The sequence below is a fragment of the Falco peregrinus genome, chromosome 7, assembly GCF_023634155.1.
Source record: "Falco peregrinus isolate bFalPer1 chromosome 7, bFalPer1.pri, whole genome shotgun sequence".
Lineage (NCBI taxonomy): Eukaryota > Metazoa > Chordata > Aves > Falconiformes > Falconidae > Falco > Falco peregrinus.
In genome coordinates this window covers 76,790,938-76,935,116 of record NC_073727.1, presented here as the reverse complement: position 1 = coordinate 76,935,116, position 144,179 = coordinate 76,790,938, and the positions used below count along the sequence as shown (strand labels likewise).

The 144,179-nt window shown below is 36.0% G+C and overlaps 1 long non-coding RNA gene across 1 annotated transcript; it reads left to right on the top strand.

Annotated features, from left to right (window-relative positions):
• The first annotated feature begins 76,728 nt into the window (after window positions 1-76,728).
• On the top strand, window positions 76,729-120,270 carry LOC129784901 (uncharacterized). Its single transcript, XR_008748119.1, has 3 exons — window positions 76,729-76,850; window positions 114,054-114,158; window positions 120,188-120,270. It is a non-coding gene; the product is annotated as an uncharacterized LOC129784901 (long non-coding RNA).
• The last annotated feature ends 23,909 nt before the right edge of the window (window positions 120,271-144,179 follow it).

Here is a 144,179-nt window from a genome sequence, read left to right as displayed (position 1 = left end):
ACAGTGAAACCGGTAAAAAAACTGAGGTAGGACTGCCAAGTCCCTGTTTCTACATTATATTGTATTTTTAGCCATTTTAATTTTCTTTATTTTCAACCAATTTTTTTAACAATTTGTCTTTCTCATTGACTGTTAGATGAGTATCATATCTGAACATTAGAAACAAGATTGGTTTTGATTATTCAACAGCAAAAAAAGCTTTATATCTACCATGTAAATCTATCCATAGATGTGTTTTTGTATACACCACTGAGTACATATGCATATATAGAGACAATTCTGGGACCCCAGCAAGTTTCCTGGACTAGGAGCAGATAAGCCAAACACAAAAAGCTGCCAGCCCAACTCTGAAGCAAGCTGCATGTTTCAAAACTGAAGTTCTCTTCAGCAATCACAATATCATCACAGACACAATCTGATAGTCATGTCTTGCCTGGATAGAAAATTAGAATAATAGTAAAACTCTGTACTCTGACATGGTTATTGTGAGTTCATGTATATTAGTGTAAATGCTGATATAGCCATTTTAAAAATCCTGTGTCTTAAATGGGAAGCATGAGTGAAAACAGCTGAATACTGGCTCATTAAGTGTATATAAGAAAAGCAGTTATCATAACATACGTTCTGTGCAGAAGAGGATAGCGACTGACTTGAGTGGCTGCACAGCTTGCATAGGAAGGAGCCACCCATATCTGGCCTCCTTGGAAGGGAGATATGAAACCTATAATTCAGTTATATGTGAAAACATTGTGGAAGAGGAATAAAGAGTTTTTTGAGTGATGTAGGAACAAACTAATACCAAGAAAAAACTACAATGGACACTTGTTTTTGCATATCACAGGATCCACTGTATATAAAGGGATTTATATTTTTCTAATATTTTTCTAATAGTTTCTGCATGTTCCCAGTGTTTAATCTATCACTGAGGAAACCAGTAATGATTATATGAAGAAACTTTAAGCTAGACTCGGAAATTAATTAAAATTTAGCATTGCAATATCTAACTTGAATGCCAACGTACCAGTGTGTCATAGGATATCAAAATGCCTTTTAACATCTTGACTCCCTGCAGAAAGAGAGGGAACACACCTGAGTAAAGCACGCATAAAGGTACCATGTAGAGAGAGAGGAAGACCTAGTATAGCCAGGAAACATCAAAGACAAGAGTTATGCTGTGTAGGAACTGGTGAAGTAAATCTAGAACAAAGGAAGCCTCTGTTTCTGCTGAATTTACTGCCATTGTCTCCGAACTAGTGCTGAAAGTCACATCAGCCTTCTCTCACACAAACAGAAATGACAGCATCCTTTGCAGTCCTTTTATTCTCCCTTATGTGATAGATGTCCGTGTTCCAAAAAAAATCTGTGATGATATTCGGAAAAAAACACCAACTCATCAACATTATTTTCAAACTCCAGCTGTTGGTAAACATGACAATAAAAAAGGCACGTCTCTAGTAACCCAGATTTTCAAAATTAAATATTAGACATGTCAAAACATACTAAGAAACAAATAGAAAAAAGAAAATTAGCACTATATTCAAAGGCACTGACAATTTTGTGTTCTTACTAACAACAGAAGACAACAATGCTACATTATTTGTACATATGAAGATTAGGAGCCACATTTTTCCTCATGAGCCTGTTGACAATAATAGCATGATGATCTGTTTGGCCTTTTGGTCAAATGCTTTAACCCTGAGACACTGCAGGCATAGGACTACCAGTATGAACATTTTAACTAAATTGCAATTATTGTAGAGCTGGGGTTTTTTTGTTTGTTTGTTTGTTTTTTTAATATCAAACCTCTCCTGCTTTGTTATGTAACTAAACAACTCCCATGAAATTAAATAAATGTTCTTTACAAGTTGGTCCCTTGAGACACCCAACATACAATGTAGTAAATTATATGACTGCTGACTTTTAAGTCAAAATGTGAGAAAATATACTAACAAGAAAAATGAGTGTTAAAAGATTACAAAATAGAAATCTCAATGTAAGCAAATGCTCTGGTTGCCATGGAAATGTGTGGACCATCAACTCTGAAAACAGGATTCCTTTTTTCAAGTTATTAGTCAGACCACAAGTCATAAAATTGCTTTTTGACATCCTTACCCAGCTTTTCTGGAATCTGCACAAAGGAAGAGCATTTAAAATACTTAGGTGAACACCACCAGTTCCCTTCATGCTAACTTAAGAGTCTCCAACTTGACGTGTTTGTGGACAAAGCAAAACATGCACAGGTCACGCATAGGAGCTTGCTAGCATCAGAAAGCTATACGTGCCATGGGAAAAGAGAAAATATAAGGATTTAGATATTCATCTGAGGATGATTTTATGAAGAACCTCACGTCTATCATCATCCAAGTCTTTGACATTTTGTATGATATCACTGCCAGATGCTAAAACCACATATAGCACTCAGGATCTAACCTTATTGGTAGTTGAACATGTTTTTATGTACCTTCTATGCCCTAGGAACCAGAAGTTTGACTATAAATGTCTTATGACCTACAAATATAAGGGATGAAATAACAGTAAAAAATAATCAATTAGAAAAATTCTTACTGCAGCTGATTTGATTAGGTATTTTTGAAGGTCCAAGCAAGTTGAAAATGACCTGGACTTTAGGAGGGTTTCAAACATTTTTTTTTCCTAAAAATTCTAGCAAAAATAATCTTGTAAATATAGCTGCTACAGATCAAGAAGTATGAACAGTCTTATGTATGTTAAGGAACGTATGTGTGATTTCAACCAGAGGGACAATTGTAAAGCTTTCATCTTTGGCTTCTGCATTCTTATCCTGGAAAATTAATGCCTTCTCACTTTCAAGTTACTTTTAGTCACCAAGAAATAATTTATTCTTCCAAAAGACCAGAATGAAAAATTTTCACTGCATTTGCTTTAGCTAAATACCGTACATACAGATATTTCTACCTCCTTTTCTGTCTTAGTTTTTTATCTTCCATCCTTCTATCACTATAGAATTATCATAATACAGGTGATTATTTGATGAGAATGGTGGAGGAAGAAAGGCACAAGCTACATTTCATATCATTTAGAGTTTACTTTGGAAATTAAAGTTTAGAAAAACACAAGTAAACCGAATCTTAATTGTTTGGGGTGCAGTGGAAGGGTGAGCAACTTAATTAAGTTCTTAAGTGAAAAGTTTAGTGAGGTACAAGTAAAAGTTTCATTAATCTACATTAATCAATAACCTAATAACAGAAATAAATTTCAACAAATATGTGTTTGGTTTAAAATTAAAAATAACCCTGGGAACAGTGACCTGAAGTGGACAGCTTAAACTAGAATACTCTTTTAATCAGGAGATTACAAAGCTATTTTCTCAGTGAATCTCAAATTAAATTTCTCTAGTTCAGAAGAAGGACTAGCAAGTGTATAATTTTCTGACTAGAACATTCTCATGGGAAATATGAAGTTTAATTTTCTGAGACAGGAAAGGGAATTTTTCCTGTATCTCCAAGGGAATCCACATGTCCACATTTTTGTTCATGAAAGCTTGTTTGAAAGAATGTATCACTAAAAACAATGCTGTTTCTACTTCCACCACATGCATTGTCTCACAAAACATATCAAATAATTCTGTTGTTTCATGCCTGATGAATTATCATGTCATGGCTGCTGAGCTTGTGAAATGTTTTAAGTACTGTCTCTACATAAATGCAGATCAGCATGTGATTTAGTCATACGAGTATCCACTGTGTGTGTGTGTGTGTGTGTCTGTCAGTGCCCGGAATGGAGAGGAAAATGTGTGACAAAAAGAACCCAAAGAAATCTTTGTTTCAGCACATATAATAGGTCTGGATGACTGAATTAAAACTGTGAAACTGCAAACTCTTTAAGGTATGTTGCTGGTTTTCACCACTGGCTACTGATTCTTTTCTTATTGAAATCCATGACAGTCAACATGAAAACTCATTGACAAAATATGTATCAAATTACGTAACATTCGGATAAAACACAAAATTATTACTTTTTTATATGCAGTACTTTGGATATACATGACAGTTATTGACTTCCCTCAGAGTATCAGACCAACCTCAGCAATGTTTCCACTGGAATATAACTAACAAATTGTTCCAATAAATCATAATGCATGGGCTCTGTAAGAAACTATGGACTAGGGTATTGTTTATTAAGATTTATGTTAAGCCCAATGTAAAGGTTAGGCAACAAAAGATATGAAATCGCTTATGCAAACAGCCACCAGACACCGCTTGTGTAAGATAGGATAACCGCAATCGCTTACACAAACTAAGCCAGATACTGCTTGTGCAAGATAAGATAACCGCCAGATGTCCAGGAACCGACAGAAACAGGACAAACAACCCCATATATAAGGACATATGAGTGAGGGGTCAACTATGGGACGAAGGAGGAAGTCTTCTTACTTCGGCCTCAACGACCACCAGGAGGCAGAGAACGACCCCCTAACAACAACTGAAGCATGCGCAGAGTACCTCCATTACCTCATGAACACGGAAGTAAAGATGTATAAAAAGGGACTGTTTGAACTGCTCAGTACGGCAGTTGGCGGAGCGCAGACTCCCCTGTCGTCCAGCGCTGGTTTTGCTCATATTCTACTTGCTATAATTAATACAATTTTAATTGGATTATGATCCGTTGCGGTCTCAATTTATAACCGTTCTATTACTGTTATGTACAGTATAGGTTAGTATTCTCACCATTTTTATGCAAAAAGATGTAAACTTCCTTTAGTACTAAGCACCTCTACAAATTCCACAGTAATCAAAAACTGTATTTCAGTTTTTCCAGCTATGTTTGTGGTTTTCAACATCAGATAGCAAAATTCAGGTAACAGATCTATGAAGAAATGCAAGGTCCTTTAAGTGAACAGTACAAAGAAGAACATCAAAGTAATTTTGTACCATATTGAAAAGGAAAAGTCTATTCTTCCATAACAGTGGAGAAGGACACAAAGAATATTCACCATGGCAAAACCACATGAAAAGATAGAATTAAAAATCAATATATTCTCAGCATTTATTCCTATGTCCCGATCTATATTAAACAATCCACTTTAAAGATAAAAACAACCTGATATACTTTACACAACTTTCACTTCTATGCAGGTATTAGGACTGCTTTTGTACCCAGCTAGCAGCTTTGCCCAGGTGCTTATTCACAGTAATTCAGCACAGTTAGAGCCAATTATCTCACCTTCAGGATATGAATAGCTGCTAGCTGCAATCACCCTTTATAACCCACAAATTCTTGATAACATTTTGTCCTGTTGTAGTCTGCATGTGAATTTGATTTGTGTCAATAATAAAAAAGAATTAATGTGTGTTGGAATGTGTGTATTTTCTTAGCAAACTTCTTGAAAAAATAGATCAATATTAACAACATTCATACACCTTTTCTTCACATCCTAACAAGTTCTTTCCATAGAGGATTATATATATTGCACCTCATTTTCCTTAATTCTGTGTGTTATTTAAATGGAGCTTTACTACTCCATGATTATGTGAAAGCTTCATTATTGGTATTATTATGCTTATTTACTTGGATGAGAAACTACAAGTAAAAAAAATAAAATAATAATTTAACATGGTTTTGGATAAATCACTCCCAGAAAATGTATCATGTATTTAAAAAATACTCCTCAATCTATTGCCTATGAAGATTTTATTTTTTTCTTCCAGTCTAGCAAATGAAAAATTTACACTAGTCTTTTCATGAAGATTAAAGCTTTAGATCATACAAGAACAAGGGATTTCTAGTAGAAAAAGTACATTTTTTCCACAAAATGTGTGGGATATCTCATTCTGTTTTTTTCTCATAGTTTTGGCTGGGTTTACAAAAAAATTGTCTTCGTAGGTAAGACTACACATTGAGTAAAAGAAGCATGCATATAGATGGTAATTTTAATGTACTGAAAAAATGATGTAATAGGAAGATTCAATAGAAGATTATTTAGTAGAAATTTGAAAGCATAGTTGAGAGCCGGAAGAAATATAATAAAGGGCCTTTAGAGCATACTTTCTGATTCAATAGAAATGTATTTCTACCTAAGCATAATAAAGAATATGAAGAGCTCATACTGGCACAGTTTGGTTTCATAGAAAAGGAGGTTCAGTCTTGCTTCAAGCACACCATGTGCTATGACAAACAAATAACATCATAATATCCACATCCAGAGAAAGTTTGAAAATTACTTATCTATTGGAAAAAAATACATGTGGAAAAAAGAGGACCAGCTGCTTCTACCTTTTCAGCAGCTATGTGTTGCGAAGAAAGAGCTACCAGAGAACTCCAGAAGATCAGGACTGAAATCTAAGTAAAGAAACCTAGAGTTAGGCAGGAAGGTCCTGCAGAGAAATAGATTTAATTTCATTATATTTTATTTGATTATCCATGGTAGTTCTTATTCAGCATAGTAGCTCTGGAGCTGTCATTACAGTATTGCACTCTTCAAGCTTTCTGTGGGGAACCTACCTACATACTAATTTATAATTTTGTATTTTGTATTTTAAATTCCACTCTTGGATGAAAGATCTGGATGACTATCTTAGTACTGCAAATTTTGAGTTACCTAGCCATCAATGGAAATTAAATGCAATAACACTTATAATACTTACCTTTCTTCAACAACCCGTTGGTTCAAAACCAGTTGCCTGGACATTGTCAAGCAGAAAGTGCCCTGTTCTGAAAAATCTTTTCTAGGTGTGACAGCATATCTTTCCACACTTTATAAGCAGTCTGAGGTCAGGTTACTTTCTAAAATAGTTGATGAAAAATATGCACATAGTACTATGGGCTCTGGCAGAAGGGTCAAGGAGAATGGCTTTAACTTACTCCTTGCATAGATGCACAGTGTATGTCTATGCTACTAAACTGAATGTGCTCAGCCATGTTCCCTTGCACTGAAGCTAGCTAGCGCTGGAGTGAACTAGCACTAAAACCAACCAGCACAGCTAAAAACATGCTATTAAACTCTCTTCTCATCTAAAACAGAACAGATGCATCCAAACCACTTATTCACAATAGTACCACGATTAACAGACAAGCTAAACTCACAAATCAGTGAATTAGTAACCAGCACTAGGCAAAAGCATTCCAGACACGACTAATTTGGCAACAAACCTGACACAGCTCAGCTGCCCAGGATTGTTCCCTGGTACTAGTTAACTTTTCTGCACTAAGAATACCTGGCATTGAGAAATTCAGTAACATGTCATATAACTGTAAACAAATCCAGTCTCATAGGAACTCATCTAAGGATACTGCTCACCAAAGCCAGTAGTATACCTGTGCAGGTAGAAGGGTTCTAATGTGAGAGGGAAACAGAGCTCTGGAATCAACACTAATATTTAAAGGCTTGCTAGAACAATAGTAAAATGCTTATGAGTGCCAAATTGTAGGTTGTGACACTAACCCAGAGGCTTAAAGCACTAAGCAAGGCATTTAAGATACAGATATATGTTTTCCTGAGGTTACTGACAAATGTGCTCTGATAGAACAGAGCAAGATACAATAGAATTGATAACGCATTAACACAAACAATAGATACACTTTATCTCTCCCTAGGTTAATTGATAGTCAATGGCAATGCAATGAATCCTTGAGTATTCACTTAGAGAACCTCCAAATAAATGGGGGAATTGGCACTGAAATTACTCTAGTGTAAAGTTTTGCTTTACATAATAAGATATGAGAAAAATAAAGAGAATCAACTGTCTTTCTCTGAGCATAGTTTGTCGGTATTAGGCTAAAGACTTCATTTCCATCCTGTTAACTACAGGGTAAAGTTTTGTGTGCAGGTCTGATTATTTAGTTAGATATAGCTCTAATGTAACCGAAATGATTTTTGAACCTTGCAAAGGAACACACACATATTCAAAGACTGTTGAACGTTGTGTCCAATTTCAATCAAATTTGACAATTAAAATGATGATAAAAAATTTCTTTCACATCTTTTAGACATCTTAGTGTTGAATTACACTCTAGAAGTGCCAACTGGTTGTAAAGGGAATTTACATGTTTAAGATGTAGCTGTCTACATATGGTATGAAAAATCCTACCCAAAACTTCGAGCTAGAGGAACAATACCTTATTAATGGCACCTTGAGGGAATGCAGATAAATGTGTTATAATCAAAGAATCCATATAAATTAAGACAAATATATATATAATGTATAAAAATATGTATATCATATAATAAGTATTTATAATACATATAAGTACATAAGAACACTCAATGCACGCCAAATTTCTGTGTGAGCTAATTCTTCCTGGAGAGAAATCAAAACAGAAGACACAAGTCCATGTGGAATCAGGTGTTGTTAATTCTGCTTTCCATAGTAAAACACCTTACTAAACTTAGTGGAACAACATCAAAGAAGCTTTACATAAAGTTTTTGTGATGCTTGCTCTTCATTGCTCTAAGATCTTTGAACGTTATGCTGTTTACCAGCACTGTTTCAAATACTGCACATTAAAATACCCTAAAATAAAACTGAAGTATGGATAGGTTGCCCTTACACCTTTCTTATATCTTAACAAAAGAATCTGGCTACAATTACATACCTTGAAACCCAAAAATGGAACAAAGACATTTGTCCTTAGATTGACAGTATGTTATACAGTAAGATTGGACAAAATCTTCTAAACTGAAGTAAGAGAAAATAATTCTGAAATTCAATAGCCGCTGGTGGTTTTTGGTTTTGTGAGTTTTTTTTTTTACTTTTGGAAAAAAAAAAAATCATCCCACAACAAAGATGATGGTATCAGTTAGATGCCTGTTGGTGTTTCTGTGTACTCTACTGTTTATACTGAATGGCAAGTCTGTTCTCATCTTGGGTAGTTTAATGGTGCCTGTCAGCTTCTCAGTAATATACAAGTGACGTATCACTTACCATTTCCCTTGACAACACTCACCTTGTGGAGACAGATAAAGGGCTTGTATGCTGATAAGCTCATCTTCACCCATACAGATAATACAAAAAAAAAACCCTGTGCATAGCTGTTGATTTTTAAAGATAACCTCTGGAATTGCTGGTGTACTTAGTGGAAAACTTGGTAAGGCATTTAAAATACACTCCAATGAGATGGAATCCAGTAATGCAGTACATTTCAGAGACATTGTGTGATAGGTGCAGTTCAGCTTTCATGGAAATGGTACTAATTTACATGTCCTTGAACTATAATTTTTTCACAGGCAACTACTTAAGAAATCTCAAATCACAAATACTCTCTAGAGAATATAACTCTCTGGAGTCAGACAGAGTTTTAAACACAAGAAATAATCCACAACATAAATATGGGGCTGTAATTCTAATTCTTCAAACTGATTTTTTAAAATGAAGACATGCAAAATAGAAAAAAAATAAAAAAAAAGCAGTTGTGTACAGCAGGATGCAAGTATAATCCAAACCTTTCTGGGAGATTCTGATTTGGTTTTAGCTGTTTTGGTTTGTTTTCTTTAGCATACTTTACCGATGGAAGAGGCCTAGGGAATAAATGCACATCTGTGTAAGTTTGACCATATTGGTGTGATGTGTTTTAATGTTGCTGTATAAAATCAGTTGGTGTAATGCCTTTCTATTGTCCAAGTAACTGAACTTCATCCAATGTTTTAGACTTCCACTAAGGTAATGATTCCTAAAATTAGTGGAGACCACTTACTCTTTACCTTACCTGCTTACCTAGGTCTTGTGCAATTGGAAGTCTAGGGCCTTACAGTCCAACTCTTTTTCTTGTGCAGAAAATGCCTATCTCAATCTGTTCTATATATCTGAACTCTATATCCCTAGCTCTGTCTTTGGTCTTTCAAAATACTCTCCCTGCAACTCTTTGTAAGTATTATTTCAGACTTACATCTGCTATAGAACCTATTTTTCTTTCTGAATATAAGATAATTAAGGGTACAAACTTTATTACATTTCTTACAGAACATGTATCTTGTTTTTTTTTAAAACACAATCTAACAAAAGTTAATTGACTGTCCTGCATTCTCAACATTGCCTTCCCATAGATCAGTTCAAGCCCTGTGCCATTAATAGGAAATAATTAAAAATCTGGTAGAAGAGTTTTTGAAGGTTTGTCCAGAATCTTGAGGTGAAACAAATGATCAGAAATATTATTCCTCAAGCAGGATGAAACTATCCATAGTAAGGAAAAACTCATCTTTGTGCATGGCAACTCTTTCTCAGGTCATGGTCTGAGAAGTAAAAAAAATCACAAATTTACAAGCTGAAGGACCTCTTTGACTAGACTTACTGTTGCAAAAACAAATTCACAAGAGCTGCAGACTAAAAATATGCAAAGATTAAAATAAGTATAAAACATCACACACACATATGTTGACATGGACACGTAACAACATTCATACATGTTTTTCCATTTGTGGTGAAAACAGTTTTGTCCTGGGACAAAGAATAAATAGGCTTTGAAAGCTGTGTTCTAATTCATGGGACAAGTGATCACCCAGGATATCCCTTTCAGTCCTGTTGCTGCCCGCAGCAGGGAACCATGTGAGACTCATGGTGGCTACTTCCCTATCTGTAACAGAATTTCCTTCCAAAGAAGACAAAGAACACACAAATGAATAATAGACACTCACACCTCATCCCTGCATGCAAGCAGCTTACAGTCAGATGCCCCACTTCCGATATTGCCTTAAAATACTCTAAAGACAACTGGGTAAAAGGTGTCAATACACAACAAAAGTAATGGGTTGTGACCTGAGGAAGTAAGCAGTTTTACACAAAGAGTGCAAGGACTTTAGTAAGTCAGTGGACCAGAAGTTCTCAGAATAGACTCAGGAATTCATCTTTTTCAATAAGAATGGAGTGATTAGATAGCTATCAAATGCAGGGGAAAAAAAAAAAAAAAGGCCGAAAACCAGAAAGTAACAGAAAGTCTTTCTAGTGTGGACTAGAAAAGAATGGAATAACATAAAAACTGGGCAGCAGAGCAGGCACAGTCCTTGTACAATGGATATATTTATATAAAGAGTGATTAAGAAAAACTATCACAACCACTGTAACATGAAAATACATTCCTTCTTAATCCTCATTTCCTCTCACACTGGGAATTTTGTAGCCTTCCCCTCCACCCCCCACCCCCCCCTTGCTCTTTAAATACCAACATTCCAGAGTTCTAAATATCTTCCTTGTTATTGTCAGATGTGATGTTTTAATACTTTGTGAAGTAATGTCTGCTTTTGTAAAGCTATTAAAATTCTATTTAATAGAACACTAATAATGTACCAATTAGAAAATTTGCAATTTTGACACTATAAAGACAAATTGGAAATGCACAATCCAAGCGCAGAAACTATAATCACTTAGTGATAATTTTAATGTCTTTGGGAATGACATTTATATTCCTCTTGTAAAATCCAGCTTTGTCATTACAGCAGAAGAAGAAAACATGATTTTATAAAAGATTCTCAGTCCCTTGGATCTTGTAAAATTCCAAACATTCCTCCTTTAATGACTGGTTACAACCTAGTTACTTACAAAACAATAAAATCAAAGTCATATAGACCTAATCCTTCTTCCATCTTGCCTCTTGTAATATTATTTGACAATTATTTGGAAGTTGAAGTACACATTTTTATAATTTGTGACCAAAACATTTACTGCTAAACAGCATGTCTCTGTTTGGGTAGATGTATCAGCTGTGCTATACTTTTATGACTGGTAATCCCAAAAGATGAAGGAATGCTATTGAAAGAACATTCAAATAGTCAGCAAGGACTTGTTTGGTTTTTGTTTGTTTTGTTTTGGGGTTTTGTTGGGGGTTTTTTGTTGGTAGTTTGTTTGGTTTGGTTTTTGGTTTTTTTACATTATATTAACACCAAAAAGAACATTGCGGTCTCCTCACTTCTGCAACAGGATTCATACTGGAAATTTATAGACTAAGAGATAACATTATATTAGAGCTGTCCTGCAGTTTGAAAGGGAGGAATCTGAACTTTTGGTGAAGGCTATAGTTACACCACTGGATTTGCATTGTTTTAACTGTTAAAATGAAGGTGTAAGGTATAAGCCCAATTCAGTGCACCTCAGAACATAAGGAAACTTGAATTTCCATAATCAGTGAATAAGACTACTTCCCACCCCCACCCCTACCCCCCATATTCTCAGACTTCAAATTTTCTTGAAAGAACCAGGTTAGCTTCAGTAGAAGGGTTGCAGGAGACAAGTGCCAAATTATGACTAGAGGCACCAGGATGCTAGAAGGGACGTAGTTTGTGCTGCACATAAGTCTCTGTCCTTAATAATTTCCAAAGGCATTATTTCCTTTTGGCTACCTCAACATCTTTTATAGATCTCTCTTTAATTTGCTGATTTTTACATTTAATTATTTAATTATTTTTCTGAAACTCTGTCAAGTATCTCTGGTCACAGCAGTATTTCTCCAAATACTTTGCAAATATCAGCACCCCGGGCTTTCCTCAAAGAGTTCTTTTCTAAAATTGTTTTGTTTTGTTTTGTTTTTATCTCAGAAGAAAAGGTTCACATATTTTTTTTAAATTACTTTTTTCTTTAAGATTTTTCCTTTTCTTTAACTGAAATGTTTTCAAGTTCTATGCTGGAGAATATCTGAAGTATATTGGTAGACCAGGTATAAACTTCTGGTAAGTGGTTACTGACCTATTTACTAGTTTTATGTCGTGTTTACTATTGTATTGATAAGTCAGGGTTTCAGTACTTTCCCTCTAAAACGTATGGGGAAATCAAATGTGAATGTTCCATCCCAAGTGAGATCTGAAAATTTGTTTTGTGATGAATAATCCTTGAGAGGATATATCCAAATTGCCATTCAGCAAATCAAAGGATCACAAAAACCATTGATAAGAATGTGCCTTTAGTTGCTATAAGAATGCACTTTCTAGTCTTATAAAAAATAAAGTGTATGTCTTTACCACTGATCAAGCCTTATGCCCTTTCCAGTATTTCAGAAAGGAGATAATTAGGATGCTTTCAAATGCTACATTACGTTACCCATCATGGATACCAGTGAGGGCTCAGATATGTAGTTCCATGACATGATCATGATTGCCCTCATTGCAGGGTGCCACTCCAAAACGGTCAGATAGCTTTCATGAAGAAGCACCCATTTATTTCAATTGACAAGGAGGGATCACTAGGTTGTTAGTAGAAATCTGCATAAAATATGCATAAACCTGAGTGAGATAAATCCAGCCTGTTTGTCGAACTACATTTGAGAGATGAGAAGATTCCAAAGACAGTCTTCCTAGATGCAAAGCTCTTGGAAGGTGGTGAGGTGCCAGTAATTGTCAGCATATTCTGAGGTAAATTCAGAAGTTTATGATATACTTCTGAGTTTATCACAAGAGTGTTGCCTTGCTGGCCCATGTCCCTGAAAGTCAGCCTGAACCAGATTATAACAGTATCTGTAACCACATGGGTCCCTTTAACTCAAAACCAACTCAAGCAGTATAGTTCTTTTCAGACAGCATGTGGTCTCTAAATAAAGAAATACTTCCTGGTTTTCTTCACAATTCAGAATCCAGACTGAACCTCCTCAAGATTCTCCAGTACTCCCCATGGTTCTGGTAGCTGGTAGAAACCCGTGCATTACTAAGAGCACCAGATTTGAAGCTGCCAGTTGTATTGTTACTTTAGTTAACACCATACTTTGCGGCTTATATTAGTTTTGCAACTTCTTTGGATTTCTCTTATTTTCCCTCAAGGATCAGGGTGTTTTAACCTTAGTACCACCTAATCTTGCAGTAATGATAGTGTCCAGTTTTGGAATTACTGATTTAGACATCATTTATAGCGTAAAATACTGAGTTGATATTTCTGCAGCCACCTGCCCGGTCTTAGTTTCAGGGCACAGATACGCAAACAATTAACTCACACTGAATAAGGGTGCCAATTAACAATGTTTCAACTACTGCATAGTAATTAACATGTGTCTCTGTAGGAAAAATGGGAGTTTTGTTGTTTGCTGTCACTGAAAAAACAAGCAAACTCTTTTTTTGCACTGAGATAAATGTATGTGTAGGACTACAAATAAGCTGTCAGTTGTGAGTCTTCCCCACCCAAGAGCAATTTTTTTGATGTTATACCTTCTGCATATGTGTTGCATGTACATCTAAATAACTACCATGTACCCACAACAATTTGCATACATTTAGAAGGACTGAGAGGGACAGAGTCAGAATTTTCATTTTCCTAAATTTAGTATTCTCTATAAAGAATTCTCTATAGCAGATGTTCTAGGTCTGTGACATTAGTTAGTCAAGCTTTAATCTTTTCCTATAAGATATAACACTTCTAGAGCGAGGCAATGGTAGCAAAGGTACTCATGGAATAATAACTGCTGGGAAGCCAGGCTACTGTCTGGAAGCATGGAAATTTGATACTCAAACGCTTGACTAGAAGCAGAAGGAACAAAGACTCTGAAAGCTGTCTTTCAACCCTAAGTGATTTCCCTAATTTCTCAATTGTTTCATTTTGACCATTAATTATTATACTTCAGAGGCCACTACTGTCAAGGCATTAGTCACACACAAGATGTTTTGGTTTGGTTTTTTTTTTAAATGGGAATGCATGTTTTGTCAGAAAATTACCAATGATCCTAACAGTCATTGTTAGATTGAGGAAAGCTATGTTGTTGTGTAAAAAAATCCTTTGAAGTTCAAAACAATAGAAGAGGGAAAGGGAGAGCATTCTCAAGTGTTGAGTAGCATATGTACTGTAAAGCAGAAAACATTGTCCAAGTGTTTTCTGTCTCTGAATGCAGCATGCTTTACTTAGACAGGAAAGAACAATAGGTATTGAAGATTTCAGTCTGTAGATGAAGTATAGCAGTCTTCACAATAATATTTCCATTTTTGTATGAATAGATTTTGTTCAAACTAAAATACGTTACTCTATCAATTACATTTTATGAATATTCATGTATGAATACATACAGCCTCCTTTTATGATTAGAACTATGTGCCTTTGCTCCTATGTTATTTGGTGACATCTGCTATGTACTCCTGACAGTCTGTGTCTTTTATTGGACTGAGCCGTTGAAGGTACTTGTTTCATACTGAGAAACTGAGCACAGTGTTCATGTTCATACGTGACTTCCTAAGTACATATCTACCACTTTTTTTTTTAAATCAGCTAAGAAATCATGGGGAGTGGGGGGGGGTGGTGGTGAGGGGGAAGGTAAAGAAAAAAATAATCTTTGCTAGGATAGAACAGTAACAGAGAAAGAACCTGAAGCTGGTATGCCTGCTATTGCACCTGCAGGAGTTGGCAGTAATGTAAGCTGCTCCACACTGAACTGAACTTTCTAAGTTGTCAAGATAGTTCTTGGCAAATCTGTACTTTGCCAACTGTTTACTGCACACAAGGGTCTTCAAGCATTACAGAACACATAGATATCTTTCTGTATTTGCTCATACTGCAGACAATGATGGTGTAAGAAGACTGAAACCCTGGAATCATATCTTTCATGTCACACTTGGAAATACCAACCACTAGGATTCCCCTTAACTCATTTTTCAAGCTGCATAATTTTGTGGTTAAGGTAGCAATAAAATGCCAATGTTTAACTTTTTAATTAGACCATAGAGATAAATACAATCTGTTGCACTATGGAAAATCTGGATTTTTACTGTTAAATGAAATTACATGTTATTCTCTGTTTGGTGTCATCTACTTAATCCTGCTATAAAGAAAATGCATTCTTATATACACAAAAAGAAAGTAAGGATTAATGTTCTCTAATCAGAGGTTTTGCTACCTCCTCTTCCTCTCCCTTTACCTTCTAGTGTCACTATTAATGGGCTACGGAAAGATAATTTCATTTTAATTTTTCAGAAACAAGGTAGCTTACTTTCTGAGATACTGCACTTCCACCTTTTGAATTTGACAGCCTATCTACTAAGTAAGTCCCTAATTAAATTTGATTATATATGCTCAGTGCTTAGCACATAATTTACATCACAGAAGCAACACACCTGCTTAGCTCAATTTGCCTTTTTGATCAGGAAAGGGTCAGAACTGATTTCATAAAAGGGAATTACATATTTTTCCTCAAGAGGGTGCCCTTTACGCTCAGGAGGTGACAATGGAAAGAATGATACAACCTACTGGTTTGACTGAACAGAACTTACAGTGCTGCTACACTTGTAGCATTTCGTAGAAAGGTATGGAGCATTTGGATTGAGATACCTCAAAACCTTTAAGTAAAGCTCCATTTAATGACATTCAGGGTAATTTAAGACCTGCTACTTTTTTGAAGAAATTAAATGTAAATTCAAGACAGCAGAACATTAAACGAAGGTAACTCCAAAGTCCTCTGCCAGACATTCACACTCTATTGAGCAAGCTTTCTTATACATGTCAAGTCATTTACATACATTTAAAGAGGCTGTAGTCAAATGGGTGAAAAAAGTCATGTAAAGCTATGACATTGACAGGAGTGATATTGTTCTTTTGCCCTTGATTTTTTCACTTGAAAACATAAAAATCAAGTGATTTTCTTCTGCAAGTCCCCATATGACCTTCATTTTGACCTGTACTGGTGGTAGTAGGCAGATACTCCATTTTATTTTTGGAAGGATGCCCTGTGACAGTCAGTACAGTATTAAAAAGACCTCCTACTCTTCAGCCTACTTGCCCTTATAGAGAAGTTCAGTAAACCAGCTGGATGATAGGTGAGATACAAACTTGCTGCTAAAGTGAAGCTCCTCGCGGTGTCACCCAGTATTCTTTGGCTGAGAATCTTTCTGAGGGAATAACAAATTATTTTTTTTGGAAAAGAAACAAGATTTATCATAACTTTAAAACCTTTGTAATGTTACAAGTGGAAAATAAATTTATCAGCCTCATATGGAGTTCTCAACACAACTCATGTATATGCACTCATATTTTTTTAAAATTAAATTTTGGAAGAGCAATATATATTTGTGGCTTCATACAGTAACAGCAGTCAGTTTAGTGATGTCCTTTGTAAAGGGCATAATTCTGTGGCTCAAACTCTGGGTCATTTAATATATTATCATGTTAAAAGAGCATTGATGGTATTCAGCACAGAGTTCCATAGGCTTTTATGAACTATGTTACTACAGGTTCTAAGAAAATTACTTACTGTTCCCCCTAAGAGGAGGGGTGATTTTAAATCTTGCCTGGTCCATTTAGTGGAACCACTTAATAAAAGACTGAGATAGATAACACATATGTAATCCATGAGGTTACTAAAGAGTTAAATTTTGAGCTATATTCAAAAAGAAGTTAAGTGTTTGGATCTTTTGGAAATAGGATCTCCACAGGTATTTAAGGAAACTTGACAGTACTGCTACTTTTTCTCCTAAGTTCAATTTTTTCAAGGTCTATCTGAAGAAATTGTACATGAAATAGAATAGATTGAATCAATAACATGTGTCCAAGTTTATTTATTTTGTATCTTATAGTAAATGAAGTACTCCACTGTTCAAGTCTCAACAAAGTACCTATACCTGAAGGAAAGAAAATCTGTAAAAAATATAACAAAACTGTATGTTGCTACTTTTGGGCCTGAATATTTGATTTCATTAAAAGATGTAAAAAAACCCCATCATAATTACTTGCAAACCCCCAAATTCAGTAATAATTATTTTTATTTTTACAATGAAAGTTATATTAAATAATATTAAAATTGAAAGGTTTGGGTTTGGGTTTTGTTTGGTTTTTTTTTGCTTCCCCCCTGCCCCACAATGTATCTCTTGTTAATAGCTAGGGGAAGAGAGATGGGATGGGGAGAAGGAGAAAGAAAATGAAATAGTATCCTCAGAGATTGCTTAAGGATTCACCATTATTTCTATGGGAATGTAGCAAAGAAGCTTGCTGAAGAAGATCTCTTTTGCTCTCCCATTTATCTATATGTAGCATAAACATAAAATCCTCATGCATGTAGGCATAAAGTTTATTAGTAAAGAGTATGCAGAAAGTTTGCTTAATTTTTATTTATTTCACCCAAGCTTTTTATATGCAATTTTGGAAACTACTGGAATGTTAATAATTAGTTGACATTGAAATATCTGTCACAATGTATCAGATTTATCTCCTGGGTAATCCTAAACCTAGGACTGTACAAGGAAATATTTAGCTGAATTTGTCCAGAAAGGCAGGATTTACTTTCAACAACTGCATTGCAGGGGGACTTTCAGTTTGGAACAGAGAAAGAAAAAAGCACAGGAAAGCTACAGATTGTCCTGATTTCAGCTGGGATAGAGTTAATTTTCTTCTTAGTAGCTGGTGCAGTGCTGTTGGTCTTTGGTGTGAGAAAAATGTTGACAGCACAGGGATGGTTTTAGTTGTTGCTGGGTGATGGTTATACAAAGTCAAGACTTTTCTCAGGCCCTGCCAGCAAGAGGCTGGAGGGCCACAGGAAACTGGGAGGGGACACAGCCAGGACAGCTGACCCAAACTAGCCGAAGGGGTGTTCCATACCATGGGACGTCATTCTGAGTATATAAACTAGGGGAATTGGCAACAGCCTGCAGATCGCTGCTCAGGGCCTGGCTGGGCATGGCTCAGCGGGCAGTGAGCAGTTTTATTGTTGATCACTTGTTTTCTTTCTCCCTTCCCTTTGGATTTCATGCCTCTCCCCTTCTCTGTCCTTTTCATTGTAATTTTATTTTTATTATTATTGGGTTATTGTTTATTATATTTCAATTATTAAGTTGTTCTTATCTAAACCCTCGAGCTTTACATTCCTTTCCGATTCTCCTCCCCATCCCTCTGGATGAGAGGGGAGTGATCAAGCGGGTGCGTGGTGCTTAGTTATGGCTGGGGTTAAACCACAACACAGATCAAAAAGATCATCTTACTCCCCAAAAGAAAATGGGATCTTTAAGCTCTAGGGTGTTGCAAATACCCAGGGGTTGATATATGGCAGCCTTTACTGTCACAGGTTTGCCTGTATTCTGTGAGCAGGTGAGAATGCAGTTCTTAAGAGGTGAGAGAACAGTTCTGTATCTGTAACACATTCATCTTGAAGTACAGTAATATATTACATTGTTATGTTGGGGTTTTTTTACTAGTAACTCGACATATTTAGGCTTCTGAGTACCTCTGTCTAAATGGCCGTAAAATAGGACGTGTTAAAAGGGGAATTAGAGACAGCATAAGAAGTTGATGAAGCGTGGCTGCCACAAGTGAGGGAAACGACTATTTTGAGTAAGTATGTATCACATGCACATAGCTGACAGATATAAAGTGATGCATAGTATATGTATTATTTAATTGATAGACATAATAAAATGTATGGCTTTAAGGGCTCCCCAGACTCTGTAATATTGTCTTGTGAAAGAGATATGTGCTACACAGGGTATGATTTCCTTCTGTGAAATTTCTCCTCTGCAAGCAAAAGAAATAAAGTCATTTTATGAAGCGACTAATACGGGATTTGGTCCTTACTTCTGGAACTGGCAGCACTGCTTTTGTTCATTTGGATGGTCAGAAAAGTGTAAGAAAAGTATAAGAAAAATAGAGCTAGTTATAATCTTTATCCTCTGTTGTTTCCTCTGGAATGTAGTCTCTACAGATTTGGGCCATTTTCTAGATTTAAAAACTAAAGACATAGAACAATGCAAATAGGTAAGGGCAGACAGATGAAACCTGGCTGCCCCTCAAGCAATTAATTCCAGCTCCCAGTGAAAGAGTGAGTGAAGATGTCTTCATTTTCAGTTAAAGTCTTTTTGGCCATCTTCCACAGAGGTCATTTAGGTCCACAAAATGAGGATGTTTAGGTGAGGCGGGTACTCATAATTTATTGCAAACTGAAGGCATTAGACCATAATCTTTGCCAAAAAGTGTCAAAAATAAAACACAGCATGCAACACTTTGAAATTTGTTTCTCCTCCGTACCCAACACACAAAAAATAAGCTGAAAATGAAGGCTAAACAGAGATAACATTTTCTTTCAAAATCCCCTGGGTTTTTAATTTATTTTTCAATGCTTCTAATGCACGAGTGAAAAATCCTTTGCCTCAATTATGCCTACCTGCTTATTTCCTCTTTATTGTATTCCTTTTGGAGAAAAATCATATCTCTAAATTTGTAAGTTTTTCAGCAACATATCAGTAATACTTTTATGTTAATTAACCTGTAAGAACAGAAGCCTATATTGACATTCATCTGCTTTTCATTCCTTGATGAGTGTAGTAATTTCATGACCTCACAAAGGATGTTAGGACAAGTAAATATATTTATCACATTGAAAAATCCAGACCAATAAGAATCCTTCCAATATAAAAAATTCAGCTGGAACTATGCTGTATGTTTTCTAGGTGAAGCACATTTTTCTCCTCCAGGATTTCAAATTAAGCATATTGCCAAATTACTTGTGTTTTCCTTTTAGTCTTTGTGTAACCATCAATGAGTGCTACTCAAAATGTTACTGAGAAAATGTTAGAACACTGGAGATACAGACTTAAAAGTAGGAACCTTCCATCAACATCCTTTACAATTTCTCCTTGGAAAAGCTTGAATAATTTATATGTGTATTTATTCATGAAACCATACAGTATTAAAGTACATACATTAAACACTTGATAGGTTGCCTAATTGAATTTTTAAAATTAGCTCCACAGATTTTCAGACTAACCATCCTCTCAGTGATTATATTCACTCCTCTCTGTGTACTCTTTCTGTTTTCCTTTTTTACACATTTGAAGGCATGTTTAGAGCAGGAAGATATCTTTTTTACGACATGTAAAACAATGGAGGACTGGTCCTTGACTAGGTTATTAGGTAATAGATCTCTGCAAATAGTAGCAATATCATATAAAACAAAAACAGCAAAAGTAAAATTTATATTTGTTATGGTGGGGGGGGGGGGGGCGGGGGGGAAGTGAATAAGGAATGCCCCAGCAATAGATAGCTACCTCTATGCTAATGAGCCACATTGTCAAAATGATTTTGCCAAGCAGAAATAATATGTGACCTGTGACTGGAATGCCTAAAACTATAATTAAGGAATTAGTCTGTTCTTTATAGTATACAGATCTTTGAGCTGATGACATTTGCACGAGAAGTGGAAATGAGGTAAATCATCCTATGAAGATGGTGCAGCTATTGTCATCCTGTCTGTTTCTCCAGATATTTTGCCATGAAGAGCTTTCGGGGAAATAAGAAACTGAGCAACAAAAGCATTTCCAAACAATTTGGTCCTGCTGTTTTGTTGACTACCTGCATGGCATCAGGGAGAAGAGACTGACTGTTCTTAGAGATGTTACAGAGTTCAGTGCAGCAAAAGATGGAGAGGTTACACTTAAATGGGCAGATGATGAAGACTCACCAAGATGGTGGCCTCTGGCAGCCAGAAGTGATGTTTTTCTTTACCTGCAGATGTGCCCTTACAGAATAGGCAGAAAGCCTTGGCAGCAGACATGAACAAGTTCCCTCTGAGAAGAAATCTAGGCCAGCTGAGCCTGATCCATGTGTCAAAAACAAGACAAAGCCATGGATGACTGTAACTGAAGACTGTGGGAGATTAAACCATCCATCTGCTGAGCAGATCTATTTTAATTTTTTTTTGTATGGTTGATTGGTTGATGGGTTAAATCCAAAATGCTACAAAAAAGAGGGCTGAGGCACAGTAATTTTTTTCCTGCTCATCCACGTGGGCACCAACAATATTGCCAAGGGAGACCATGAATATATCAAGATTGAATGTAAGGCTCGGGGGACTAGGGCTCAGAGCATAGGCATCCAGGTGATGTCATCCTCAATCCTGCTAGTGGGAGAAGCTCATTTAGGAATGAACACATATAGATGGTAAGCACCTGGCTGTCCAGTTGATGTCACATGCAGAACTTTGACAATGGGTCTACTTTTGAAGAAAAAAGAGACAGGGATCATATGACCAAGAAGAACAAGATCCTCTTCCCCATCAGATTTGCTGACATCTTAAGGAAACCTTTAAAATAGATTTATCAGGGAAGTGTGACCACAAGCCAATGAGAAGCTAACAAGAGTGTGGGAAGTAAGGATGTATTTGGTTTATGCAAAAGGTTTTGGTAATGGGAGGACTGCAGGGATGGCTTTTATGAAAATGCACGAGAAGCTGCACCCGTGTCAGACAGAGCCAGTTCCAGTCTGCTCCAAGATGGAACCACTGCTCCCTAAAGCAGAGCCAGTCAAAATGTTGGCAGCACATTTATGATAACATATTTAAGGAGTAAAGATGCTGCACAACAGCACCTGGGAGAGACGAGTGAAAATATGTTAAAGAAACAACTACACAGACATCAAGGTCAGCGAAGCAGGATGGGGAGCAGCTGCTCCAGGTGCCAGAGTAAAGATACTCCTGCAGCCTGTGGTGAAGACCATGGTGATGCAGGTTGTCCCGCTGCAGCACATGGAGGTTACTGGTGAAGCAGGTATCCACCTGTAGCCCATGGAGTATCCCACACTGGAACAAGTGGATGTGCCCTGAAGGAGACAAGACCATGCAGGAGACAGTTTTCTAGCTGGACCTGTCGCCCATGCAGGACCCATGCTAGGGCAGCTCATAGAATCATACAATGGTTTGGGTTGGAAGGGATCAAGATCATCTAGTTCCAAGCCCCTTGGCATGGGCAGGGGCACCTTCCACTAGACCAGGTTGCTCAAAGCCCCATCTAATATGACAAACACTTCCAGGGGTGGGGCATCCACAACTTCTCTGGGCAACCTGTGCCAGTGCCTTATCATCCTCATAGTGAAGAATTTCTTTCTAATATCTAGTCTAAATCTACCCTCTTTCTACTTAAAGCTATTCCCCCTTGTCCTATCACTACAGACCCTTGTAAAAAGTCCCTCTCCAGCTTTCTTGTAGGCCCCCTTGAGCTACTGGAAGGCTGCTATGAGGTCTCCCTGGAGCCTTCTCTTCTCTAGGCTGAAGAACTCCAACTCTCTCAGCATGCCTTCATAGGAGAGGTGCTCCAACCCTCTGATCATCTTTGTGGCCCTCCTTTCGACTTGCTGCAAAAGGTCCATGTCCTTCTTATTCTGGGGGTTGACATATCCTTTAAGGATACTGTTGAATTTCTGGACTCCAAATGCACATTGCTGGGTCATGTTGAGCTTCTCATCCACCAGCATCCCCAAGTCCTTCTCTGCAGGGCTGCTCCCTATCCATTCTCTACCCAGGTTGTATTTGTGCTTGGGATTGCCCCAACCCATGTGCCTGACCTTGGACATGGCCTTGTTGAAAGTAATGAGATTTGCATGGTCTCACCCCTCAAGCCTGACAGGGCCCCTCTGGATGACATCCCTTCCCTCCAGTGTGTTGACCGCACCACACAGCTTGGTCTCATTGGCAAATTTACTAAGGGTGCACTCAATCCCACTGTCCATGTTGCTGACAAAGATGTTAAATAGCAGCAGTCCCAATACTGGCCCCTGAGGAATGGCACTCATTAGGCATAGGTAGCTCTAAGGAGCTAATTAACGCCTTCTCAACTTCCCTGATGTTACACAGCCTTCTTACCACCTCTTGTGGCTCAGCCACCTGCTGCAGGAGGTCCTCCACCTGGGCATACCTTTTGCAGGCAGGTCTGCTGCCTGTCCCTGCCCCAGGAGAAAAGTCTGGGTGCTTCCTGCGGTCTGAAGTCTGCACTGCAGCCTCTCCCTTCAGCAGCTCCATCTGAGTGGAGTCAATGACCACCCCTGGGGTTGATGGTACAGGCCTCCCAGCAGGAGCTGCAGCTTTTGCTCTCAGATGAGTGTTCACCGTTCTTCCCTGAGGGTCAGGTAGGATGAGTGCCCCTGACCTGTGCAGACGATCACAGAAAAGTGCCCTGTTGCTGGGTTATATGGACTTCCAAGTCTCTCCACTCAACCAGTGGAAAGTCTGTCCTTCAAAGTGATGCCCTCCCTACACGCCCTCCCACACAAACTGCAACACAAACTACCATGCTGTGCCCTGGCTGATGCACTGTGCCCTGTTTGCCCATCCTGGTCACAGTGCTCCTAGTTGCTAGCCATCCCTAGGGCTGCCCTTTATGGGAGCAGGGGATGGCCACCATTACTCCTGGCCCTGCCCATACCTCATCAGCTGCTCTCATGCAGTTCTCCAGGAAGTGTCTCTGCACTCCCCCAGGGTTTCCCCAGCTCAGGACACCTGCCCTGTACACAGTGATCCCTTGCTTCACTGTGGAACACTCCTGCACCAGAACTGATCACCTCAGTGAGTGAACAGTACTGCATCTTGTGGGATGGAACTATGTTGGAGAAATGCACGAAAGACTGTAGCCCATGGGTGGTGTGATGGGTTGACTGACTGGAAGCCTGGTGCCCACCAAGTTGCTCTATCACTCCTCCTCCTCAGCTGGACAGTGGGAAAAAAATACAACAAAAGGCTCATGGGCTGAGATAAGGAGGGGGAGAGATCACTCACCAATTACCATCATGGGCAAAAGAGACTAAACTGGGGGAATTTAATTTAATTATTGCCAATCAAATCAGAATAGGGTAATAAGAAATAAAACCAAATCTTAAAATACCTTCCTCCCACCCTTCCCTTTTTCCTGGGCTCAACTTCACTCCCAGTTTTCTCTACCTCTTCCACTCCAGCAGTGCAGGGGGACAGGGAATGTTGAATTCTCTGTCCCCCTGTGTCACTCAGAGGAAGGAAGTAGAGAACTCCAGAATGAAGTTGAGCCTGGGAAGAAAGGAGGGGTGGGGGCAAAGGTAGTTTTAGATTTGTTCTTATTTTTTATTATCCTACTCTGTTTAACTGGTGATACATTAAATTAATTTCCTCAACTTATCTCAACCCATGAGGTTTCATCATATTTTATCCTTCTGTCCTAGTGAGGAGGGGGAGTGATAAAGAATCTTGGTGGGCACCTAGTGACTAGTCAAGTTTAACTCACCACAAAGGATGCCACTTTCTCAGTGAGAAAGCAATATCATCAGAGGTTCATGCACATGCCTATATATCAATGCACAAAGCTTGGAAACCAGTTACAGAGCTACAACTTTATTCAGGCCACAGATATGTAGTAGGATAGCTCACATGACTGGAGTGCTGTGATGGGTGGATACAGGCACTTTAGGAAGAACAGGCAGGGGAAGCAAGAAGAAGAGGTTGTGTTTTGTGCAGAGGAATGGCTTAGATCTAAGGACCTCTGCTGAGTATGGGTAATACACCAGTTAGGAGCTTATTGCATGGGATCAGAGGAGAGACAAGGAAGAGTGTTGTGGTAGTTATGTACTACAGACTTCCCAGTCAAGAAGTGAATGAAATCTTTTTTTAAACAACTGGGGGATCCTCATGACAACAGACCTTGGTAGTCATGGGAAGTTTTAACCACTGGCCCCTGCTGGAAGTGCAACACAGTAGGACACAAGCAGTGCAGGAGTTTTTTGGAGAGAACTAAGAAAAATTCTGTAACAGGCAGTCAAGAAATTCAGCATAGCAGAAGTGAGATGTTGGAGTTTAAGAACATAAGAGAACAGAAGACAGCAGAATTATAACTTAGAGTTTCAGAAGAGTAGTCTTCTCCTTCTTCAAAAAACTACCCAGAAGGATCCCATTGTACATTGCTCTGAAGTGCAAAAGGGACCTTCAGAAAACCAAATTTTTCAAATTTCAATGACAGCATTTTCAAAGCCCCAAAAATGTACATTTATGTGTGGAACAAGTTAATTGAGCTGGCATGGCAGAATGCTGGCTTGACTAAGGAAGATAATCCTTACAGAGAGCAGAGATTCTTTCAGAGGTTTGAGACCCTCACAGATCTCAGAAACAAAACAAACAAACAAACAAACAAACAAACAAAAAAAGATACTTAGGAAAGTCAAAGCACAGCTGGAGTTGAAATTGGCAAGAGAAGTGAGGGGCAATAAGAAAGTCTTCTACAGGAACATGGACAGTAAAAAGAAGACTGGGTCCACAGTTCAATACGCCCAAGGACCAAGTGATAAAGGACATAAAAAAGGTTGAGGTATTCAATGTGGTCTTCATTTCAGTCTTTACTGGCCTCAGGCCTCGCAGGTCCCTGCCTTAGTGACAGAATTGGGAGAAGCAAAGCAGTATCCATTGTTAAGAAAGACAGAATTTGGAAACATTTAAGAAAATTGGTCTTACCTAAATCCATGGAACCAGGTGAGAAGCATCCAAGGTTATGAAGGATATGAATGGTGGCTTATATTCCAGTTTCCTACTGTCCTGGATAGAACATGCTGAGAAATTCCTGAGGACTGGAAAAAGGTAAATATTGCACTCACCTTCAACCAAAAGAGGAGGCTCCAAGGAATAACAGACCAATGAGCAAATAAATCTTCCTAGAAGACATGTCCAAGTGCAGTGAGGACAATAGCAGGACCCTAAGGATACTAAGGGTGTGCTTAATGGCCCTTAACTAGTCCTTAATGGCCCGGACTGGTGTCCCCTCATACTTCCTGCCCAGGGGCCCCTTTCAGCTCAAGCATCTAATCACCACCCATGTTATGAGGTACCTGCCTCCAGCCCTGCCTCTGGCTCTGCCAGCACTGTCTTCTGCTTTCCTAACTTGCTGACTGGACTTCTCTGCTGGATTCCAGACCTTGCATTATCTGATAATCTCTGGCCTGTAGAAAAAACCAAGTTACTATCACCAACCCATTGTCAAGATGGAGTCTCTGAAGTACATTAATCAAATAGTATGATATAACAGATTTTGTTATAAACTACTGGAATGTTAAATACTTTAAAAACACAGTGACCCAAAACTACAACCAACAAGTATGTTATTAATTACTCAGAATATTTTGTCTTGTATTATGTATTATGTGGTCTAAAACATTGCAGACATAATTCAGCCGATAGCTGATTAGCTGGCAAATGAGCCTTTAGTTAGAGAGGCTGCAATGCTTCTAGAACCTCTGCTGCAGAAGGCAAATGTAAATTTGGGTGATTAATGAACTTGCTGAACACTTTTAAAGCTATAACTGTGCAGACTTTGGAAACCTTTTTCTAAAACCTGTATTTTCCAATCATTTGAAACAGCTTTTAATAAAAGGCCTACCTAGTAACTGCAAGATCTCATTAAGTCTTATTTGTTGTGACACCGCATTTTCCTGAATTTGCCATTAGTTATGCACTCCAACTCAATGTATTACAGTCCTAGAACACAACCATGACTCCTAGAGTTTTTTCTGTCCTATAGAATGGCCAGACATTCTGTTAGAACCTCTTCTTTGTGGTAGATATGTTGATTTTACTGGTGTATGCTTTCTAAATAAGGAAAGAATACACGTGCTTTACCTAAGATTACTATATATTCCTAATGTGAATAAATTGTTCTGCTTGTTTTTAGAGCAAGATCCAATCTCATTTGTTACTATAGATTAATAAAAGAAATTCCATTTATATTCTAAAGCTTTCTGAGCCTCCTGCAAAACTGAACAGCCTTATTCCTGGCAGTCTTCACTGGAATTGCAGTATTTGGATTCTGCAGGAATTTACAGGACCAGACAACTTGTAACTGAAATGTTTAATTTTGATAGCTAAATTTCATGGAAACATTTTGATAGACAAAATATGTTGAATCGGAAGCCCAGTTCAAGTGTAATTCTTTAGATGGCTATTAATAGTAACACAATCACATGCAGATAACAAAATGTTTCATAAGTACAAGCTGGTGTCATGGCATCTGGAAGTAACACCTGAAAATGAAGAAGAAAATGGAATGGACTAAGTCTTCAGCTTTCTATTTAGTTTAGTGAGCCTAATGTAGATGAAAATTCCATTCAGTCTTGTTGCAGTATTAAGATTAAAGCCATGTGGTAGCAATAAAGTACTTTCTGTCATGGCTCATGCATTTAAAATGTGACATTTAGAAGAAGAAAGTAGAAAATAAGATGAGAAAAATATGTTAGGTGATGAACTACATAGCTTAGTAGACACCTTGAATAGTCAGGGACAGAAAAGAATTTTGAAAAGACTTGTAAGAAGACAGACATTTAAAGGTAATTTTCAAAGCACTTATACTATTATTGTGAGCTTTTGCCTCACAATTACAGACCACAATTGTTGTTTAAGGTCATCTCCTATTTGTAGAGGAAAGTATAGACTGGGAACATTGTGTGCTCTGAGTTGCTCAATGTATGTTTTCTTCACTGTGCTTGTCTTTGAACTTGTAAGTAACTTAAGTCAGCAAGGTCTTTCATTTTTCATCTGCTTAACATAAGGTATTTTGAGGTTCATAGAGAATAATAAACAGTGCATCCAGGAAGTTTTATTTAGCACTTTATATCTAATAGACAAGGTTGCTTGAATGAGAAATGTTAGGCAAGAAAAAATGTGGAAAAAAGTGCTCTTTTTTCTGTGCTCCATTCCAACAAACAGTTTTGTACATGGTTAATTTTATCCAGGAGAGTAGTCAAGCCCGGTCTAGAGGATATGCTGGCCACTGATCCTAGCAAGGCTATCTACATATGTCACAGCTAAGTATCATTACATTAGCTGATCTGGGACTTACAGTATTATCAGTAGCTAGTATGCATTATGTCATGTTACCTAAGAATCAAACCAGAAGGCTATACTTATAAATATATAATATGTGTTATCAAGAAGTCACATAATTCTTTTAGTATGGGTTCATATGAATAAAACAATGAAACCACTTATGACTGAAATTATTTAGGTGTGGTTACAATTTAAACATTCATAAGGCCATAGCAAGTCTGCTTTATGCTTTTAAAAGAACTCTTCAGAATTAAGAGACTATTGCTCAGTAGATTGTTTTCATAACTGCAATTTTGCATGAGCAGATCTTTAGTAATGTAAGCTTTATCCTACTTCTCTCAAACTCTAGATTCCCTGGTTTCTTGTAAAATTGTTTTGCAACTTTTCGTAACATTCCATATTATCTACACATTGCATTAGCTTTCATTTGGTCTCCAGCAACTCTGCATAACTTTGTGCATATTAATAAATGTACAAATAATGAACAAAGCTTGCCTGCTAAACACTAATGCCTTAATACTAAATATGTACAAAAAGCCCTGCAATTTTTGTAGCTCATTTGTTGAGAAAACTATGTTGGCCAAAAAGTAAAAGCATGCTCTTCTTCACTTAATTCTTCAAAATCCTCTCTTGTTCAGAAGGCTGACTGTCATGTAATGTTCACTTGAAATAGAAGTATATTTATTTCAGCATCACTTAATTTACAGTTTAGATATAGAATTCCAAATTGTTTCTTTTGTTATCTTCTTTTGCTTCTTCCTTTTGCTTCTTTCATTTTGTTTTCCTCCTTGTTTTGTGAAGACCTCTTCCTGCAGAACAGAGCAGATCAAACCAGAAGGCAGGATATGAGATGCACAACAGGTAACACATTCTTTTATACAAATCTGACTCCAAGAGACAAAGATACAATATGTAAGTATTTATTAGCACCTCAGATCCTTTTTAAAATCTTTTCTCAGAGCCTGATTTTTTTTCAGTGACCTATTTCTTAGCCAAATTATAACCAGGATGCAGAAAGACACTCAGACATTTTAAGGCAGTGTTTTCAGAACAAAATTTATTTGAAACTGGGAAAGGGTTGGGGTTTGGTTTTGGGTTTGTTTGTTTTTATTTTATTTTTCTATTCTGAATTAATTCCAATAGAATATTTCAAATGGATATAAATAATTCAAATATTACAACTGGAAGCTGCTATGAAAATTTAGATATTAATTTACTTAACCATTCATCACATGTAAAAGTTATCTGTAAGAATTTAAGGGCGAGGATGGCAATTTGTTATATTCTTGCACAGTGAATGCTATTTAAATAGAAAAAGTAACCAATCTTAGAAGCTAAAACAACTTCTTGAGATATACATAAGGAACATTAAAATCTCATTTCACTCTTGTGATCTGCAAAAACACTGCTTTAAAATTATAAATCCTGAAGTGAAATAAAAGGAATCAAAGGACTAGACTAAGAATGATTGCTCATACTTTTTTATTATAAATACTGTCACTGTAATCTTTACAAGGTACTTTAGAAGACTACAATGACAAATTCTGACACCCTAATTCTGCAGGATATTTAAATTCATGTCTGGATTTAAATACAAAAATGACTGCATTTGTTCAAGTGGTACTACCTGTGAAATGTAATGTTAGACATATTTAAAATAACTTGCCCAGGTTTAGGCATGTACTTCAGGTATGCACATGGGTTTACTTTTGGAAGGGTTAAAACTGTGATTTCGTAAATGTTTATACTATTTTCTATGCATTGGTACAAACATACAACAACATAGATGTTAAACAATCTTATGGTTATAAAATACCTCCTTTGAAAAACAATGACCAGGGTTATAAATGAATTCTATAAAGATGCAATAATTACACAGCTTTGTGCATTGCAATCACATAAGTTCAGACTGCAATTACATAATTACAGGCTGTCAAAAAATGATTGAAGGTATTTATGTTCATAATTATGTGATTTGCCATAATTATAGTTATAAAATGACTTCACAGCAAGATTTATTTTTCTCAAGTTTTGAAAAATAAAAATAAAAATAAAAATAAGTGTTTTGTAATTAGGGGGTGGAAGTAAACATTTGATCCTTTGGTATGACAATGTCTAACTGTAGATCAACAAAATGTTTATCTTGTATGCATTTGCAATACTTGAAGGATTACAGTCTGAGACACAGGAAAATAAGTCAAGTGCAGTAACTGATGTTGACTGAAATATGAATCTAATATCTGCATTTCTATTACCTGTCAAAACTGCTAGGCTAGTATATCCTCATACAGAATTTAAATGAAACTCATGAATGGGTAAACCTGAGAAATCAAAGGACTTAACCACTGTCCTGCATTTTTTTTTCTTGATTAAACTGCTGTTGAAATCAGTAGCACGATTATATAAATATAGTACAAGAGTTCAGATATCTAAAACCAGTTGCAAGAACAGGAAACTGAAATATAACTTTTCCTGCAGCTTTTGTGTCTGAATATGGCTAGAAAGCATATGGGAAGTAAGGAAAAGAATGAGTACATTGAAAATTAATTGCAAAGGTGAAGACAACAAATATAGTGATCACTATTTGCTGGTGCCAAGATATGGTTAAGACCTTTATAATAATAATAATAAAAATAAAAAATAATAATCATAAAGAAAAATCTGGTGATACTATCATCTTAATGATTTCAAATACCTTACAAAGTGAGAAAAATAACAGAAAAAGCACAGTTTTATATGTTCTGATGGTTAGAGATTAATAACACTTAGTTCAGATAAGCATTTTAGTTCAGAAGAGCATGTGAATAATGTCTTTTCAAAATCTAAACCTGGAATGCTCATGAAGATCTGTGTAAGGCTAATAATCTGTAAACACATTGAAGTATGATAGTCTTTTTGCCTTAATGAATACATTTTAAAATTAACAGTTTAAATTACAATAATTTACTCATGTGTAATGTTCTGTTTAGAAACAGCATCCCAGATGATGGTACCAATATTAAAGAAGATATGGCACATTCAACAGAATAATGTGTGTCATACAAGGATGTCTCTCAGTAACAGTGATTCATTCTGATGCAGAAATGATCACCAAACCTTTCTTTGTTTCATTAACAAGGTTATTATTAGTACAACATACCAAGACCAGAAAATAGGTCCATGCACTGGGACAAAATTGTCTACACCATTTAATTTCGAGGCCAGCACCAGGAATGATTTTGACTCAGGCAGGAAGGATCCTGCTAAATAATGCCTGAGCAAAGTCTGAAATTATGAAAGGTCAGGAGAAATGTCCTTAACAAAACTTAGCTTGCTTTGAGGAAGAAAAATTCCATATGGTTGTGGGTTGTGCCATGGCACTTGCCGCAGGGTCAGATGGCAAAACTTAATAAAGGTTTGAATTTATTTATTTATTTTGTTTTTTTGTTTATTAAGTTTTAATTTAACCTTAATAAATCCTTGATCCTCAAAGGGGACCAGCTGAGAAGAGATTGTATTGAACTGTCTAGTACTAGGTGTGCTCCAGAAAGTAAGGTAAATCAGTACTTTTGTACTCTAGAAAGCTAGAAATATCTTATCCTTTTTGCTTTTAATTACCCAAGTATAATCAAATAAAAGAGCATAAACCTGCTCTGTGGTGTTGTTTAGATGATACACATATTAAAGAATTAAAGCTGGCCACGTCAGTTATTGACAGTGTCAATTCTATGAGCTCAAGAGAAAGACTCCAGTGTTCTCATACTGTAATTCTTATTCACATTGCAGAGCACTGTAGCAATTCAATTCTAATTACTTGTGTCCTGTGACTAATGGCTAGAAAATTAATTCCTGACCACCTAGTGCATAGCATTGTACAAGGAATAAACAAACAAAATGATTAAGTAGACTATGCATTTCTCACTCTTGTCCTACAAGGTTCCCTATTAAATTTTTTCATACTTTGCAATTTCCTAACTTCTGGGATTATGCTTTAACCTGCAGAAAGATACTCTGTGATATGGAACACAGCCAACCACCAGCCAGTTAGAAAGGAAGTCACTAATATTCTGCAAAAGATTGTAGGTCACACCATCACAATTTCTTTTCTCTGTGTATCATTTAGTGCCTTTTCTTACTTGGAAGAAAATAATTCTCTCTGTGTAATGCAAGGGTGATCAGAAAGAAACTGGGATTTTGCTCATAAATCTCTCATAATATCCTCTACAAGTTTTCTTATAAGCAGCAATTAAATGTCCTAATAGCACACTATTCTGAGATTGAATGAACTTCTTTAATAGCCTTTCAGTTTTTGCAATAAATTATCCCTCAAATTGAAAATTAATCAATTTTACTATTATACTTTTGTTTGAATTTTTTTCTTCTTCTTTGGAATGCCAAAGTAATTATAGGTATAAAGGATAATTGCATACTCCAACAATTTTTCTTTCCATTTTAAAAGATATGTTACACAGCTTTCATCTCAGCCATAGAGCATACAGGAACAAATTTTCTTTCACTAAAGCTAGTGGTAAAACTTCTGTTAACTTTAATGAAAGCAAGATCAGATCTACATTATATTGTCACGTACAACTTTCATATTTTCTATTAGGTTATGGGACTAAAATCTCATCTGGACACTCACAAAGGAGCACACAGAGAAAATGGCAGGGGGGGTGAGTGGGGGGGGAAGCCCAGTTAATACCCTGCCTCTGCTCCTCCCAGGCCCATCCCATGAGCCATCAGCCTGTCAAAGATCCATCTCCACAAACTCAGAGGAGAAAGGCATCCAAAGGCAGGTGAGAACCCAAATTAAAGACTCAGAGAAAGGGACAGTCTTTCCAGGCCCCTCCCAGGGCTATCCCAGGAAAGCCATAGTCCCGGTGTCCAGCTGCAACACTCACCATGATGAGTCAACACTGGAACACCTTTCGGAGTGGGGGTAACTGCAACTGGGTGTCAGATGCATGGAGAAGAATATTTTGGGATTGCACAAAATGTATTACAGGGTATGTAGGGGGAGAACTAAGAGCAGAGAAAGGGAAGATCTTGGTTTGGGGGGGAAGAAGCATGGGAAAATAGAAGGATAAGGGGACAAAAAAAAACCAACAGGGGTCTGTCACATTGTCACCAAAATCAGGAATAAGAAAGCTCCTAACACCAATGTAGCATTAAGAAGCAGGCATTCCTTTATTGCAGCGCTGGATGCATGGGGGATTGCTCCACCTAATGTGCACGCCGTATGTTTCATTCATGCAAAATTATATAGTCTACACATATGTGTATGCATTACATTTCTCAGAAAAATCATACATATTCATTCAATAGGTGATCCTATGTTAAGCAGTGTGCATGCTCCTTACCAGTATTATAGAGTCTTCTAAGGGGTCTCAAGCAGCAGTTGACCCTATAATAACAGCTGACCGAACACTGAACCTCGATTTACCTCCCTTATATGTAAAGTCCATGTTTATTTCATTAGGTAATTATACAACGGTCTTCCCAGCTACCACACAGTCTTCTCAGCAACCAGAAGTTTTAGATGACTCTTTCCCTTTTGGCATAAAATTACACAACTAAGGTTGGTTAGTAACCTCTCTGTAGCAATTATAGTGAAACAAACAATATAGTTACAAAGCTAAAACAGACTATACCACATGGCGGTAACAAAATTTCATCAGAGAGAGCTTGGTACAGTTGTTTGGCTGTGCCCTATGCTGATCAGCACAGTCTGCCTTGTCTTCTCATTAAACTCTATTTCTAATTTTTTTCTTCTGTGAGGGTGTCCATCTTGTGTGTGCTTGTGTCTGTATGGAGTCCTGAGTGCCAGGAACTGGAGTGAGAGCCCCAGTCAGAAGGACCCATTTATCCGTGGAGCAGCACCTGGAGCAAGTGTGCATGTGAGTGTGGGGGCATTAGCAATGATCCAGCTGGACAAGCTGGCAAGTAGGTGATGTGGCCTGGGAGGGGAGGCGGGGGGGGAGGGCGGGGGGGAGGGAGTGTCTCTAAGGGTGAGATCATGAGAGGGTCTGGCTTTGGGGGACCAGTGTAGTATCAGCCAGTTCTCTGTGTGTGTGTATGACAATCTGTACCAGCAGCTGGAGAGGTGCTATGGTCCTGAGGCTTGCATGACTAGATGCTAGCAACTGGGGAGACCAGCATTCAGGGACAGCTACTGGGCATGCTGAGTGTCTGAATGAAAGTGCTGGAGAAAGCCACATTGTAGATATGTGTTATATATACTTACCACTAATAGACCTTCATCCTGACCAGCCAGACCAAGTAGAACGATTGGGCCCTTGTGCAGCTTGTGTCTGTGTGAGTGCTGAGTATGTCTACCTGCGCTGATCTACGTCACCAGTTGTGTCTATATGTATATAAAATTGTATATTTATATATGTGTTGCATACATTCTGTCTGTGCATGTGCCCACCAGGAATGCAACTCATTACTAGTTGGACCTAGGTCATAGAGGTATGGCAATGTCAGCTTTGTCAGGCAGCTGCATTCAGACTCTCCCTAATATTTTATTTTATGAATTATCCTTTTTCTGACTCTTGATCATTAGGTTGTTAGTAACAAAGAAAAGAAAACAACTTACTGAAATTCCCTTTGTAGTTTTTTCTTCAAGTTTGCTTTCTCTTGCAGAAACTTAGCACACACCTCTCCAAACTTTAGAGTAAAACATAATTAATGAGAATTTTCTCTTTGTATTCCAGATCTGATTCTTACCTTCTAACTTTGTACAAATACAACTGTACGAGCATGAATGCCATTTGGCTGGAGAAAGTGATAAGAAACAAAACTGCTCTAGCTTGAAGTACTCTTTCTGTTAAGACGATTCTGAACTGACCTGTACCTCATTATGCCCATTTTAGGTTCTTCATTATTTGTGATTTGGGGACATTGCAAAAATGCAAAGATAACCTTATAGTTGTGCATGGTATATGTAGACTATATGCTATACAAGACTATGTGGTAACTTAATGTGGTAGAAACAAGATTGTGACTATACTGCAGATATTTTACTTCAAAGTGCATGTCGTGGGTTGACTTTGGCTTGTTTCCAAATGCTTACCCAGCTGCTCTCCCATGCCCTTTTCTCAACAGGAGGCAGTGAGAAAATGAGATTAAAAACCTAGCTGGTCAAGGTAAAGACAGGGAAATCACTTACTAATGACCATCACCAGCAGACATGAGTGGGAGAACTATTTTATTGCTCCTCAAAGTAAATACTAAGTAAGAATACAAATCAAAAGATTTCAGATATTTGGATGTATGGGGCAGCCCCTGGCTTGTACTCACAGAGGCTACACTTGGAGCCCTCAGCTCCTCAAAACCTTGTCATGTAAACCAAATCCAGTGCAGCAACAGGGCAATTAGTACTTTTCCCTGTGCTCTCTGGGCAGAGATTATCCCGAAAGGCAACAACTGATGTATTTATTCTAGTCGGGTGTGCTTCCTATAGACAGCTCTGCTGAAGGGGCTTTGGATTTTTCTTTCTTGCCCATTAACACTTCCACCCACACCTTTCTATGTCCTTTATGTCTGGTTTTGGAGATATAGTTTGGCTGGATAGAGAAAAGACACGAATCTGTTGAACACATATATTCTGACAGCTATCCCTTTGTGAACTGTCACCTCTCCTTGTATTTTCTCCATGCATAGCAGACAGGTATGTAATACTCTGTGAGAAATTATTTCTGTTCCAATGGAAGAAATGGAAATAGTTTTCTGCATATACAAGTAAGGATTTATTTTATTTTTTTTCCCCAGGAATTTGTCACAAATTTTGGCAAATGGAAAGAAAAAGATATTTTATTTATCACCTGCTGAATACTTACCTGTTATTCTGAGATGCTAGAATTTCATCATGTTCTGTCTTGTATCTAGGGGAAGCGCAAACATGTTCATATAATGGTACCTCAAACTATAGAAAGTGATAAGTCTTTCCTTTGCATGTTATGAATTTCCCACCACAAAGTGCATCTGTGAATATAAAATATCTCAAGACCTAGACCAATTAACCAGGTTTTTGCTTAAATTATATGATTTTTGTAATTTACATATATTTCAAAAGAAGACATCACTAAATCATGCATCACAGGCTTTCATCAGAACATCTTCATAATGAGCTTTTAACCTACTCACAATGTTATATATTTATATCTATATAGATTAACAGAATAATTTTTCATATGGTGATATTTTAATTAATGTAAAAATTATTTAAATGCATAAGAATTGTGAGCAGAAAGCTGAAAGCCAGCAACTTCAAATAAGATTGGTTGCTGAAAGATGTTTTTAAATATGGATTCAAAATGTTAATGTCTTCATGAAGGAAATTGCTGTAGGTCAAACAAAATGGAAATTAAGTAATACTTTTTTTTTTTTAATAGAAATGATTAAAAAAAACCCGTCTGTGAATGGTTAAGTCATCACTGCTATTAGGTAGCTTCATTTTTGGGTTTTAACTTGACGTGGAAAGACTTGTGACTCCTGTTCTCTATTGCAGTTGCTTCTTTCAAGGGAAAAAGGCATAATTATGCAGTGCATAATTAATGAAGTTAAATTGAGTAGAACTATTTACTTTACAAATATTGGTTGTATAAAGTGACAATTAGTAAATACTAAATAAGACAAAGACACTTTGATTTGAAATTGCTATCTGTAAAATATGTTTATTTATAATAAAATTTAATGGTTGCTATAAATGTTAATTTTGCTAATTCAGCTTGGAGATAAAGGATAGTAACTAACTTCATATTAATTTACTAAGGATTAACAAGAGGAATGTTGAGAATACTTGAAAGGGATTTTTATGCGAAAGGAGGAATACAAATAATAATAAAAAAACAGATATGCAGATGCAATTCTAGTTTCAGCTAATGTTCCTTAATAGACTAAAAATCAGCTGAAAAAATAAGATAAAATAATTCTCCCACCTCTTTTAAAATCAATGAGACTGAATTAATTTTTCTAACTAATTTTGAAAAATGTTCCTAAAAATAGCTATTAAAAGTCAAAATCTAGTATATGTGTATGATGGCATCTTAGATGCATCTAATGGAATGTGGATATAAGAATGTGATTCTCTATGAATCTGTTCTGGTGTGAGAGTCTCCACAGGCTGCTGTGCTGTGGCCCACCTCCTTCTCCTCCTCCTCCTCTGACCTTGGCTTTCCCTCTGTTCTTACTCAGTCTTCATTCCATCCACCTCTCCCTTTCTGTCATTTCCTCCTGCCCTTTCTTAAAATATGCTTCACAGGGGTACCCCCAGCCTGGCAGGTGGGCTGAGTGTGCCCTGTTGCAGAGCCAGTTGGACCCAGCTGTCTGGCACAGGGGCAGTCCCTGTCCTTTTCTCGTGGAGGCCACCTCTGCAGCTCACCCTCTACAGCTACCAAAAGCTGGTTACTGACACTCAGTATAGTGACACACCTAAGCTTGCTGCTCAGATTTGCTAGCTTAGGCTATATGATTCTGTAGCTTGGCTATACGCCTTTTGAGCTAATTCTAGATCATATGAGCCTGACTCAGTATCCAGAAAAATCTGGATCTGCACCAAGATAATATCATAAGCAAGTAATCTTCTACTGTTCCCATTATGTGTCCCATTTTACCAACCTTTAAAGGACTGGAAAGAGGATCATCCTTTTCTTCAATGCAAATCAACAGGTTACATTTTGTGGTGGCATCATCCTATGTACTTTGGGGTCATCGACTTCATATATAAAGTTAAAAAAAATAAGACATTATTTCCCCATTAACACTTCATATACACAATTCTGAAGATACTCATTTGGGTTTATATGCTCTATTTTTTAAACAAAATACTACTAAATATATTGTTTAGCTTTACATTCAGGTGGCAATAGAAGAGATAGAATGACTTATTAGGTTTTAATCTAATATTTCAATATGCCAACAGGAAAAGAAAATTGGAAACATTGTAATAAAACCAATAATATACTGTTCTAAACATTCAGTTGCTGAAAGTTAACACTGGGGAAAATATTTCTATATAGCCACTAATTGAAAAAAATACTCATTTTAGCTGGACACATATTGAAAATGCTGTTGGTGTATAAGCAGTGAATATATAGAGTTGTTAGATGAAAACAAAAACAAAAACAAAAACAAAAACAAACCTGAGTGAAATTTTATTAAATGCCACAGACATTTCATAAGAAATCAACAGTCATTGAAGGAAGCAAAGTAATATATCTATTTTATCTGCAACCCTCTAAATTACATTTGGATTCTGTGAAATCCACTTTTTACCAAATCTTTTTACAATTTCTACGTTGAATACTAAAATCAAAGAATGGATGATTTTCATGGAGTAATAAGATTGGCCTGGTTTACAGTTCTCTTTCATTGTGTCTGCTTTGGGAACTCAATATATGCATTTACAGAGGGAGGAAGACTTAAAGCTCCCTTATTTTGTTGGTTCCTTAATATTTATCACTTTAATAATGTTTTCCCTTCAAAGATATTTTTAGAAATATCTTTTGTAAATAAGGTATAAACTTACAGTGTATTTAAAATGTGATCACTAGTAGGTCTCTCTCACTCCTGTGTCTGAATAACCAGTGCCTTTGAAAGAATCTGTAGGTGTATAATAGACAGCTGTACTACTTCACCCTTGTTTCTGCATGGATTTTTTTCTTTCCCTTCCTAATTCTATTCTTAGACAGTAATAGTGGCATTTTTTTCTTCTTTCTGCTTTGCAGAAGCCCATCTGCCAAACTAGCAGATAAACTATTATAAATAAATGAACTATTTATTTAGTGGATATTATGTTCTCCCAAGTCAAGCTTATTCACTCACAACCTGAAATTTCAGAAAACCATTGCTTTTGCTGTTACTATGGCTTGATAGGTTTATACCCCCACCATTCCTGAGACACTGAGTAGGAAAATAAATCTAACACTTTAATATATCTTTCCTCATTGAAATTTTGCACATGCATCAGACAAAATAGGACATTATACATCTTAGTTTTAACACAGTGTTGCATCTTTGCATTCACTTGCTGTCTCAATACAGAGTCTAATATGGAATTCTAGGACATTCAATTTAATTATCTAAAAGCTATGTATCTCATGCAAACTATTTGTCTCTGTCTAGTCAGTGGAGAAACAGAAGTTCCATTAGAGAAGTAGATCCATAGAAAAGCCCCCATATAATACAAAAGTGTTTTATTAATATAAAAGGTACATTCATTATGTTACGTATGCAGTTTCTAACATGTCATGAAGTGTTTTATTCAGTTATATCAATGTAAATGTTGATTATCATTTGAGATACCTTATGTGTGACATTCACATATGACTGGCAGGTGACAGGGTCTTACAGGAGACTGGGGTTTTCTGGGGAAAGCTGGAAATCAAGTAAGATATGTCATAGAATCTAAAAGGGCATTACTGTGTTCAGCTGAGTGATTTGAGCTAAACATAGTAAGAAAAATAGGAAGATAGCAAGAAAGATGGGTATAAAAGATGGAAACTTTTAAGGACAGAAATGAAATTATGCTTATTGTACAGCCATACATTTAGAAAATACATTTCATGACCATGCAATACTCCTTTTTCTAATTGTATCCGCTATTTACTTGATCAATCACACTGTAATTATTTAACAACTTATAAATTAATGCTGGGGTAATAAATAAGAGTTCATTGAAAAGCAGACAACAAATTAAAAAGACAGAGATTTAAACATTCTTTTAGGTTGTCTAATATCTCTCTTTGCTAATGGAGAATTGTGCTTTATTTTTTGAAAATTTTCACGCATACACCTGCAAGGACACATGTTCATGTGTACTCACAGGCATTTGGTTATTTTGTATTTAGTATTGTGGTAGTACTTGCTCGAGTTTTGTTTTGAATGCCCAAAGCTTTGTTTTTTAACAGCTTTTCTTTCTTTGTCTCCAAAAATTGTTTTTCTGAAAGATATATTATTTACCTTCATATTCCTTTTAAAATTTTTAGCTGTTACTCCTAGAAAAATTACAAACATAATTTTTCATTAGTGTTTGCAAGTTTTGAATACCTGTCATGATTAAAAGTATCTTTCCATCATAATGCACGCAGTATTGCACTACAGTAATGCATTTACTGTAGCCTGCTAAGCATGACTTCCACTATTACTATTTAAACAGTAAAGCCTCTGTGCAGACCTGGTGGTGCAGAAACTCAACCTCTCCTTGTCCTGAGTTGGGTTTGTCTGGTTTAATTCCTGCACTGGGACCCAGTGACTGCTTCTTCCCCTGTTTTTCCTTCAGCTCTGTGGGGTGACAGAGGGTAACACCCCTCTAGAGGCCACTGCCAAGATGCAGCTGGCAGCCCAGGAGAAGGAAGTGGGTTGTCATAAGAATAACAGACCCGAGTCCATATCACACTCCCAAAATTAACATCTGAGGATATAGGTTGCCATAACCATCCCCTCCTTTCTTCCTAAGGATGTGTTTGCTTTGGGACTCAAGAGCATACTGGTAGTATATGCATTAAACAAAATAAAAGAGGTAGATAGTAGCATGTTTGAAGGATTTTCTGTTTAACAGTTTTAACAATAATATTAATTTGGCTTCTTATTTTAGTAGACAGCTTGAACTGTTCAACTATTAAAACACTAATTGGTCTAAAAAGAAATCTTTGATTAAATATATGATGTCTTTCCTTTTGTCCATGGAAGGATTTTCAATATTATGTTACAAAATCTGTATGTTTGCTTTTTTCTTTTAATATTACCTAAGCACTATTTTCTATCTGGCACCTATATTATCTGTGTACATACATAACTCCAAAATGTCCTTGCTGAGTATATTTTTTCTTCCATGTTTTGTCTGTCATATTTATTTGGATTGCTAGCTCTTTCTGGCAGAAATTATGATTCACATAGCCAGTAAGACATAGTCATAAACAGTATAAAAATATTTTGTCTAATATTAGAAGTACAAAAGTTATTTGATGTCTAAAGGATTTATTTGTTACAAATAAGATATCACTTAGTTTGATTTGCAACTTCAAAAACACATGATGAAGGGGTCTTTTTTGAGGGTGGGTGTGTTTATGTTTTCTCTGCCTATTTGATGCCTTTAACACAAATATATTAAAATTAAAAGAATGTACAGTATAAAAGAAAGCTTTACAACAGTAATGGTGATAGAGATAATAAAGGCTTCATTATAATGATTGCACCATTCCTACTGAGATCTTAATAGCTTCTCCAAAGTCATTGGCATAACATGCTACGAGGACTCAGTTTGTACTTGCAACATATTTATTTTCCCCATCTGCATGAGGAAAACTAAAAGCAAAGTAACTTGAGAGTTTTTAAAAATGGTTACTGCCATGACATTGAAACTTTTTCTTTAGGATAAAATCCTTCCTTTTATGTTAACCATCTTCAAAAATACAAGAAAACCCAGAAGAGAAAAGTGGTTCATTTTTAAATACACAATACATTAATACTAAAATATTGTGTACTAAATTTTTTCAAATTGAAAATTTCCCTTCATTTTCATGCCGGCTCAGAAAAAAAGACTTGTTTTAAAGTGTTTTCTATGTCTAAGTTGCAAGACTTCTTACATGGAAGCTGTAGAGTAGCTGTTCTTATAGGGGAAAGAAGCGATCTATCAAAGAAATCATACTTTCTTGGGAACAAGTAGGTAATAATTCTAAAATACTTTTTTACATTTTTTACCCCTAAAGTAATTTTGACAGAAAAGTAAATTGAAAACAACTCAAAATTCCGCTAGCAGCTACTTAACAAGGACTCCAAAGCAAATAATTTCTTGAAAGAAACTGTACCAAAATCTAATCAGAAATACATCTCTGCTTGTCTTGTCATTGAATAATTATATCAGTGAAAAAATGGCAATACCCTAAAAAGCACAACTGAGTATTTGTCTTTTGCCTTTTATGAGAGATAGAGGAAAAGAGGAAGGGAGCAGAAATCAGGAATAAAGCAGGTAGGTGTTGGGAAGAAGTGTCTGCATTTTGCTTTGTCCTGAAATATGTAGAATATAAATCTGCAATGAGATATTGACAAGCGTATGACCTTTGATTCTTTCATATTAATTTGAAATTAATTCCATTTTCATCAAGTCTTGTAAGAAAGAACATGAGGGCAAAGGAAGGCACTGAGATATAAAACACCCAGGATCTCTGCTGGGTCATGCTAAGGTCCACCCACCCTAGCACTGCTCTACATCAGTAGTAACCAGGAGGAGGAGAGGAGAAGAAAGAACAGGGCTGGGCCTTTCCTGCTTCCTGCCTCCTCCCAGTACTCCACCCTGGCTGCTAGGATATCTACTTCCCACACTTCTCTTCTTGTGCAACCTCTCCTCTCCCTCACCCATTTCCTCTGTGCTAGGGCAAGGGAAAAGAGGTTGATCGCTGCACTATAGAATGTAAAACATCACTGCTGCAATCCTTACTGTTCTGTCCCCTACACTGCCACATTTTACAGAGCCCTGACACCACTGATACTTACAGTGGTAGTATACTATGCTACTACCCACAAAAAAAAACCCCAGTCTTTCACTATTTCACATAGAAAAAGCTTTCTCTTAAAGATGGAACATACCACTACACTTTCTGCTGTGAGGCCCTTGGAGACTCCTGTCAACAAAGTCCGTTCTGGGACAGGCTAAGAATTCAGGACAACTGGCAGCTCTTTATCGTTAAATTGAGAATTTCTTTCCACAACAACTCTGAGCTGGCCAACGTTTACAAGGGCTTCCTTATCTCTATCATCTCCCCACAGCACTCCTGATTGGGTGTTTGTGTGTGAGGTGGGGTGGGGTCCGTGGGGGGTGTGGGTGTGGGTGGGTGCGTGCGCATGTGTGTGTGTGTGTGTGTGTGTGTGTGTGTGATTTCCTATCACTCATCCCTTTTCTGGACCAAACATCCCTAGGTTGTTTAGACATTCCTTAATCTAATTCCATTATATGCCTTTGATCATAGTTGTCAGCTTTCCCAAAACTTTAGCATTTCAGCTCTGTCCTTCCTAAGGTGGAGAATACCCTAGTGTTCAACATATTTAGAGATGGCAAAACTATGGATTTCTACAGTGGAATGACAAAGTTTTTTGTTTTGTTCTCTTACTGATTTATTTGTTTCTGTTACTATCTCAATATTTCCTTTGCTTTTTTGATTGCTACGAAGCAGTGAGTTGACATATTCATCGATAATCTACCATTCTTCAAGTTCTCATTTCTGAGTGATGAAGATTAGCACAGAGTTCCTAATTTTATATATGAAGTTAGAGCTGTTTCTTTTTTATTCATATTGCTGTACCATAGTAACTTTGTGCAGTATATCTCAAATTGCTAACATTTCTGAATAAACTATTCAGAAAAGTATGTTTTACATCAGGCATTACAATTGCAAAATTCTCATTAATTTAACAGTATCAGGAATTTACCTGGATCTTTGAAACTAACAGATGTTAAAATACATTAAGCATCCACATTGAAGTGTTCATGGGCAAAGGAAAGCTGTGGCAGCCCAGTTGTCTAATTTGATGTACAGGTAAGGATAGCTGAGATGTCCTGGGGTATCCTTCCTGGCTCTAAGTTACTAGTCTAGAAGGACACACATCTCTTTTCACCCCCATGTTGTAAATATCAGGATAAGTCAAAAACTGACAAGTAGGGTGTCCTGGTTGAGACAGGGAAAGAGTTAATTTGTCTTCCTAGTAGCTAGTACAGTGCTGTGTTTTGAATTTAATATGAGAATAATGTTGATAACACACTGATGTTTCAGTTGTGAAGTAGTTCCTACCCTAAGGAACTCAAGCGGTTGCTCTCAGGCAACTGAGAGATGTTGCAACTGAGAGATGAGACAACAGGTCTCAGAGGACCCTTCTGTTGTGGGGTTGCTGGAACTTGAAGAACAGCAGGTGCTGATTTTTACCACAATAGTGCATGGGTGGCAATATTGCACCAGCCAATACTCCCTGATTCTCTTCCATAGGCTGATTTGTCAAGTGAGAGTCAAGGAGTGATCAGCTCACTTCCTCACCTGTATGTTTAACCCCGCATCACCTGTTGTTAAACCACGACACACGGCAAATGACAACAGGTATTTTTCAGGCAGCGGAATCACACCTGAGATCAAACATGTCATCTTGAAAAGAAATGGGATTTTCTTACTGTCTTGTAATATATCAGTCAAAATGAGAATCAACTTTTTGATGTGAATATTCACATCAAAAGTCAATCCAGCAGAGTAAATGGCCCAGCTTCTTTCCCAGGGTCTGAACACTTATTACCACACAGTTTTAAAGCTAAATCCTGTCCCATTATAATTTAATATATTATAACACTGATCTGATATAATTATAGTTATAATTGACTTTCCTTCCTGATTGTTTGAATGTGCCTCAGTAGTCCAAATAAATCATTACTCCACTAATCATTAAATCTATGCATTTTTATGACCTATGCAATAAATGAGCTGTGCCTCTTGTACACCTTGGTTCTCTCATCCTCCCCACTAGGTGTCAGGAGATTAGTCAGGGCCAAAGATCCCTCAGACTTCAAAATGTTTGCCTTTTGTAGGATTTATTAGTACATTTGCTACCATTAATACAGATGTTTTCAAATGGTATTCTGCCTGCAGCTGTGAGTGCAGAGGACATGCTGGAGTGGGGCAGTGAGGGAAGGGATTGGGGCTGGAGCAATGATACAGCCTGGCAAACCCTCAAGGAGGGCAGTTGTAGCCCAGAAGAGAATTTAAGGCTGAAAGACGAAACCAGTTTATCAGTTATGAAACTACAATTGACTACCTAGCAAACGTTGTGAAGAAGAGAAAGCCTGGCTTCAGATGGTATAGAATGTTGGATTAAAAACAAGTATTGCAAACAAAAATTAAAAAATAGAAAACTGTCCTTTTGATCAGGGAGTGCATACAAAAAAATTACCTGTTTTTAATGATGTTTGATAAAATTTCCTGCAACCCTTACGAAAGACCAGAATTTAATATTATTTTTTAAAACAAATACCAGTTTAATACCTACTAATACAGTGAAAATATATTTTCATTTGGTATTATAAACATACATAATATGCATGGCCTTAAAGTCAATATACTGTAACATGGAGTCCCTGTGATACTGAAAAAATGGCAAAAGGCCCTCTAGCCTTAATTTTGTAAGTTTAGAAGGCAGGCGTTCTTTATTGCAGTGCTGGGCAGACAGAGATTGGTCAAATCATACACCCCTATCTGACCAGCATTTCTCAATTTATTACAATACATAATAAAAAGCATACATATTCATCATATTTTCCTGAATTTTAATACATAACTACTCCCTCAAAATTATTTGCATATGCATAAGCACTTCAGTCCCGGGGGTCTTTCAAGACCCTTGGTGGTCATCAGGTTGGTGATCATCAGCTGAACTTTCTTGGGGAACATGCGCACTGCTTGTACGGCAATGCCCCCTTGCCCCACTTTTCTTGTCTATTGTTATATCCCAGGTGTCTCAGAAAGATTGCCATCTTAGTGAGCCTATTGAAGAGGTCAAGTTAATCATTGCTTTAGTTTCAGACTGTTAGTGATTCTTTATATCTTAATTATATCATTTGATTAAGAGATAAGCTGAAAGCTCACTTCTGACTAGAAATGTCCTTATAGAGTAAAAACGGAGCAACAGTTAACTTGAACATTCAGGCAATCAAGGTGAAACCTAAACCAATATTAATTATTCTTAAAGATTTCTATTTAAAAAAAAAAAACAACTTTGATAAAAAAATACATGGAGATGCTACATAACAGGCATGTCCAATTCTAAGCATGCAAGGTTCAGATTTGCTGTAATAATAATTCTACCTGCCATGAAACCACATGACTGGTCTAATGATTTGTGCCAAATGGAGGGGGCTATATGTCATATGTCAGACTTTAGCAAGTACCCAAAGAAAACACCACTTGACATTATAACCGAAATAGCAGACTTGCAGAATTGCATTTCATGTTTTAATTGCAGAGCAAGTTAGAAGTTAGCACCTCACTTCTTGATGACATTCCACTTAACAAGCACACACAAAATGAAACATTTTAAGTACTTTGTGAAGTGAAGGCGAAGTGTGTGATACTGTTTCTTCAAAGCATACAAAGCGAATATGCACAGACAGCAGAAATACGAATACTGCTTTACGTATTATGGCTGTGTTTTCAGACCAGACATTCCTTTTGGGAAGAGGTGAGAGGAGGTGCTGGAATATAATTTCTGTAATTATCCTTTCTTTCTTTAGTGACTAATGTTAAAAATAATATGCCAGCTACCCTCACAAACACCTGTACTACAGTAAAACAGAGGAAACCAAACAAAAATACTAATTTAATAAGCAGAAATTGTATATACCTAAGAGATCTTTTCCTTCTAGACTTCATTTACTAAAATAGCTAATCAAGGGGATCCAGGCATGTCTGCCACAAGTTGAAAAATATTCATTGATAAAGTAAGAAACGGAGTTACATAAAAAATGTTATTGGCAGCAAAATCTTAAAGCTTCATTAAATGTAATGAAAAATAGTGCTATGAATGTGGTGTTTTGTTAGCAAAGCCAAATATTAGTGAGATAAATAACTTTTAATGGTTACTTTATAGAAAAGAATTGGATTTATCAAGTTTTGGTAATTCTTTCCAACAAAAAAGAAAGGCCCACCTAACCAATATCCTGGGTAGCTGGGGAGGAGCTTAATTACACATACTGAAGAAAACACAATGGTTTGACATACACATTTCAAGGCCAAATAAAAGTCTCCATTTAAAAAAATAAATACGAGGAAATATAAGGAAAAAAATAGAATGAAAATGAACAGCTAAACTACTCAGACAGCTCCCTTCAGGAGCTGGACATTGAGCTTTCTCTGGTTTTACGTCTCTGGTTTCTTAGCTACATGTTAAGAAATAAAAAGAACCAACTCAAGCAAGTAACTCAATAGTTCCAATAACCCACAATCCACCAAAACTCAATGAATATCCATACCATCTCTGTTTTCCATTGTTTTCCATGTTAGAGGGCTATCTAATCCTTAATGGCCTTCAAACTCCAGAAAACATGTACTAGATTTTTGCTGGAGTTAACTGGAGTTAAAACTAAGTCCACTGTGGGGTTTTTCCTGTCTTCAACTAATTCTAGAAATTGGTCTTTATATCAAGAAACAGCAAACTGATGTACCAGAATATTGACATCCTTTCTTGTCAAAATGGCCTATACAACTGCCGGATGCTCTACTTTCAAATACTAACATTAGAAAGTCACTTTCTCTTGCCTCTGCCCCTGTTTTACAAGAAAATCAAAATGTTCTACTTTAGGAGGTACAATTGTCTTCAACGTCAGTAAATTATTCACTCAGAGCAAACAAGTAGTCCTGTGAGTGCTGTTCTTGCATCTGTCTGCTTCAGGTAACCCTGTGGGCTAATTTCATCTTCTACTTTCTTTCCTTTTTCTTCTCTTCTTGCTTCTGACATTGCTGTAGCATATAACAATTGTTTCTCTCCTGGGCAGGAGCACATTCAGAACAATTCTCTCATGGAGTTATTCTATGACATAAGATTTTTGCATATTGAAATTGTGGTTTTCTTCAGAAGTTTGAGATGTTCCCCATGTCCTGGCACATTCAGCAAAATGACCAAGACTCTACATGTAAAACTGGCAGAAAAAGCCAGAACATTTTTTCTCAGTAAGCATAGTTTCATTTAAAATAAAATCTTTGACAAGCACATGTGGAACTGTGTTGGGTTTCTAACTTAATTTCAGTCATCTTAAAATGTAAATAAAGAATATTTCTTTGTTTTTACCTTTGAGTTCTTTTGATTTAATTGTTTTGTAGCATTTAGTTTATTTCTAATGCTATTAGATATCATGACTATATTTCAAATACAGTAATCTCTTATGGAAAAAGTGTAATCACATGGATGATATACATTTTGACATTACTTAAAAAAAAAACTTTTTTTTTGTTTTGTTGTAATCTTGTTTCCTAATAAATTTCTCATTTTCATTTGGAGTCTAATTGCCTAATATTGTAAATAACCGGACGGGAATGTTTCTGGTCCAATATTAACTATATGTCATTATAAGTGCATGACTGATGCAAAAAGACATCTTTGCTTGCCTTAAACTTTCCTAGAACTGTAATCTGGTTCATATGATCACAAACAGATTTGTGATTTCTTGGTATAATATTTCAGGTATTTGAATCTTGCTATATTTCTTTACATTCCTACCACTAGCATGTATGTTTATGCAGCCAAATATTTAGTCATCAATGAGAAAAGGTGTAGAAAAATATGTATGCTTTATCTCATCAAGGTTCACTTGAAAGGAAAGGAAATGGGGTCATTACTGTCCTCAAGATATACCAAAGCTTTTTGGCATCAAAGCAGCACACATGGTACCGTTTTGTACATGTCAGAGGTCAGCACATCTGGTTGCAACGTATGGCAATTATGGCAATTACCATTGTCGTATCTAACTAAGTCTTATGCTATGGAAATAATCACATATATATGAAGAAAATAAGAGAAGGAAGAGGAAGGGGCAGAAAGAAGAAAGCAGAATCCCAAAATCAGAGTGCCGTAGACTAAGAAAGAGAGTTTTCCATTTTCTGTATCTTTGTAGTACGACTGTTGGCACATAATTGTGCCATTGTGTATTTACCAAACTTGTTCAAAGAATATTAAATCCAAAAGAACAACATGAATCAGTGATCACTCTTTGTAGAATCCCACTGACAAATCTTATCTCCACAGATGAAACATAATCCACTGCAGCACTGGGAAGAGACGGGTAGCATAACACATTGAATAGCAGAATGCGTGATACGAACCAAGTGTAAAGCAGGCAAAGCTGTCTCTCTCAGAAAGTATGTTTCCATTTTAAACTTTCCCTGTTACGTGGTGTAAGAGTGCAGAATATATATCAAATATATTTTAGGAAAGTATTATATATTTATTATTTGGGCAACTGAGCAAAAAGGAACTAAGCATATGTATACATATTTCTAAGTTACTTCATTAGATCTACCCTTCCTTGGATTATAAGCATTTTTATAGCTATCATCCATTCCCCGCCCCCCCCCCCCCCATATTTTAGACATACTAATTTACCAGACAAAACTTGTTAGAAAAATCTTTGTTGTTATTGTTTGTTTTGAAAATATTAAGTATTGAAATAAAGGGATAGCATATTTTAAATTACCAAAAGCCATTACCACATATAATCAAAGTTGTGGTTTGAAAAGCTGTATTTTCATCATCTACTGATCGAGTCTTCTGAATGGACTGCAATATCAAGAATGTACACAATCTTCTGTCTTTCTACAGGGACATGGTATACCTGAAATTCATTACAGGTATGTTTCCACATAGCAAAATCCCCAGGCCATAGGAGATAAGTGCCAAAAGTCAACTTGTAATTTCAGCTTTCCTGAAACACGGCAAATGCATGTTTAAATATTTTAGTTTGGGGACAAAATGCTATCATTTTAAAATAAAATCAGATTTTGTTTCCCCCCTGATATTTTACTTTTTGCATTAGAACCAGACATAATATGTGCATTTCCTACATTTACTTTGATACCTATTCTTTACCATAAAATATTTTAGGCCTGACATAGCTATTAGGTAAGAATTTTACTATTATTATTGCTATTATATTCCATGTTAGAAAGTTACTCAGACTGAAATCACAGCAATTTTTTTTCCTTTCCCTTCCCTTCCCTTCCCTTCCCTTCCCTTCCCTTCCCTTCCCTTCCCTTCCCTTCCCTTCCCTTCCCTTCCCTTCCCTTCCCTTCCCTTCCCTTCCCTTCCCTTCCCTTCCCTTCCCTTCCCTTCCCTTCCCTTCCCTTCCCTTCCCTTCCCTTCCCTTCCCTTCCCTTCCCTTCCCTTCCCTTCCCTTCCCTTCCCTTCCTTTCCCTTGCCTTCCCTTCCTTTCCCTTGCCTTGCCTTGCCTTGCCTTCCCTTGCCTTCCTTTGCCTTCCTTCCCTTGCCTTTCCGTTTCCTTTCCGTTTCGTTCCGTTTTCCCATTCCCTCAGTTTGTATTCAACAGACTTGTATATGGAGATAGGGCCAGCATTGCAGGGGATCTGTGTTTCAGTTTTAGCTGTTCATTCTAGATCATCCCTGCCTGAATAAAAATATTGACAATAGTCTTCACAGTCAACAGCAGTAACTTGCCCTGTGCATGTCTTTTGCCCCCAAAATATAAGTATTGCAGTAACAAATTAAATAGGATTGAGCCAAGGAGAGGATTTTGTGGCATGTTAAGTCTGTAAAGTCTGTCTTCAGTTCATCCCTGACTGTCCACAATTTTCAAAAATGCCCTATAGTCATACCAGGAGGGAAATCTTTGCACAGTGCAATGGAATAAATAATGAATTGGACAGCACTTAGCCTCCGTTTATCGGAGAGGGAAGAACTACCTACATACATGAAACTCAGAGCTATGGTTAGAAAATGTAGCAGAGAATTATTTTTAAAGCTTTGAAATGTTTTCTAAAAGTACAACACCTACTTCTAAAAGTAGAACAGATTTAATACCACCATTGGTGTTTACACAAAAAAATTGTAATTCTGATGAATCCTCCTTCTTTTTTTAAAGCCTAAATCCATTCCCAAACAAAGCCTTTGTTGTTAGAAATGTTGATTGTGCCACAATTGATTTTGGATTACAAACCTAAATGGAATACCAATGCCTGTGAAGCCTTATTTCAAAAGTAATAAGAAACGTCTTCATATTATTTGTCCTAAGAAATTACGTTACTCCAAACTAACATTCTGGCAAATGTACTTGCAAGCAGACATCAAAACAGAAGAAAATTTACTGGAGATGAAATAAAAATCCATTCAAGAATCACTAATTTAGACTTCAGGACTTAGAAATATTGAAAGAAAAGGATCTAAGGCCCTTGAGCTCCAGTTCATTTCCGTCTCAGACTCAATATATAAATTTTTATGTTTCACCTTCTGCAGTATAGAAACAAAATCCTCTGTTACTGAAATGAATTATTTTTTAATTTATTTATTTATTATTAATTATTACAATGATTATTATTTGTGTTTGTGCACAGGAGCTTAATTTTCTTATTGCCATATAAACATTCAACAGACATATGGTGGGTGCTTTGTGCTTTTTTCAGTTTACAGCAATAACTAAATGACAGAAGCAGATGAGTTAGTACAAAGAAACAATGATTTGTGACAGACTCCAGTGTTAGCACATCAGCAGCCAAATTGTTTCTAACCTATTAGTTTTGGAGTGGTCTGCTTTTGAATCCACTAAAATGTTTTGAAGAGACATTTAAAGGTGAAGAAACTGGTATTTAATTACTAATTTTTATTGGAAGTTTTTAGCTTCTCAAACATATAAGGCATTGTGGGAGAAAGGAGAGAACAATTTGTATAAAAACAAGTGGGGCATGAAGAATGATACAATTTACTGATCAGATTTAGTTCACACTAAATGAAAGATGGTAGGTAAAATGTGAACAGACCACATATTCAAAAGAAAATGGTCACAATTTATATGATGGAAAAGAGAGACTGAGTGAATGCTAAAAATATCTATGTCTGAGTCAAAGCAGGAAACTCATGGAACCCAGTGTTTTGAATGGATTTGAGGAGTAAGGACTAACTTACAAGCTGAGAGTTTTCACTAGACAAAAAAAGGAAAGAGTGATCAAAATTTACTTGTGGGATTTAACACGTGGAAGTGTTTGAAAAATGCGTAGATGTGGTACTTAGGGACTTGGTTTAGTGATAGACTTGGCAGTTCTGGGTTAATAGTTGGACCTGATGATCTTGAAGGTCTTTTCAAACCTAAATTATTCTATGAATAATGATTCTATGATTCTATATGCAATAACAATACAAGATTTGTAATAAATGTCATGATCAGCAGCAGGGCAGAATAGAGTCCAGTCTTTAATAAGCAATATGAGGAAAGAATAACAACAAATTATTGAAATTGGGTTTTCATAGTGTTGCCCTTCTTCTTACACTGACTAGGTGTTGAATGATCTTTGTAAGGTATATAGACAATAATAGGCTTATTACTGTAGTAAAATAAAACAGACTGAGTATAAATGACATCACTGTGCTATTGCAACTGTGAGTTAAAAAACCCCAAACATAACCAAACCAAACAAAACCTTTCACTCCAACATGTAATCAATTACAAATTAGAAAGTCTATTTTTAAATGTAATGCACACATTAATGGAATATTCGATGTTCCATTCAGTCCAGCTGAATTCCACCTACGTCTCAGTGTAAGTAGAAAGTTAACTTTCAGGGAATTATTCAGAATGGTTATTCTCAAGAAATATTTAATTAATTATAATTTCCATTTTGACATCAATTCCTCAGTTTTTAAACATAGGTTCTTGTGAATTTCTAGAGATCTGAGATACTTGGTGTTACCACATTCTGCCATAATGCAGGGAACAGAAGAATGATACCATGTTGCAGTAAAAGGCCCGCTTTTAACTATGCTCATACTATGCCTAAATCATTTGGACTGATTCAGTCCTGGCACTGTCATTTCTGATCACTACAATGGAGATAGTTTGATGCCCCTTTTCATAAAATCCTAGTAGCTGAAGCCCCTAACACTGGGCAGCATTTGTCATATGGAGATTTGCATCCACTGATCCTCAGAGAAGTGTATAACTACTTTGACAGGAGTAAGACTGAGAAAGGAAATGATATAGCTTTTCAAGTTGACCTTTTACTCAGCTCATATCCATAAGATTTATGATACTTGAAGGAGATGTCTAATTCTTTAATTTGATGTTCTTCAACGGAAGAGTAAAAACATATCTACGTTCTAGATCCTACTCCCACAGTAGAACGTCTTATAAAAAAGATTTATTATTTTTACAACAGACTTAAGGTAAAGCTTATAAAAAATATTATTGGCAAGGAGTATTCAGGCCTCATGTGGAAGAGTGGATTTATCACAAAGCCATGTCTTCTGAGGAAACATGATTAGAAATTTTATCTCACTTTTTTGGGAGCTAAGAGCAAACACAATTTCTGTCTTAACGTCACCTCATAAGTTTTAAAGCTGTGTCACCTCAGTCATGTCTGAACTTTCAGTATCTACTCACAAGTATCTACAGATTACTGCATTATGCTCTCTTCCATCTCCATATTCTTTAAATTTATTATGGCCAGTGAAAATAGAGCTATATGCTAGCTGATTTTCTAGGCCAGGGGAAAAAAAAAGCATCTGAAATGTTCTTATAGTTACATCACTTTCCTTTAATTTTTATATTTTACCCTTTCTCCATCTAATTTCTGAGTCTTGTCAGAGACTCAGGATGGATTCCTAGAGCTACATACCTGAATTTTATATTAGCATTTAAAAATACTCTTGAAATATTAAGCATACATTAACATCTATCTGCCTATTACTATACAGGTAACCAGAATTATAAAATCTTTTTCTCAGAGCTGTTAGGCCCTCATAAATCCAGTGATTTTTCACTTGGAATGCACAAGTATTGTGAAAACAAGGAACATGTATCACAAAACTGTAGAATTTTAATTAAAACAGGAAGAAGCAAGATAATTAAGATATGCTACTAACATCAATATCACATTTAGGGTGCCATTTGGAAAGCTTTACAACCAATTGTCTTCTAGAGAAACAGCTTGTTAAGCCTAGGTGAGTTCAGATACTTTGCTTAGAAAAATTACGTCTTCAGCTGGCACATCAGAAGCTGGCAACAATATCTATTAATATAATTTAAAAAATTATAAAAATTTGCACAGACGTGAATTATCTGTAGAGAAATACAGATTTAAGTAAACAGATTATTTTAAATTAATTATATTACTTTGTTTCAGAGAATCTGTATAAAGCATATTTCAAAATTCTTAATCAGCTTTCTCTCAGATACTCAACTACAGAATCTAGTGCTAGTGGTCTCATTCTCTTTAAACCAGTATTCATAATATGGTTATAATTAAATAATTGTAACATTTTCTATCTAAAAAACATGGTTAAAAAAGCAGAGGAATTTACCTCAGTTGATTGGATATTACCAGAATATATATATATGTATTTATATGAAAGGAAGCTGAACCTGCTGTGTATGTATTTGTCTTTTAAAATATTATAAGTAATTTAGAAGTAGCAAAAATACCATCATAAAATAATAAATAATACCAAAACATTAAATTAGTTCATAAAGAAAGATCTTTAGGAAATTATATATATGTATATATATATATGTTGATGAAACAGTACATGAAGCAATTTGAAAACATAAGACAAAATACCTGCTTTAAAGGATGAGTCAATATACATAAGTAAAGAAGGTTTGCTTAAATAGCTGAAAAAATCTGAATAAAGCATTTAAGTGAAATTTTCATTATGGTTATGGAGTATTAGCTTCCTTGTTTGAGGAAAACATGCTTTGATAGTTATTTAAAGCTGTTGAATGCAGAGAGAAATTTGGTGGATTCAAAATTATTATGTTAAGACTATGATACATACTGCCAAAAAAGCCTGGTATTATGCAGGAGTAATTAATGACATGGAATCTATTCATATTTACAGAGCTGTCTTTGGTTCACTGGTTAACAAAAATGGGTACAACAGAAATAATAAATTACAAAATTAAAACCTAATTTAGGACTTGTAGAACTAGTGATGCAATGCAGAAAATCATGATTATGCTGTCTCACGATCCTAATCACAAAGAACGGTCTGTCCATAGAAGAAAAAGCTGACAAGAAAAAAAAAATCCCAAAGAGAAATAAGGTGAGCAGGAAGATTAAACGTTAAAGTAGTGCTGATTGTCATAGACCCACTCTGCATACTGTCCAATAATCTGAAGAACCTCTATTGTAGATACCTCAGAGATCATACTAAATAAAAAGTAATTTTGCTCATTCTGTATTTTGACAATACTCAGTTAAGATTGATATGAAGCTAAAAATGAAAAGCATAGGTAAAGCACGAACTTATGAACAACAATACTATATACTATAACATTGGAGTAATAATATTTGATGAAATTGCAGATCATGGAAATATAACTGAAGTAAGAGATCAGTATAGAAATGGATATTAAAAATATTTTTATCTGCTTGAAAGGAGTAGGAAGAAGAATTTTTTTAGAAATCTTTCCCTTGGAAAAAAATTTTTCACCCTTGTGAAATGACGTACTTTAAAATATCTGAAGCAAGAAAACCTTCTATAAAAAGAGCTTATGAGGCAAAACTATGCAAGGCAGTTTCCAGGGGATACCAATAACTGAGCTACCAAGCTCCCCTTCCCCCTTCAAATCTAGTTTAAAGCTTTTTCAATGAGCCCTGTTTACTCTTGTGCAAAGATCCTTTCACCCCTCTGATGCAAGTGTACCCTTTCTCTTGCCTGCAGGCCTGGTGTCTTCTAGCCAACCCATGATCAAAAACCACAAAATTCTACCGGTGGTACCAGGCTTGGAGCCAGGTACTGATTTGCTGGCTTTTATTCCTTCTTCCCTCATCATTCCCTGCAACTGGAAGGATAAAGGAGAACATCACCTGTGCTCCTTAACCTTTAACCAGCCATCCTAAGGCCCTGAAGTCCCTCTTGATTACCCTTGGACTTCTTGTTACAACTTCATCTCTGCCTACCTGAATAATCAATAATAATCTTAGGGCCATACAAGGTTAGGAAGTGTTCTTTTCACAACTTTAACCCAGGCACCAGGGGGGCAGCAGGTGTCCCTAAGAAGTGGATCCAGGCTGCATAATGGGCCTTCTGTTCCACTTAGGAGAGAGTCTCCTATGACAATAATCCATCTTTTTTTTCTTTATGGAAGCAGTTTTGACACAGGTCATAGGCTGACTTAACCTTGGCGACACCTCTAACCTACATGAACCATAATCCTCATCACTGTTTGGTTCCATTAGCAAAACCTCATACTTATTATGATATATGTATGATAACTCACAGATGACAATAGTAGACCTACACTACATACAGTTCAGATGTGTTTTGTTAATGAATAATTTATTATAGGTGTAGTAAATGTAATTGTAGTTGTATACATTACAATAAACTTTTTTCAGTGTAGGGGAAAATTTACGTCCATTGGACACTAGTTATAGAATTAGTTTGATTTAGTGTTTGACTTATTTTTTATGAGTTCTAGCATCACAGGCTGAATTACATTAGGGATAAGTCTGGTCCTTTATTTGAATGATACCACCTCATAGGAGCCTCAGCAGCTATGTAAACTGAATTACATGATGCAATCTGGGAATTAAGGCAGGGTAATTACCTTGACACTAGTAGCAGGCATCCCAAAATACAGATTAAAGTTGTCATTTTCCACTTTGTCTCCAAAACTGTTTACCAGTATCATCAGTCATAGGTAATTAAATCTGCTAATCTGCGAAGGATACTTTGAAAGTAATTTAAATTAAAAAAAAAAATAAAAGGTGGGTTTAATATGTAAATTGTTTACTTTTACTTTCACATCTAGCTGCCTTTTAATAAAACCCTTCTACTTGGGGGAGCATTCTAAATGCAAGATACTTTCTGGTGAAACAGAATATCTGTGTTATTAGGGAAAATAGCTTGAATGACCTCAAATCCACCAGTGGTCTGGTTAGTCTCTCGTCACACAACCCTCTCAGATTCTCATTACTAGTTTTTTAAATAGCAGAAAAAAGAACTGTCAATCAGCTATGAAGGAAATTCATAAAACACTAAAGGAAGAGTGTTTGTTGGTTTGGTTTGGTTTGGTTTTTTTCTTATTTCTGGATAAATTTCTGATATGAAATATGTTCCTAGGAATATCGAGAACATAGGGTTCTCTCTGTTGCCCAGATGCAAAGGTGTTATGTAAAATCTTAATGTTCTGATGTGCAGCCTTTCCATTATGAAATATAAGGCACAAGATTAAAGTTTATTGTCATGAGGGAATTCTTGCCTCTTGAAGGTTAGAGATAATTCAAAACAAGCAATGGAATAGTATAGCATTATTCCCCAGGGATTTTATAACAGCAAAGTACCCTTGTGGGTTATTCATCGTAATTTTTGGAAACTCTTTCATATGTGGACAGTTCACATATGAATATTTACATATGGGATGGAGCCAAATGCCAAGTTCCACCTGCTCTAAAACACAGTTAGAACAGGAGATTTAACACAAACAGTACTAGAACTTTGGCATAAAAATCTGCTGGACTTCAAAAGTACTAAGTCCATTTGTCAACAATATTTTTTCAATAGAAAATGAGACTGTTTCCTTTACTAATTTAGAAGGTCATTACAAACATGCTTCAATATCAAAAGTGAGTGGTTTAAAGTATGTTTAATGAATATTAATTGAATATTCCACTGAGAGATCCTGTTGGTAAATCTCTGACACAGAGCATGCAGGTTTTGGGTTCTGTCCTTCCTGCTGCCCCCACCTCTTCTCTTCTTTATATCTATTATTATGAGTTCTGAATGTAAAAAAAAAAAAAAAAATACACTAACAATATAAATATTTGAAATATAATTACACAGTATTCTGTATTATACACATTTGAATCCTCTGCTTCAATTATCATGCTACTGTTGGTGAACTGTTATGCAAAGACATGTAAATTTTCTGTATTCTTTATAGAGCACACAAGGATCTTATCTATGTGGAATCTTTCAAGTATATTTGATCTACAAATGCATGTTTTTCCAACTCTTCTACTAGCTCCCTTCAGTCATTTTCTCATAATTATCCTTCAGATTTCTTCGTCCTCAAGGCAGTTACAATTTGCCTTTTAGCAGTTAGCTTTTCCATTTTGAAAGCCTGCACTTTGACCGTGGAAATTCAGTATTTCAGAGCTTTGTCATTTATAATATCAAAACAATTCAAATTCAGACTTTGAGTTCCTCAAAATAAATCTCTGGGTTATCAAATTTTTAAATAATGTCAAAATTACTGTATTTCGTTTACGTGGCAAGGCAAGGGGAGGTTTCAGGTGTGGTCTCTGTGAGGAAAGATCAGGAGTTGCTCCAATGTTGGATGGAGTCAGTTTCAGCTGGCTCCAAAATGGACCCATTGCTGCCCAAAGCTGAGCCTATCAGTGACACTGGTGACACCTTTGCAATAACGTATTTAAGAAAGGATAAAAATGATGTGCAGTAGCTGTGAGGGAAGCATCAGAGAATAAGCCATGCAGACTGAAGGAGGGGGAGGAGGTGCTCCAGGTGCTGGAGCAGAGATTCTCCTGCAGCCTGTGAAGATCATGGTGAAGCAGGGGAAAAGTGTAAGGATGAGGGAGTGGCAGATAGGAAATGTTATGGACAGCCCACAGCCCCCATTCTGCATCCCCCGTCACTGCTTGTTGGTGGGGAAGGAGGCAGAAGAGTCAGGAACGGATGAATGAAATTGAGCCTGGGATGAAGGGAGGTGCAGGGAAAGTGTGTTTTTAGTTTTGCCTCTGTTTTTCACTATTCTACTCTATTTTTATCTGGCAATAAATTAAAACAGTGTTCCCCAATTTGAGTCTATTTTGCCCATGATGGTAATTGTTGAGTGATCTCCTTGTCTCTATCTCAACCCATGAGCTTTTTCATGTTATTTTATTCCTCTGCCTTGTTCTGATTCTCTCACCTGTCCCACTGGGAGGGAGGGAGCAGGTGTGTGACGCTTAGCTGCCTACCTACATACACGGAGTGAGAGAGCACCTTGTGCGCATCTGTCAGCCAGGCAAGATGAAACCATCACAACAACCTATCAGAGTAAGGGTCAGATGTTGCTTTCTGTCAATACTTTTAAACATTACCTAGTAACTAAACTCAGACCATGATAAAAGCCTTGGGTAATTCCAGAATTTATAAACAGACTGCAGACTCAAAATGCCACACTGAAGTTACAGTTATTTGATAACTGATATTATCCTATAAGTCACCAGTTTCTTTGAGCTAAGAAAATACTTATTTGTGGAATTCCATATTTTATCTAATAATTTTGTTTATGTTTTGTTGGTGTTTGGTTGTCAAGTGTTTTGTATTATATTTTTCACAGTCACATAGTACTGAAAGAAAGAATTTGTGAAATTCTGTTGTTTAAATATCTAAGACTGCAGTTCTAGTTTTAAGAATAACCGTAAATTTCCTAGGTATTCATTCCTTGGAAATATGGTGTTCAACTTTAAAGCCGATTATAAAGAAAAAAAATCATCAAATCGTGAAAAATCTGTTGATATAATAAAGAAAGAAAAGACAATTTTAGTCAGATCATGGTTGGCATTGTCAGTGTTTAAAACTCACATCTGAATTACGATAATCTGAGGTCTGATATGTATTTTAAGGGTCAACGTTACACTTTGACTTCTGGCTGATATGTCAGTTTTTATTTGTTAATAATTTTGCAACTGCAGTTCTACCTGTTAGCATTTAATTCCCATTTTGATTATTGCCACAAATACTACCATATTGCAAGATCCAGAATTCTTAACATCACTGGAAATGGTAAAATATTTTACCAAAAAATTAGGAAAAAAGCATAGCTTCCTGTTTAAATACTCTTTTTGGAAACAGAACAATTAGCTATGAAAGTTTTTAAAGTATTTTCTCTTCTTTGAGTATGAAACAGCATGAAGTTATGTGAAAAGGAAGAATCATTTATATATCAATACAAAAAAAGAGGTTTTGACCCAGAATTTGTGCGTTATAGAAAAAGTAAAAACAAAAATCAGTTTTTCTCAAACAGTTACATTTGGAAGATAAACTATGAAGTACATATGGCTGACACTATAATTTCCATATAACTTCACATTGACAGTATAATCTCCATTCAGTTCTCTAAAGAGCATAGATTTATAACTGTCCAATAGGGTAATTCCACATCAGAAAATTGTGGAGGACTAAAGTATCAAATTTTCATAAGACAAATCATTTCAGAGACAACCTGTTCACCAGAAATGCTCTACAGTGACTCTTGTTTTGCCAGATTAGTCATCTGTCCTTGTAAAACTGAGAAGAAAATGCCAACTTTTTTAATCACATGGATTTTTTCTTTATGCACCAGGTATCTGTATTTGCAATATTGCTCACTTTAGCTGCCAGAATACAAGAAATATTTTATGTATGCTACTTGAGAAGTGAGTCACTGGCCCCTTTCATCCTCCTCTAAATTGTCTCATAATCAGCACGAGCATATTGAAGTGACTACTACATAGTTACAATGACAGTCAACATCCAGTGATAGATACTGTTTAGGGAACAACCTCACAGTCACTTAAACTCTGGAATTGTTCCATGCTAATTACAGTTTTGTATTTATTTTTGTGTGCTTTTCTCCAGCTGTTATGGAAGTTTAACCTCATTGAGAAATATTTTTGCTAAATAAATCATTTTAGAGAACACACTTCAGCTTTTCTAAGTGATTCTTAGGAAATTTATTATCTCAGGAACAAATGAACTTAATTGCTGGAAATAATTATTGTGTATATAGGTGATTTGATATTTTCTAATATTAATGAAACTGTGTTATATTTAAGTTACTGCTAAAACTGAAAAGTCTACTGGTGTTTGTAATTGCTGGATGAGTGCTGCATGGCATGAAGATATGTAGATATATAAAATTCTGTGCAAAAATCACATGAACATGAACTGACCAAATGGTCTTTCTCTTCTCAGAGCCTGCAGTGTGGTGGGCTGCAGTATGCTGTAGCATTGAGGACCAAATTGACATTGCCAGCAGGTCTTAGTGTTAAGGGAACTTTTAACAGGAGAAAATGGTGATGAGCACTGTTGACTTCAGCAACAGACTTGAACTGGTATCAAAAGGAAATCCTTTGTGAATGTAAACTATTCTGAGATGGCTAGGCATTCTGACAGAGGTGAGCAGTAATAAGACAGACTCAACAGTATTTATTTTTTTTTTTGACATAATTGTAATTGTATTTTATTACCTTTTGTTTTGCTTTCCTCATGTTTTGTCAAACGGGATTTTATGCACTCTGCTACTGAGAAATGATATCATTTAATATAGCATCAACTGATGACAAGCCTTTAAAGAAGGAGCAATTAGGGTACATGAAAAAAGACTATAAGCTACGATGTTTCATCATTGTTTTGTCTAACTGTTTCCATTCCCACACCAGGCATTCTGACAAAGACGAATCCTGATCTTGCAACACCTTTCTTACAAGCCAAATCTTCACATCTCTGTGAAAATTCAACAAGTAGACAGGCTTTCTATGCAACAGTTTGCTAGTATTTCCAAACAGTCTGCAAGACTTTGGCCATAAAGAAATGGTTTTTCATGTCTATAATATTTTAGCTTACCTTTCATTCCAAGACAAAAATTACATTGTTATTCACTGAAGTTCCTCTTTTTTATGTTATTGAATGCAATTTTAAAAAAAGAAATAAAACAATGTTTTCCTTTTTTTTTTTTTTTTTTTTTTTTCCTAGGAAGTGCCATGGTGTTTTTATAATATAAAACAACTAAATTTACTTCTACTTTTTTCTAATTTTATACAATTGGGAATTATTCAACCTTGATATTCAATATTGTTGCCTATGCCCTATCATCTGTTTGCTAGTTGTTGCTACTGACAAGTCATGCACATAATACTTCATTTTTTACTTTACAGACACTCCAAGTAACAGATTGGATAATCATAAACAAAGAATTATGACCCTTTAATGTCATCAAACAGCAGGGGGAGAAATTCTACAAGAAAGAAAGCTTCTCAAATATGATGTCTATAACAACTGGCAAATTAAGAGACAGAAATAAACATAAAAGTAAATTAAATGCTATTCATAACGCACTTTTGAAGGGTAACTAAACTTCTTTTTGAAATATTTTAAATTAGTCATTTCAAATAATTTAGTCCATTCTCCTTTATATCTCCCACACACCACCTAGAACAGATCTCCAGAAATACAACCAAAGCAGATGCTTGTTCCATGTAAATGGGAACTACGATCCTTCTGTTGCCCCAGCTGACACACAAATAATACATTTATCTGCCACAAAACCATATAAATATAGTGTTGAAAAAAGTATACTGTCATTTTTATTTCTTTCAACTTATACTATTATGTTTCATCTAAAATTTTAAGTTCATAACAGGAAAGAACAAAACAATTATACTTGGGGAAGGCTGCAATTGTCATCCTTGGGACCAGGTATGACATTGGAATTGGGAGTATGACACCAGAAGAAAGGGGGGTATGTATGAATGAGTTTTCTTGGATTAAAACTTCAACAACTTTATTATTCAATATTTTTTAAAAAAATATTATTTAAATAATTAGGACTTCTTGACTGTGAAAACCAATCAGATCACCAGGAAATTCTTGGCCTCGCAAGTATAATATGCTCTTTTTTGGTCATCTAAATATCTGAATCCTTGAAATATTATCTGTATAAAATACTTTTCAAGTGCATTATATTTATACTGTAACTCATTACTCCTGCTAAAGAAGCAACAAATGTTCATTTCCCCATTTTATGTAAAGTACGATACACCAAAGTTATATCAAGCAGGCATTGACAGAAAAGTCCTCAGCACCCTGTATTTCTCCACTATTGTATATTGTAAACATTTTCTTTTAAGTCTACAGATGTAGTTATCTTGTCAAAGTAATTCCCTGAATAATCCTAAAAAAAAGAAAACCGCTAACAATTCCTCACTTTTGGCAGGGTCTGGAAATGTCTTAAAACTTGCACTATATACTACCATAAGAAATATATTTCCTGAAATTTATGAGGAATATCTCTTAAGCCTTTGGAAACTGTCAAGGTAATAGAAATCTTATTAAATGTAATCTCCCTTGTTTAGTTTTTCGGTGGTGTCATGAGGAGCTGTGGAGCTGAGCCGTAAAATTCAGAAGCTTTGTCACTATACAGAATAGGACCATAAAGTGTGCAACTGACTTGTCCTTTTAGAAGGCCTCTCTGTGGTTGGAACGTGCTGCTTCACTTTCCTATATGAGTGATTAGGTATTAATTAGTCAGCTGAAAACTCAAAGGCAATCCATAAAATTTCCTTAGGCTATTACTTAACTTATTTTGTACTTTATGTAGAGAAAAGGTAAACATTAATTCTTTTTCTCAGGTTTAAAATTAGTTACTGTGAATCTAAACCTGCTTATCTTTCTTAATTCTCTAAAAATATACCCCTGTGTTGGTTGGCTGGGGGGGGGGGGGGGGGGGTGGGGGTGGCAGGCAGGCAAGAGTATTCATATTGGCATGTAAGCTAACAACCTCCCTGTAAATCCTAGGTCTAAGTCCACTGCTTTGTGCCTTCTTTTGTTGTAAACACCAGTGAATAAGGTTAAGTGGGATTTAAAATGTCTTAGTGATTTACAATGTAACTACATGCATACCTTCTCTAATTAAAATACAGGTTATACGAAAACCCCTGCATCCTTCCTCCCTGCTTGCTTTCCTAATGTTTCTGTTTACTGCTACCTCTGTTACGGGATACAACTCCTGGGGAACAGCACTGCAACTAAAACACTGAAATGAAGGACCATACACTTCTCTCTAAAAAAAACTCAAACAAGGTTGTATTTTTAATTAATCATTATTGTTTTGATACAAATTATCATGAAGATACAAGTTACAATTTAAAATCTAAGATATGGAGTGAAAGGGTAAGAAATTCCTCAAATGGCTTTGTTATTAGATGGAAACTACATTCTGATTTCACATGTCTGACTCAATAAGGAGGGACAGGAGCACAAAATCACATCCGCTTTAAAGATACAAAATATTTCTATTTGTTTTGTACTGTCCTAATAAGATCACACACCAGTACTGTGCTACCCATCTGGCATATGTAAAAGGAAGGTGTAATTTTAGTACACATTAGAGGGTGAAACAGTCCTTGCAATAGTCAGACTTCACTGTAGAATTATATTCTCATAAACTAAGATCTGAAAACAAAATATGAATATAATTTAGTTATATCACTTTTATGAAGGGGAATATTCCCTTCGACACCAATTTCTGAAGAAACTGCAGTCAGGCAAGTTCCTGCTGCTGTTAGTAAGATTCTGCCTTGTCATGAGCATATATCTGCAATGAGTCGTTGACGGATCGGAGCTTTTACTTGTGGCAAGTGGAAAATGTGTTATGGATAGTTCTCATTCTACTTTTTTATTGCAAAACTACATCACTGCTTACACATAAAAATGTTCTCCTCTTAATCACTCTATTTGAGAGCCCTTGAAATGTAATGGTGATGACTCCTAGCTAGCAAACTAGATAGATGTTAATGCAAAGTGAGTCATTACAATTTAGGTATGACCTACTGCCTAACACATTCAAATAATTTGCAAGAGTGATATGGGCATAATATACAAATCATATTATGTCTAACCAGTTTGAAATAGTGCACTCCATTTTCTCAATCATATTAAGGCAAAGCATAGTCTAGCAATCCCTCTCACTGAACTTTCTCTTCTTTTATGGATCAGGCATATGAATTCTGGCTTGCAGAATTAAGCATGTAATCAACACAGACATGCACACACGCGCACACACCCCCCATTCAGCAGTGAGTATCAAGCAGTAAAAAAAAAAAAAAAAAAAAAGTCAAATTACCCATTGCATTTCTTTGGACAAATGTATGTTATCAATTAGTACTATCACATTTTCCTCATACTTTATACTTCCAGAAATGAGAGCAAATTCTGTGTCCAGGTGATACATAATAATACAGGAGAACCATACCACATCGCCCTGTCCATATCACAGTGGGAAAATGTATTGACTTGATGGAATCCAGAAAATATCTAAAAACCTACACTGTTGGCAGTCTAGTGAAATATACACAGCAATATCAATATAAAACAGCAGGATCAGAAGAGTACAGTGATTCTCAATCATACATTGCTATGTAAATTGCATTTCTTGCTGTGTAACACCCTCTATAAATCTCTAAATTAAAAAAAAAAAAAGGATAATGGGAGAAAATACGTCTTCTTGCTGCATTTTTTTAAAAATAATAAATTTTGTTTGACTTTTCATGTCTCTCAAAGTGATAGGGAAAAAAAGGCAAGCTAATTTACAGTATCATTGCTGACTACTGTAAAAGATCATTTAGCAGACTTTCTCATTGCTCTTTACATGAACATATTGTGATTAAATGAACATATTGTGACATCCACAGTTACTAGCTAATTATTAAAAGTCTCCAAAAATAATTGTTGAATACCTGATTAAAGGAATGAGTCAACATTTTTTATTGATAGGAACTTCTCTTCACAAAAGAGTATGCAGACAAAAGCAAACTCGTAGGTTTAACTGTTACCTGAGCCTTTATTAATAACATATTATAATATATTTTCCTTTAATTGTCTAATAATTGAGAAAAATGTAGAAAACATAACATTTCCATTAAAAATGTTTGCATTTGTTTTTATCATGCAGAGACTATGATTGAAATAACAATAGACACAAGCAATTTACTAAAATTTTAACTTGCTCAGAAAGAGTTAATCATGCCACTGATGCATTAAACATATAAATATTAATAAAATCAATAATTTCTTAGTGTGTCTAGAAATCAGCTTTGTATCAATTATGTCTAGTTATCTATTGTGTTTGTGACAACATGAAAATGGGCACAAGATCCTTTCATTGATTTACTGTCCAATAAATAATTACTATTTATTGATTGTAAACTTCCATAATAACTTTACCCCCTTCCTCATTATGTTATCAGTGTCAGTTCTAAAGTTAGAGTAATCTGCTTGATCAAATTTTAAAAGCAGTTATGCACAAAGGAGAAATGTCATTCAGCAAAGCCCTTTAAATTCATGTGGGAATACAAGGTTTGTTTCCTTCAACTCATTTACATCATTTCAGCACATTTTTAGGAGGATACTGGAAATAATAACCAAAAAGAAAGTGTCCAAAATTTACATTATGATAACTAAAAATGCAATTCATACAGTCTTTTTTTTTTTTTTTTTTTTTTTTTTTAGGTGATAAAGACAGGAGTTTTGTGGGGAGAAAAAAAATGGGGGAAAAAAAGTATTAAGGCAGAATTTCAGAAAAAATATATTGAGGCACTACCTGAGACACAAACCAAAAAAGTATACGCTGTATACAAATTTGTCATTCTATCTTCCTCCAGCTCAGGTTTCATGTATAAACAAATACTTGTCATTTAGGACTTGCACAGACTGTGAATCTTATGCTCGTGCCCAATGAAATAAAAGGCATCCACGACCCAGATGTGTGCAGCTGAAATAACTGAGGAAATAGGAAGCTATTATGTCCTAACAGAACGAAGGTGAGGTAATAATATCTGCAGCATCAAGAAACATGATAACTTACACAAACATCTTGGAACAGGGATGCAAGGCAGCCCCAAATTGTAGCAGTACCCAGAGAGGAATCACACACACAAAAAGTTTTGAGTCAGAGTTTTTTACATCATAAACTTACCCAAAAGCTGTCTGAAGTATAAAAGCAAGCTCAAGCTCTCTTCTTCCAATGAACAGAAGTTTAGATGAAGGAACATGCATATTTCTAATAGAAAAAAGTGGTTAAAGTGGAAAATTCATATGAATTCAAAGAGAGGTGGATGCATTCACAGTGAAAAAAAACCACTGAATCCACTTTTTCATTTTCTGTTTGATTTTTCTCACCATAAGTTTAATGTACAAAAGCTGGCAACCCCATTATTGACTGTATCTTGTACAGAAAGTGACGGTTAATGCTATGTTTTGTATCTACCCATTTATCTCAGTTCTGCCTTACTCCATTCAGATTCAAGTGAAGTTTAGATACTCTGTCTTCAAATCCAGATCAAAATGCTGCTAAGGTAAAAACTAAGCAGCCTGGTATGCACAAAGGAGTTGTTTCACAGATGAGTGTTTGTTTATATTTCTGTGCCAGGGAAATATAAGCATTTGCATCCAAATTTTGATGTTAGTTAAATTAGTTCTTAGTGAATTAGAGCATTTTCATAACCTTTCAGTATAAAGATTTAATTTGTACTGAAACTCTTTTTGTCATTATTATAAAGTAGGTTTCTGGGTCTTACTTGAGACAACTGTGTTTGAAGCCCTTAAGGTCTCATTGTCAGAAAAGGAATTAAGTTCAAATCTGCACTGAAGCATTGAGATCATACATTTTTCATAAACATTTACTCAACCACCTGGTTATTGCTTTTATTCTCATCAGATTAGATATATTTGTGTATGTGTGCAGGTATTTTTTTCATGTACATTTCCAGAATTAGAAAAGGTATGCATAAAGAAAGGTTATTTAATCTGAGTAGCAAAGTCTCTTCTTTCTGATAGGCATTCATAACTATAAAGCTCATTGTGAAATTCAGGATTCTTTCCGACACTGATTTGGAAATTCATTCTTCCCCACAAATGCATGGAAGTAGATGTCAGCTATATGCTTGTGCAATTCGTGGAGTATATGCAGAATCTGCTCCATACTGGGATTTTGTCAGAATAAATTAGCCTATGCAGATTATATAGAGTCAATATATTTGTAAATTGATAACTAAAGGTATGATTGTGAATAGGCATTTCATGCCATATAGCCAAAGAAAGACTATATAGCTTACTACTGTCCAGTGCAGGTCCATTTTATGTTTCAGTGTTGCAAGAGACAACTACATCTTGATATACATGCTAGAGAGAGAATACTACTTCTCCGTACAAGAGGTACACATCTAGTAACTAAGCATGCATGCTGCTGAAGTTGCTGTATGTCTGGGTTACCTTAAGAAGGCAACAAATTGGCCACTCAGAAGTGGAGCAAAAGAGCAAGTGTGCAGAGGTGATGATTGCAGGCTTAAAGGTCCTGGAGTTAAGTGAGTCAACTTGACAGCATAGACACACCAAAGAGTATTTAGTCTCAATGTGCTTGCATGTACCACTTTCTCATGAATATCTGAGTCAGGTGCGTGATGTTTATCAATACTACACATTCTTTTTAACTGAAAGTAATTGGCAAATTTTGATGGAAAAAGAAACAACTTTTTTAAAGCTTCACACACACATACACAGAGCTGGCTGTCAAACACAAAAGAAACTTCATACCTGAGGGGAGATAATTATTCAAAAGGAGTAAATTTGGAAAGAAAAATAATTCAAATTCTATTGTATTCACTGTGAAGTGTTTTAAACAGCATTGCGTCTACAAGTACTGAGTAGAATTACAGACTGTCCTAAAAAGAGAACTTTTCTCTAGGGTAATTCTGAGCCTACAGTATCTTTCTGTCTTTTGGGTGCTAGTCTGGATCACATTTCTCCTAGTTGTCAAAGCTTGTGGAAGCTGTAGTGTTGTCATTTATCAACACCATACTGTAGATAAATTTAGATACATTCCCTGCCTTTATTATTTTAATTTTGAACTCGGATTGCACAAATAAAAGGTAAGTGAACAGAGGAGCAGTCTAAACTACTATGTGAATAGATGTATTTTTTTTTATCTCCAAAGTGCTTTTCTGGTTTTGTAGTGGTAGCACACATATTAAAAAGAAGTCTGATTAAATCTCAAAGAAAAAGAAGCACATGAATTAAAGCTGTTCACTGGAATTTTCTTTAAGTAATCACCCTACAGTTCAGTAGCAATGAATAATTCCCACAGCAACCCCTACTGCCATATGGCAACAAAATCTACTCTCGTACCTTAAGGACAAAATCTTACCAGAGTGAAAAACAATGTTTGAAAAAAACACTTTTTTAATTCTAAATTTTATCCTAGGGACAGTCTGGGAAAAAAAAAAAATACCTTGCAAAGGAAAAGAGATATTTTCATACTACATTTTTCATAACTTTCCCAATAGACTTTGTTAAGATAATAATCTCAACATAGATTCCTACATTTTTATATTATACCTCAAGTGATGACAAATTCTGACAGTCATGGTAAAAAGCCCAAAACCTACAATAATGCAAAGGAATGTATGCTGAAATGTTAAATCTGTCCTAGCCATGGGCTAAATCATAACATCCATTTCAAGCAAAATTCCATTCTCCTTTGGAAAAATAAGGGGAAAAAAAAGATAAACTTTACATAAACCATAATATGAAATGACCATATTTGTTCAAGGGTATCTGCATCCTTGATATGTATACACAATGTGGCAGCTTCAGTAACCCACCAAGTCTTGACAAAACTGTATTGGCAAAAAGCAAATTTTAAGATGACAATCATGTATCATCATAGAAGCATGCAATTTGAGTTACAAGAGATGTCAGGAAGTTGGTAGTCAAACCACCCCAAAGCAAGGTCAACTCTGACATCAGGTCATGTGAAGGGAGACTCTGAGTATTGTAAGGCTAGAGTAGTAATTTGTACAGAACCGTGTACCTTCTCATGCCTTCAAGATTAAGCCAAAGAAAACTAGCCAAGAGACGTCTACATCTGCTTGATAGCCTGCTGCCAAACCAAACCAATGGGGGTCAGAGGCAGCCAGCACAAAGTAGCTCCAAACTGACAATATTCTAGTTCTCCTATTATTTTTTATTACTATTGTAAGAACAAATGCAAATGAATTACTTTCCTCAGGCCTTTCAGCCATTTGAAGTCTGCTGAACACATTGTTCAATGTTATATACGTGTATACATACATATACATGCCTATGTGCATGTGTGCATACGTAATTTTCCCTCCCATGTAACTCTTAAAAATACCTGATTCCCAGCTATGTGTAAAAAATCATATAATTCACAGCCTAGTCCTTCTGAACACTCTTACACAGTGTAATGCACAGCTACGTCTTCATCACTTCCTGCTTTTGACAACTCCAGAGAGATAAATACATGTGAAAGAACAAAAGACAAATGGTACCAAACAGTAAAAAATAATACATACTCACATCTCAAAGCTGTAGAATGAAAATTTAGTTGATCAAATAGAAGACATGATAATCTATAGTATAAATTTTATATATTATTGATCTCACTGGATTGATATTATTTCATTGCCTTTCCATCACAAAATACATTCACAGAGTACTGATTGCAACTTTTAATCAACTGTTTTTCATCTGAAAGTCATTGGTTTAAGAAAATAGCTATTACACTGACTTTTTATTCTCAGTGCAGGATACAAGTCATCGGACTTGTATGCTTTTAGATTTCTTTTAAATTGTGTTTTTTTCCTTGGCTACTCCATTGTAGCCCCTGGACACACAGCAAAGAAATGAGACGTTGAAACCTGTGTGCCCATACTTCTATCATAAAGACCTCTGAAACACTGTGTAGTCTTGCTTTGAAACATGTCTCTAAGGGTACACTGTATTTATAATTCAGCTTCTCAAAGGTATATAACGGTTGTAATATATAATACATACAGGCTTAACATAAGTTTAAAATAAGCTACTTTTAACTTAGGAAATAGAACAAACTCACAACCATAAAGTAATAAATACCAAGTTATTTTGCCTTTATCATTTATATCATCAACCTGAAATATGCTCTGTCCTGAGGTCATATTCCTCTGGCACATCCAGCACTCTGAGCTTGCTGCCTAAATCTTTCTATCTCTGCTCAAGGTTGACTTACAGACAAACCAGTTTCACTTTCTACAATAAATCTTATGGCTAAACTGGTCCTCCTTTACATAAACACATGCCATTTTACTTCCACTCTTCATTGCAAACCAGTACATTTCCTATCAATGCTTGGATTCATAGCCTTTCAACTTAAAGGTGTATTCATGGAGAGCTGAGAAACAAAATCATTCTTCTGGGACTAAGTGTTTATATCTTTTTTTTTTCCCCAACTCTTCATATATTAAGAATTAAGGAACAAATATTAAGTCTTAACAAAGTTGCTTAGTAAAAGATCAGTTCTATACACTTTGACATTTTCCAGAATATCATCAGAGGTCTAGTCAACACCTAAAAGAGGGATCCTAAGTGAAGACTCCTAGCATCACCAACATCAACAAGAATTCAGAAGTTGTATGTAGACAGATACTACGCAATCAGCACAGTCTGCCTCAACTGTTCAGATATCTGTAGAAGGAAAGGTCACAGGTATTTGGAAAATTCGTACTTTTTTTCTCCATATTTTTTCCTCTATATACTATAGGGGGCTGAATTTACAGAAGTTCTAGTAGTTATCTAGTGTCAAAGGAAAAATAACACAGTTTATTATCGGAGTTAAAGAAAATATCAGAAAACACATCTGGGGAAGTGTCCAGAACTGCAGAACACAAATAACAATATAGCCCTGAATTTCCTACTGCTGGGATGAGCATTTCTGTTCAAATAAAGGACTTAATCAAAGCTACTGTTGCATCCACTGGCTATTTTCAATGGACTGTTTTCAAAGATAAGAGCCTGGGGGTAAATAAACTGTGAGCATTTTTGCAGGTAATCATAAAAGCTGTAGCTGTGATTATGAACCAAAAAAAAAGGATGACAGCAGCAGTTATTGTTACAGTAACTTTAATCTCTGGGAGAAAGTTCTATTAGGGAGCTTTTGCCTTAAATAGGAGTCACCCTTGCTTAAAAGAAAGATGAAAATTATGTGCTATTTTATTCCTTACACTGAAGTATCTATATACTCTATGGAAGAAGGAATCATGTTGCTGATAGACTACTAGATATTTAGAAAGGTTAGTCTTTCCTGAGAGGAAGGCTTTGGATGGGACTCAAGAAATCAGGGGTTTGAGGAGTTGTCACTGGAGTGCAAGATGCCAGGTTCATAGAGTTTTGAACACGTAAGAAAGTTGGAAATTAGGCCTAGGAGGAGTTCTAAACAAAATGTTCAGGTCAAAAAGTTCATACGGTTCTATTAAGTCTTGAGTAAATACCCGAAGTGAACTCACTCTCTGGTAAATAAGAAAATTGAGAGCATACAATATTACTTATTTCAGGGTATACCTGAAAGTATGAAATTTAGAGCAAATGCATCTTTTAAACATCAAATATCTGGCATCAATTTAATATCCAGTACCAGTAACAATCTCTGAATCATTATGTTCCCTGTAAGACTATTCAGAGTCAACTGACTAGTGACATGTTTTGTGGGGCACTTACAAATAGTTTTTGTGCCCCAAAATGCTTTCCATGACAGTGTCATTTAATCTTCTGTGTAGTTTTTCAGGATGGTAATTTTGTCCTATTATAAACTGACAGTAAAAAGATCCTTTCATGATTATTTTTACAATGTTATTTAAAAAGGGAATGAAAACATGCAAGACTAATATCACAATTGTGTAAGATGTCACTATGTACAGGATAAGAGAGAAAATAAATGATAGGGGTTTAATTTTTACAGAGAAAAGTGTTGCTGTTGAATTTGAATAATAAAACCAATGATCTAGAATACGGGTTATTTACTATGATACCATAAAAATAAAAAGGAAAACCATGCCTTTGGCAGATTGCTGTTTAAAAGTAAAGACAAACTTGCCTACTACTAAAGCATCAGAACAGTATTCTGCTAGTTGTTGTTTTCTCCAGAGAAGTCTTAAACAACAAAGTGGTTCAAAATGGGTCTGAAGTAATGCTGCAGCAGCTCATGGATCATCCCAAAACAAACTTACACAAATCTACTGTGTTTGTTAAGCAGACACATACATCTCAGCGTGATTGTAACAGCTGAAACAAGGCATTGAGGGAATGTTGATGCCCTGAAGACTAGTGAGAGATCCCTAAATGTTGACATAATGACTAAAATAACCCAAATTATTGTGAATGTTGCCTTTGGTCTTTGGGAAAAATTGCCTGAAGTTTCATAAGTTAACCATTTATTTTAAAATAAAATGAATAAATATACATTCCTAGAAAAAAAATAACCTCTCTGAAATGTGTTATTTTTGTCTCAAATGCAATTAACACCTATAGACACCTGAAATTCCTATATAGTAAAAATGATATAATTAATGTGTGTAACAACAAACATTTGAGACAGTATTTCTTCCCTGACTTTACAAGTATCTTTGCAAGTATTCTTTTTTATTTTGTAACAAGTAACTAAAATACAATTAAGCCCACCAAGGATACTCTTCTCAAAATATCTATTGCTCTGAAGGCAGTGAGGTTACAAAAGCTACTAGCAGCTGTGATAAATCCCCTTTATCAAAAATCTTCCACCACCGCTAATATGAGTAAAAGAAACTGCCCTTACAGGAAGGTGGTGCTTCCCTAGTGATTAGGAGCTTCCCTGACACATCATGGTTGGAAGAAAAATAAAAGATGGCTAGAACTTAATTCTGAGACTTAAAAAGCAGCCAGTGTTAACAGCAATTGAAGATAAAGATCTAGAGTTAGCTATTCATTTCAAAACCCATGAAGCATGGTTTGTGTACATTCTTAGTGTTCACTTTCTCATAAAGCAAAATCTATCTCTTCCTTTGAAATAATTCTGTTTTGGTTTATTCTATTTTAATGTTTATACCAAGCTTTTATTTTTTTTTTTCCTCTACAAATTGTTCATTGATGATTAACATGTATCATGCTGACATTTTACCTTTATCTAGGGTCCATTTTTCTAAAATAAAGTGGGTGCATTACATTGGGAATGTTTTTTTACAGTTTGGTTTATCTTTCTTTTAAAATATTTAGTGTTATGTAGACAAAGACAGAGGCAGATGTGTGAAAGATGCAGTGTTTTACATTTAGCCATCTCCAGTCAAGACTTGTAAGACCTCGGTTTGTGGACACCATTGTTACAGCCATTTTAGATCAGTTTGTTCAGGCATTAGCTGGGCACAAAGAGACTGCAGGCAGAATACAGGTAACCATTTTTATCAGTTTTGAAATTATTTTTTTAATTTAATTTAATTAATTGATCAATTAGTTTGGCCAATGCATGTTAAAAACACATATTATTTAGCAAACTATGAGGTTAAGAACTGGTGTGCCCACACTCTAGTACAGCACCTGGAGAGCCTTCCCCAGCCAGGCAGGTGTTGGTGAGGAGGGAAGGGTCAGTAGTCACAGCTCCCAGGAGCCATCATCAGGAGAGCAGAACTGTCACCTTCCTTCAACTCCATCAACAGTGACAGCCCTGGCAGTTCCTGACTGACCTTGGCTAGAACCCAGCCAGCCTCCAGCTACCCTTCCTGCATTATTTTTTTAAAGATTTTATCTTTTCATGTCGATGTTTTCTCTCTTGAATCCTTGGCCTAATAACGATCACAGCTCAGCAGTCCTATCTGTCTAATTTTGACCTTACTTATCTCTGTGCAGACGATCTCACAGATCTGTTTCAGCAGTCTGAATCAAGATTAAAGAACTGAGACTTATCAAATCTGGATTCCTGTACAAGGGCAGCTAAACTGTTTGGGAGAGAAATTATAATAGGGGCCACAGAAAGAGGGTTACAGTGTTTGTCTTTGGACATTACAGCTTAAGAAGGGTGTGAATAAATTGGAAAGAAACAAGCAAAGGACAAGAATGATCAGGAGTATATGATCTGCAAGAAAAGTAAGGAAGGGAAGGGGGTGAGAGGGAAAAGACTAGAGAAGATAAATAAGAGTTATCCCAGGAGACTTCTAATATGAAGACATATCTATAAAATGGAGACAGTGGTGTGAGAAGAATTAATGGGCTGAAATAACAGATAAGGGAATTTCAATAGATTTATAGAAAATCTTCCTACTGCTACAAATAATTAAGCATTTCCCTGGGGAGAATACAATCTGTAGTCCATAAAACATCTCAAAACATGGTATCTGTGGTGTTCAACTAATAGTCAGTGATAGCCTCCTGTCTTCAGAATTTATTCCGTTAACTAGGAATAGTTCCTAAGGAAAAATCTGCCTTTTAAAAGATGTTGGTTATGTGCTTCTTGTAAAGATGTCCATTGCGTTAGAAGAACCAAGCTGTCAATCATTAACTTGGAACTTCTGGGGGTCTTTTAGATATCTTGGATAAAAGCCACAATGTGTCATGAACAGAAATTTACCATAACTAGTAGAGAAAGCACAGACCAGCTTTGATATGTTTTTGATAGTCTGTAGTTCTGTATTTACTTAGAGTTTCCTGAACTGTCCAGGCTTCTTGCCAAGGTATATCAGATTCTGTAACCTAGCCAAGAGATTGAGGAAAACGTGAATAACCAAGGGCGGCTTATCATGTGCTGGAATCTTCTAGCCAGCTATAAATGCAAAGAAATACTTTTTTACTGATGCTACTGCACAAACTTACTGTCAGTAAAGAAGTTAGGAGTGCACATAAACTTTGATCAGAAAATTTGCGTTACTCTTTGAACACTGGAAACTACAGTTGGGCTGCAAATTCCTCAAATTATATACCTGTGGAGAACAACTTGGGGATACTGGCAGATGAAAAATGAGACATGAGCCAGCAATGTGTGCTCGCAGCCCAGGAACCCAATCGTATCCTGGGTCACATTAAAAGAAATGTGGTGAGCAGGTCAAAAGAGGTGATTTTCCCCCTCTACTCTGCCCTTGTAAGACCCTACCTGGAGCACCACATTGAGTTCTGGGGTCTTCAGTACAAGAAAGACATGGATCTGTTAGAGTGGGTCCAGAGTAGGGCCATGAAAGTTATCAGAGGGCTGGAACACCTCTCCTATGAAAACAGGCTGAAAAAGTTGAGGTTGTTCAGCCTGGATAAGAGGAAGACTCTGGGGAGACCATATTACAGCCTCCCAGTACTTAAAGGGGGCTTGACAGGACAAGGGACAACAGTTTAAAACTGAAAGAGGGGATATTTAGATTGGCCATAAGGAAGACATATTTTTACAGTGAGGGCGGTGAGGCACTGCAATAGGCTTCCCAAAGAAGCTGGGGGTGCCCCATCCCTGGAAGTGTTCAAGGTCAGCTTGAAATGGGCTTTGAGCAACTTGATCTAGTGAAAGATGCCCCCTGTCAATAGCATAAGGGTTGGGCCGGAGGGTTTGTAAAGGTCCATTCCAACCCAAAACATTCTATATTCCTGTGGTTCTATGACTTTTACTGTTGCTGAAGGCACAAGAGTCTTTTTCTTTCTGCTTCTGTTGTGTGGTTCTCCTCCAGGAGGGCTTCTTCAATAAGACACATTTTTGATGTTCAGTGTCCTGCTATATACCCACAATGAAGTTCTGAAAATTACAAGGATGCTTGTCATCCTTTTTTAGAAATTAAATAAACCACATGTGCTGTTGGTACAACTTCAGTTAGCACAGGCATGAGATCAGGTTATGTAGAGGAATGAAGCTGGGTTAATTAGCATTGATAATATACAGCTGTGGGCTGGCTTCAGGGGCGGTGGGTTGGCCGATGTAGATAAGGTGCAGCTGTGGCTGGTTCTGCTTGGTGTTTGAGAGCCAATGAAGAGAGAGCAGCCAAGGAAGAAGCAGAGAGAGGAAAAAGCAAGAGAAGAGAGAGTGTGCCTTGGATGAGATGAGGAGAAGGCAGAAGAGGGACTGTATGAAGAGTATGCTGGTGTGAGAAGGTTAAAGATCTTGTCACAGCTTGATAGTCTGGAGAGTGCTGTGATAAAGGCAGGTGTGTCAATCATGGAAAGCATAACTTCAATATTATATTTCATAAACTTATTTGCTGATCTTACTATAAAATTTCAAACACTGCTGCTTAAATCATGATTTTATTTTTGCAGAATTTCTGTGTTCTAATATAAGCATTACAGTAGCATTAGAAATACATTCAAACACAAAACAGCCCTTTCAGACTTAAATTACAATCAAGGAGCAGTTTTGAGTGTTATTTTCATGCGACAGACTTAACTAACACTTAGCAAATTAGACAGCTAACTTCTACGCCAAAATACAGGACTAATATCAAATTTCTTTACCTTCAGACAGAAGTTAAAGTTGAAAGCAAAATAATAGCTGATATATTAAAGTTTAAATCAAAAATACTCTTTAATTAGTTGAGTATTCAAAAAAGAGTTAATTCAAAGAATAATCCTATCTCCTACTTACATATTCTTGACAGCTGAGTTTGTCTTCCTCACAATAACAATTGTCTGATGAGTATTACTGGAAGAAAAAGGAATAAGAAGCCTTATTTGCTTAGAAAGATACAGAGTAATTTTCAGTTTCAGTAACAATGTTTTTTTCTTAGTGACTTGAACATATTGTAAGTTAAAACTTTTAACTGTTACAGGAAAAAGCAGAACACTGCTGTTTAAAATGGCATCTTGCATTTTTATGTTCTTATACAAAGAAATCAAATAATTTTAGAAAATTTAAATGTAAGTCTTTCAAGCTATATCAGTTCAAATGCATACCATTACCAAAGATATACCAAAACAATGTAATAAAAAATACGTTTTAAGTAATATATGTTTGATATTAATACACGTATACTTGTATATATGCATCTTTCCAATTATCCTGTATAGGTTTGAATGTATAGCACAAGATGATTCTTAATGTCCTCGTATTTCTTTTGTTTTGTCATAAAATTTGACCTCATTATTAATATTATTAATTTCAATATCAAGTTATATCTACACATGCAAATAAATATACATAACTTATGTGGCTTTTATGCTGTCATGTCCAAGCTATCTCAGTTATTTCAAGGTAGTGTAACATGAAGGCACACTGAAGCAGACTACATTGATTTTGAAGCATCATAGCATTTAGTTCCTTTTTTTTTTATTTTTTTCTTTTAAAAATTGACTTACTCTCTTGTATATATTGGCTTAGAGCTAGGGCTGGCAAGATTTACATCATAATGCATGGTAGCTGAAGCATTCATCTGTAAGGTTAGAAAGTTTTATTCAGATTTGGCATATGCATTTGAATCAGTCCTTATCTGTAGTTGTAACTTCTGAGCCCTTTATAAACTGTTTTCAGGTTTTCATTACAACAATTCTAATTTGTATAGGTATTCTGATAAATATGAAAGAGTGAGACAGTCTGAATGACTGAAATTAATAAGGATAGAGTACCTAAGTCAGTTTGACACTGGTTTGCTACTAAATAAGCTGTGAAGAGTTTTCAAAACTTCTCTAAACTATAAGAAACTCTGGCCAGTAATCTATTGCATAAAAGAAGACCACCCATTATGTTCCCTCTGATAGTGTTGTGAGTTATGGTGGAATTAGTTAACATATTTGAAACAAATTCACAAAATATTCCAGAATTATTAGAATCATGTTATTGGCAAATAGTTATTTAAAATAAATTTGCTTTTATATATTTTCACAGCTCTAGCTACAAAATATCTTCATATTTACATAAACTAAACCTTTCTAGAATCCTGATCAAGCTTTGTTCATGGCTATCACTATATGGTAGAGAGTCCAGATATGTATATATTACATGTTACACATTCTACCTAGAAAAATAAATATTTTTTTATTTAAATTTGGGGTAGTAGTCACATTTGACAAGGGTTTATAATACAAGTATTTTTTCTTTTTTATTTTTTTCTTTTATTTAGGCTAAATACTTTCAATTGTTGAAATCTATCTTTTTTTGCAGTATGACAATTTTGGTGATTTTTCCTTTCATTTATATCTATGCCAGACCATTCATTTCTGAATTAAGAACAATAATTTGACAGTAGGATGAAACTTGAGGTCTTATAAGATTGTTACTTTTCAGCTGTTAATATTTGCTATCAGAATGTGAATTATATAAATTGTGTAATATTCATGGTGTGATTAATATGAGGTATAAAAAACTATCAGTAGCTATTTTATGTAGAGCAAAGGTGACCAGCTTTTCAAGACTCCAAACCATATCCCAAAACCCTGAAGGCCACTAAATACATTCCCCATGCTTCGTACAGTATGGACAAACTCTCAAAACACTTGCTTTTAAAGAAATATGAGAGTTTCTTCCAACCCTTGTTTTCTTTAAGAAGTAGATCAGGCAGGCATCCCAATTCAGAAACTTCTGTGGATGCTGGCTTTGCCAGTCTCTCATACTTTGCCTTCTGACCCCAGTCAAGCACAGCCAAGAGGTCAGCTGTGGTCCCAGGTCTGGTCACAGGGCTTTTGCTAATATACGAGTACACCAAACTCTTTATGAGCTACGTGTAGCTTAAGAGCTGCATATCAGCCAGCTTCGCCCTACAGCGCAATGTAATACACTGAAACAATTGCTTCCTCAGGTGGAGAGAAAATAGGCACATTCCTACATACATACGCATGTAGCAGCTGAGATGACACAGTAGACAGAGTGAGAGAATACCTAAAATATGTTGTTCAAATGACCTGTGAATCCACCTTCAAATTATTATTCAATACTAAATTTGATAGTATTGATAGTATTTGGACAAATACTAGGACTTGTCCAAATTAGTTTTAAAAGTTGCAGGACAGACAGTTCCTTGAATTGAACCCAGTATTGGTCTTCTAAGTTTTTTTCTGTGTGCTATGATAAACAATTTTCCTTTCCTTCTTACCAGGGTAGACACTTGGGAAACATGAAGGCAACAGAGATAAATATTATATCAGGGTTTTTGAAATGTGAAACAGTTCATTCTCAGCTGTGTATCTAGAAATACTGTGAATCAATGGTGACAAACCTGTTCCTTTAAAAAAAAAAAATAAAATTAAATAAAATTTTGTACTTTTAAAAAAATATTTGATCTGTCTTTATTGGCTACATCTATTTCAGCTTGATTAATACTGTGGGATTTAGAAAAGGGCGGTTTCATCCCCTCTGATACTGTAGAATTAGCTGTGTAATTTGGACATCTGTCACTGTCTTACTCTGTGGTTGATGAACCATGACAGTCTTTTCCAGAAACTAATTCAGGTTTAGTTGAGCTCCTAACTTAGTCATTTTATTTGGAGATCTTAAGTCAGGTCAAATACATCAGCACTAGAACTCCAAACTTTAAGTTGAAGATGTGTGACTGTTCTGTTTGTTTATGTAAACTTGTTGTGGTTTAACCCCAGCCAGTGATTGAGCCACACACAGCTGCTCACTCACTCTCCTCACAGTGGAATGGGGGAGAGAACTGGAAGAGTAAAAGGTAGAAAACTTGTGGGTTGGGATAAAAATAAATTAATAGGGAAAGCAAAAGCCACACACACAAGCAAAGCAAGACAAGGAATTCATTCACCACTTCCCACGGGCAGGCAGGTGTTCAGCCATCTCCAGGAAAGCAGGGCTCCGGCACACATAACAGTTACTTGGGAAGGCAAATGCCATAATGCCAAATGTCTCCCCCTTCTTTCTTCTTCCCCCAGTTTATATACTCAGCATGGAATATCCCTTTGGCTCATTCAGATCAGCTGTCCTGGCTGTGTCCCCTTCCAATTTCTTGTGACCCTCCAGCCCTCTCGCTGGCAGGGCCTGAGACACTGAAGAGTTCTTGACTTAATATAAACATTACTCAGCAACAACCAAAACCATCCGTGTGTTAGCACCATTCTCACACCAAATCCAAAACACAACACTAAACCAGCTACTAATAAGAAGGAAATTAACCCTATCCCAGTTGAAACCAGGACAAAATAATTCTGAATGTGAACTCTGCTTGAATTATGGTCAGATTGAGAGACTGGTCTTAATAATGTAATCATGGCTTTCCAGCATTTACTCTATTCCTTCTATTTTCATAGTCACAGAGGAATGTTGTGATTTAACACCATCCAACTGCTAATAAGCACCACAGCTGCTCACTCATTCCCCCCTGGCTGGATAAGGGAAAAGAATTGGAAGGATAAAAGTGAGAATACTCATGCATTGAGATAAAGACCATTTAATAGGTAAAACAAAGAAAAGCAAAATAAGGAGTTAATTCACTGCTTCATATTTTCAGGCAGACATTTAGCCACCTTCAGGATAGAAGGGCTTCATCATGTGTAATGGTGACTTGGGAAAACAAACGCTTAACTCCAATGTCCCTCCTTCTTCTCTACAGCTTTTATCACTAAACATGATGTCATATGGTATGGAATATCCCTTTGGTCAGTTGGGGTCAGCTGCCCTGGCTGTCTTTCCTCCCAACTTCTTCTGCACCCCCAGCCTCCTCACTGGTGGGGCAGTGTGAGAAGCACAAAACACCTTGATGCTATTTAAACACTGGTTAGCAGTAACTAAAACATCAGTATATTATTAACACTCTTTTCATCACAACTGCAAAACACAGCCACACATAAACTAAAATTTAACAACGCCACCCAAAACCAGCAGAAGAGGCTACTAAATTGTTATGTTTGGCATGGAGTGATGGGCTTTTCCATGCCAATCCCATCTTTTGATGGCCTGAGGAAGGTGTATTCAGCATCTTAGCAGAATTCCTCTCATCAAAAAATATATGTATATGAATGCTAGAGGTATACTATAAATTCTGATTAAAATGGAGAAAGTGGATCTTAAGAATACCCCAATGTTCTGTCAAACTTGTTTTTCATCAGAATTGCTTTTCACACATATCGGTGGGTCATGCTGAGAAAACATTCTTTGTACAAGAAAGTATTTGCCTAATATGGTTAATGTTAATTTAACTAATGATTTTCAATGTTACTGTGTTTAAATTAGGCAGAAGGAATAGTCTGAGAAGTATAAAGAAGATCTGTTCAGGCTGATTTTACTAACTCTTACTCTCATTTTGAGTATGCTGCTTAAGAGAAATACTTTAATAATATCTTTATATGATTATTCATAAAAAATGTAATTATATTCATTGTCTTCAAGCCCTACATTTTCCTGTCCCATTACAGTAGGTCATGGTCATTATGCTTCTCCTCCCTTAAGCCACTATGTTGCCATAAGCAAAATGAGTAGGAAATTTATCTGACAAATGCATGGTGAAATTTCTGCCTACCCAATACTTTTCAAATCAGAAGTAAAAGCAGCCTTGAGAGATAAATCTACAGAATTTCAAGCAGCCATACAGAAATTGCTGAAATAATCCCCTGCATTGCCCAAAGCAAGATGTAAATTAAGAAGCAATACACTATGAGTCTAATGGAGCATGTACTTTTCATGCTTCCATTCATCTCATGTAAACAGCTCGTACACTGCATCTCACAGGAATAATTACAAAATAGTAGAATATGTGAAATTATAAATATTAAGACAGAAGAGAAAAAAGACAATATTTTATTTTAATAAGACTTTTATTCTTTAAAAAAGTTGATAATTGCTACCTTGTTTTCTAATTATCAACTTACACAGGTAGAAAGTCAAAAGAATGAAAAAGGCTTTGGGCAAAATCAGCAGGGGAGATATGCATTCTGTCTGTTGAAAATAGATGTTAGCAGGCTGGTTGGCATGGTAGCAGCATTCTGTGCTTCCATACGGGACATAAATATTTGAAAAGACCTTAGAACTTTCAGTCTTCAAAATCCCAAGGACAGAGTGTGTTACAGAGATGTTGCTTGTTCCTTTCTGTGGAAGAAAAGATAAATTAAGAGATATACCCATACCCAAGATATGTTAAAACAGTCACCAAGGAAATTTTCAAATTCTTCATCAAAAGATCACCTCAACTGCTGTGGTCTGATCTCTTCAGTAATCACATGCATGAAGTAACAAGTGCCAAGAAGTGCCAAGAACTTGCTTTATTGCTTCTGCAAATCTGTACACCTCTATAAGGTCATTCTCCACAATACCACCATTACTTTCATATCTAATACTTGGCACTTCCATTTAACAAATAGAAGAATAGAAGAATAAAGTAAAACTAATAAATAATTGACATTAGGGATATTAAGGACAGCACCTGCAAGCACATATTCACATGAGCAGATGAAAGATGATGGTTAACTGAATAACAAGTTTGGCTTTTCAACTTAATCATGACATGAGCTTCTTAATGTAAAGGGTGCAGTATCATAGGGATAAATTCTCGGAATAAAATACACAAGGGGTAGTTCAGAGAGCATTGTGGTTTTACTTTAGGATTTTGTAATATTTTCTAAAAGCTGATGCCTACCAATTCAGAAAATGACCCAGCTAAGCAAAGCCCTGGGCAACCTTGTCTGATCCCATAATTGACTCCGTTTTGAGTAGGAGAGTGATCTAGAGACCTCTGAGGTTTCTCCCAACTTGAATTGTTCTATGATCCTGTCCTGTAGTCTTACTTACAGGTAAGATTACCTTTTCTGCATTCATTTGTTTGGCTGTTGCTGAAATGGTTAGCAATTTTACAGTTTGATCCAGTATCAGACTGGCTATAATTAAAGAACATTTTTTTTCTAGCAGCAGAGCAGGACTCCCAGAGAGGTTATGCCACCTCCATCCTTGGAGGTTTCCAAAACCATCTGGACAAAGCTCTGAGCAACCTGACCTGAAGCTGTACTGGACCTTGCTTTGAGCAGGAGGTTGGTTTGGTGACATCCTGAGGTCCCTTCCAACCTGAATTAATACATACTTTTTATAAGTAGTGTATAAATGGTCCACTGATCAATTCTTGGATTTCAGACTAACCTGTAAAAAATAGCCCATAAAAAATGGCCTTATTTTTTCCAAATTATTGTGAATGTCAAGTTTTGTAAGACACCAGTGTTATGTAAAAGCTGTTCCACTCACCAAATATTCTACTGGGTCTACTGCACTGTTGTAATCAGTAATGCAGGACTGAGAGCCTTCTGTCTGAGATATTCAATTTCTTCTGCTCTGTGATCTAATGAATGACAACAAGAAGTGTCATCACATAAACTGTGCAGTAAGCAGTGAAGGAGTCCTAAAGCAGACACACTTTTCCTTTCTCTTCAGTGGGTTCTGTCTTTATTTTATTTTTTGGCCATGCAATTAAATTTAACTCCTGTTAAGAAGCCAAAATAAAAATATTGTCATAAGACAAATATAGGAATATTTCCTGAGGAAAGAAAACTATTAAATTTAGTTCTAACTTCATTAGATTTCAGATTATGGAGAATATAATTGTAATTATAACAGTAGGAGATCAATGTGCCTAGGTAATTCTATGGAACTTAATGACTTTAGAACCTGAGTATTTGTTTTCAACCTTTTATTTGTGGGTATGAATGTAAAATACGCTGACTAGTTTAAAGGAACTTCTTTATCTTTTTAATTGTACATTTCTGTGTGACAGTGTATATGGTCATACATCTCATTTATATGGACAGATATGCTGCAATGGAGAGACGGGACACTGTTTGATGCAAACAAATGTCCACTTATTGTACAGAAACACGAGTTTATATATACTTTCAGAAATCGCGCGTTTTAAACAGATTGGTTCTTTTGAGCTAAGCATTGCATACTAGGCAATCCCTGATTGGTGGTTAACTACCAGCAATCAACAGCAAGGTGTTACCTTTCCTTGGCACCATCCTTGGCACCATCCGTCCCCCACTCCCCTGTGCCCTGTCAACATGACTCATCATGTTAATTGTTGTCTAGACAAGCTGGAGCACATTCTCCTCAGCCAACTGATTGCCATGCATGGTCCTAGTTTCCAGCCTGCTCCTGCACAGATATATATATATATATATATATATATATATATATATATATATGTCCATATAAATTAGAAGAAATTTGGTAACATTCTATGAATAAAATATTGTGTTTTGCACTTAGTTCTGAAAGCAGAGTTACAAAAGATTTTACCCACTGAGTTTAGTAAGTACCTCTTATTGATTAGCCATATGGCTATTCAAAAAAGTAAAACACTATTGGCTGAAAAAAATAACTATGCCAGTTTTTTCTCTTAAAAAAGCAGAGGAGAAATTCTAAGCTAATCGCTCAGGAATTTAACATTTTCACCAAAGATGTAGAAGGCATAAGGGGCTCAAGTAAGCTGTAGCTATAATTCAGCCTGTTGGTCATGTAAAATGCTACCCAGTCATAATGTGAAACTCAATATACACCTCAATTTTTGACAGTGACATTCCTCTGTAATTTCACATTCTGTTTTTATGCATATGCACATATCCTGATCTTGATAAAGTTTAAGAACTCATGAAACATGTAACAGCTAAGTATAATAAGAATAGAAATATCAGTGATTTCTCCAATTAAGTTTCCATAGTTAGATATTCTGTGAATGTACATACAACTACAGGAACAGACCGCTCACAAAATGCATCAGCTGTTCCCTTTCTGGAGCACACCTGGAAGAAAAAAAAGAAAAAGTCACATATACTTACCTAAGATATGTTCTCACTTACACATACTGACCGATACAAAAATCAGTAAGGAGAAGGTTCAACCTCACAGCCCAAGCCTCTCAACTCAATACCTGGGCTGTAGGCTGTACTGAGGTTAAGAATACTCTTCCCTCTTCTTTTTTAAGCTGTTTCACTGTGTAGAAAAGAATTAAAAATTTATAGGATCAGAAAGAGAGCAAACATAACAATGACTCAGTAGCCTACTGGTTCAAAATCTCACTTGAGAAAAGAGACCCAGATTCTGTTCTGTGTTCCAAAGACTATACATTTTACATAAGATAGACATTGGATAACATGCATAAGTAGCTCATGGAGCAACCTAGACCTTTCCAGTCCCAAAAGAATATCTTAACCAGCTGACATGAGAACCATGCTAACTATAGGGTCTTTCAGTGCTCTCTATGAATAATGCATAGCGACAGGTAAGCATCTCACTCACTATATCTTAAGCTATAGCCTCATATTTAAAAAGATCTCCTGGGATGTTTACTTGATACCATCCAGTGAAAATAAAAAAAACAATTTCTAATTAGTAGGGTAACTAGGCTATGACAAGTGTTATATAACCATCACCTACCTTTAATGTGAAACTTTGGAAAAGAAAATCTCCTGTCCCTTTAAGATATTTGTACTCTACTCACTTGAAGAAGGTTCAGCCACTTCCAGCTGAAAATTCTAGCCTTCTTAATATCCTAATAATATGTTAAAGTTTAATAATATTCACAATTTAGATTAAAAAAATCTGAAATAATTATTTTGCAATCTATTCTTTATTATTTTCATGCTGAATATTATATTTGGGTTAACTATTTGTCAGATTCTAGGTCCCATTGACTAGATACATTACTATGTGACACAGTGCGTTCATTCTCTTCATGAGGCTTTTGGCGTTATATGTCCGTGACTGATCAATAAACCCCTAAAATGGAAGAAGGCTCAGAGGACATGGGCAGCAGCAACGTGCCCGTGAAAGTCAGAGTTATGCAGGATGTGGCTGACCACAGCTGTTGCAAAGAAGCTGACTTTATCTCATCACAAAGAGGACCAGAGGGTGGTCTTTGTTTTAGATGAAAAGCTATCAACAGCTGAGGGATCAGCTGGTGGTATAAATGTTTCTCCCCAGTTTGCCAGAAGAGCTTGAATGTCTCCCTGAGTTAGCCACACCAGCATGGGGGTAGTCAATATGTGGCTCAGCTCAACATAGGGTATAAAACTAGAAAACTGTCCAAAGAACTTAAAACACAGCAGCAAGTCTGAGCTGGCTTCAACCCATGTTTTACTTCCCACCAATTAGGGACACCCAGCATCCTGACAGTGAGAATGTTACAGACCCCAACAATGGTGATCACATTGGTATTGTGATTCAACTGTGTATTGAAAATGCTTTATTTTGCTAAGTTTAACTTAAATTTGTATTGAGTTATGCAAATATGATATGTATTTTGTAACACTTTGCTAAATCAGAAACACCATGTAACATCAACTATTTCCAGATAAGTAAAACTGATACCAAATACTAGACCTTGCACAAGTAGAATATCTAAAAAACTTGGTCAGAGTATTGGACTCTGACGATTTCCTGGAAAAACTTCAAAAATCCATTCTTATTCCCATTAAATATTTCCTTATGACATCAATAAATGTAATCTCTTACAAATATACCACTATGTCAAGATATTTTTCATTCATATAAATTTTATTTTTGCTGAATATCCTGAAAATTTAATTACTTATTTACTTGAGCTTCTATGTGTACCACAAGATTATTTTTCGCAGATTTTTATATGATTTTTTATATATTTTTGTTTGGTTGGTTAGTTGGTTTCTTGATTAAATATATACATCATACATTTTCTCCAGATGTCTACAAACATAATGAGGTCAGAAGCTGTTTAAGGAGAACTTTTTTACTATTACTACCACTTTTAACTCCATTTTCTAATTCTGCATTCTAGGTCCATGGAATGGGAAAAAACCTACTACTACCTTGCCTAGCTTCAGGAATGTTAAGCGAAACTGTTTCTTTTCACATCAATAGTATTATTTCCTCACCGCATATTTCTTTATTAAAAGTACTGAGCGGGAACCACAGAATCATTTAGGTTGGAAAAGACCTCTGAGATCATCAAGTCCAACCATTAACCCAGGACTGCCAAGTCCACCACTAAACTATGTCTCTAAATACCACATCTACATGGTTTTTAAATACCTCCAGAGATGGTGATTCCACCACCTCCCTGGGCAGCCTGCTCCAATGATTGACCACCCTCTCAGTGAAGATTTTTTTTTCTAATATCAAGCATAAACCTCCCCTCAAGGCATAACTTGAGGCTGTTTCCTCTTGTCCTGTCGCTTGTTATCTAGGAGAGGGGACCTATCCCCACCTACCTACAACCTCCTTTCAGGTAGTTGTAGAAAGCAATAAGGTCCCTCCTGAGCCTCCTCTTCTCCAGATTAAACAACCCCAGTTCCGTCAGCCAGTCCTTATAAGACTTCTACTCCAGACATTTCACCAGCATTGTTGCCCTTCTCTTGACATGCTCCAGCACTTCAATGCCTTTCTTGTAGTGAGGGGCCCAAAACTGAACACGGGATTCGAGGTGCAGCCTCACCAGTGCTGAGTACAGGGGCACAATTATTTCCTTTGTCCTGCTGGCCACACTTGATCTTGATATAATCCAAGATGCTGTTGGCCTTCTTGGCCACCTGGGCACACTGCTGGCTCATGTTCAGCCAGCCGTCAGCCAGCACCTCCAGGTACTTTTCCAGCAGGCACCTTTCCCAACACTTTTCTCCAAGCCTGTAGCATTCCATGGCATGGTTGTGACCCAGGTGCAGGACCTGGCACTTCTTCTTATTGAATCTCATACAAATGACCCATTAATCCAGCCTGTCCAGATCACTCTGCAGAGCCTTCCTACTCTCAAGCAGATCAACACTCCTGCCCAGTTTGATGTCATCTGCAAACTTACTGAGAGTGCGCTCAGTACCCTCGTCCAAATTGTTGATAAAGATATTGAACAGAACTGGCCCCAGTACTGAGCCCTGGGGAACACCACTCATGACTGGTTGCCAGCTGGAAGTAACTTCATTTACTACCACTCTTTGGGTTCAGCCACCCAGCCAGATTTTTACCCGGCATGGAGTATACACATCCAAGCCATAAGCAGCCAGTTTCTCCAGAAGGATGCTGGTGGAGACAGCATCAAACACTTTCCTAAGGTCCAGGTAGACAACCACCACAGCCTTTCCCTCATCCACCAGGTGGGTCATGTTGTAGAAGGAGATCAGGTTAGTCAAGCAGGACCTGCCTTTCATAAACCTATGTTGACTGGACCTGATTCCCTGGTTGTCTTGCACATGCCATGTGGCACTCAAGATGATCTGCTCCATAACCTTTCCCGGCACTGAGGTCAGGCTGACAGGTCTGTACTTTCCCAGATCCTCTTTCCTGCCCTTCTTGTAGATGAGCATCACATTAACTAACCTCCAGAGTCTTCTGGGACATCTCCAGTTAGCCAGGACTGTTGATAAATGGTGGAGACCAGCTTGGCAAGCTCTTCTGCCAGCTCCCTCAGTACCCTTGGGTGGATCCCATCCAGCCCCATAGAAGTGTACATGTCAAAGTGGAGCACCGTAGTCCTCCTGGCCTGTGGGGACTTCATTCTGCTCCTGTACCTCTCTTCCAGCTCATGGGGCTGAGTACCTAAGCTGATCTGACTATTTAAAGACTGAGGCAAGGAAAGCATTAAGTACCTGAGCCTTTTCTGTGTCCTTTGTGGTAATGTTCCCAGCCACATCCAATAATGGATGAAGATTCTCCTTGGTCCTCCTTTTGTTTCTAATGCAGTTTTAAAAAGTATTTTATTTATCTTTTATGGCAGTGGCCAGTCTGAGTTCCAGCTGGGCTTTCACCTCTTTAATCTTTTCCCTGCACAACCTCGTGACATCTGTATAGTCCTCCTGAGTTGCCTGCCCCTTCTTCCAAAGGTGGTAAACTCCCTTTTTTTCTCTGAGTTCCAGCCAAAGCTCTCTGTTCAGCCAGGCTGGTCTTCTCCCCTGCTGGCTTACCTTTTGGCATATGGGAATGGCCAGCTCCTACAACTTTAAGACTATTTTCTTCAATAATCTCCAACCTTCCTTGGCCCTCCAGAACTATCTCCCAAGGGAAGGTGCAATATCAAATGCCACAGTGCTAGATTTGCCTCTTTATCCTCCACACTGTAATACACAATTTTGCCTCTTTATCCTCCACACTGTAATACACAATTTTGCTAATGAAACTGAACATCCTCATGACAGCACAAGCTGATAGAGCAAGTATCTGCAGGACTGTATCTGTAACTACCACTGAGAAATGGTTTGGGTCCCAATGCACATAAGCCCTTCTCTCTCCTTATGGTACTTTCTCATTCTTCTGATTCATAAACATATCTCCCATGTCTCCTAACATTTAATGTTTTCTTGATTCTTCCTTTTTTCATATCAGCTCTTGTCAAATCTCAGGGAATTTCCCTGGATACTCCTATTTCTGCCAACCCTGTACCACTGGGTGAAAACCAAATAGGTGAATTCAGAGTCAGACATTCCCAGTGAAACACTCAACTACTAGAATGCGGCATAGTACAGGAAAATTCTCCAAAACCTCTAAATCTGTAAAATTAGGTCTTTTGCTGAGGTCACTGCCTGTGAAATTCTGTGTTATTGTGGATGTGGAATTGAACTTGTGATAGTGTGAGAAGGATGACCATTTTATTGGAGCAGTCAGTAACAGCATAACATTCAGTACAGTGTGAGGCATGATTGTCTTACCCTTGTTCACAGTGACTTGTAGGCAAGTAATTTTGTTGAGCCAGAGCCAACTATTCAGTGTGAAGAAAGAAAAAATCGGGACTGCATCTCACTATCAGCATCACAGCTGTTCTCACTTCATGTCCTACTTGATAGCTGGGCTACTGAGAAAAGCAAATACTTCTTTGTCTTATTTCTGCACTAAGTAAATGTCATAGCAACTCATTAGCACTGACACAGTTCTTGTTTCTGAATATCAACTACTTTAACTCTTTCTTTTACACCACCTGTTTTTCCATGATTTAAGCCATAGAAAGCAATGTCCTTTGTTTAAGACTACATGCAATTACAGCATTTGACTTTTCCAAAATAATAAAAAGATAAAAATAACTCATTTTATTCTTATTGTACAGTTCTGTTGGCTACTGTGCTTTTTGTGCATTGCTTAGAACATGACTCTTCTACTCTCAGTAGTTAGTCTTAACCTGCTTCTAAATAAAAAAATAATAATAATAATAAAAAAAAATTACCTCTGCACAGGACTGGGCAAATTATATTTGAGTTAAATGAAAACAGTGTCAATATTTCTGTGGACTTATGGAACCAATTCTTAAATAACATCATAATTTGACCCTTTGAAATATGTACCAAATGTTTTCCAAAACATATTGAAACCAGCAGTAAAATCCTTCTGTTAACTTCGTTGACTTGGATCAGATTCACACAGTAAAATTGCTTTAGATTTTGTGTTTCATTACTCATATTACTGTCACAGTAAAAATGTTATAGTCTTTATTGACTCAACTCTCAAAAGTATCTGAAAAGTTCTTGGTGCTATTTTAGGATCCAAAACATTCCTGTATGTTTATGTTAAAACTCATTAGAAGTTGCTTTTTGTTATCTTCCTTGCCTACATTAATTTGAGTTTCCACAAGCTGAAGTTTGTCAGTGTATAGGTGGATCATCAAGCCCAGGATAGCAGGCACTACTTGTCAAAGCTGTCATGCATGATACCCATCAGAAAATCCTGACACTGTATTGCTTCAGAGGCTAGTAAAGCCTTCACTGATTGCTATGGAATAGTTACATGGAGTATGAAGGTTCTACCTGAATCTCTACACTTTTCTACAAAATTTGTTCCAAAATGAGGGAAGCAGAGATAAATTAGCGTCCGCTTTTGATTGCAGAAAACTTGAGTGCATTTCTTTTCATCTATTTTTTTCTTAAACTAGTTCAGGAACATACTCCTTCCAATCAAGAAAAACATGACTGATAAATCATATAATAGGAGCTAGTATAAATGTATTAGCTTCTTTGACCTCAGGAGAACTGTGACGGAGGAAGCTGTGCACAATGCTGATAAACACCACACTTTCAAATTATTTGTATCAATATCAGTGCTTACCTTATGTAAGCCTCTTTACAAATAGAAAAAAACAAATGCATGTTGTGTGGGGAATTTCTTTTACTTTCACCTAACCCAATTTAGAGATATTAATATTGCTCCTTGGTTAAAGCTGGGTGCTTATCCCTATCATATAAACATACTTGCCCACTCTTAGCATGTAAGGTAATCTATTTTATAATTGCCTACAGATGCATAAGTTTCTGATTTAGAAGATACACCCTTAGAGTATCCTTTGAGGTCAAACAGCCTTAATCATTATTTTTCTACTTTCTGTCATTTTCTAACTCATTTCTGTCATTGATGCATGTATTAAGGAAAGATAAACTATGAATATGCAGAGATAACTTACTAAACATGGAGCTCAGATCCTTGTCTTGATGCAAAATAATCAAGACTGACATATACTTTATCTGATCAATGGTTAATAATGCACCACTTCACAAGATGACAAAGAAATTACTTTCAGAACTACTCCTCTGGACATGTTTAAGATAAGATTACATTTAGAAGAAAGTACATGATTTACTTTCTCAGGCATACAACTTAGTTGGAAAGACTGTGAAAATTTAATATTCAGAATGCTTTGCTTCATTTAATTTTTAGTATGAAATTATTCAGTTTGTGGGATGCCAACTTCTATGATTGCTATTACACTAAATGTAATGTCCTACCTGTTAACACAATAATGACCTATATCTCAAAGGATAACAGTCTACAGGAATCTGTTACACCCAAAATCTTGTTCTGGCCAAAAAGGCAAAACCCCATATATACAAAGCTAGAAAATTATTGTTAGTCCAGTTAGAGTTTTAATAAACTTATAATCTAATTTATCTGGGTAATACAGAAAAGCCTTATTGATAATGTGGTTAAAACTGACCAGAGGGTGATCTCTGTTTTCGATGAAGGGCCGTATTGGTTGAGTAGATCAGCTGGCTGTGTAAATGGCCTTCCCCGAGTTAATTAAAAAATGTTTGAAAGTCCTCCTGGTGAGCCAGACCAGCATGGGTGAAGTTAATATGTGGCTCAGCCCAACACAGAGTACAAAACCCAAACAACCAATGGAATGAAACTTGAAGACAACAGCAGGCTTGAGCTGGCTTCAGCCCATGTGCTCCTTCCCAGTGACTGGGGTCTCTCAGCATCATGACAATAAGCTTATGTTGTAGTAGTAATAATAATAACAACAACAACAACAATAATAATAATAATAATACAGGAATCATGTTGGTACTGTGACCCAACCATAAATTGCAATTGCCATATTGTGCTTGTGTTGTAATTTCAGCTGTATTACTTTGCTAAATGAAAATGCCAGGCAACACCAAATATCTTCAAATAAATTTTATATTAAAACATCAAAACACCCCTGTGTGAAATATCTAAAAGAGTCTTGTCAGAGTGTTGGACTTTGACAGTGGGAAATGTAAATACAAAGTTTAATCTAATTCCTGCAGGTAAGTGTCCATGGCATTTAATGGTTTTGTTTGAATCTCCTCAGTATCATGTGGAAGGTGGCAGAGACTTTCTGTAGGACATGATTATCTGCAGAGATAACCATTGTAGGATGTCCACATTTTTAAAAACTTTAGTGTTACTTTCTAAGGTTTTGAACTCCAACAATCAGGGTGAAATCAGGGGCTAGGATTTGGTTTTGATGGTTAAACTAATGAAGAGCTTATGTAATGATGACTGTTGCAATAGCTCAGGGTATTTCACCTGCTTTGAATTACATATAGAGTGAACCGTAACATAAAAAAGTTTGCAATGTTATGTATCCAGCCATACTTAGGTACTAGTACAGCTTGAGAATCTGCACTGCAGAGGTAACATTCTGGTACATACCATAAACCACCTTAGAATGATCAAAGATGAAAGGATACTTCTTTGAAAAGTCACGGGTGTTTACTGATGGTGAGTGTCACTGAAATTATGCAGCAACTGTTATAACTAACAAAGCATGAACACATGTTCAATGTTTTTAATAAAAATATGTTGCCCAAGTTCTGCAGTGTAGAAGTTAATAAAATATAAAAATTGGAAAGGTCATTTGCAAAAACAAAACAAAACCAAAAACCAAACAAAAAAAAAAAACACACAGCAAAAAAACATGGAAGCCACAGTGTGTAGGATTAATCTAATGGCAGATGGAGAGCCACACAGTCTACAGCACACTTTATGGTACATGCCAGTCAGTACCCACTAAATTTTTTATCCATCTTTTTTTTTTTTGGCTTTCCACAAATTTTGCTATCCAACTGGTATGCAACTGTAACATTCATCAGTCCTAAACACATGCATAGTTTTATCCCATGGTAATATTTCTTATATCCTCACACCACTCCATGGAAACCGTGCTTGTGTTTGCTTTGATGTACACATGCCACAGAGAAACCGTCTTGTCTTCATGGCTTGTCCAGTGCTCTCTCTTCCTTTGACACCTGTTTGCTGTGACTGACAGTTTGTCCCTTTGGACATCCATAAGTTTCAGCCTAACCATACCACAGCTGTCAGATACTGTCACACTGTATGTATCAACATGGCAGCATTCTTTACATCCTGTCACACATAGACATGCTGCTAATGCATGTTTCTATCTTTTACTTGGTGCTTCATTTTACAGTTGTTTTGCACTTCGTCAGACACCACAAAATAGCTTAATTCCTGTACAAATATTAACATTCTCAAGATTTAAGAACAATTCTTCCATAAAGAGGAAAGAAAGAAAAAAATCTAAGGCTGAATGAAATATATAACAATAATTTTAAAATCCTACAACAGCATATTGTGCGAAAAATAAAATAAAAATAGGAAAATCATGTGCAATTAAATCCATTATGCATATTTAAAATATACTGCTAGAATCCAGCTTTCACTAATAATTGACTCATGTTCACAGAAAACAATTTTTATGAAGAATTATCTATTAATACTAAATGAACTCCTTCTTAAAAGAGACAAAAACCTAGTTGCTCAGTAAAACTTAATTCCAAAGGAAAGTGAACTAAGAAGAAAATGTGTTTATTGATTTTTCTAGCACGTATTTTTTTCCACTAAAATCCATCTACTGGGACTGTGCCTCTATGTGTTTCTATGATTAGAAAATGGCACACTAAACTCCAAAGAGAATGGGGGTTTCCAAAGAACATTTCTTGATACGCAGAAGACCTTTGGAAATTTATAAGCAGAAAATAAGTTTTGCTCCTAAGCTTTTTGCTTTCTCTCAGTTCTACACCCATTGTGCAAGTCTATAAAAAGAGGAGGAAAACATCCTCTTATGAGAATAATGTTTTAATGCAGGAGCAGGCTGGAAACTAGGACCATGCATGGCAATCAGTTGGCTGAGGGGAATGTGCTCCAGCTTGTCTAGACAACAATTAACATGATGAGACGTGTTTACAGAGCACAGGGGAGTGGGGGACGGATGGTGCCAAGGATGGCACCAAGGAAAGGTAACACCTTGCTGTTGATTGATGGTAGTTAACCACCAATCAGGGATTGCCTAGTATGCAATGCTTAGCTCAAAAGAACCAATCTGTTTAAAACGCGTGATTTCTGAAAGTATATATACCCATGTTGCTATACAATTTGCTTGCATCAAGCTGCGTCCCATCTCTCCATCGCAGCATTTTAAAATTTGCAACTAATTCCACTAACTTTTGGTAACATAGCTTAACATGAAAGAGTTGTTCAAGGCTGTGAGTTTTAAGTAGTGGCATCCTGATACTTTGAGTTACTTTCGCAAACAACAGAAAGCATAGATGCTTAAGTCAGCACTATTTGTTGGGCAAAGGAACAGCTTCCCAGGTTGTTTGCTGCATGGTTATAGTCCTATTCTGGAACCTCTAATGCTGCTATGCCTTATGTGAAGTGCTAATTTCAGGCTATAACTTCTACTGTGTGCTGGTACCCAGCAGTTACTAGCAACCTTCCCTGTGTGACCTGTGTAGTATTAACGGTGAAGATGATAACATAAAAAAACCAAACCAAACCAAAATAAAAAGGAGATTAATAATGACTTTGGAGCTATTATGTCAGACTGGAGCTATTAGGACCTATTAAGGTCTCATGTGGACACACAGAAGAGGAGGCCTGTGAGACTACTGATTCCTGTGCTGCTAGATTCTAAATGTATACTATGGTAATGAGTATGCTGTTATGTGCTTCTGTTATTTTTATGAGATTATTTCTGTTTGTTTCTTTGGCTTTTGCTCAAATGGCTAGATTTTTCAAACAATGGCCCCATCAACTATTTGCAGTGTAGTTCCAAATAGCCTGTAGCTATTTGCTGCTGTAGCCAGTAGCGTAGAAATGTAAATCCTTAGCAACACCCACAATAAGTAAATTAACATGCAAATGACCTTAAAACCGCCCTCAGAAATGGATGTCAGATTAAGGATAACATGGAAATTTCACTTTGAATGTTCAGGCTGAGAAGAGCAAGTCTTACTTCCATCCTTTGCTGCTTCACTTTAGCTTAATGTAAATAAAAAACCAGCTTATTCTCTAGCACATTTGATTCTAATGTATACAATACAGAAGCACATTGTCCAGAAAATTACTGAGACATATAGCACCAGGGAGAAATTACTTTCCTTGACTAAGGGATGCAAACTCCAAAGATTTATGTTAGAGAAAGAGGAGATCAGTATCACACCACAAAAGACATCTGACCTTCTTGATGAGGACTGTCAGGAAGAATATGTGGGCTGGTCATTTGGTTAGTAATGGAAACTTATCATTCACGGGATAAATTGGAAGCTGGTTTTAATGTACATATTTTTATATGCGAGAGATCTAATCCTTTTCTTCCTATAAACTGTGTTCATCATAATTTTATATTATAATTTCTATACAAGCATATAACTTCCTAACTCAGAGGTTCTTGAAAAATACCCTATTGTGCACATTTTGACCAAACTTTAACTGTACATGTTCTTCTAAAACATGTATTTTTCCTCAGTCCTCCCTTCAACAAAACAGTGATGCAGCTGAACAACGTTCAGAAAAAACTTCTAAATCCTTTTTTTTTTTTTTTTTAGGCAACCTTCTAGAATATTATCAAAGCAATAACAATCTTTTTAAAAGAGAACAAAGCATACATAAATGTACAAGACTTCAAAACCAACCTCATTACTCTTATCTTCCTTTAACACTACAGCTTTGTTTACGCTATGACACCACCACACATATTTTAAAATGCAGAAGTAGGAAGAAGGGCAAACCACAAAGCAGCATTAAAAAAAATGTATACCTACAGAAAAATATGTAGTAGAAAGCTTGAGGAAATGTGCAGTAAAACCTTTTAAGCAGTGTATTTTGTTAGACATGCATAGCAATTATTTTTGCTTTTACAGAAGTAAAATGTGCCATGAGACCAAAAAAAATCAGAGGATAAACAATTAAAAAAAATTAATACATTGTAGCTTTATATGCAAGAAAGCTCACTTTATAGTGTTTGTCATGTTCCACGTGGCATCTTTGGTACTTAAATCTTTAACACATTACCTAAGCAGAAAATAGAAATGAAGGAGTGGGGTAATCACATATTCTCTTTTACATCAGAAATGATGGCTCAAAGACCCTGGTGGTATGGTACCTTTATTCATTACAATGAAATCAAGGAGGAGTGTGAGACTGCTCTAATATCAGGTAAATTAAGGTTTATGGTATGCTATGGCTAGAAAGCAGTTGCAGTCAGAGCAGCTAGTAAAAGAATCTCTTCATCAATTGAGTGGCATTATCTGGAGTTTCTTGATGGATATTCGAAGTAATAAAAAAGAAAAAACAATATAAAAGGACTCTACAGAACCTATAGCCAATGTGTCAATATTGCAAACCAGTGACTATTACCCCTACTGTGAGAGAAAAAGTGGACATAAAGGCAGCTTTCATTTGCCCATAAATTCAGGAATACTTTTTGAACAACAATCATTTAAAAAAGTAATACTGGCTTCCTCTGTTATACACCTTGAGATTTTCTGATAAAAACTGCTGTAATAAGAAGTAATCATTATAATTTTACAACTACAGATAAGAAGAATTACTGGATTTCAAGGTTTTGTAAGGTACAAGAACTCATATGTTATATTCTAAATGATAACTGGAGCTCCAAAGATAGCCTAAGTGTTTTGTCATATACTTGAGAAAAGTTATCATAAATGCCAACTACCCAAGAAGACTGAGTTCAGGGAATGAGTTCTGCAAAGTACTGGTAAGATCTGTTTCTATCACACTTAACAGAGAAGGAGTTCTTCTCCAGAACTGTGGCCCTCTGCTGTTACTGCAATCAGTAATTCATTATAAACATTCTCAAACAGAATTAGCACAGTTCATAGGGTGTCAAGAAGTCAAGATCTTGATCCAGCAAGATCTACCACAGCCAAGACTACTACTGCCGCTACCATTTTTCCTTTTGTTTCATATGTTACTATGCTCAATGATCCTTAAGGTTTTCTCAAAGACTGTTAAGGATTTCTGCAGCCTTGTACCAACAGTTTTTCAGAGTACAGAAATCCTTAAGGCTACCCACGCTCTTACAGTGTTTTAAATACTCAGCTGAGTAAAATGACATGGGAAATATCTTGTAGCCTGCTTAAAATTAGAGCTAGATTATCAAGATTTTTCAGATCAAATATGTGGTGGTTTTTACTATTCTTGAGAACAACTAATTGATTTAGGTGCATTAGTAAACATCAAGACATTTTAGAGGAATGTACCTTACTTCAGAGGTTATAAAGTTAATATGAATTCTCTATTTTGCAAGATGTTTCTTTCATTACTTGTAATCTGAAATCTATACATTAGGTATGTACTGCACAAGAAAATAATAAATCATTATTCTTATAAAGTTTAATTACATTTATATTTACACATTAAATATGTTTTAACAGATATTTTTAATATTCTACAATATTTTAATTTTATTATTTTATTCTTCAACTTAAAATATAATATATAAATAATATATATTCTACAACTTCAAAAATAAAAAGAAAATATTACTGTAACCAATTTATTTTACATAGTTTATTTGTAATATGTTTGTTGGTTTTCTTTATCCATGCTAGACTGACCATTCTTTCATTCATCCACTAGAAGGCTATTCTCTTAAAAAACACACTGTTAAATCTCTTACAGTTTTCTATTAATTCAGGCCATCAAGCCACCACCACCATGGATTGTAATCCTGTCAGATGTAACAAGCTAAGCAGATTCAGGCTGAATTAATAGTAGAGTTGGAGACCTCCAAGGAACACTTTAGGATTACAGCAAGTTTTTTAGTGCTGCTGGCTCAGTGGGAGACACTCTTCTATGTGAGTTAGTACTGAACTAATGCCCCAGCTGGGGAATTCTAAAAGACACTATAATTAGGATGCTATAGGCAGGAGTGCTCAGAAATAGAGAATGGGAGACTAAATACAGCCAATATGGTTGAAAGCGTCTTAATGTACAAAATAGAAAAAAGCAACTGGAAAAGAAAAAAAAAAAAAAAAAAAGCAATTCCTGTTGCTAGCAGGAAAAGCAAGGAAAGTACTACTGTACAACGTAAAAAGATCTTACGTTCAGAGAATAAAATATAAAAGCATAAGAAAGTCTAGTCTGTTTGATGTGATGAGCTCCAGATTATTTTACTGATGCATATAATGAATTTCTAACAATATCAAGGAAAAAGAGCTAGCTAAAAATAGACAGATAAAAATAATTCTAAGTCAGCTATAGCTGACGTGTTGCTTGCATTACATGTTAAAAATGGTTTTCAACAAAATCAGTCCACCAGGGGCCTTTGCACAAGTGTAAAATAAGGAACATTCTGCTACAAAACTTAGTACACAAGACAACTGTGGATATTTAATAAATGCTGGAGTAAAGAATCTAAATTCAATGGAAAAGCTAGTCTAATATTTCTAAGTACTGGGCAATTAGTAAAAAGTTTGTCTATTTTCATGCATGGTTTCTCCTTCCCAGAGCGAAACGTTTTGTCTCTCTTCTCATAGACAAGTAGCTTGGAAGGAAAGTAAAGGAAGGTGAGCTCTGGATCACAAAATATTTTCTTAATTTTACAGGCAGGCAGTATTTGCCCATCTGTAGCTATGTCTCAAAATCAGTTCACTTCTTTTCCTAACATGATCAGCAAGTAGCTAAAGCCATCTTTAATACCAAATGTATCTCATTCTGAGGCTGCGTTGTATTTTCTTTAAATTTAATACAAAGTTAGCAGTGTTCACAAAAATTTACTGAAGCTGGTCCCCAAAGACACAGTCTGTATTAAACATATAAGCTTCCTGGATATGACTGTCTCCAAACCTTGACAAGGAATGTGCAGTGGAAAATGCTGGGAAAATAGCTAAACTATATTATATATAGCTAACATATAATATGTGTTAGCCTAAGGTTGAGTTGATACATTAACAGAGGAAGACAAGAAATGGGGAATAAAAAAAAAAAAAGGTGATGTGATAGTCCCTGAAGGGCAGTAAATCAAATCAGGAGATAGAGCTTCCATTAATGTTTCAGTGTAAGAAAAAAATTGGGATTTTCCCCATAAATTTGTAATAGTTACCACCAGTGGTCAACTTTCTAATCACTCAGACAATAAATAAAGTTGACAGAATACTTAACAAGGCACTGCCCATATAAATTATTAAAAATTTGCTGATAATATTCAGTGAAGAGCATATGAGAAGCTAGAAGTGCATTGACTATTTTAAGTATTAGTTGTCAATACAACTTCTTAATATGTACTGAAGTTATATGGAAGGTAATGTTTTCAAAAGATTGCTATGGAACATTTTAAATTTTTTTTATAGATCCTGAAGGAATATATTAGAACTTAATTTGCTGAAGACAGGAAGAATACTCTAGAAGTAACACCCTTCTTAACCAAACATTCAACAGCAAAACATAAGTCAGATTATTTTTCTGATTGTCATGCTACTGGAATTTTGATAGATGTGAGAGTTTGTTTGGGAATTATTTCCTTGATATTTTCAGAGTTCATTATAGAAAATAGTGTTGCATTTATCAATATTTTCACTCTTCAAAGTAGAAGTATAAAACTTTTCCTTGTATGAATGCAGCCTCAGAATCATGAATAAATGATTATTCAGTATGGCACAATGCATTTATAAATTGTGCATGATAACTCCCTATTTTAGGTGATCTTAAGCATCATCCAAAAGCAGCAGTATTGCTGTTAGCAAATGGACAAGTGTAGATGAAACGGAAAAGGATTGTGTCTTGATGAATGTTACTTGATTGCATTCTACTTATGACAAAGAATAAAGGAAAGCATTTACTGATATGGCAACAGTAAAAATGGAGTTGTAGGGTATTACTTTTTTTTAATAAAATGATAAAATTGATTCTATTTTAAAAGTTTTGTTTAAAGTTACAACTTTTCATACTTTGTTTTCCAACTAATCATGCTCTCTTTGGACAATTCTGTTATATCCATCAAAAAATTGATTCATTATTTTAAAAATTTAATTTATTTTCCTCATTTGAAAGTTACTACTTTAAGAAGACATTTCCCAGGGCTTGTGTTCAGTGATGGCTTTTTTTCCCACTCTCCCAATTACAGGCAACTTTTTTTACAATTTATTTGAAGGCCTCTGAAGTCTGTAAATTTAATTTCAAAATTCAGCAATTTTGCATTTTCAGATTAGGACTTGACAACAATTTGACATGGAAAAAAAATCTGCTTAAAATTATTATTATGCAGCAGCTTTTATTCTGGTGTGGCACACTTGTTCTTGTATATACAGTTAATTTTAGGTAAAGAAGTTGCTTTAAAATCATTGAACAGAGACATTTCCTAAACCTTGAGAATTCTTAGGGATTATCAGTTTTCAAACATTATTTTATCATTCCTGATTGACAGGATACCTGCTATGAACAATAGGCCATGCCCCTCTATATCATAATGATAGGTAGTCTGTAGACTAAAAAGCATTGTTAATTCAGGCAGACATAGTATGAAGTACTCTTTGTAACTGAGTATGGTGGCTTGCCAGGAGATAAGGTTCACCAGGGCACTCCTATACAAATGCATTTCTCTGTCTTTTTTGTGTGAAATAAGAATCCTTACATTTCTCACTGCTCCCTCTGGCACACAGTTTATAAGCATGTTGGTCAGAAAGAAAATGACCACTCAAAAATGAACAGAATAGCTGGAAGATGGAATAAGAACTGAAGCTCTGCCCTGAATGGGGTCCTGCACATTTAATTGTCCCTGAAAACTCAGAAGAATGATTTCAATTGAGTCATGGGTGGCTGGAAGTGCCCATGGGAAAATACCGATGGGGATTGATATGATTTGTTTGTGCTGAAAGATATAAAAACCTGTAAGCAGGAATTTGAGTAAGTGTTTGAAAAGGAAAAGAATAATTTGCATCATCATAAAATCTACTTAGCCATACCATGTGTAATATTTAACAAGATACACTCATTCCCCAGTAAAAGTCTATGGATCATAGATGCTGGTTCTAAATCTTAGTAGCTATGTTCAGTCATGAAGGATAGGTTATGCCTTCTAGCTAGTTATTCAAATGAGTGCTGCAGGTAACAGAGCAAAGAACATGAAGAATGTTTAAAATTGGAAGTGACTTCTGTAGGATACAAAAAACCAGACCAGTTCTTGCCCCATCAACCTCAGTGAATGTAATTCATCCATTTGCATTAGCCATTCAAGCTCAGTTAATTTTCTGAAACAGTAAAGCTATTCAAGACATCTGCATACGGCTGACAACAGGACTTTTGCCATTCTGAAGAGGCAGCTAAAGCCCCACGAGGTGGCATGTCAGACAGCGTTAGGTGCTGATGAATGAACATCAGCTCCATGAAACCGTACAAAGACCTTCACCTTGTATGGCAAAAAGATTCATAGCGAAAATGACCTTATAATTTCTTTATGGAAGTACACTAGTGGCATAATAAACTACCTTGGAAGGAAATCTGATCACCTAGCAACTGCTGTGTTGTGAACTTTTCTAAATCTGAGGATTAGGAATGTATTTCCAAATATGGCTCCAATTCATTGAAATGACCATTCTTGCTTTGTTGACTTAACTACTTTTCCTTGCCTTTGGCCAGTTTTCCTGATCACTCTTCACTTCTGTGTAAACAGCGTTCATACACCTGTGCTGTGAGCAGGGTAACTCCATCATTTAATGGCAAACAGTTCCCCTCTGGCTTTGCACCTAAAAATAAATCACATATATAGTTTTTCACAGTTACTTATGGTAAGGAGTATTTATTTCAGAATTTATACAAAGACAAAACCCACCTTACTATGCTCTGACTTGCTTTGCATATGTCATTGCTCCTACTGCTTCACTAATTTAATTATATAGTTCACATGAAAAATTGGTACCAACATTTAAATCCCATTCTCTCAGTAGGCATAAATGCCAGCAAAGGATGTTCAGAAGAATTTCTGTTTAAAAAGATATTCTTAGCTTCCCTAGAGGTCTTAAATAGGTAGATTATCATACTACAGAGAACCCCTGAATCTATAAGGAAGTTTAACCGGTAAATTCTCATGGGCTTTTCTACTACATTGCAGAGTCTTACCCCGCTCAGTGCAAAGATCTGTTAATGTTGCTGATGTCAGACCTTCTCTTTTATAAAATCGTTCTTCAAGAAGAATAATTTGCTTTTCTTTTTTTCATGATTCTAAGTACCTCTCCTTAACATAGAATTAACTCATTAAGAATGTTTAATTCTTCATACTGGGACCAATTTCACAGGTTGACACAGCAGCATCAGAAATAGAGTTAGGATTAATTTCTTGGTATGGTTACACTAGATTCCTATCATGGAAAACTGGTGAGCTGTTAGCATGTCCCACACCTCATTTTGGCCCATGCTCTTTAGCAGTTTCCCAGCCAATGGCCAGACAGTTCAGGAATTATCACAGGCCAAATATAATTCCAAAGCTAATTTGGATACAGTCACCCTTTTTTGGATGGGGAGAGAGTTTAGCTGTGCAAACACAAGTTAAACTCTGCTGGTTGATCTCAGTGCCTGAAGCTTTTCATTTGCTAGTGCCAACATAGCCTGTGTGTCAAAACATTACAAAAGTTAAAAATATACATTACTAGGTACTGGAATTAATATTTGTTGATGTAAATACAGTGCTGATTAATATTTATACATTCTTCCAGGTTTGGTGACCAAGCCGGTTCAATATTAATCTGTAAAAAATGAATTTTAGGATTCTTAACTGAAATAACAGGGCTGCACAACTGGACAGGTGGAAGAACAGTCAGCCCAGAAGAAGCACTGAACTAGTCCTTGTCTTCTCTGTGCTCCTTGGACATAACCTGTACTGGGCTGTTGCAATGACTGTCTGTTCAGAAAAGACTTACTTTTGCATTCACAACCCCATGCACTCATTCAACAGCAAGGTATAATTTAACCCTTATAACATGTATTAATTAATCCAATATACTCTATAACTCTTATTGTTCAACAACTACATAAAATGAGGGAAATCTTAATAATTTTTGGTGGGTCTGTGTTGCAGTAAAGAATGAATACAAGTTAATAATGACCTCACAAACTGAAAACCTGCTTCTCCTTAGTACACTACTTCCAGCAGCAAAACATTAACTTTACAGTAAATTCCAGCCTTTTGCTTCTAAAGATGCTGATTCGTATACCGAGGCCACTTAACCAAGTTACTTGACTTTTGGAATCCCACCAGAATTACAGATTCAGGTAGCATCAAAACAAGACAACTTTAATGACCAGACACGCAGGAATTGGCCTGTAAACACAGCAATTTTAATGTGCAACAAATACTTCTTTAGAAGTCTAATACTTGGATTAGTTGTGGACAGGACTAATCTACTCAGTTGGCCTCTGTGGGACAGCTACCTCACACCAACAAAGACTGTGGCACCAATAAAAAAAGTTCTATTTTCACAGACACTCAGAGTCACCTATTTTATTTTCAAAACACAAGCACTTTATTTTTATACCAGCCATATCAGGTTTTTGTATTTTGTCTTTTTTTTTTTTTCTTAAGCTAATAGGTTGATTGCTATCACGCTGACATAAGTCTCAATTTATAGCTGCATTTCCAGGAATTTAAACAGTACAGTGATCTAGTCCTTTCTCTAAGGATTAATTTTTGGGTAAGATTTAAGTTTTATAGAGTATCTAAGTACTTAATTCATGAACACACTTAATGCAAATATTCTGAAGACACTCCAGTATGATTTTTTCCTAGTTGGATCAAGGATTCTTTTTTAGGAAACGGGTTACTTTGCTACTGGCAAGATAAATTTAACAATGGCTAAGAAATTGTAGAATAACTGAACATCTTAGCACTTTAATTATCTATATATGTCTAGTAATTATTTCTCATGAATCAGAATCATCGTCAATCTCTCCTTCTTGGGGAATTTACTGAACATAAAATGATCACGTGGTCTCCTGATTCTTTTAAGATCATTGATGACTACATGTCATTTCAGAAAAGACCTACTTGAAATATATCATTTTAAGAATCACTCTAAAGAGAGAATAAACTGATAATGGACTTTGAGAGTCTTGGAATGGCTTTGTCTTTTTCTCTCTATAGTAACCCCGGAAAATGTACATAGGAAAAGAGGATTAAGAAATAAAACAGATGTATATTTGTTGCACATAAAATGGAATGAATTATTCTTTTCTTAAAGCCTTATCACTGAGAAGTCACTTTAAAGCATTTTAGGCACAGAAATGACGGGAATATTTTGTGGAAGCATTCTATACCAGTCAAAGCAAACAAACTCTTCATGACTTATAAATGTTTGCTGCTGCAGTGTCCCAGGAAAAGGCTTTGTTGATGTGTGATCTTTACTTTCTTTATTCAACACAAATACCTTATCTCCAACCATATTTGACATTTCAAGCATTAAACATAATACTGAATATAAATCAGGGCGCTGGAATGAAAACTTTGTCTCATAGGAACCACCTAAAAAGGGAGCTTTTTAACAGGAAAAATATTTTGGTCCTAAGGCAAACTTAAAACTCATGTAGGTGCCAGAAGCATTATTTAGATTTAGAACATATTAACATAGCGTTCAGAGAGATATCTTCAGTGAAGTTAGCTTGAGTTCTGGAAGTAACCAAACAGTGGGTTTATTCTCTGTGTAAAATTAACTAAGACCCAAGCTGGGTTAATTTGTTTCCTTAAGAATGTTAATAATAGTGATAATACCGATGAATCTGTGTTTGTTCCTGGAACTTGGACTAAGTTTTCTTTTCTCATTGATCAGATAGATCATTTCATGTGGTTAAACTTGGAACAACTAATTTTAATTCATATTTTGTTTTGAAATTTGCTACTTCTGTTTCAAACCTATAAATCTAAGGGCTTACCTAAGACAAATAATTTTATTTTTTCAACTATGTTAGCTAGTATAATAAAAGTTATTACTTCAATATGAAAAACTTGGCTACCAGAACACAATCTGTAATTCTACCAATGCTTTCATAGAAAACATATAAATACAGAGAACGCAGAGGGTGACAATCACCACCTGCAAGTGTATTCCCAGATCTGGCCTCAGGAATCCTTATCTTATTTAGCTGTTAATAAGTATCTTGTGATGAATAAATCCTTCTGAACAGTCAATATGATTCATTAATATTCAGCATTATGCTAGGTATTATGAAAGTGATCATTATTATTGTGCTGCCTTTAACTTTACACAATATAGGATACACTAATTTTCCAAGCCTTATTTTTTCTTAGATTTTTAATACACAACACTATTATAAGATGACAGCCTTCCACTCTTGCTGGTTTATGAAATTATTTATGTTCAATTCAATTTTAACTGTGTGCATTTTCTGTCGTATTAAAAAAGGAGTCACCACAGACACTAGGGATATCTTAAATTCAAGAGCCTATTTTCACATAACACTTTGTTTTGATCAGGAGTCTGTGAAGCTTACTAACATGATTATGGTTCACTAATCAGAGGTCCAGAAACATCAGGTTGTTTTGCTCTTAGCATTTATCCTTGATAGTTATTCCCTATAGAAATATTAATCCACAATAGATGCCTTATTAATGACCTCTTAACTAGGAGATAAAAATACAGCACTGTGCTATGGGCATTTTCATCTTAGGAAAAAAAAGCCCTGCCTAATTATGATAACAGCAATATTGTGGTATTATGGTGCTTTTTATAGAATAGTCAATACATTTATTACAGGTATATTCCCATAATATTGTGAAGTCAACAAGTGTATGCTTATATCATTTATTTCTTACAAAGATTCTTCTATATTTCATATTTATTCATGCTTCGATGAATCTCTTCACCCAGCTAGTTTATTAAAATTACAGGTGAGTGAAAGCATAATTTTCAAGATGGCTCCATTCTGAAAAGTCTATGAAGCAGTAGATTGGAAGCATAAAATAAAGTGATGAGAATCATGTCATGTTCTACTGGGAGACATATTTTACCCTTCATCAGCATATTAGAAACGCATGTTTCAGAAATTGAGGCAAAGCATACAGTACCTTCTTCCCATGAGATATATTCCTCTGCCTAGAGCAGAATCTTCCTCTTGGCAGTGTGTTTCAAAACGGGCAAGTTCAACAGTTTAATCTCTTTAACATTTGCATTACATTTTCCAATTAAAAAAGAAAAAAACCAAAAATTCTATCATACTGTTAGGGTTTTTTACAAATAATTTTAACCCACATGGGCAAGATTAGTCATTTATCCTCCAAACAGGTTATTTAGGCTACTGGGATGTCTTGAGTTTGTTATGTGATTTTAATAATGCATTCACATTGCATTGTCTCTCTAGTTCCTAGTCAAATTTTCAAAATAAATTGGAAAGATACATTCAGAAAAGGTTGAAAAGCAATCTTGTTTGAATGAGAGACGTCGTTGCATATTTACATGGTAGAGTTTATATGGTATAGTCCCCCTGCAGTATTTATTTAGCAGAATACTGCTAACAGCGTATTACTTCTCCAATGGATATAGAGCACAATCAGTGCTCCTTCCACTTGAACCTTCTTGCAGATGTTTATCATCAGACCAAGAAATTACTACTTAAAAGAAACGATGTTTGTGATTTTAAGAGACAGAATTTTCAGGGAATATGCTTTCAGGATTTTGAAATGTCCAAGAAGACTTGTATGAAGCAGTTAATGAGTGGGTAAAAGATGTTGGCAAACATCGACTATATAGGAGAGTAAAGCCCTGGATACTTATTAATTTATACCAGTTATTTTTAAAACAGGTCAAACTGCTTGTTTGGACATACTAATTTTTATACTCAGGAATCTTACTTTGATTTTGGCCTGAAGCTGTTCTTACTATTTCTCCTTAAATCTAAACAAAAAATAAAATAAAAAAAAAATAAAATTGGGAGCGTATTGGTTTAACTTTAGCAATATAAAACTGGACATGTTTATGTGCAAGTATGTGTAGTCTTGTAAACCATAGAACTCATTATAAGATGAGGAAATACAGATTTTGTCCTTAGAACTAAACATGGATCTTCTAATTTAAGGTCCTCATAATGAAATCAGGAGACAAATAAACTTCTCATTCTTTCTGAAGGTTGCTTGATGACTAAACATCTTTTCCATACTTAAGGAAAGACAACAAGGAGAATAAATGCATATTTTATTTTTTTCCCCTCTTTACCTTCATGTCTACAACCTCTTGTGGCAATGTTCTCACAATACTTCTCTGGTAAATTCTTGGGGTGGAAAGGTATGTTATAGATTGTTGGCATGCACCAGGCTAGGATACCATCACTGAATTTAACCATTGCCATTGCAAATTCTCCTGGTTATGTTGAGCACCATACTGAGCATAGGCTGGAGGTGTGTGTGGAGAAAATTTAGGGGTTTTATATATATATATATATATATAAAAGTATATATATATAAGTATATATAAGTATAGGAAACACCTATAATGCATCTTATTGGAGAGGAAAAGGTACTCACTTTGAACTCCCAGATTCTCCACAAATCTGTGGAGAAGAATATGACCTTTTAATGCCTTACCCAGAAGTTTAGTACCTGATAGATGTTAGAAGACCAGAGCAGACTATCTTAGACAACTCACTGTGAGCATTAAGTTTCAAAGCTCCCAGTGTGGCCAGATGGAATTCAGCACTGTAAAGGTGAAGCCATTAGACCTAAAAGTTATTTCAGCAGGAACAGAGAACAGAATTTGTCCTCTTCCTTTAAGGTGCACACAGGGAAAGATGACCACATACAGATCTTGTCCTTTAGCTCTTTACATAGGTAGATGGTAAAGATACAGGTTTATTTCTGCACTGTCTTTCTTAAAAAGTCTGCTGACTGGGTTATTTGCAAGGGAGAGGAGAAAAGTAATTTTCTAGCTTCTCAGAAAGAAAAGGTAATTAATCCATTGTTTTTGCAGGAGAATGTCTAACCCTTTGAGTAAACAGACTAATGAATGACAAGTGCTGTTTTTCTCTTTCAGCTATTGTGTTAAAAACAATGATTGCCATTCTTCCATTTGCTTTAAGTAGTATCCTGATACTTCAGAGAATTTTCGAGGCACATACAAAGCAATGAGATTGTGAAACTTTTTAAATTTTGTTAAAGAAACATAGGACTACACTCAAGCCCATATATAGTGTGGTTATGTATAGTGAAAAGGGAGTGTTAGATTCAGACATCTACCTTACACCTAAGTCCTACTTCATACTAATTAAAACATAGCTTTTTGGAGCAAATCTCTATTGCTCAATTGTCATTACTTTTAACTGTAGAGAGCATTCAAGCTTCTGCAAAATCATGGGTTATCTGTTAGTGTTGTGGTTTAACCCCAGCTGGCAACTAAGTACTTCACAGCCGCTCACTCACTCCCCCGACAGTGGGTTGGGGGAGAGAATCAGAAGAGTAAAAGTGAAAAAACTCCTGGGCTGAGATGAAGACAGATTAATAGGGAAAGCAAAAGCCGTGCACGCAAGCAAAGCAAAACAAGGAATTCATTCACTATTTCCCATCAGCAGGCAGGTGTTCAGCCATCTCCAGGAAATCAGGTCTCCATTATGCATAACAGTGACTTGGGAAGACAAACACCGTAACTCCAAATGTACCCCGCTTCCTTCTTCTTCCTCCAGATTTATATACAGAGCATGACATGCCATGGTATGGAATATCCCTTTGGCTAGTTTGGGTCAGCTGTCCAGGCTTTCACAATTTTTTGTGCACCTCCAGCCTTCCCACTGATAGGGCCCAAGAAAACTGAAAAGTCCTTGACTTAATATAAACATTACTTAGAAACAACTAAAAACATCTCTATATTATCTACATTGTTCTCTCACCAAATCCAAAACACAGCACTGCACCAGCTACTAAGAAGAAAATTCTATATCCAGTGAAACCAGGGCAATTAGCTACTTATTGACATATACATTCTACAAGCACTTCAGTTTATCATTCCTAGGAATTTGAATTTCTCTAGGATGTGCCATAGTGGACATAACTTATAGACTCAGTTTCACAAGAAATACTGCTGTATGAGAAGGAGATATTTTGTTCATTGTACACTATTTCTTAAAGGTAAAAATACTTACTCAAGAAAGTGTAAAAATACATGCTACATGGACAGAATTACTTCATTGTTTCACCAAGAATCTTTTATTTTGTTTAGAAAAAATAAACCTAAATTAATGTAAATTAAATGGGAAAGCAATTTCAGCTGTTAAAGCATTCATCCTAGGAGAGGATATGCCAGTATTCTTTAATATCTTAGACCACAGAATCATAGAATAGTTGGGGTTGGAAGGGACCTTTAAAGAACATCTAGTCCAACCCCTCTGCAGTAAGAAGGGACATCTTCAACTAGATCAGCTTGTGCAGAGCCCCATCCAACCTGACCTTGAATGTTACCAGGAATGGGACATCTACCACCTCTCTGGGCAACCTGTTCCAGTGTTTCACCACTCTTGCTGTAAATAAATTCTTCCTTATATCTAGTCTGAATCTACCCTCTTTAGTTTGAAACTATTCCCCCTTGTCCTATTGCTATGGGTCCTGCTAAAAAGTCTGTCCCCATCTTTCTTATATGCCCCCTTTAAGTACTGAAATGCTGCAACGCTTGTGGGGGATCAAAAGATCAAGAAGGCTGAAAGGGATCTCAAGACATTTGGCTTAAAGTCTAAATTTTCTAACAAGCACAATATCTAAATGAGCTAATGCATTTTGAAATCTTACCTTCTGACATCTCTTTCTGTTGAAGTCACTGGGACACTCCTCATGTTGATGAATTCTGATATGAATCTTCATGCTCGAATATATTTAACTTGAAATTTATCTCCTGAGAATGTAATGCAGAACCACACAGATATGTCCCAATAGGGTGTACACAAAGTAAATTAATTTTATTTAGTAATCACCTTTCAACGTTTTAACTAGACTCAGAGAGGACCTTAGTTTTTGCAGGGCTCATTTGTTGCACACCAAGTTTTCAGAAGTCCTAATAATGCATAATTGTAGAAGCCAAGGAACTCTTGAAGTAAATAAGTATTCAATGGAGAACTGTGTTGATTGTTAAAATATCATCTCCTTCAGTAGTTAGGGCATTGAAAGAGAGTGATGTTCTTGCTTTTCATTTATTCCTTAATTGTGACACAGAAATGTGTTTGTCTAGCAGATAAAAGAGTGAAACTAGCTCCTTTCAGCAAAACACCAGAGATTTGATTCTTCAGGATTTAGGCAGTTGTTTCCATGTACATTCCTAAAAATTTATGAAGAATTCATTGCTCCGGCTGATTAAACTTGTATGAATATAACACTTATTTGTTCCTCTGTTCTTTAAGTTACAGCCTAGAACAATAGCTAAAATTGAATCTGTTAGTAATTAAGATCAGTTATTAAACTTCACAGGATAAGGAGAAGATAACACGAACAGTTCAGCTTGGTACCTTCAGGCAGAGCAGACAGCTATTTCCTCCACCTTTGCGGCCAAAGCTGAGCTGGCATCTGGAAACATGTGAGCCAGCACAAATTTAAGTAGCTAGAGACCTCACGTGCAAGGCTGGGTCAGACTTTTGTGTACAGCAATATTGACTAGTTTTGGTGTCTGAAGAGATTCTTGGTGCCTAAAACCCTATTATGATTCCAGTCCTTAGGGGTTTAGCTAGAAAACTTGTATAATAATAATGCAGAATGAATTCACAGAAGTCTTGTGAGGTTTAATTAGCAATAACTTGCAGAATTCTTTGAAGATGTAAAATGCTGTATCATTATTAATAACATGATAGTAATTATTTAAAGGCAAAATACTATTACTCTTTTTATTTTGAAGACTTAATTAATTCTAGAACTGTTTATTGCAACAGCTAATTAATAAATTTACAGTCTCTAAGACAAGGTAGGTGGGACGTTGATTTTTTGAATTTAATCTTCTGAAGAAAAAATTATGGAGAATTAAAGAAAACCTTTAAGTTAAAGCTTTTCCTAAAAATCATAAAAATAAAGAAAAATTAAATTATGAAATCTGAATATATTTTAAACAATAAAGAAATCTATAGGATCATCAAGAAATACTCCCAGAAACAACAACAAACAAAACCCCCAGAGAAAACAAGCAAATAAAAAACAATAAAGGAAAACTTACTTCCCAAAGGAAGGTGCTGAAAAAGATATACTATATGGTTTCCTAAGCCTTTTGGATATGTTGTTGCTGTTGGTGTACACAACTAAATTTGACAGCAAGCTCAATACTTCCATACACAGAACAACCACAGTAATAGTTTGACAGTGCTGCTCCCCGACCTCCACGACTTGGGCTATGAGCTGACCCCCACAGCCAAACCCTCCAAACTGGAGCAATGCACTCAGGGCCCTGACACACAATTCCATACCTGGTTTGCTCACATATAATCAATTTTCTATACAGCAGCTTCCAAAGTGCAAAAACTTAGGTCTGTGGTTGAAAGGAAATTGCAACACAGTCCCACATGCAACTGATCTGGACAGTTGTATGACATCTAGGGGAGTGTGGCAGGATACCCCAGAGAGTAACTGCAGATATTCCATACAAATCACTGAAATGGGAGTTGATAGGAAGCAAAATACAAATCTTCAAAATATGAACACTGAAACTAAGACAGCAAGAAAGTTCCATGAAGTAAGCACTAACATATTTAATCAGAACTTTTAACAACCAGTTGCTGGGAGTTACATTCTAGTTTAAGCTCTCACTTGCCCTCTACAATCTACGTGGATGCTTCTAAATTAGCATTTTAGATCAAGTCCTAGCGTGCTTTTGAAAAAGAACAACTTCCAGTCATCCCTACTTCCTTACACCTCCAGCTCCACACATCCTAGAGTGCTTTTAGAATGAACCACTTTTCTTTCACATAAAAATAAACTGGATGAAACTCGCCATGAGTGTAGCTTGTGAACTCTGACTACTGATGAGTATTCAGTGCACAGAACCAAGCTAGAACTGGTCCAAAGGAACTTCAGAAATTTGGATAATGTAGATTCTTGTCCTCAGCACCAACTGTTTCACTTTACAAATGCATTTAAATCATTTTGTGCTATGTGGTAATAGCCTATGTATAACTTCTAACACATTCTTCAGATGTTCTGTTTCTCAGTATCCATACAAAAAACCAAGAAAAATCTCCTTTACAAGGACACTGTTTTTATCATGTATTTGCAAGGTAATCAGTGATTTTAGGATGGATGTTTTCTTCAGAAAATATTTTCCTCCAAAACTCATGTGAATAAGTCATATTCTTTGAATTTGTTTAGATTTATTTTAAAGATGATTCTGCTTTGAACTTTCCAACTGTAACCTAAAAATACCATTAGCAGTACAGCTTCTTTCTGCATTTAAATATCCCTTCAGTACTGTATGAGGAACTTAGGAAAACCATTTTAACACATATGTTTGGTCTTCATTTGAATTTCTCGATCTATAAAATATAGGTCAAATTTAATTAAATCAATGGGGAATGAATATTACTTTGAGAAATAATAAGCATAAAGAAGTAAAAACAAATATCAAATCTGATATTTAGTTTTTGAAGAGTTATTTGATCATATAACACAGAATCTGTAACCCTCTCATCCACCATCAGCCTATGACTCCTCTCTCTGTTTGCTTGTTATGGTGGGATATCTTTTTCCTTAAGTATTTTTGCATCTGCCCAGTCAACACATTTCCTTTAATATGCTACATGCTTTCTAAACAAAGTTTTCAGCAGCGCGCATCATGAATATACCAATGAAGTTCTCCTCATACAAAGAAAAATCCACCTCCTCACAAATACTTTTCCTTAGCAAAATTACTCTGATTTTGAAAAAATGTCTTGGAAGACTTCTTCAGTCTATGCTCACAATAGAAACAAAACACCTTAAAAAAGCAGGAGAATCAAACCCAAATGTTTGTTTCTTCTTTTTTTCCAGAGCCATTTATGACTAAACTACTTAATGAAGAAATTCCTAATTATGTCAACTTGAGTGAAAATGAAGACACATCCATTGAGTAGATTTGCTCAATTGATCTCAGAGGTAATGTAATTATGGCTCTATATGGTGCTATTGCTGAATAGTGACACTTTGCTAATGCCATCACACTTCTTTCTTACCTACTTCACATCTACTGTGAAATAGTGTATCACAGCAGTGAGCGTCCAGGCCAGAGGAGCTCAGTGCCAGGTTATGAATGTCTGTGCCGAAGGACATAAACATTCTGTTAGGAGCTTGCTTGCTAATGCTGCATGTGAGTGCCTATGCCACTAGACTATTGGCTGTTTGAACTGATGGGATTCTTTGCTTTTGTCTCTATAGAAATGATAATGGAACAGGACCATTCTCTGGTACTATAGCCAAATAAGCTAACAATGCTGACATCACCAATCCAGTGGACATTTCCCAAAGCCACATTGACATGACTGAAATGTCAAAAAATTGCCACCACTTTCTTTTAAAATGTACCTGGGAAAGAAGCCCTTTCTTTGGTGTAGGAATTATATGCATATATATAAACACACACACACACCCCTAGAAGGTAAAATATTAGGTTTGAATTCTTCTTCATTTTGTGCTGTTAAAACATCTGTTTCCACAGAAAGTATTTTAACTGTGACATTTTAGGGTATTTAAAGCACAGGAACACGCCATCATCTTATGAAAGCAAGGTCTCTGTTCAGAAAGGAAGTCAGTAGTTTATGAAACAGTTACTATCCTGCTAAGACCCTTAGTTGAGACTACAGGATTCTTGTCCTTTCTCCTTAGGATCGCTTAACACAACAAATTCAAGCTACACTGTCTAGGAGCTAAGAATCTTGCCTCACATGTGGACATGAGCTGTCAAAATGAAAGGAAATATTTCTTTTACAGACTTGACTCAATAATTGCACTAATGACTTGAATGAGAAGGAATATTAAATTTCCAGGAAGGACAAAATGAGTACAAGCTCCAAGTACATGGGAGAGAGATAGAATTCAAATTGATTTTGACAAATCGGAAAAGAGGAAAAGGTACAAAGCTGCATGCAAGGCAGCTATTTAGGAATAATCAGCTCTTCATATTCTGGATTTGATATAGCTGACTAGTATGAATTCCACTAAAAAACCTCTAGAAAAAAAGTTCTATCCAGTAGCAAGGATGGAGAAAAGTTCCTCATCCAGTAGCAATGACCAAGCAGACAGCCCTTCATACTCTGTCTAGCCACAAAGAGTGAAGTATTGGTGTAGGGTAATGGTGAGTAAAGAAAGTAAACAATATAATTGTCTAACTCTCAAATATCTAAGCCATTTCACAGTCTTTAAATATCAAATGGAAAGATTTTTAATAGATTAATTGCTAATAGATTTGTTTCAAAATGTGTCCTACTGCCTTGGACTGCAGGGACTTTTTAGGTTTGCCTAAAGCAGCTTTAATCTTTATCTTTTTATTTATTTATTTAATCTTTTAATGTTTGTTGACTGGGTGACATTTGCCATATAAAATTGCTACAAGAAATCCTTATAATCTTATTCTTAAATTCTGATTGATACGTTAAAAAAATCCATTTTGAGTGAAGTAATATTCACGTTATCTCAGGCTCTAATTAAATGAGTGGCTAGACATCTTACTTACTGCTTGAATTATAAAAAAAAAATCTTCCAATAAAAATAAATAAATACATACAAAGTGATCCAACTCCACAATTAAAAAATTCTAATGCATTCCAGCTACCAGAAATTTGAGCTTTCTTTGTTTCATTGGGAGATTCTTGTTAAACATTTTAAATTACAGATGTATTAAGCTCAACATGCATTTCCCTAGGTTTTTTTAAGTTACAATAAGGTAATGATAGGTAGACAAGATGCTGTGTTCAAGGGGGAGAAGTCAGCCTGAAAAAGACCATTACTGTTACTATATATCTGTCATATAGGTCTCCATTATTTGCATGTGATTTAGTTTCTTCTAACATTCATGCTTTCTTACCTTCTTATTAAAATTTCTTTAGACTGAATATACAGTCAGTATACTGAAAGTTTAATTGGACTGATACTTGGTTTTCTTTTTTGCTTTGGATTCTTTAGAAATATTTACTATTAAATAGCTAACAAAGTTTTTTATATTGTCAGAAATATTCTCAGTGTCATCTTGTAAGGCTGAAGTCATTTGGTACTTTGCACAACAGTAAAAATTAGTTATTAAATTAAATAAAACAGTTCTGCCCATCTAGTTTTGCACATTCTCTGTGAAGGTCCAATTGACATTTTCCTTCTGTTTGATAAATCTAGACATCAAAAAGTAGAAACATTTCAGGTAAAATATGCAACATTCTACTCTCTGAATACATAACTTCCATGAAATTTGTGATTTAATTTAATTTGGCTTCTAAACCTTAAATAATAATTTAGAATTATATATACTGGATCATCTTTCCAAGGGACAATGAAATACTAACAGAGTTGCTTACAATGTATAGTAAGAACCTACCTGAAGCTTTTGAAATTAATTAAGTGTGTTTCTAGAAAGAAATGAGGTGCTTATTTAAGTTTTTTTGAAAGGCTAGTCATTGTTGTATCACAGTAAGTAGTTTAATCATTTAGTCCAGCATCTTAGAAGGTTAGCTGGGATTATCCAACCTTTAAACTAGACAGAGTAATAAGAATGAGTGAAGAAGCCCTTTACTTCATGATCACAGTCAGATTGTGGTGTTTGCTGTAGGGAAAAAAAAAATAGCTCTTCCATCTACTCTTGATAAACAGTTTGACCATGGCTCAATGCCAAGTGTCCACCAAAGCTCCTCTATCTGTCCTTTCCTCAGCTGGACAAGGGAAGAAAATTATGACAAAAAGTTCATGGGTAGAGATAGAGACAGGGAGAGATCACTCACCAATTACAGTCACAAGTGAGACAGACTAGACTTGGGGAAGTAAGTTTAATCTATTGCCAATCAAATCAGACTAGGGCAATGAGAAATAAAAACTAAAAACACCTTCCTTTTACCATTCCCTTCTTCCCAGGCATAACTTTACTCCTGATCTTTCCAATTCCTCCCCTATCAGCAGCACAGAAAGATGAGGAAGGAGTTTACGGTCAGTTTATCACATATTGTCCTTGCTACTCCTTCCCCCTCACATTCTTCCCCTGCTCCAGCATGGGGTCCCTCCCACAGGAGACAATCCTCTGTAATCCATCAGGGATCCTTCCCAGAGGCTGCAGTTCTTCACCCACTGCTCAAGCGTGGGTCCCTTCCATGAGGTGCAGTCCTTCAGGAGCAGGCTGCTCCAGCAAGGTCCCCCACGAGGTCATGAGTCCTGCCAGAAAACCTGCTCCAGCATGGGCTTCCCATGGGTCACAGCTTCCTTTAGGCATCTACCTGCTCCAGCATGGGTTACTCCATGGGCTGCAGGTGGAGATCTGCTCCACTATTAACCTCCATGGGCTGCAGGGGGACAGCCTGCCCCACCATGGTCTTCACCAGAGATTGCAGGGAAATCCTTGCTCTGGTGCCTGGAGTACCTCCTCCCTTGACCTTGGGTGTCTGCAGAGCTGTTGCACTCATATATTCTCACTCCCCTCCTCTGACCGCTGCTGCTCTGCAGTTGTTCCCACCCCACACACCCCCTTTAAATATGTTATCTTGGAGGTGCTGCCGCTATCATTGATGGGGTCAGTCTTGGTCAGCAGTGGGTCCATTTTGGAGCTGGCTGGCATTGGCTCTACCAGACATGGGGGAAAGTTCTAGCAGCTTCTCACAGAAGCCACCTCTTTAACCCCCCTGCTACCAAATCCTTGTCATGCAAACACTAGCTAGCAAAATACAACCACAAGATACAAAAGCTATTTGTTTCCAAAAGCTTCTTTCTGTGATCTATTGAGTATCTATCTAATGCTAACAGGACTTCATTATTCCATTTCTCTACACTGCCATATGAATATGTTGAGGGTGATCAGCATAATAATAGACATTTTAGAAGAAAGTAACAAAGTACAAATGAGAGAAGAGACTTAATCACATGAAAAGAAAGAGCACTGTAAATTATTTTCCTGCAAATTTTGATGGAGTAATAGTCATAGTTATCAACGAAATAATGTATTGAAATTGTTATAGCTATATTTTTCAACTAATGAAATAACAAAATTATATCAGTCCCTTTGTAACATCTATTTAAGTGAATTAAATGAAAGAATAATTTTTCAATGAATTTTTTAAATCATTCTAAAACTTTAAAAATATTGAACATATTTGTATTCATGTAAGTAATCTCATTATGTTTTCCCCTTGTGCAACTGTTTACGTGAATTGCCCTGTTGGCACATGTCAGTTTTGCAGGAGTAAGATCCCAGTTAAGGACTTGATGTTTTATTCCAGTTGTATCTGTTAGAATTTCTAAGAGAAATAGAATCATCCTCCAAGTCTTGTGTTCAGGTTGTTACAATGGAAACTCTGCTCTAAAACCTTAGTGAAAACATAAGTACATAAACCAAGCTGTTCTCAGGCAACACTTGGTCAGCTTTCTATGTAATTACTCAGTCCATGAAGATTTTTAACTGGGGATTTCAACATAATATCTTTATCAATGACATAGAATTTGTAGTTAAGATAATTCAGCACATCATCATGTGATGTTCGTCATAACTTAATCAGACCAACAATTAGAGGAAGGTACAAAAAAATCAGTGACAAATGTGGCCAGACTGGGAACGTATTACAAGAAAACTGCATTCACTCACCAAAGTTCTATACTTACACACTATATTCGTGTTACTAAGTTAGCCACCTACAGGTTTGTTTTGATATGAATTTTATCTGATGGCAAAAGAAGCTTAAAAACTATGTGTTTTCCTTGTTGTATTCTTCAAAACGTGTTCTCATACTGCATATTATTTATATAGATATAATTGATTTATAATAATGCAATATAAACCAGCAGCCTCAGTAAAATCAAAGTGAAATCTACAACAAAAGCTTTCATTACAACACATCTTCCAAGCCGGTAGGGTGATCCACAGTGGTGAAGCGTGAGATTAAATTACTGGGGAAGTGTATCTCCTAGGATAGCTTTGTCCCTGAAGAAAGTATGCTTAGAACAGAGTTTCTACTTAACAAGAAAAAAAGAAGAAGGGGAAAAAAAAAAAAAAAAAAAAGTATGTGGACAGCTGGGTTTTTAAGTTATCATTTCACTGATCTGGATTAAAGTCATAATCCCATATGAGTCTCTAGTAAATTACACAGGTTCAACTGAAGAAGCATTGAACTGCAAGAGGAACATATGAATAAATGGCTGAAAAGGGAGCAGGGCAGATGCTTGAATAGTTTCTGCTGCAAACAGTGGTGAAAAATTGAACTATAGCCTGAATCAGCTGGTACACTAATCAAAGCATTATCAGAAAGCAAAGATGATCATAAAAGGGAAAAAAAAAAAAAAAAAAAAAAAGGAACAAAAAGAAGGTTCTTTTTTTTTTTTTCCTAGGTTATTTCCTCAGTGAAAAAAGAAGACTACAATTACTGAAAGGTTGAGTTGGGCTCTAGATTCACCCATTTATAATTCATTAGTATCAGAGCTAGAACACTGAAAAATGTACTTTGCATCTAAGCTTGTTTCTTTTGGCAAAAGAATATGAAAAGTCTAATTTTGGTGGCTTATTACACTCACTGTTCACTCTCTTTATTCAGATGTGAACTATATACAGTATGGACCAATAAAGAAACAGTTCTAAGAAGCTTAGGAGAATTTTGGTGATGTTTTTGAGTTTTGTTTATTATAAGAAAGCCACTTTTTTACTAATTCTGCTTCTGACCAAGTAAACATTGCCTTTCTCCTCAGGGGTAAAAATATAAATATTTTGTGGAGAAAAGACAGCCTCTCTATAATTCTGCATGCATGTTAAAAGTGTATCTCTGTTTAACTCAACAGCAACTTCCACATACAAGAAGCAATAGTTTTACTGTAAGGTTAGGACACCACGATCTTTTCATAATTGTTTTGGTTTATTTTAAGAAGAGCAGCTGTAGTACTTATTTGTCACTCATACTGCCTGTACTTCTCTTCTGTATTCTGTTAATGACTGTTGCTTTCCTGGGGTTCTACAGTTGCTTCTGTAAGTGCTGTACCACAGATTGCCTGTGGTCCAGTAAATTTGCTGTTTGAAGATTCCATCACAAGGAATGACCACAGCCCCTGACAATGATAATTTTATTGTGTATGAAGATGGCATTAACACATTTAAGATCTAACAGGTAAGGCATTGCTTTTCTTTTACAGACTCGGCAAAATAAAAGCATATTATTTTGCGTTAGCCTCTTCACTTAAGTGTTTACACTCCATCTTTACCATTTACATTACCATACTTACCAATAAATAAGCCTACACTTCTTCCTTTATTTTACTTTTTTCCTAGTATTTTCCAGGACCATTTATCTTCTATGACTCTCTCAACTTGGTTAGAAGATTCTCCCTCTTGACCAGGGTTTGCAAGAGTCCTATTTTGATTAATGCTTAAGCAAAATATTTCTGTGGTTGTACATACTAATTCATGCTAAAGCAATGTCTACAATAACCTAAAAAGTGTCTTGGGTAGGAATGCAAAAAAAATCCAGGAAAAGACAACCATACCTTTTGTTATGCAGAATATTTTTTTGATTTAAGAAGTGTATGTGTACACCTGTGTCCCTGTGTGTATTGGGGGGCTTGGAAGGGTTGAAAGTGTAATTATTGAGGGTTTGATTTGTTACTTATCCATGTTGGGTCACTACTTCCAGTCAAGCATACTGAGAAAAAAAATATATAGTCCAAAAATGGTTTTAATATTAAAATGTTATTTCACTACTTGCTTTTTGCATGACAAGAAGGGAATAGAACAATTTTTTTCATTTCAGATGAGAATATTTGAATGTAAATGCTGCCTAGAATATGGCGTATTCTTAATTAAATCTTAGACATTATTGAAAAAGAAAAAAACCACAAACCATAAACAACATGATTAAGCAGAACTAGTAATTCACAACTGCAAGAATGAAACTTTGAACTGTTTCTGAACTTCTGTTTGACACCCAGTGTTCTTTCTAGAACATCTGGAAATCCTGGGTGCAAGTAACCTCTTTTAGAGTCCTGTGTTGAGCAAGCTTTTGATTAAAAAGAAGTGTAAAGGAATATTTGCCACCATTTGTTTTATTGGATAATACAAAACCTTAGTTGCAAAGGAAGATTTTTTTGTTTGCTTCATTTCTATATGCAACAAGTTTTAAATTGAAGTAGAAAACGGGGAAACAACTGAAGAAAATTCTCACAATAAAATTATCTTGTGATATTACTGTGAGAAACACTGAAGTGAAGGGACTGTGAAGTGAAGTGAAGTGAACACTGAAATGAAGAACACTGAAGTGAAGTGAAGGCCATGGATGGAGTGAAAGAGAAGACACCCAAAATACAAGGAATTTCAGAGTACAAAATCCCAAGACTGTAAAGATCTGAATATTCAGTAACCCAGGTCTTTCTCCTATGCAAGTTTTTGTTCTTTTTCATCTCCAATCAGATAAAAATTTAAAAAATATTTAGTCTGTAAGCCTATCTAGAAGGTATGTTTTTAGCAAAATCTTTTCAGTTGTAGCATAACTTTAACAGATTTTTTGAAAGTAGTTATACTACGGGGTCACCAGCTTAGTTCTTGCATTCCCATCTATGTAGTTCCACACACGACTTCAATGAGATACTTCATTTGTGGGAAGTGAATCAGGTTGAATCTTTAAAGGTTTCTCATCTTCACTGGCAATAATGGACCACACCTATGAATACCTTGCATCAAGAATCAAGCTACAGGGCACCACTTCAACAGGTCTTATTATCAGAAAGTAGAATGAAAATGTTTGTGTACTTTTGCAGTCTGTTATAAAACAGCGCTTTTCATACCACTCATGTAATGAGAACATTTTCAATAATATTGAAAGCACTCCAACTTAATATCAAATAAGTTATTACTGCAAAGAATGTGCTACTGTAGCACTCAAAGAACAAACTGTATGTCACATTCTTCTTTAATACTTAACTAATGTGTATAAATTAGTGTCATTTCCAGTACAAGAAAAACAGAGTCTGATTTTCCATTAGATAAGCTGAGAGTATTGGTAAAGTCACTTGTATTATCTATGAAAGGCTAAAAATTATGCAGAATTTAAGGATTCATTAACATTCTTTAATGAGCTTTGGTAGATTAAAAAGTTAGGCTACAATAGTATTAATAGGACTACCGCAATGAAACCAGATGCTTGGATACTCCTGGTAAATCTTCCCCAGCACAATACCAGTTTCATGGTGCTCCACATACTATTTTTTTTGTGTTGATGTTTGAAGCAGGATAGAAGAGACCTAATTCTTGTTTACCATGACCATCGTTATAAGGAATTTGCCCACTGGCTCTAGCCCTTTAACTCATTTGACCCTACCCTTATTTTGAAAGCAAGTAGGACCCTCAGGATTTTGATTACTTTCAATTTCACACAAAAGCAGATTTCCAGACAGCCCTCATAGTTGGATTTTTTTTTCCCTATAAGGTACTATTCCTTAAGGACATAATGAAATCACAGAATGGTGGAGATCCAGTCTAATCCCCTGCTCAAAGCTGGATCAGATAGAGTAGGTTGTTCAGGACTGTGCCCAGCCAGATTTTGACTGACTGCAAGAATGGAGTCTCAGCAGCACCTCTGGGCAAGCTGTTCCTATGTTGAACAACACTCACAGTAAAAATGTCTTAAGTTTAAATGGAATTTCTTGTATTTCAGTTTCTCTCCATTGCTTCCTATTCTTTCCTTTAACACCACTGAGAAGAATCTGGCTCAGAACACCTTACTTCCCCTATCAGGTGTTTTATACATGTTGATAAAATTGTATAAATAATGCCTTCAAACTTTCTACAAGCTAAACAAGCACAAGTGCCTCAGTCTCTGTGTATGTCTGATGCTCCAGTCCCTCATAATCTTTATTTCTCCTTGCTGGGCTTGTCCCAGTGTGTCCATGTTTTTCTTGTACAGGGCCTCAACAGTGCTGAGTAGAGAGGAATTTATCACTCCCCTCAACCTGCTGGCTGTGGTCTTCCTTGCAGCCCAGGATGTTGTTATCTGCCTTTGCTGGTTGATGGCCAACTTGCTATCCACCAGGATACCAAGGTACTTCTCTACAGAACTTCTTTGAAGCTATTTGTCCCCCCTAACTGTGTACTAGTGTGCCGGCTTATTCTTCCCCAGGGGCAGAATTTGGCACTTGTTGAGATTACCACGAGATTCCTGATGGCCATTTCTGCAGTCTGTAGAGGTCCCTCTGAACAGCAACACAACCCTCTGGTGTATCAACCACTCCTCCTGATTATGTATCCTCTGCAAAAATTGCAGAGGGTGCACTCTGTCCCAAAGTCCAGGACATTCAAGAAGAGATTAAATAATAGTACACTGTTACAGACTGGCCTACCACTGGAGTTTGTGACACTGATCACAATCTTTTAAGTCCAGCAACTCAGTCAGTTTTCAGTCCACATAACTGTTCAGTTTCTAATTTGCATTTCATTTTGTCTGTGAGGATGCTATAGGAGGCAGTTGAAAAGCCTTGCTAAAGTCAAGATAAACAGCATGCACAGCTCTCCCCTCATTCAACAAACCAGCCACCTCATCACAGAAGACTATTAGGTTGGTTAAGTGTAATTTCCCCTTTATAAAAGCATGCTGACCACTCCAAATCACCTTCTTGTCCTTCATATGTTTGGAAATGGTTTCTAGGAGGATTTCCTCAGGGACTGTGGTGAGATTGAGTAGCCTGCAGTTTTCTGTATCCTCCTTCTCTTCTTGACAGGGGGATTGGCATTTACTTTCTTCCAGATGTCAGGAATTTTTCACAATTGCTGGTCTGTCAAAGGTAATTGAAAACGGCCTTGTAATGACATTGGCCATCTTCCTCAGTACTCATGGATACACCACACTGGGTTCCATGGACTTATGTCCAGTCAGTTTAAAAGTTTTCCAACTTGTTCCTTCTCCATCTGGGGTCAGTCTTCCTTGCTCCAAAATTTCCCACAAGTCTCAGAGATCTGGGATTTATCTGGGAATATCTTATCAGTAAAGACTGAGGTGAAGGCATTGAGTACCTCAGCCACTTCTGTGTTCTTTGTTACTCTGTTCCCCTATCTCCTTTAGCAACCATCCCACACTTTCCCTAGTCTTCCTTCCACACTTGTACAGAAGCCCTTCTTGCTGATCCTCATGTTCTTCACCATGTTCATCTCCAGGAGGTTTTGACTTTCCTAACTCTATACCCAGGTGCTTGGACAGTGTCTCTATATTCCTCCTTGGTCACCTGTTCCTGCTTCCACTTCTTGTGTGTCTCTTTTTTATGTCTGAGTTTTTACAGGAGCTCCTTGTTTACCTGTACAGGCCTTCCGTCATCTTTGCTTAATATCCTGCATGTCATAACAGACAGTTACTCTGCTTCTGTAGGGTAATCTCTGAAGATCAACCAGGTATCTTGCACCTCTCTTTTCTCCAGGATCGTATTTCATGGAATACTTTGAAGCAGAACTTGAACAGGCCAAATTCTACTATTCTGAAGTCCAGGGCTGTGATGTGCACCTGGCCATGTTCCATCCTTTCAGAATCCTGAACTCTTCCCTTTAATGATCACTGCAGCAAAGGCTGCCCTGGTCTTCACATCCCCAAAGAGGTCTTTCTTGTTTTTCTCAGGTCCAGCAGAGCACCTCCCCTTGTCATTTCTTCAATCACCCATGTTAGAAAGTTCACAACAATGCACTCCACAAACTTAATGGATTTCTCATGTCCTGCTATGTTGCCTTTCCAGTGGAGATCAGCGTGATTCAAGTCTCCTATGAGGACCTGAGCCTGCAAGTGTGATGCTTTTTCCAGTTCTCTGAAGAGGGCCTTATCTGCTACTTCTTCCTAATTGGGTGGTCTGTAGGAGACATCCAACACAACATTGTCTGTATTGGTCTGCCTTCTAATCCTGACCCATAAATTCTTGACTGGCTCATCACCCATCCTAAGACAGAGCTGCATGCAACCCTTCTGCTCACTCATAAAAATCCATACCTTATTCTTGCCACCCTAGTCTGTCCTTCGTAAACAGCCTGTATCTTTCCATTATAGCACTTCAGACATGAGCTGTGACCATGCCCCTGTAATCCCAATATAAGAGCCCTGCAACTTCATGCCTGCCTTTACTACCTGCACTTTATCCTGCAAGATGTATGCATTACTGTGTAGGCAATAGGCATCTGCTTGTGGTGATTTTCCAGACAAAGTAAGAAAGCATTTCTCCATCATACTGTTCTCTTGGCATTTCATTATTTTTATGTGTAGACTTTGGGTGGAGCCCATGAAATCCTTCTTTGGTGATCATAAGGTCTCTCTTGTCCACATCGACTTGCACCCTTTGTTTACCAACCTGGCCTACCACTTCCTCAATAGTGGACCATTATCTCCTTCCCCTGTCTTTCTTAGAATCATAAGATCATAGAATCATAGAAACATTTGGGTTGGAAGGGACCTTTAAAGAGCATCTAATCCAACCCCTCTGCAGTGAGCAGGGACATCTTCAACTAGATCAGCTTGCTCAGAGCCCTATCCAACCTGATTTCCATCTGGATGTTGAGCTGTTGACCACTACTCTCTGGATGTGACCATCCAGCCCATTCCTCATCCACCAAACAGTCCACCCATCAAATCCGTATCTCTCCAATTTAAAAAGAAGGATGTTGTTGGGAACTGTGTCAAAGGCCTTACAGAAATCCAAATAGATGACACCTGTAGCTCTTTCCTTGTTCACTGATGTAGTCTTTCTTTGTTTAAAGCTCTTCCCACCAGGTTGCCTAGCCTGTCAGCAAAAATGTTTATGCCTGACTTGGTCAGGTGTATTCTGTCTCTTCCTAAGAGTCTTTGATATTGAGAAAGGGTCCCGTGTCTGTAAAAGTCAAATGTCTCAGCTGATACAGAATCGCATAAAAGCCGAAGTTGCAAGTGACTTTCTGGAGGTCATCTGGTGCAATCCCCCCAGCGCTAGCAGCTTCACTCTATGTGTAACCCATAGTGGCATATTTGACACTCTGTACATGCTCTATTATTTTTAAATGCTAGTCTTAACCAGTGGTTTTGGCTTTTTAACATCTGACCCAAGAGATCTATTCTGCTATTTTGAAAAACACCAATATATGAGTTTCTTCTCAGTAAAACAGAACTTTCACTCTTTGTAGATATTGAATTAAAATTTTCCTATAATTTACTTTCCTATAGTTCTTTACTGATTTTTTTTTTCTTCTGTCAGCTGGAGATATGTACAATAGTTTTACATTACAAATAAATATTATGCCTGACAAGAATACAAATAATATTTCAGGTTTTATAAAAACTACTACCTCAGTAACTGTGAGAAGTCTTTCTTTTCTCTCTAGCTGAGCTTCTGGTTGAAAATATTTTACTTTCTGTATGTATTCTCTGAATGTTGTTTACTCAGGTAAAGATACAGTAATTTTTCTAAAAGAGATTTTGATAGGGCTTATGATCTGCTGCTTGTTGCTAAACGTAGAAGTACTGATGGACCAGGTGGTACTTATTTTACTTCAGTCTTTAGAATACACATCTTATCCCTTTGAAAATTCTTGGAATAAGGAGGCTGATAATTAAAATGGAGTGAGCTTTTTATCTCTCTGGATGAAAGGACTGATTAAGGTATTCTATGAAAGAAAAAAAAAAGAAAGAAAAACAAACAACGAAGGAAGGTAAATATATTTAAAGGAACAACAAAATGATCAATGCTTATAATCTCTAATTTTGAGTAAAACAGGTTGTTTCCTAGGGATGGAAATAGCATGAATTCATTAAAGAGGGTTTTTTGCAAGTTTTCTATCAATGAAATTTAAATTATGAAACCTGTATTCACACCTATATCTACCTTGTCTTATCAATGGACTAGTAAAGATGCATGAATCAGACAAGTGGGCAATGAAAGTTTTAATTACAATGACTCCATGGGTCATTCTCATTTAGGTGTACATGGAATTAGAAATGGATAAATCACAACATCCATTAGAGAACACGGACAGACCAGAACCTGTGGGTAGGTTACCATTGGATACTATGTAATGAAATTTGACTGAACTTGATAGGGGGAAAAACCCAAAAAACTATCTGCTTTGCCACAAATGGTACCTTGACATATCTGCTATGCCATAAATGGTACCTCTAGGTACAATAACTCATGCATTCATTTGGTTCAAAGTAGTTAGACAACAGTTTAGTTGAGGTCTAACCTTGGTGTCTCATGCTTCCTGGTGCTTAAAATGCTATAGATGTCATCTACAAAACATGTAGGAGGAATTCACATCAACAGCAGTATAGAAACAAAGCAGGACATATTAGTGTTGAAGTAGCCAAGTTTATTTCACAAACATTGAGGTCTTCAACACAAACACCTTTGTGCAAAGTCAACTTTCTTGTGTGTTGTCCACCAGTGCAGCTGAACTGCATCTCTGGTATATTTCTTCAGCATATTTAAATTGATAGATACATCTCATCTAAACAAATTGTTTTGGGTTTGGGTTTGCTTTTGGTTTTTTGCATTTCTTCATCTACATAATAATACCTGAGGATTCAATAACAGGTATTTTGGCCTGTTTTTGACAATATACTGTACATTCAATTTGATTTGAGAGTAATACATTCTTTTAAACCAATATGCAGTTCCACTGACTGGTGTTACTGAAGAGACAGGAGGAATTTTCTGCTAACTTGATGGTACGCAGATGAAAGTACTATTATTTTTTTAAATTAATAGTCTAGTTCATTTAAAATGTTGATTCTTTTTTACCTTATATAAAATGTTTACCGAAAGTACTATTATTTTTTTAAATTAATAGTCTAGTTCATTTAAAATGTTGATTCTTTTTTACCTTATATAAAATGTTTACCATCTCACTTATCTGCTGATACAGATACATGATGCACACCAGTTCTTTCTTATTTAAAGAAAGAATCTTACTGGATTTAATGCAGATGCTTATTTGTAATGTCCTTGAGCTCTACTTCTTTGAACAGTTCAGCAAAAAAGAAAATTATTTATTAGAGATCTTGTCTTATGTTTATGTTCTACAAAAGTAATTCTCTCCTCCTCACCACCTATGTAAAGTATTTATTTGTCTTTAAAAGAGATTCTGATTTTAAAGAAACTTGTTAAAAAGAACAGTGTTAGAAAATGCCTTTAGCTCACCTAACTTAGACTGTGAAACTAAATCACTGTGCCAACATCCGCTCAATTCAGAAAATGGTATTTGAAGTCACATGTATACCACAGTGCAATGTTAAGTAGTTGGGGTGTCAATGGGTTTTACTTTTTCTACACAGAGCATACTAGCAATGACAGAGAAGTTTCTATGACCTCAGGAATATTACATCTGTCAGAAATGAAATAAGTACAACTATAAATTACAGATGTACTAAAAGTTTAGACACTCTTATCTGAACACAAAGAAACTCAGTACCTGTCCGATTTCATTAAAGTGTACTGTCATGATTTGTAAAGTCTGTGAGAGGAATGAGGTTGCCTCAGGTTTAATTTCTCTTTGCTTGAGCCTTTTCCTCTTGTATCAGGAGCTGTGCACCCCTCAGTAAAGCATTGCTTTAACCTTCGTGAATAAGATATGTTAATACTGATAATATCTATGCTTGTCTATTGTATCTATATCCATCTATATGATAGCGAGGTTCTGAAACACTGCCACCTCATGCAGTTTTATGCAAAACTAAATGTAGTCAGTGTAGACCTAGCAGATTTATTTCACTGGGATCTTACACACATTTGACTTTCCTTCCAATATTAGTTTAACATTATATTAATTCCCAGTATTGAAGCCAAAAACCGTTTTGCTCAACTTCACCCAGTATGCAGAGTGGAAAATTTCACAAGTTTAGGGAAAACTTGGGCTGGGGCTTGCTTGGAAATGTCTGTGAACCAAAATAAATATATTCATGACTGTTTGCTATAACTAGCGCACTGAGAGCAAGGGTGGATTTCTGGGGATCAGCTGCCTTTAGTCAAAATATCTGAAAGGGATATCTCTAGGGATTCGTGGTCTTGAATCATCCCCTAAAGCTGGGGTATGATCATTCATATTGAAAACCAAGCATCAATAACTTTATTTTCTTAAAAGGCTAAATGAGACGCTGTCTTTCCTCCAGCAGTCAAGGTATACAAGTACATGAAAGAGAACTGATTCACTGCCTCTTTTTGACATTGATGCAAATCCTTCAGTCTCTGTCAAAACAAGGGCAGCCTACATGCTGTAAAGTACTGTGGGGCACAGTGTCATGGTTTACCCCGGCATGTGGTGTTTCTAAACACCACATAGCTGCTTATTCATTCCCCACACCTCACTGGGATGCGGGAGAGAACTGGGGGGGATGGGGGAAAGTAAAATTCATGGGTTGAGATAATGACTGTTTAATAGGGCTAAAAAGGAAGGGAAAATACTACTAATAATAAAAATAATGATAAAAGAATTACACTTGCAGTTGAATTTTACATCATAAACTTCAGGAATAAAATGAAAAAAAAAATCAGCCCACTCTCACAAATAATTACCTTAACTATAAAGTTTATACATAAAATCATACATTGTTTTCTCTGTTATCTAGTAAATCTCAATTCTTTGCAGAGCAGCTGGAATTTTCATTACGTTCATCATTCATCATCCACTATAATGCAGTGATTAAGATGGTGTCTATAATGATGCAATTTTGAACTTCCTCAAGACAAAGGAAATGGGTTCTATTCCCAGGCAATGAGTCTCATCAGAACTATATCCCTAGCCGGGAAAAAGAAGGAAAAATCACTTCCTTTTGGTCTAAATTTATGTCTTGCAGAAATGTGACAGATGCAATGTGTGTAGCATCTGAACTTAAAACCATTATCATAAAATATGGCAAAAATGAAGTCCAGAAATATCTATTTCTGGAGTATGAAGTGTAAATGTGAAACAGGTCTTGCTATGCACAAGAACTAAGCAAGCTTTTCAGCTTGGTCTTAACTGAGACACTCTTGTTTCCAGAAATGGACTTTTAGCCACCTTTAATGTAAAAAACAAAAGAAACCACCAAAAAAGTGGTTTCTTTTTTTATCTCACCTGACTTCAGAAGTCTACTGTGGAGATTTATACAGCTGAATTAGTCAGAACTGTGTGTAGAGTCCTTTTATATTCAGTAGAAAGAAATAAACTGTTTTCAAGCGCTATTCATTGCACCCTCAGGCAGACATCTAATACAGTTCATGTAATTAGCAGCCTAGTATCACCTAGGGTTTTTTTATTTGACTATAAAAGAAACTTAAGGAAAGTACCTCAAATGTCTTACTGAAGATAAATTTGCATTGTGTGATGGATCCTACTCTAAGTGCCTTCATAATTAGAAACAAAAAATAATAAAAAGAAGCAGGAGTTCAAAATACTCTTTTGCACTTGAGTGACTTCCTCTAATCCCAGTTCACTTTCTATAGCTACAATTTTTTGTGCATCTGAGTCCTTCACAATTGCTGATTTCACCTATCCAAATCTGCATAGAGACAGCAGTCTACAAAGGAAGTAATGATCAAGTCTGTAGTTTAAAACCCAAATGACAAAGCAACACACAGCTAATGTTTATTGGAGCAAAGATGATAACATTTGATTCTATCAGGCTTCTTGATGATTAGCTATTTTACAAAGTTGTTTGTGGGTTCAGATAAAGATTATTGGTTTAATAGCAAACTTCAAAAATAATCAACAAACTGGTTCTGTCATGTGAGAACATAAAAATATTACTTCCAGAGGCTACTTCACTATATTCACTGTAATGTGCATTTCCTAAGATGCTAATGACACTGTAAAATGCATTGTTTAAGAAAAGAAAATTCATCAAATATATAAGAAATAATTGGAAGTGCAAAACCTGCATTATTTCATAACTTGTTATCAGGCTAATATAAAAAGTGTTAAAATTCTCTTAAAATATGAAACATAGTTTATATAAACTATATTCTGTTAAGAGCAAGAAAATAAGCATGGATCACTCTATCTTAAAAATAAGTACTAAAAATGAGAAAATCTGAAAGTGAAGTATCTTGAACTTCAGTTGCAGTTGTTACAGTCTTTTTCTTTATTCAGTTCTTTATGTTTTCTCCAAGAACACCCATGATTCAAGAAAAAAAAACCACCTTTCTCAGGCACAAAACAATACAGAAATTGCAACTGACAGTAAACATTCTAAAGGAAATTTCATAAACACAGAGAAGAGGTTAACCTCTAGAAATCAAAGAACTTCTTGGCATTCAGTTCACTGTAGTGGATCTCCTTTATTGGATCTCATCTTATGGTGAAGACCAGATGTACCAGCGGGAAAGGAGCAGTAGTACTGAATCTACCTATCTATGTAAGATTCAGAGCAGAGGGAGAGCATGGCTAGAAGTAATTTCGTGGTTTGTCATTTGCACTGTTATTAATTCATGATAGGGGTATCTTTTCTTCCTTGCTATCATTCTTACATTTTGGTGTTTGTTTCAGCATCAGTATGTATTGACAAATAGTTGTGATGGCATTAGCTTTCTGGTGAACGAGAAAGAAATTAAAGTCAGAAAAGCTATGCCTGATATTTAGCAGGACGATGGCAGCTGCAGGGAGGTTACATGAACTTATATGTATGCTTTACAACAGAAGAGGAAACTTTGATACCTCTTCTGTAATATTTCTTTAAATCTAATAGGCTTACCCTAGCTTTTATTTATCAGAGTTTAAGCAAAAGTGGTCAGAAAAGTGGCTTCCTTGGCACCTTTCTGGGGAGATTCTAAGTAAATATGGTCTCAAGAACTCATGTGGATTAAGACCCAGATTTTCTGGGGCTTGTTGTTGCTCTCCATAACAATTATTCAAAAACTTTGCAGTGTCCACAATGCTAAGTCCTGTGAGACTATGTCCTAACTTTCTCAGATGATGATTCCAACCAAAATACAATTTATAGCATTGAAGAATCTAAACATCAGGCTTGCAGAAACCTACTTCTCAATATAAGGAAGTGTTCAAATCCCCATTTTAGTATTTCTATCGGCAGTCACTTCTGCAACTGAAAGTATATTTTCAGCTCTCACTGATCACAAGGAAAAAAATACTGCATTCAGTCAATTGCCTGTCCAGCCATACAACTAACCACCCTATCAAACAGTACTGTAGAATTTCAATTCTGATTTACAATGTAAGAAACCACTTTGAACCTATCATAAATGATCCTGTTACTACAACAAATTATATGTAATTCCATGGATGAATGTTTTAACCTTTATTTTATAATAAATTTTTACATATGTTTTGTATAGTAGGCTATTAAAACATATATTGTGGCTCCTGGCAGCTCTGCTTTATGCCAGAGTGACTCACAGCAGTTCAAGGTTGAATGTCACTGATTTAAATCAACATGATTTGTATTTATCATACTGTTTCTTGATTTCCTTAAAGCAATCGTAAAGATGCACTTCATTGCTGGGCAAAAGTTCAACTATGATTACTTAACAGAAAAAAAACAAAAAGTAACATGAAAAAGACCTATGACATTTGCATTATCTGGATTAGAGAAAACTATTCTATGTAGTGCAGTATTACATTATAATATATATACATATTACATTACAGATAGTGTAACTTAAACTGTGAAGCCAAATATTCTATCATGCCCCAAACTGATTTTTTCTTTTGTCAGTATCCTGTGTGTGTCCCTGATATAATTTATTCCATATTAACAATGCAAGAATCAAAGCAAATATTTGTACAAGAAAATTATTTAGGTGATTATCCTATAATCTTCATGTATGGGGTGTTTAAATTATTTAAAATAATCCAATTGGATGCAAAATATCATGCCATCTGTTTACAGGGTCTCGTAACTATCACTACGGCTCCTTTCCAGTAAATCATTTTTAATGAAGTTCAAAATTTGAGAAAATTCTTGGATTTTAATAACTTTTTTTCTTTATGGATGTCACATAAGATGTGGAAGGAGGAAAATTTTTTTTGTATTTTTAGCAGAAAAAAATCTATATAGAATATGTAAACAAAAGGTAAGATGGATAAACTAGAATGGAGAATGTTCAGGATGCAAAAGGACAGGATTGGCCTTTGAAAACCATCCCCACACGAAGTCACTGACTCAAAGGACTCACCCAAATTTAGACAGAGATTGAACTGGACTTTGGCATCTTTAGGAGTTTGGTTGACAAAGACTCTTGGGAGGCAGTCCTAAAGGATCAAGAGGCCCAGGAAAGCTGGAAATTCTTCAAGAAGGAAGTCTTAAAGGGACAGGAGCAGAGCATTTCCATATGCCAAAAGATGAGTTGGCAGTGAAAACAACTGTCCTGCCTGAACACAGAGCTTTGGCTGGAATTCAGGGGGAAAAGAAAGAAAATTTAGCACCTTTGAAAGAAGGGGCAGATAACTCAGGAGGATTATATGGATGTCACAAGGTTATGCAGGGAGAAAATTAGAAATTAGAAGACCTAGCTACAACTCAGGGTGTCCACTGCCATAAAAGATAACAAAAAATGTCTTAAAGAGAAATACATTAGAAACAAAAGGAAGTCTAAGGAGAATCTCCATCCTTTATTGGATGTAACAAGGAACATCAGCACAAAGGATGAGGAAAAGGATGAGGTACTTAATGTTTTCTTTACCTCAGTTTTTTTTAATAACAAGACCAGCTTCCCTCTGGGTACTCATCCTCCAGAGCTGGAAGAGAGGGATGAGGAGGAACAGAATGAAGTCCCCGCAGCCGAGGAAGAAAGGATTAGTGACCTGCTGCTCCACTTAGGCATGTACAAGTCTATGGGGCAAGGGCTACATGGGACCCACCCAAGGGTACTGAGGGAGCTGGCAGAAGAGCTCGCCAAGCCAAGCCAGTCTCCACCATTTCTCAACAGTCCTGGCTAACTGGAGATGTCCCAGAAGACTCTGGAGGTTAGCCAATGTGATGTCCATCTACCAGAAGGGCAGGAAGGGGGATCTGGGGAACTACAGGCCTATCAGCCTGACCTCAGTGCCATGGAAGGTTATGGAGCAGATAATTTTAACTTCCACCACATGGCATGTGCAGAACACAACGAAGGGATCAGGCCCAGCCAGCATGGGTTTATGAAAGGCAAGTCCTCCTTAACTAACCTGATGTCCAAGATGACCCACTTAGCGGATGAGGGAAAGGCTGTGGTGGTTGTCTACCTGGACCTTAGGAAAGCATTTGACACCATCTACCCCAGCATCCTCCTGGAGAAACTGGCCAAAGGACAAGGGAAGTGATCAGCCCCCTATACTCGGCACTGGTGAGGCCACAACGCAAATACTGTGTTCAGTAGGGACATAGAGCTGCTGGAGCATGTCCAGTGAAGGGTGGCAAAGCTGGTGAAGGGTCTGGAGCACAAGTGTTACAAGTGTTATGAGGAGCAGCTGAGGGAAATGGGTCTGTTTAGTCTGGAGAAAAGGAGGCTCGGGGGGGACCTTATTGCTCTCTCCAACTACCTGAAAGGAGGCTGTAGGCAGGCAGGTGTAAGTCTCTTCTCCCAGATAACAAGTGACAGGACAAGAGGAAATAGCCTCAAGTTGCATGAGAGAAGGTTCAAATTGGAGTCACCATCCCTGGAGGTACTGAAAAAAACACATGGATGTGGTGTTTAGACATAGTTTAGTGGTGGACTTGAAAGTCCTGAATTAACTGTTGGACTAGATGAACTTAAAGGTTTTTTCAACCTAAATGATTCTATAATTCTATGAACAAGGTTTGCATTCCCATTCTGTAATTCAAGACATAATAAATTAGAGAAGGCAATTAAAAAACCCCAAGGAGTAACTCAAGTATTTAGGAAATTTTTCACAGGATATTAAAATTGAGAATGACTTTCTTATTTTCTATTATTCCTACTAGATTTTCTGCTTCAGAGGTAAAAAAAAAAAACCAAAAAAAACCCAACCAAAACCAAACAAACTTAGCACTTAAATTATTCTTTTTAGGTTTGATTCCCAAATGGTCTTTATTACGAAAAACCTATTTTTGATAAACACAAAACAAAATTTCTTTGAAAAACATTGTTTCACTTGACTTCTCTTATAAACAGCACATTTTGCTAGAGAATATTCAAATTATGTTGGACTTTTAGATGGGTAGCACAGATGCTCAGTGTTAAAAACTATCACAGTTAAGAAAATCTTACACAGATTTTTTTTTGGTTCCACTAACACTTCAAGGTGCAAGGTAATTTCTAAAATTAATAGGGGCTATAAAGATCAGAAAAATATGGATGACAGATTGTCCTCTACCTATCTACTGCAGAATTATCTTCACTTTCTTCTGTAGCTGGTTAAATTTTCCTAGTACTGCAGTACTGAATGAAGGCAACATTTCCTCCAATATGTTGTTTCCTAGGTAGCAAGGCCTAAATTCATTCTACCTAAATCTAGATACTTAAATAAGATGTTGAAGCTGAGAAAACTTCCATTCTGTACATTTTTCATTTTTCTAAGTCAGATAGCAGAGACCATAATCAATATTTCTTAGGAAAGCTTTTATACACTAAGTTGTTATTATCATTAGAAACAAGCTTTTTTAATATATATATCTATAATATAAATAAAATACAAAATATATAATGTATATATATAATATATATATAATAACATGATTATTAACAAAATGCATACACTACACAGAACACATGCACTTATTTGCTCATACAAACTTCATTCACATGTACATTTACACATAGTTATCTGTCCAGGTTTCAGTTTGGAGTCCACTTCCAACACCAGACTTAAGAAGAAAGAGTCAGGGTGTACATCAGTGTCTTCTGTAGAGAAGTTTATAAAGTCTGTCAGAGGTCTGTTTCATCATTTGTATTTATAACCCTAATGCTTCATCTGCATTCAGCAGTCCCTGACCTCTTGGATGCAGCCTGAGATACACAACTTGCCATCAGTGCACCTGTTGTGTGGTCAGCAACCTCTTGGTCTCCTGAGACTATCCATTCCTACAGAATTAGCAGCTCTCCTGAGTTTATAAATCCTACAGGAAGTTTCACACACTGCTTTCTCAGCACATACGTTTCCTCAGTTTAGTTTTCTGGGCTTTGGTAATAATTTCTTTCTCCAAAACTATGGATACTTTGTAGTAGCCATTTACATGAAAGTGTATAAACCAGATATTTCTAACAATGAAAGATACTGGACGGAGAAAGCTACATATATAGAGGAATCATGTTCCCATGAAATTCTGCCATTCTCTCAGAGCACCTCTTCATTTTGTTTTAGAAATGTATTATTTATATAAAGAGTCACCACCACTCTGATGCCTAACTGAGATGCCTCAATCACATTTCCATAGTTGGATTGGATGTGCCCTAGGTAGTTCATGATGCAAAATTACATGAACCCTAAATCAAAAGGTATCAAAACTTTGTTTCTTCTCTATCTCGAATAATGACTAAGGTTTAAAATCTAAGTTACAATATCAAGGAAGTAAATGAAAATGTTTTAAACTAGCTTTTATTAAAAATAAAGATCACAAGCATAGTCAAAGCAATACTTCAATATTTTCTAAACTTCTGTTATCTTTGGATTCTGGGCTCTTTCTTAACTCTTATAATCCCCTTTAGCTATAAAACTAAAACTGTTATATAATTTGAACAAAAATGCAGTTAAAGTTAGTTTATTATATTGGTTCAGCATATAAAAAGCAGAAACTGTCAAACCTTAAGAATGACCATTTATGAAATTATAAATTCACTTTTCTGTAGCATCCTAAATTTCCATAGAATGTTCCAGTTACAGTGAGCTCTTTATATAAGTCAGTGGAAGTTACTGATACTAACTACATATTCCTTATGCAGTCTCACAAAGAAAAAAACATTTTACTGGCAGTGCTATACATACCTACCTTATGTTAGAAGAAACCTTCGGACTATTTGTGGAAGATATTGAAAAGTGATCAGAGAATTTTCATAGAATGCCAAGTTAATGCACCAAACCTGTTACACCACTACCAAACATTTCTAAAAATACTCTTTCATGAATGCAGAGAATATACAAGTTGTTCTGAAAGAATTTCATTTTGATGCCTTCACAAACTATGAGATGTCAGATTTCTGGGAAGAACCATCTCCTACGAGTGGCAAAAATTATTTTTTTTTTACATGCTTGTGTACAAATATGACTCAGTGTTTGAGGTAGATAAGACGGATTAAAAAAATTGTCCATATTCAGCATTCCTACATTTCTAACCTCCTAGGATACTTCACCAATAAGACAACCAGCCAAAGCTCTGACTGCAGCATAGTATTTAAATATCTGCCTAACCTTAAGCAGGAAGAAATAGTTTATTTGAATTTATTGTATTATTCTGCTTTTTAGATGTAAATGTCTGCTTAAATATGTTACTGAATTGAGGCCAAGGTCAATATCTGGTTCACTCAGACCAATCACTCTTTAAGCAACCTTAAAAAGAACATGCCACAGAACTAGAGGCTGATCAATACACACTAGACTGAATGGCTGGAGTCAGGGCCAGAAGATGAAGTTACTGAACAATGACTAATTAATCAGCAGTGCCCCACTGGGGACTAAAATGCTAATTGAAGCAGAACTAATACAAGTTTGAGATAAAATAATGTTGGAGTTAAACAGATCAACCTCTGAGACAAAATCACTTTAAACAGGATCTGCCTCTCATCTGCCTAGGAAAGCTTCTTGCTATGAATTATTTATTAAACAATCCCTTTCCTTAGAACTTTTGTGCTCAGCCACCAAGGAGGATAACATAACTTCTGTAGAGCTAACATCTGCTCATTCAGAATTCAAAGCACTTCATCAAATATCAACAGATGATGAAAAGGATTGTTGGAAGACCGCAAAGGGAATCTGAGAACCTTTTTCTTCAGCATACAAAGGTACAGGCAATTCCAAGCAGTTTAACATGATCTGTTGTATTATGGTCCGTTGTGGTTATGATTCAGTGAACTATATAATATAGCAACCAGTGCATTACATAGAGATGTTTAATTTTTAAGTTGTGCTTGATTTTTAAAGCATTCATTTATCTGTTGAGAGGTGATAAAAGAACCTTTTCAGAAAACTATAGCATGCCACATAAGAAACATTTTGTCTAATATTCACTGGCAGGAGAATTAAGCTAGATAGAAAAGTCTGCTATTCTCAGTCTTCTTGCTCAAATACATTGGGAAAAGACGTGAAAAACAGGTTTTGACATTTCTCAAAACACATGATGGCATGAAAAGAACAAAGAGAAGAAATAAGTTTTATTGATGAGTTTTCATACTCTGCCCACCATTGGCAAACTGAATACATCCAGGGAGAAACTTAAGAATCAAAAAGGACATTCAGTAATAAATCATTAAATATATAGGAAGCCAGTGAGGATGAGAGAAATATTTCCAGATCATAGTACATGAAAGACAGTGACAAGCTAAGTACAAATCTGAAAAATTGCAATCAATCTTCTAATGAAGTAAAGAATAAAACAGATTCCCAACTTCAGATACCTTTTTTTTTCTTTAAATTGACTTCCCAAAACATTCTCAGAAATTATGCTACTTAACATTCCTTATACTATGCTGAACATAGCAAATAACATTATCTCATTGTATATAACTTAATTAATACATCATTAATAACTGCTGTGGATACCTTTTAAACTTACAGTCATTTTGGTAGGGCCAGAATTCGACTCTGGAAACAATTCTACAAATCACATTCTGCTAGGGCCTGCTTTCATCATATTGTCCTTGAGAAAGTGGGTGGAATAAGATATACCTCACAATCAAACTAAAGTAAAAACAGAAGATGCTTGCTGACAAATACCATCTCCAGAAATCTAATGTTCTTTAAAATGAAACAACAGAAAAAGATGAAAAAATACCATAGTTTATACTCTCTTTACCAACCTCCAATACTAGCCGGACATATTAGTTCTAATTCTGAACATAAATTTATGTTCAGCTTTGTTCTTTGCATGTATGAACTCTTCTAATTAGAACATATCTTTCAGTGGACTTCAACAGAAGCTCTTAAGTATACTTTGGTCAGATGAATGAGGGAGACACATCTGGGTTTCTGATCAGCTACGTTTACAGGTAAATCAGAATAAATTTGGAAACGGAAAGATTTACCAACAGTTTCAGAGCAAAATTATGCTTCTTTCAGTTGTCTTAAGAGACAGTATGTAGCATATCCTAATGACAGAGCTGTCAAGTCTTATAGTAAAATGGAATTTATGTATCAAAAGGAACTAATAAATGTAGAGTACAATGAAGATAATAAAAATCTAGCTAAAAATGATAATTGTGACTGATGTAGTGGAAAAAAAAAGATATAACAGTAGCAAGCAAGGAAGATGTTAATGCCAAAGTGATAGCCTATGATACCGATGCACTCATATTTTATATATATATATATTTTTATATATATATATATACACACATATATATATAGGATAGTGTTTGTTAAAAATTCAGATCTCATTTAGAATGAAAAATATATTCCTATTCATTTTCAGAAGCATGAGTGAAACACACATGAGAGCTTGCAAATAGATGATGCGAACTATTTGAAAAGCTTCCTTGAATGATTGCTTTCTGTTCTACCAGTGAAATGATTATTGCATTCAGATGAAGTGCCTACAGATAAGCATCTATGATCCTGAATTGTAATAGACAATACCAAACACAACAATTGCAAGAAATATAATAATCTAAATGAAGGGAAACAGATCATGGTGCTTCATCTGTGTAACTTCTGTTTTCCATAAAACAACAGATAGCCAGTATATACTGTGTATAAAGAAGAAATATCCAAAGACTAGAAACATAGAATCGTTTTGATTCAAAAAGGCCTTTGAGATCATTACATCCAACCATGAACCTAGCACTGCCATGTCCACCACTAAACCATGTCCTTCAGCACCACATCTACCCATTTTTTAAATACCTCCAGGGATGGTGACTCAATCACTTCCCTGGACAGCTTATTCCAATGTTTGAAGGAAAAAAAAAAAAAAAAAAAAATAATCACAGAATAATTACATGTGCTATATACTATTATTCTAGAACATTATATACTTTCCTAACTAAAAATGATAATTCAAAGTGGAATGTGTAGAAAGGCTTAGATATACATGGCACCAAAATTGTCAGAACTGCTTTTACATACAGCTATTTTATAGCTTGTCTCCTGTAGTTTCTTTAGTTTTTTAGCCATAAGTTTCTGATAGTGCTGAATATCCATTTGCAGATTTAATTAGGTCATTCTAGTCCAACCAGTACAGCCATGTGGTTCAGTGGCCTTTCTTAAAATTATTACATGAATTAAAACTATACATCAGTGATTTCCCCTCCTTCTATCTAAAGTTATGATGGAGATGGATCCAGCCCTATCTATTCCCTACACTATTAAAAGCCCTTGTTCTAGTTACTCCTAGCAGGTAGTACTCAGTACTGGCATGTTGTCTATAGCATGTCTTCTAAGACTATACCTTAATTGAATCTCATACAAAGTCAGCTGAGGACAAGGCTGCATATTTGATTACATTTTTATGCATTTGTCAAAACCTCTTCAATTAAAACCTATCTGGGACATTAAAAAGCTAGGCTTGCATTCTCCTTTTATCTGACTTATAGCTGAGATGTCTCGTAGCTGCGTGGAGGCAGAAATCTCCAGCTGGCCTAGATTTAGATGCTTGGGAACAAAAAGGGGTGGAACATATGCCTTATCTGCTCCTTTTCATTTTCTGCTCTTTGACTGAGGCAGCCAGAGGGATTGTGAAATTCTATTTTAGATACGTACCTATCTCCTCCATGGAAATTTGTCACTAATTCTCAGCCATTAACTACACTGGCAAGCAGAACAGTTGAAAACTAGGAGCTAAAGTACTTGAGCAAACTGAAGTCCCCTGGTACCTTTCACTTTCACTTTATATAGTGTGATTATAATTGGAAGGATTTTTTGAATATCGTACTGTGCATATCAAATGCATTGTTTCTGTTTCTGATTATGATTGATAACATGCATTATCCTGTAAAAGACAGAACACCTTTTCAAAGAGCTTGCAAAATAAACAGTAGATGCAGAAAAGACAATATGCACTAAAGCTCTCAGGTTTTCTATTTCGTAAATATAAAAATCTAGTTTTGTGTGTATCAATGGAGTATTGAAACTTAAAGGGAGATTTTAATAAGGAGAAGTAGCAATAGAAAAGCATAATACTTTTCACCTGGGCCTTTCTGCAAAGTTTTTCTTAACAATCTTTAGCTCTTCAGTGCACCATTGCTGCCTTCCTCCACTTTTGTTTCCATGTTATTTGCAGCATTCTATGAGGACTCAGAAATACTATGTTGCCAATCTATTTAATAATAAACAACCAACTGAATTAAAAATCCAAATACTGAAAAATTTTAATCAGGCATTTCCAAAGTAGCTACAGAACCTGAATATGATTTGTTAATTACTTTAGAAAAACACATCCAACAATATTGTAATTGGTTGTAGCATCTCTCAAATTATTTGTTATAAATTATTTAATTCCTAATCCAAACAAACAGCATCCCCATATCCAATTTATGAACAACACCTGAGTCTTGCTCAAAGTCCTGAGTCAGTCATCTCTGCTAAGGACTGTATTAGGGTGTAATATGCATTTTTTTTCCTTCAAAAATGAGAAATAATGAGGGACTGGTGGAGACTATATGGCTAAATTTGCTGCAGAAGCAGGAAAGGGAGCAGAGATGTCGCTTATATATCTGCAGATTTTGATACTGTAAATAAAATGTCATTTATTTTCCTACAGCCTATATGAAGACTAGTAGGAAAATAATGAGTGATATTAATAGTCACATCTTCCAGTATTCCTTCTGAATTAAGTTTTTCTTAGTCTACCATATTACAGAGGTCAGATCACATTAATCTTACTGTCATGCATAATGCTACTAATACCAGTAGTGAATTAAATGACTATGGAGAGAGTTGTATGATCACAGGAATACTAGTGGAAGTTTTACCAAATAAAATTTAACTTATGATACCTTTTATTTTATATAACATATATTTATGTTGTTAAACATAGTAGATTTTCTATTAGAAAACTATATCTCTAAAATATGACATGAGACATGTAAAGAGTGCCAAGATTCTTTCTTTTTACTCCAAATGTTTTATTTCTCTGAATTAACTGTAGAAAGACATTTCATGTGTAAAACATTAAACAAGCAAAAAGAGATTTCCTTTCATTTTCCTTTGCTCTTCAGAACTGTTGAGTTTAAAAGAAATTAGAATGGATTGGCTTTTTCATTTTCACTAGCTTTTTCAGTGTCCTTTACTTGTGGTTGTCTTTTAAGTTTGGGGGTTTTTTAGTCCATCATTTAATCTCCTAGAATAATGAATGCTATACTTCTTTATTTTCAGGGAAGAACTAGATCAGTTTTATTCAAAAGAAATATTTTCTGTTAACATTTCAGACTTTAGCTTGCTGTGCACTCTCAGTGTGTGTTGTCTAAGAAATTTCATTGATATTTTATGTCAAATAGTATATGCCTGTATATTTTTAAAATTATGATTTTTTCACAGTCAAAATATACTGGGCAGAATTCTTTACAGCAGTAATTGCATGCAGCGTCTAGTTGGGTGATGTTTTATTGCTGTGGTTTCAGCAGGAATTTGACTTTTATCCAAAGACTGCCACCCAGCAAAAAAGTTTTTGCCAAAAATACATTTTTAGGAAAAAATAAAATATCAGACTTCCATGCTTGCATTTTCTTTTTGGGAACACCTTTCTTGCCTATTGTCCAAAGGAGTAAACTTGATTGCCATATATTGTCCCACGTCAAAGATCATACTCTGTAACCAAAATCAAATAATTCTATCTTGCCCTTGCTGGAGAAATCACTGGAGCAAATGAGTTTAGGATTTTAGCCTTAGTAATTTTTTTTTTCCTCCCCAGACACAAGGAAAAGTTTTCAGATCCAATGTTCATTCTTTAGACTTCTATACAGATTTTTACATATACATATAAAAATGTATCCATGCACATATACATGTATACCTGTCAACATTAAATTTGATCTTTCAGTGATATAAATTGTGATTATTCCTAAATAAATAAAATGGCAAGTGCCTTCCCTAATGCAACTCAACATATAGAAGAGGCTAGCAAATCCTGATTCATGAAAATCTGCAATGTGTGTTTGAAAGGACTTTATTGTTATGCTTAATGTTTCACACCTTGTAAGGATCCTCAAATAAATTGCTTAATTGTGCTGAGGCCATAGGAGGACACGGGTTGCTCACTTTTAGAAAGAGTAATTAATCCAGTAAAGGGGTAGATATTTGTTAATTGTGGCTATCTGTTGAACCAGTTTGTTTGTTACAGTAATTTGTTTTTCTGGAATGTCAATTTTATGTTACTCTTTGTGGATCAAAACAACATGGGAAAAGTCGAGTTAATGAATTATAAGAAATCATGCTGTAGTTATTTAGAAATGGGGAACAATATTTACAAGGAACCTCTCTACAATAATGCTTTCTAGTAGTATTTTAGAGGTGCTCAGTACTAAATACTGAAACTGCTTAAAAAGAAATAAAAATCAACTCATGAGTCACTTTTAACTATCATTGAATCTGTTTTATATCACCCACCAGGGTGACAGAGATATAAGTGCTATATTTCTGAGAAAGATTAGATCACACTCACACAAAGGTGTTTTTAAACACATATGTCATGTTGGTATATGAGACCCCTTACAGAGAATGATTCATGCTCCAAGAATGCCAGCTTCACTTTACACATTGTATCTTATATAATTTTAAAGTAAACAAGACTTGTCTCAGATGTTCTTACAGGTCCACAAGCAATGCATCACCAGGAAAGAGAGAGGAGGGGAGAGAAGGAGAAGAGTGCGGAATGAGAAGAGGGAGGAAGAGGAGGAAGGATTAGTATAAATAGCAAAAATAGTATGAGTCAGGAATATCACAAGCACCAG